This window comes from Nyctereutes procyonoides, unplaced genomic scaffold (assembly GCF_905146905.1).
Source record: "Nyctereutes procyonoides isolate TBG_1078 unplaced genomic scaffold, NYPRO_anot_genome, whole genome shotgun sequence".
NCBI lineage: Eukaryota > Metazoa > Chordata > Mammalia > Carnivora > Canidae > Nyctereutes > Nyctereutes procyonoides.
This window is the reverse complement of record NW_026575033.1, coordinates 19,892,660-20,036,838: the sequence shown is the minus strand read 5'-3', so window position 1 is coordinate 20,036,838 and position 144,179 is coordinate 19,892,660. Positions and strand designations below refer to the sequence as shown.

At 39.0% G+C, this 144,179-nt stretch overlaps 3 protein-coding genes across 6 annotated transcripts; 2 read left to right on the top strand and 1 right to left on the bottom strand.

Moving 5' to 3' along the window:
• Positions 1-46,071: 46,071 nt before the first annotated feature.
• On the bottom strand, positions 46,072-81,444 carry CKAP2 (cytoskeleton associated protein 2). Its single transcript, XM_055317341.1, has 11 exons — positions 81,200-81,444; positions 61,048-61,718; positions 60,003-60,081; positions 54,785-54,863; positions 53,817-54,676; positions 53,179-53,383; positions 51,593-51,763; positions 49,864-49,933; positions 49,150-49,176; positions 47,689-47,938; positions 46,072-47,024 (listed from the first exon to the last, which is right to left on the bottom strand). Exons 1-11 carry the CDS (start codon positions 81,442-81,444, stop codon positions 46,769-46,771), a joined length of 2,913 nt encoding a protein of 970 aa, XP_055173316.1. The 3' UTR covers positions 46,072-46,768.
• Positions 61,331-111,384, top strand: VPS36 (vacuolar protein sorting 36 homolog). Of its 4 annotated transcripts, none has more exons than XM_055317482.1 (14): positions 61,331-61,545; positions 88,631-88,699; positions 90,572-90,642; positions 93,479-93,593; positions 94,823-94,912; positions 95,653-95,739; positions 101,952-101,984; positions 102,093-102,170; positions 102,795-102,929; positions 104,397-104,462; positions 105,935-105,999; positions 106,576-106,660; positions 107,546-107,622; positions 107,708-111,384. In XM_055317482.1, the coding sequence occupies exons 3-14, from the start codon at positions 90,581-90,583 to the stop codon at positions 107,799-107,801; spliced, it is 987 nt and encodes a 328-aa protein (XP_055173457.1). In that variant the 5' UTR covers positions 61,331-61,545; positions 88,631-88,699; positions 90,572-90,580; the 3' UTR covers positions 107,802-111,384. The 4 variants fall into 4 exon arrangements, with proteins under 4 accessions (XP_055173457.1, XP_055173454.1, XP_055173456.1 ...); XM_055317479.1 differs by lacking the exon at positions 61,331-61,545 and adding an exon at positions 81,382-81,538; XM_055317480.1 differs by lacking the exon at positions 61,331-61,545 and adding an exon at positions 81,386-81,511.
• A 3,285-nt stretch (positions 111,385-114,669) lies between these two features.
• On the top strand, positions 114,670-140,643 carry THSD1 (thrombospondin type 1 domain containing 1). The gene is made up of 5 exons (XM_055317325.1): positions 114,670-114,755; positions 117,990-118,130; positions 121,993-122,958; positions 133,394-133,552; positions 138,990-140,643. Exons 2-5 carry the CDS (start codon positions 118,073-118,075, stop codon positions 140,396-140,398), a joined length of 2,592 nt encoding a protein of 863 aa, XP_055173300.1. The 5' UTR covers positions 114,670-114,755; positions 117,990-118,072; the 3' UTR covers positions 140,399-140,643.
• The last annotated feature ends 3,536 nt before the right edge of the window (positions 140,644-144,179 follow it).

Here is a 144,179-nt window from a genome sequence, read left to right as displayed (position 1 = left end):
TTTTCTTATTATGCATTTATCATGATCTAACATGCTATATGTTCTATATATTTCTACTTTTTATTTCCTGTTTCTCCCACTAGATTATAAATTCCATGAAGGGACCAAGTTGTTTTTTTTTTTTCTTCTACTTTATTTACTGTTGTATTCCCACCACCTAGAATAGAATCTCATGTTTTGTAAGCAAAGAAATATTTGTTGAATGAATGGGTTAATTCCAGTCACTGGTGAAGATACTTACTAATTGGAAAGTCCTTTTTAAACAAATAGCATATTAGAATTCAATTCTATAAGATATTAATAGTGCTCATCTTAACAGGGGCATCTAAATAACATTTAGAGGGAGGCCTCTTCATGATGGTAAATTCTTTTGGACATCCTTTACTTTTTATATTTCCCAAGTCATTTTGAAGGTGATTAATAACATGCTTAAAAATGTTAAATTACAAATATCTTGGGAGATATAAAATGTAAAGGATGTCTGAAAAAGTCTACATTAGTAAGAGGCCACGTTGGTGGCACCTGGGTGGCACAGTTGGTTACGTGCTGACTCTTGGTTTCCACCCAAGTCATGATCTCCTGTTGCAAGATCACCTGCCTTGGGCTCTATGCTCATTGGGGAGTGTGATTCTGAATTCTCTCTCCCTCTTCCTCTGCCCCTCATGCTTGTGTTCTTTCTCTCTCTCTCCCTCCCTCTTTCTCAAGTAAATCTTAAAAAAAAAAAGGCCACCTTCTAAAATGATATTATCTTTGACTATTTGAGATGGAAGATACCTTAGAGGGAAATGAGTACAATTTATTCGTTAGGAAACTGAGACCCATGAAGGTTAAATGGTGTATACAATATAACTCAGTTATTAGTAGACTGACCAGAGACCAGGTGCACAGAGGTGAAGCCAGATAGCATAGTTAGAACCAGAAGCCATGACTGTATTCTCATGCTTAAGAATTTTATGACCTTCAGCACATTATGTCATATTATTTAGCCTCAACGATATTAGTAATATACATTGTGGTGTAAATGTGAATAAACCATTAAAATTAACAATTTTTGTCGTTACTCATGTCTTGTACTGTTTTCATTACATATTTCTTGAGTTTACTTGCTAGATATTTTCTGAGGTGAAATTAGGTGACTTTGTTGGGTTGGAGAATTTGATAGACTTTTTGGCATATTCTGAATTGCTGTCTAAAAATGAATAAACACTTTAAAATATTTTTTAAATGTTCAAAGATTCAATTTGGCCTAGTGTTAAACAAAATAGAATACTATTAATGTAATGTTATTAGTATTGCATATTCTTAGAACCATTTACTATTAAACTGCGCTATTCATGTGTACGTTCTCTTTACTATTTTGAAATAAGAACATTCTGTCTCGGACATATTTGTATCCTGAAAAAGGACACAATCTACTTAAACTATAGGGCATAAGGACAAAGGATATCCTTAATTTCTTTTGTCTTAGAAATTTAGTTTCTGAGTTCTTAAATTTTATAAATCCACTAAGCATCTTGAGGTTAAGAACTGACTTTATTTTGATAAACTGTGCCTTAAAGCCAACAGGTGTCAACAAATATTTGACAGACTCTATGCTACGTGCCAAGAATATAGAGAAAGTAGTATTTGACCTTGCTAAACTCAGAGCTCATTCAGGTGACTGAATAACTATGTACCACATGTAAAGTCTTGTGACAGAGCATGTGATGGGAGTGAATAGGGAAGCCCCTCACAGAACACCTGTGTTCAAATCAGGCTTTCTGGAGGAAGTGGGTTACATATGAGCAGATAAATGGCCCACCTCTGGAGGAGGAGCAAGGTGCTCTTTCGGGCAGTGGAGCAGCATCAACAAGAACAGTAAATAATATACAAAAGCATGAGGAAGGAACAGGGTTAAAAATTGCTCAGAACAGCTCAAGTGCAGTGCAGTGTGGGGAGTGAAGATCAAACTAGAATGGTGACTAAACCTTGTCCTTTTTCCTATGCCTTTTGAGATATCTGAAAGCAAAGAATTTTTCACAAGAGCCTCTAAAGTAGCCATTGTGAAAATTTACAGAAAAAATTTTAAGTTTTTTGGCTAACACGGTGCTTGAATTTATGACCCTGAGAGCAAGACCTAGTTGAGATCAAGAGTTGGATGCTTAACCTACTGAGCCACTCAGGCACCCCTTTGTAAATTATTTTTAATATATGAATTATTGGGTAGTATTTTGTTGGATAGCATCCTAGAACTATAGGGGTAATAAAACAATTTGCCATCTTGGCAATTCTGCTGGTGGCATACTAAAAAGTTCATTTAGATTTGAAGGTATATTGTAAGGAAGGGTAGAAATTAAGTTTTTTAAGCAAGATTACTCAATGACAGATAGGAAATATAATATTAAGTTATTTTTTCTTATTCTCAGTTTACTACAACTAATGCAAATCAATAATTCCTTGCTATTTCAGTCACCTTTTTGTAAACAATATTAAGTGTATTCTGGCAGTTGATGTAGATATTATATAATCCTTAAAATTCATTTTCATTCATCATGAACTCTGAATATTTCCAAATTTCTGTCAATGTCTTACACAATATTCAAGCATAGTCATAATCTTCATGTATTGTGAAAGATCACTACGATGGACCTCATGTAACATCAAAGAACAATGAGTGATTTATCAAATTGTTGAAGACCACAGGGTTATTCTTGTTCCAGCTAATATTCTGTGTTACCAAGACACTTTTAATGAGATCTCTCATTCTCAGGTAAAGTCAACTAAGAAATCCCTAATTAAGAACAAAGTTTGTCTATTATGTAAAACCTTTTTACATAAAATAATAAACCCAGACGGTTTTACAAAATCTTTCTATACAGAAAACAAGAGTGAAAAAAATTATGATTTTGAATTCCTCATAATTGCATCACAATTATGATTCTGGCAAATATGTATTTTGATGCCAAGTTTATGACACAATGTGTATGCTTAGAATTATATCAATGCCATGTCACTTTATCCAACTGATTCTTGAAATTCGATATGGAATATCTATAATGACTGGGCTTGGAGTCATTTCCTGGATATTAATGACAGTAGGTTAATGGCTCTCAACATTTAAGATTATTTATTCAAGAAACATGGTCTGAGGTGAAATCATTGTTGCTTAATTAATATATTTTTTAGACTTGATGTTTTCAGAATAGAATAGTGTGTGTTTTGGAAGTATAGGAGCATTTACTTATTTATGTAACTGAGTACTGAAAATAGTAATTTTTAAAGAAATCTTGTCTTCTGTTTGTGATGGAAGAAGAAATCTATGTAGAAAGGGAGATTTGATTTAGTTGTTTGCTCTGGGATATTCTCTTTAATGTATCATTTCTATAGAAGAAATGACATAGCTGCTTTGTGTTATATATGCTGGAGCCACTTAGCTGTTATGTGCAGACTTTTGTATGTTACCACACTTAAAGGTATAACTTGAACAACTGCACTGCCTGTTAGAATTATATTGTTATTTCTTTAGTGTAGAAATGAAAATAATAGTCCTGTGAATTTGTCAGTAAGCTGTTTTTGGAAATACATAAATAATTATACAGAGTTTGGAACTTAAGTCAGGTTATCTTGAGTTTTTAGAAGTGTTTAAAATTTTGTAGCAAAAAATCTCACGCTAAAAATATAAAATAATATGTATTTTTGTTTTTGTAAATGATTACAAAATTTAATATTGTAAAATTACAATCTTTAATGATTAACTTTTATTCAATTCATAAGTAAACATAAAGAATATTAAATTTGAAAGCATTACCCAATTACAGAATTGGAACTATCTTAGAAGTTACCTACTTTGTATTTGATTCTCTTTGCTTTGTTCATAAGAACACTAATATTAATAGTTACCATCAATAATTATCTATGAGGTAGATGCTACATTTGTGACTCTGACACTACCAACCCAGAGTTAACTCAGACTCCACAGATTTAAGGGCCCAGTCCTTAACAAGACCATTTCCACTTCAGAGGCAGTCATGAGTTCTGGGGTACCTGTTCTTCTGACCAACTATGCAAATCCAGCAGTTTCCATAACTCCCTCAGGTTTGATGACTCAATAAGATGACATAGAACTCAGGAAAGCACTATACTTACAATTATAGTTTTATTATAAAAGATACAAATCAGGACAAATCAAATGAATAGACACATAGGGAAAGGTATGGGAGGATCCTAAATGCAGAGCTTCTCTGTCCTTTCCCTGTGGAATCAGGATGTGCCCACCTAGTAGCATTCTGCTGGTACATCAGTGTGTTAACTAACCAGGAAGTGCTACTGAGCTATAGCATCCAGAGTTTCTATTGAGATTTTATTATATAGGCAGGACAGATTGTACCATTGGCCATGTGATTGAACCAAATCTCCAGTTCTTCCCACCTCCCTAGTTTTGGCAAGGCTGATATCACCTGCTGAAAGCTCCAATCCTATAATCACATGGTTGGTCTTTTTGGGGTGACAAGCTCCTGTACTGAGTTCTCCTATAGCATAAATCCATTCCTGTTGAGGAGCCCATGAGTAACAAAGACATTACTGTCACTTGGAAGATTTCCAAGGATATAGAGTCATCTCTCAGAAATTAAGAAAAAGACCAGAGTGATTCTTCATTATACAACACATATATGTGTTCTTTGATTATTTACAGAAATCTTCAAGATGTGAATTTCATTAATATTTCTAATATTTCATAGATAGGAAAGAGGTTTGGAAAGTACAAGTGCCCAGCACAAGATCACATTATTGCTAGTACTGGAGTCAGGATTCAAACCCAGCTCTTCCTTATTTCAGAGTTCACTCATCTGGGACTCCATCTCCATCTCCATCTGGCATATTTTGCCATCTAGTTTGATTTTTCCTGTAGCGCAGGCTCAAAGAGATTAAACAACCTGCCTGATATAATGCAGTTAATATAGAATTGTGCTGGAATTCAAGCCAATGTCCATCTTAACACAATGATTACACACATAGCCCCTCTATAAGAGGAAAAAGAATGGGTCATATAAAATATAAAGTGCATACACATCTGGGAGTTCTTTCTCCAGTACCAAAGAACACCTTGAGAGACACCGGAGTGGCTCAGTTGGCAGAGCATCCAACTCTTGATCTCTGCTCAGGTCATGACTCAGGGTCCTGAGATTGAGTCCAAAGTAGGGCTCTGTGCTCAGTGGGGAGTCTGCTTGAGATTCTCTCTCTCCCTCTGCCCACTTCTTCTCTTAAATGAATGAATGAATGAATGAATGAATGAATGAACACCTTGACTTTGGTATTTTTAAAACTTCATTAAAGAGAAACATCAGATACACATATTTTTCCCTTTCCTGGAAACTGTTGTTAGAAAAAAAGGAGATTACTAAAAACTATAAAACAATTATTCTTGCAGTTCCTAGACAAAAATGAAAAAAAAGATGAGGAAGTTACAGGTTATGTGTTTTTCATGTCAATATTCTTCCCATTAACATTTTATTCTAGTATCCAAAGATGACAAAGGAGTCCTTATATCATTTTTATCATTTTTATTTCAGTATTTTCTTTGATTTAAAGTGGCACAGATATTGGTCTGTGAACAAAGTCAAGCAAGCAGCAAAATTAGGGGTGGAGTTCAAAACATTACATACCAGTAGATTATAAAAGCTGTATTTCTAAATACCCTTCTGAGTTTGATATATAACTGTATTTCACATTTGAAAAGTGTTTCATGTTTGATATCTTATTCTTTCCTGTCCCAAAGTAATCCTACTTCTCTTTTTTCCTTTTTTCCCTTCTTTCACCTTTTATAATAACTACAAATGCTGTTATTGCTAATTCACAATTGTCAGCTAAACACATGCACACACAGGAAAGAAAGGTTTACACAATTGGGACTCATGTGATCCAGCAGTGTACAAAGGCACATTCAGTACAACATAGTCCAACACACTATGGTAACTGACTTTCATTCAAAAGGTTATCGATGTCCTGATATATTTTTTAAGATCAAACATACATTCTTGGTGTATATTGAAGCACTTTTTAAATTGTTGTCTCTGTCTCAGTCATCATCAGTAACCCTCATGTGAATGACAGATGCTCTCTTAAACCACTTTCCTTCTCCCTCACCACTCTCTAAAATCCTTTCCATTTGGGCTCTGTCCTTTCTTCCCCTTCAGTTGCTTCTATTTGCTCCTCAATCTTTTGGAGGAAATCTGTGTCATTTTCAATTTGTTTCTTTCTACCTCTTATCTGTCTCGCAAATACCCAGGAAATGGGCTGGCAAAGAAAATACTGAATTTAGTAAGCGGGTAGATAGATCAAGTTTCTAAATTCTGTCCTCATCCCATAGTTTCCCATCCATTCATAGTCTAATTCACTCTAAAAAGTTAGGAAGAAATAAAAATGGTAATGACTACACATATAAACACAGCTGTCTTATTGGATACATTTTCCCTGTTTTAAAAATTGAGTTAGGGGACGTGTGAGTGGCTCAGTGGTTGAGTGTCTGCCTTCAGCTCAGATTGTGATCCTGAGGTCCTGGAATCGAGTCCTGGGTTGGAGTCCTCAGGGAACTTGCTTCTCCCTCTGCCTCTGTTTCTCCGTGTCTCTCATGAATGAATGAATGAATGAATGATCGATCATTTAAAAAATTGAGTCAGGATTAATTTTTCTCATTGATTCCACTAGGCATCTCCACTACTAAATAACTTTAGAAAAAGCTTTTGCTCTTGTTATTCTGTTATGTTCTGGGGCTTCTGGGAATTCTCGATTTATCACAGTGGAAAAAGAAAGATGGTCAAAGTAAGAACACTTTACTAAATTAGTAGAAGTTATCCTTTTATAAAAATTGGTGAGATCATTGAATATTAACAATGATCTTCTCTGTCTATATGATGTAATTGTACATTAACACAAGTCTCATTTTAATGAGATCAGCATTTCATAGGAGTGATATAAAAAGACGGTAAGCAAAAACAAGTGTTTTCCAGGTTCTAGAAGATGCTCCAATTAAAAAACATTTAAATGAGACATTGAAAAACATGAAGATTTCTTGCTAATAAACTGATTTTAAAAATAAAGATATATTTATTAACATTTTGTCAAATTGTTTTTCTCTTACAATCAAACTTTGGAACTTCTCAATACTCTTAAGGTATTAAAAAAAAGCACAGCAACAATTTTTATGCTTTTTTTGAAAAGATTTTATTTATTTATTCATGAGAGACATAGGCAGAGGGAGAAAGCAGGCTCCCTGTGGGGAATCTGATGTGGGACTTGACCCCAGGATCACAGGATCATGCCCTGAGCCAAAGGTGAGATGCTCAACCACTGAACCACCCAGGTGCCCCAATTCCTATGCTTTTTATGTGCTATACTCATTTGAAATTAATAACAGCAATTGTTTTATGCAGTTTTCCATACAAATTATCTTAATATACTGATATAAAATATTTTACAAATATAATTCCTCCATAAAATAACAAATTTAAAATACAAATTGATATTGAAAGCATATTCACAAAACTTGAAAAAGTCATTAAATCTGTTTCATTGGATGGAAATAAATAAAATGATGCAAAACAAAAACTGGCAATTTTTGTGATGTTAACCTCTTGATGTAAGATAGTAAAATGTCTTAAAATAAACAATGTGCTAAGTTTGTTTTTTATCTTCAACTTCTCCCCAAAATGAGGACAATCTGTTATTAATCTATGGAGAAAGGTGCATGTTTATTAGAAAATGAGTGTCGACTCTCATTCACTTTTTTTTCTTTTTTTTCTCTCATTTACTTTTAAATTGTTATGTAGTTCTTTGGCCAAATATTAATCAGCCCATATATACATAACTTATAAGGGCTTCACCACTTGCTTCCCCTTTTTTCCCCTAGGATGCCATTCCTATTAGAAATACACTCAGCCATTAAGATCCATGCTCATTTATTACTTATATAATTTAATCTTACTATCTCTAATTAGGATTATTCTTTCTTGGTTGACATGTTTTTATATAATAAAAATGTTAATGACAAATGTTATGTTTTTTATAAAATTATATCTAAATGTAATTGAATGCAAATAAAATCTATTTTTTTGTATTTATATTGTTGATCTGTTGGGGTGGGTGGAAAATGGAAAATAATATAGATGAATAAATATGTGAATCTTATAAGTAATCTTTAAAGGAAAGATTAATAAGGTTTATTTTGTCATACTGAACCAAACAACAACAACAACAAAACCACACACACAAAAAATCCCTGCTGTAAACACACTGTAATCAAGGCAGTGTGGAGTGGGTATGGAAATACCCAAATAGACTTGTTAAGAATACCACTAACAAGATGGTAATGCATATTACACCTAACATCTGTCTTAGTTCCAATATTCTACATCTCATGTGTGATTATGATGTTGCAGAGGAATTTTCGGAGAATTCAACAATAAATTGCCCTGATTTTGCTATCGAGTTACATACCAAATGGTAGTATTTTCCTCACTGACAGGTGGGAAAACTGAAGTTAAAGAAACCTCGATAACTGGGAGGAAGTAGAGGAGGATTTCCATCAAGTTAGATCTGCCTAACTCCAAAACCATTCTATCCTTAATATGTCATATTCACCAAATTCTCTTCCTTTTAGTTTTTTTTTAAACTAGATGAAAACCAAATCTCTTCCCCACTTTAAAAAATAACATCCTAGTAAATATTTAAATTTCTCACTTTTTAATTTTTTAAAAGATTTTATTTATTCATGAGAGAGAGAGAGAGAGTCAGAGACACAGACAGAGGGAGAAGCAGGCTCCATGCAGGGAGTCCAACATGGAACTCGATCTCCGGTCTCCAGGATCAGGCCCTGGGCTGAAGGCAGCGCTAAACCTCTGAGCCCCCCGGGCTGCCCTAGTTCTCACATTTATGTTGTTTGTTGATGAGGCTTAGCTGATCAGTTCTGGCTTGGGGTCTTTCATGTGGTGAGTCAGATGGTTGGGGGTTCTGGAGCCATCTGAAGCCTCACTTAGGCTAGATATCCAGGACCTCTCTTTAATATGGTGGACATTGATGTCCTATACACTGGGAGCTCAGCCAGAGCTGCTGAACAAAATGTTCACACACAACCTCCCCTTGTGGCCTGCATTTCTCACTTGGTGGTTTATATTTTGAGAAGTGGCATCCCAAGAATTAGTTAACAGGAGGCCTAGTCAATAACTGTAAGGTCTTTTATGCCTTGGCCTTGGAAGTCTGAGGATATTACTCTGTAAGTTGTCATTGGTCAAGCAAGTCACAAAGTCTAGCCCAGTTTTAAGGGGAGGGGATTTACACATATCTGTAAACACTGAGGCATGGTTTATTAGGAGGACATTTTTGGAAATTAGATACCATACTTACAAATACATTTTATGGAAGTCTCTGTCCTCATTATTTTCCTTTTTTTCCCCTTCCTTCCACAACTCATTGACAAAGCTCACATAAATCCCTCCATATTTCTACCCATACTTCATGGTTATAAAATTATGCACATATTACACACACTTTCAGTATTTTATTTTTAAAATAAAAAATTTTAGATCAACACCTACCTTTCCTATGCCTAAATTTTTTATTGAATATTTTATAGAGATCTTTCTGAATCTTATCTAGTTTTAATAGATGCAAATGTTCTATAATGTGGATATGCTAGCTATATGTGTGTTATATATATATATATATATATATATATATATGCCAAATGGTAGTATTTTATACACACACATATATATATATGTCAATTGCAAATAGAGACAGGTTTACTTCTTCCTTCCTGATTTGATGATTTTTTTTTTTTTGCATAATTCTTCTGGCTACAACTTCCAGTACTATGCTGAATAAAAGTGGTGAGAGTTGGCATCCTCATCTTCCTCCTGATTTAAAAGGAAAACCTTTCAATATTTCACTATTGTGATGTCAGCTATGGGCTTATCATATATGGCCTTTATTATATTGAGGTACTGAGGCATGTTGGCCCACTTTATTGAGGGATTTATCATGCATGAATGTTGAATTTTGTCAAATGCTTTTTCTGTATCTATTGAGATAATCACATGATTTTTATTATGTATTTTGTTAATGTGGGACACTACTTTGATTTGTGGATGTTGAATCATCCTTGCGTCTTTAAATAAAAATCTCACTTGATCATGGTATATAATCTCTCCAATGTATTGTAGCATTTGGATTGCTCATTTTTTATTAAGCGTTTTTGGATCTATGTCATCGGCGATATGGCCTATAATATTTTTTTCTTATAGGGACCTTGTTTGGTATTGGTACCAGGGTAATCTAGACCTATAAAAAATGAGTTTGGCATTTCTTTCTTTTTTTTTAAGACTATGTATTTATTCATGAGAGACAGAGACAGAGAGGGAGACAGAAATATAGGCAGAACAAGAAGCAGGCTCCATGCAGAGAGCCTGATGGAGGACTTGATCCCTGGTCTCCAGGATCATGCCCTGGGCCAATGGCAGGCACTAAACCACTGAGCCACCCAGGGATCCCTGAGTTTGACATTACTAATGGCTGACTAATATTCCATTGTATATATAGAAATGATGAACCCCCACCATTTGCTTCGATGTGGATGAAACTGGAGGGTATTCTGCTGAGTGAAGTAAGTCAATCGGAGAAGGACAATCAATATATGGTTTCACTCATATGGGGAATGTAAAAAATTAGTGAAAGGGATTATAGGGGAAAGGAGAGAAAATGAGTGGGAAAAATTAGGATGACAAAACATGAGAGACTCGTAACTCTGGAAACAAACAAGGGGTAGTGGAAGGGGAGATGGGCGGGTGGATGGGGTGACTGGGTGATGGGCACTGAGGGGGGCACTTGACAGGATGAGCACTGAGTGTTATATGTTGGCAAATTGAACTTCAATTTAAATATATATATATATACATTTTATATATATATATAATACATATATAAAATAAATATTTGCCTCATCAAAAAAAAAAAAGAAAAGGATTTGGAAGTATTCCCTCCTCTCCTAATTTTTGGAAAAATGTGAAAAGGATATGTATTAATTCTTATTTAGATGTTTGGTAGAATTACTAGTAAAGTCATCTAGTCCTGGACCTTTGTTGGGGGGTTTTTGATTACTGGTTCAATTTCTTTCCTTTTGGTTGTTCTCAGATTTTCTGTTTTCTTCAGGATTTAATTTGGTAAGTTGTATGATTAGATATGTTCATTTCTCAGTTGTCTAATTATTTGCCATATAATTGTTCATAGTAGTCTCCTATGATCTTTTCATATTTTTGTGCTATCAGTTAACATTCATCTCTTTTTTGATGAGTCTAGCTAAAAATTTGTCTACTCTGTTTATTACTTCAAAAAATAGCTTTTAGGGCTCCTAACTCTGGGAAACAAAGGGATGTAGAAGGAGAGGTGGGTGAGGAATAGGGTAACTGGGTGATGGGCATTAAGGAGGACATGTGATGAGAGGAGCACTGGGTGCTATATGTTGGCAAATTGAATTTAAATAAAATAAAAATTTAACTTAAGAAATAGCTCTTGGTTTCATTGATATTTTCTATTTTCTTTTTAGTGCTTATTTCATTTATTTTCACTTTGATTTTTGTTGTTTTTTTACTTCTAACTTTGGGATTTGTCTTTTTCTAGTTCTTTGAGGTATAAGGTTAGGTTGTTTGAGTCCTTTTATTTATTCCTTAATGTAGGCATTTATCACTATGAACTTCCCTTTTAACACTGCTTTTCTGCATCTCATGCATTTTATTATGTTTTCATTTTTATTTGTATCAATTTTTTAAAATTTCTTCTTTGTTCCATTGGTTTTTCAGTAGCATATTAATCTCCACATATTTGTGAATTTTCTAGTTTTCCTGTTGCAAGGATCTCCTCTAGATTTCCTAGATGCATATAATCTGTAGTGTGAATGTGTTCTACTTTATGGGCCACTTATTATAAGTAGAAATTCACTTTGTTGTCAGTTTTGCCACTATTGAGAAAGATTTAGTAAACATCCTAGTTAATATATTATTTTATAATAATTCCTCTTTAAGGAATGTTGAAAAGTATCATCTATCTATCTATCATCTATCATCCTCTATACTGTATTTATTTTAAATACATTGCCAGAGAGCTTTTCAAGAAGTCTTTGATACTTTTTATTTTGACCAACAGGTTAGAAGCATATCCTTTTCCCCATTTGTTTCCCAGTGGTGATAATTTTTTTTTTATTTTTAAGCTTTGCCATTCTGATGGGTATAAAATAATATTCCACTATTATGTTAATTTGCATTTACCTAAGTACCATGTCCTGGCTCCTACAAAAGGGTGGATTCAGAGATAATATTAGGAAGGAACAGTTCAGCAGATAGCAAATTTGTGATGGTGGATAGCTGACTTTTGAAAGTAAATACATGTATGAGACAACTAGACAAGTTATATTGACTTTAATTTATATCAACCTCAGCTATTTTCCTCTAGTCTTTTTTTTTAATTGAAGTATAATGGACACACAATGTTATAGTAGCATCAAATGTACAACATACTGATTTGACAATTCTATGCTTCATGCTCAGCACAGTAAGTGTAGTCATCATCTGTCCCCATACAATATTATTACAATATTATCCCCTATGCTGTACTTTTTATCTCCATGACATATTTATTTTGTAACTGGAACCTTGTACCTATTAATCCCTTTTATCTATTTCATGCATCCTCCTATCTTTCTCCTTTTTGGCAACCACCAGTTCTTTGTATTTAAGGAGCTATTTCTTTTTATTGTTGTTCTTTTGTTTTTCAGATTCCACATATAAATGAAATCATATGGTATTTGTCTTTCTGCCTGACTTATATCACTTAGCATGATATCCGCTAGGTTCATCTATGTTGCTGCAAGTGGAAAAGATTCCATTCTTTTTATGGCTGAGTAGTATTCCATATCTCTCTCTCTCTATCTCTCTCTCTATATATATATATATATATATAAGATCTTATTTATTCATCTAATCAATGGACATTGGATTGCTTCTATATCTTAGCTTTTGTAAGTAATGTCTTAATAAATATAGGGGTACCTACAACTTTTTAAATTAGTGCTTTTTTGGGGGGGTTGAGTAAATATTCAGTAGTGGAATTATTTGATTACATAGTATTTTTATTTTCAGATGTTTTTTAAGATTTATTTATTTATTTATTTATTCATTCAGAGAGAGTGAGAGAGAGGCAGAGACACAGGCAGAGGGAGAAGCAGGCTCCATGCAGGAAGCCCCATGTGGAACCCTATTCCGGGTCTCCAGGATCACACCCCGGGCTGCAGGTGGTACTAAACTGCTGTGCCACCAGGGCTACCCTATTTTTAGATTTTTGAAGAACCTCCATACTATTATCCACAGTGGTTTCACCAGTTTATGTTCCTACCTACAGTGCATGAGAGTTCCTATTTTTCTACATGCTTGCCGGCACTTGTTTCAATCTTCTTGATAATAGCTGTTCTGAGAGATGTGAGGTGATATCTTATTGGCATTTTGTTTCACATTTCCCTAATGATGAGTAATGTTGATTATTTTTTCATGTGCCTATTGCCCATGTGGATGTCTTATTTCGAAAAATGTCTATTCAGATTCTCATCTCATTTTTTTACCTGGAGTATTTGTGTTTTAGGGGGTTGTTTTGTTTTTGTTTTTTTATGTGTATGTTTGCTGTTGAGTTGTATATGTTCTTTATATATTTTGGATACCAACACTTATATTTGTAAATATCTTTACCTATTCAGCAGGTTGCCATTTTGTTTGATGATAGTTTCCTTTTCTGTGCAAAAGCTTTTTATTTTGGTGTAGTTGTAATAGTTCCTTTTTGTTTTTGTTTTCCTTGCCTGAGGAGACATGTCTATAAATATGTTGATATCCAAGCTAAGGTTGATATCCAAGATTTACTGCCTATATTTTAGGAACTTTTTATGGTTTTTTATCTAACATTTAGGTCTTCATACACTTCGAGTTTATTTTTGTGTATGGTGTAAGAAAGTGGACCAGTTTCATTCAATAGCAGAAGCTATTGGTGTTTTGATAGGGATTGTATTGAATCTGTAGATGGCTTTACATCATATCACTTTCCTCTAGTCATAATTTATCATCATTCCATTGTCTTCCCTCATCTCACTTCTGTCCTCTCTTCTCTTCCACTCTTGTTTGTTTCCATTTTCTCTTCCCTTCTATTTTATGCTTTTTCACTGCTACTACTTTCAAGTTTCTGTCTCATTATGAGAAATTTGTCATACAGCTATCTTTATGTAAGGACATAAAGTTATACTTACAGAAATTTTCATTGTGAAAATATTTAGAAATAATGGGAACAATCTATGGAAAACATTACTATTTGACTAACTCAATAAAAATTTCCAACCCTTTAATCATTTATTTCATACTTCCTCAGTCAACTTTCCTTGCCAGCAGGAGTGGCCATTTTATATTGTTCTGGCAATGAGATCTAAGCAGAAATGTATTAAGGAAGCTTGGGAGAAAATTCTCACTTAACTGATGAAAGGGATAGGCAATTCTGATGGATTTTTCTTCCTTTGAATGTAGACATGATGATGATCTGGAGAATTTTGTAACTTTGAGGTCATAGGCATCAGCACCAATATCAAGGGGCCTATTAAACCAAAGCTGCCAAATGTTCAGCTAGAGACTTTTTTATATGAAAAAAAACCTCACTTTTTGTTTAAAATACTATATTTGGGAGTTCCTGCATTGCTGTAAAAGACATTCCCAACTGATATACAGTCTACTGTCTACTAATTAGGGGCTGTTAGTTAGCTACGATGTACTCATACAATGAAATGCAGTCATGTGATAGAGGATAACATTACAAATATGACCATAACTAGATGCCCATAATAAAGTTAATATATCAAGTGAATTAAGAGTTTACATAATTTGGGGTTAAAAATGCATGTATATAATGGGAACAGTCTTAAAGAATTCATAAGGAATTGTTCTATGTGGTTACTTTTGAGGGAAGGAATATAGGGCACAGGAGGGAGAAGAGGACCATTTTATTATTTAAAATATTTTGTTATGTATTATTTTCTTTTACAATGTGCAATAAAAGAGTAAATAGTGAGAAAATGTAAAGTGGCCTATAGAAATATTCAATGTTTTTAGTATCTGTGACTCATTAATATAAAAAAAATGAATTTTAAATCCAGACATCTTTCCTAACCAACAAATTGTTTTATAGTCTATACTAGATGCCCATAATAAAGTTAATATGTCAAGTGAATTAAGAGTTTACATAAACTGAGGTTAAAAATGCATGTATATATGCATCATAAAGGTATAATAAAAAAACTGACTCTGGAATTAGAAAATCTATTTTCTATTTTCTATCTCTAACTTGTTTTCTAGATCTTTGGCTGTTTGTCTGCTTCTAGTTTTATTCAAATTTAAGACAAATTAGTTGCCTGTGTGTTTTTCCCTACTTATCGGTTTCTGATATTCATTAATAGACTGATAAGGGGGTCATATTTGACAATACTCATTTTGGGCTGCACTATACTACAAATCTAATAATTTATTACTCAGGTTGACAAAAAGAGTTGTGGGTTTAGCTCAGCAGACCATCTTCTCTGTGATAAATAGCCTTTAGGGGGTGCCGTTGCCCCAAATGTCAGCTGAGAGTGTTGGATGTCTTCTTGAAAATAAGCTTTGAAGTGGATTGGTAAAGTGAGGTCAAAGTACATTTTATCTTTAATTATCAGGAAAAAATCCTGGTAAATATTTTGCCATATACAATTTTGAATAATCTCTTAGAGAAATCTGTCTGGGTTGAATGGTTGCTTAAAATGGGGTATTATCTTTTCTCTAGGTTAAATTTTCAGAATTTAAATGTTCAAATTTTCTAATTTTATTAAACTATATTTTTTAAAGTGAACATTAGTTACTTTCTGGATTTTTTTTCTTAAGTATTCTTTAATTATTTAGGGAGATTTCTAATACATGCATTAGATTAGTTGTAAAAGAAGTTCTTGGCAATAAATTTTGTGAGCTTAATCAAATAGTGAATAGAGGAGAGTTTAGTGAGAATTTAGAGTTTAGTATAGAAAATTACTCCAAATGATTCTGCTGGTTCTCAAGACAGAATTGTCTAAATAAATTAACAATTGAAAACATCTTGTGATTATGCAAGCCACAGTGTTTGACTAATAATACACAGACCTGTCCTTGTCAAGATGTTCCTGTGGTTAGCCCTATATAATTTTATAATACCAATTATCATGAGAAAAGCACAAAAGCCTATGTTTCATTCCCTTGGGAACTTTTTCCCCCAAAGTAATTATTTGGAATAAATATTTCTTGAAGATAAGTACAATTACACTTTCACTGTGTCTTGAAGACTGTGTACATTCAAGGTCTGCTTTTTGTTTAGGAAAGTCCTTATTTCCATTTTTGAAGGACAGCTTTGCTAGATGAATAATTCTTGGTTGACATTTTTATTTCAATATTTAAAGTATATCATCCTGTTCTCTTTCGGCTTAAAAATTTTTTGTTGAGAAAATAGTCCTATGGGGGTTCCCTTGTGTGAATCTTGTCTATTCTCTCTTGCTAGCTTCAAAATTCTTTGTCTTTGACTTTTGTCAATTATAATGTGTTTTAGCATAGACTTATTTGGGTTCAATTTATTTGGGGAACATTTGAGCCTTATACATATGGATGTTCATTTTTCTCCCCAGGTTTGGGAACTTTATAGCCATTATTGCTTTAAATACACTTTATTCTTTTTTATTTTTCTCTCTGGAATTCCTATAATGTGGATTTTATTTCTTTTGATTGTGTCTTATAAGTCCTAATGGTTTTCTTTATTATTTTTCTTTTTGTTTCTCTAATTTTAAATGCCCTATCTTCTAAGTTAGTGATTATTCTGTATGGTTGAATCTCCTGTTGAAACTATTGAATTCTTGAGTTTAGTTATTTATTTTGCAGCTCTAGGACCTCCCATTGTTTTTGTTCACTAAACTTCTTTAAGAGGATTATTCTGAATTATTTTATAGTTCATAGATCTCCCTTTCTTTATGGTCAATTATCAAAACTGTATTATTTTTCTTTTCTGGTGTCATGTTTATGTGACTTTTCATGATCCTTCATTCTGCATATTGGTATCTGCACGTTTGAGTTTGGTATCTGCTCAGTTTGGGTTTCTAGACTTGTCAGCTGACAATATCTTTGGGCAGGTGGGGCTATCATGTCTATATTTGGGTGAGACACTGCCCAAACTCTTTAACCAGTTACAAGGGAGTGAGTTACTACTGGCTGAGAACAATTGCATAGAACTTTTGGCTTTCTTTCTCTGCTTCAACAAGACTGGAGGATGTGTTCCACGTTTGTCTGGGTTCTCTGCTCAGGCTCATTAGATAGTCAGGATTGGCCACTCTTCTCATCTGAAGTTAGACCTATAAATTAATTGACAGTGCAGCAAGATAGGGCTCAGGACCTGCACAGATCATTGGGGACCCAAATCAGGCAAGACTGAACTGCATTCCCCTGGCCAGATGGTGCCACTGGTTTTATTCTGCAGATGGGAAAAGCCACAGAATGTGCTTTCTGTTCAAATGTCACTGTAGATGGGGCTGTTGGATAGGCTACCTAGCTTCCTGGACCATTCTCCAGATCCAGAAAAGTTCTTTGCTTGAGGACCCCAATCAGACAGACCCGCAACCCACCAGGTTCACTGGTCAGTCTGTATCATGACTTGGTTCTGCAGATAAGCAAAGCTAATTGTTGGGACTGATTGCTGCTAGGGCACTGCAGATAGAAACTGAATCTGCCTCATCCAAGTCCCACATCCCCCTTTTTATAGAAATAGAAATTTTGAATTTTGATTGAGTTCAAAGTAACCATTGCTTATCCCAAGGTCATGATTTACACCTATGTTTTTCTTCTAAGAGTTATATAGTTTTAGATTTTACATTGAGGTCTTTAATCGATTTGGAGTTAATAACACAGACTATAACGTTTCTCCCAAGTATTAATTTTCATTTTTAAAATAAGTTTTCCATTTCCTTATTACATATTTTGTGTATTTTGAAAATAGGAACAAAACATTTAAAAAAACCTCAAAGACTCAAATTTGAAATTGTTTTAAAAATATATTACTCAAAAAATATATATTACTCAATGCCTCTTAGACCATTCTGTATAACCAATTATTTAAACTATTTCCCAACATTCATAGAACCATTAAACTAGTTTTAGCACAAATTCTGTTTTATTTTTCATTGACCAAGAATAGAAAAATTGTAAAAAAAAAATTGGTATAATTGTTCCTACAATAGCAAATATTAAAAAGATTTTTTCCTCTTATGCCAAAAATTGAATAAATTGTTCAACTGTGTATTTGTTGGATTATTAATATGTAAACTTTCATTCTGATTAAATGCTTTAAATGACTTTTAACATGGATGGCTAAAACAAATATAAATGTATTTTCTTTGTAGATATTTTTGCTTTTATTATATTCAGTCATAGGGTTAATTTTCTTTCCTTCATGTTTTTAATATAGTTGTAATTTATTGAAATATTTTTAAAGATCATAGTAATTTCTTTCCAACTGAAGATATTTTGTAACATATTTTCATCTCAGTACTTCAAGAATTATATACCTGGAGCTTCCTATTTACATATAAATTAGTTCTTAATAATTTGCAAAATACATTGTGATTTTTTAAATGGAGAAAAATTGTTTGACTCTTTAAAGTCTTCAAAATAAGCCTTGATTGTTTTTTTTTTGTTTTTTTTTTTTTTTAGAAAAAAAGAATTCCAAAGTCTTAAAGAGCACTTTTTTGGATAGTCAGCGAATTCAGGAATTTTCTGTTCCTGTCTCTTTCAGTTCACTAACAGTGAATTGATAAGAATAGCTGGTTAAATATTATGTATTCATCTAAGAAAGAAAGCTAAGATGCATACCATATATCTATTCTTCTTTTCTCACTTGCATTTTGGCTTTTACTACTATTTTTATGCATCTAATTTTGAAAATATTAACTCAGAACAATAGAATGGATAGGAAACTTTTCTCTGTATTCAATTTATAAGTCCCTTAGCTCAATCTCATCTAATTATCTTTAGTTTTTTTTATATTCATTAATCAACTTGAACTCTCAAAGATTTATTGAATGAGTATGAAATATGATCCTAAGTGTTACAAACCTGATTTCCCCTAAAGCCAAATGTGAATGGATCTCTGGCTAATTCAAAATTATAAAAGCATAGCTGGTTTGTAGAAGTGCTTGTATCTATTCATTTATTTTTATAGTCTTTTTAACATTAAGAATTCATTAAAATAATGGCATGTGCTAAGTTCTACTTAGTGGATTGCCTTAGGGGAATTCATTTTGAACAAATGTGGAATGTCAGAGAAATTATGCCTTCAGAAAGCATATGCATATTGATAAATAAATGCAATTAATACAAATACACATGATGAAAGTTTTAAAGAACTATGGCCATTACAGCTAGACACTTGAATTGAGACCACAGCTCTGCCATTTGAGACTCTGGATCAAGGGTGACTTTCTTAACCACTTTAAATTTTTCTCATCTGAAATAATAACCTTAGAGAATTACTATAAATAATAAATGAGATAAGTATTTAGGATATAAAGGAAACATTCTTTTATATGCTATTTTTTGAATACCAGTTTCTCTAAGGATACAGAAGGAAAATGGACACAATTTTTGCTCTCAGTAAAATGTCTTAAAATTTTACCATCAATATTAGGATAAGATAATTTCTTAACTGAGTGCAATTTAACCTTTAAGAAACACTTAATTCTTATTATATAACATAATATATTTCTAGGCCACAGAAGCTGAATTATTTAAGCTTATGAAGTTATAAGAGAAAATATAATTTATATGTGTATAATTTTAAAGAAATATTATACAATAGAAATAATTATTTTGTGAAGTGTTACTTGTACAATTAAAACTTGTTCCAGGAAGATAGACTAGACATAATTCTAATCAAGATTTCAAATCACACATTCTATCAACATGTTTCTTGAGTCAACAAGTTAAGAAAAATCATCACATTAATAAACTTAAAATGATATTTGATGAGCAGCACCTGGCTGGTTCAGACAGTTAAAGGTCTGCCTTTGGCTGAGGTCATGATCTCAGGGCACTGGTATCAAGCCCCTCATTGAGCTCCCTGCTCATGCTCTCTCTCTCTCAACTAGATGTTTGATGAAATCTAGCAGAACAGGAAAAAACAAAACAAAACAGCCAACTATTAAGGAAAAAAATCCTCAGAAGGAAATAATTTAAGTAAAAATCTAGCTGTAAGTATTGGAATATTATAACTACATGCTTACTTACTTGTAAATGATATTTTTATGAAAATTAAAAATAAGATATAAATGACCTAATTTCTTGTTAAATCTTACAAATTCAACATGTAAATTAGAATGTGGCTCTCTTGAGGTACTGGGAGGCAAAAGAGAATTAGATAAAAATCCCATAAAGCTACAGATATAATTCTTAATTCTGAGCAAGCTAATTATACAATAAGAAGGAAGAATGGAAAAAAGAGTTGATTACAAGGAGTAAGACTAAATGATCAATGCGTTATAATAAAATAATGGAATATATCAATTAATACATGGGCCATATATATTCCAGCATAATAAGAATTTATTAAAACGTGGTATTTCAATTCAACAAATATTTTTATTGTCATGTAATGTTGCAGCTAACTGTCTATATGAAACTAAAATAGTGTGAGACCCTACTTTACATATTAGAACCTATTTGCCTATATGTAACATAAAGAATCCTTAAAAAATTAAAACTTAGCAATTAAGACAAAAATACCTAAAGAAATATAAACAATGATAAGCCTGTAATTCCTAAAATAAAACTTGAAAAGTACTCAATCTCACTTTTAGCCAAAGAACTACCAATTAAATAGTAATCTGGTTTTATTTCTAATTCTCAGACTGATGCATATTTTAAAAGTTATAACATCCAGTCCTGATGAAAATGTGACAAAAATTAATTCTATTATGATTTGTTACAGCTTCTGACATATTCAGTTTTGCTCTTTATTAATTAAAATTAAGGTAAAATCAATCAATAAAGTAAGATCAATTATCTAACAAGAAATCCAAATATTCAGAATCTATTCCATAAAAAGAAGAGCTCCAGTAAATAACTACATATGCGGTTGTTTATAGTATGGTAGAAAATAGCTTTAAAAGAGATACATGACTCTAAATAAGTTTTGTTTTGTTTTGTTTTTAGCATTTATTCCCATGCCATGGGATGTCTTGAAGCCAAAACAAGCAATAAACAAAGATGAACATATATTAGGTGACATAGCGAAATTTATATTATTGTGAGAAATGGAAGGAAAGTGCCCACAATGATGATTGATTATAATCTGATCTTCATTTCAGTCAATATTGATACCAGTCATTAACACTGTCCACTTTGTATTTATAACAGAGAGGTTTCTATTTGTACATATGCATGTTTGTACATTTATTCATTTTTTATTCAATTAACAAATATATCTGAAGAACTTCTGTGACAAATACTATGTAGCTTCTGAGGTAAAGAAAAAAAAGTCCTTGACTTCATGATTTCAGTTAGATGGTGATAGGTACTCTGGAGGGAAACAGAGCAAAATATGGATATAGAGTAGACAATGGCATAATATCTAACAGGAAATGATAGCACCTTGATGTCATGATATGTTACCTTACATCTCTGATTCTTATATCCATTCTCAAATTCTCTTGGCAATGACATTTTTACAACTGAACACATTTACTCATCTCTTTAGTGTTCTCTAAAGGTCAAAAACAATTTGCCCATTTACTGATTTGTTTTCAGAAACAGTTTCACTGCTCTCAGCCAAGAAAACTGCCCATGTCCATCTTTTTTTTTTTTTTTGTAGGAAGATATTATGAGGTCAAAGTTGGGCCATATTTGTATAGTTCTAATAGGCCAAAATGTATTTAATTTTCTTCAAGGTGAGTTCTCTGATACACAAGATGTCATTCTAATTGAAAACTTTTTCACATTATAGCATCTCTCTGACTTTTGAGATCTTTAAAATAAATTGAGGTGAATACTTAGGCTAAAAGCATTCCACATTCATTATATCAATGGGCTTTCTCCTCACCGCATTTTCTCTGACTGGGGTGATAACTTACCTTTGCGTACAAAGAAGAATCTATTAAATGTGTCAATAATAAAACCAACATGTATGAAAAATTCAATTTGTGTTTAAAAAAGAAATGTTTTTATAATGAATTTAAATTATGAATATGTGTATCTCTATATGAACATTTATGAATATTTATAAGAAAGTCACCAAAATGGAAATGATGGTTAATTCATTAAGACTATTTTGAAAAAAAAAAAAAAGACGATTTTGAATTTCAAGGAGTTTTGAGTTTCCTTTCCTGTACATTTTTACATTAATTGCTGATAATTTTAAAGTAAGTTAATATTATTAAACATATCAAAATAATAGATGTTAATATGCTTATGGTTATTTGCCAAAAATAATTCATAAATGTGGTATGTTATACTGAATACCACAAAGTATAGAATTTGTATAAGCCAGTTTTGTTGACCACAGTGGTGTAAATATTAGCAAAAAGTAACAACGGGATAAATTATAAAAACAGAACACTTATTAAGTAATAATAGAAACAATTAGGAACTTCATTCATTAAACAGGCAAATATTTAGGAAAATACACTCCTGTTTGTGAAGTATAAACTGAAAAATTTACAATTTTGAAATATGTAATAAGTGGCCTAAGTATCTAAATATTTGGCTATTGGAGCATTCTTATCTGATAATGAGAATTAGTAAAGGACTACAATATTGGATTATTAGATACAAATTAGATACAAAATAGTCCATTTGTCTATACAATGCAATAACATGTATATTTAAATATTTTAATATATAAAAGATTACTAACATAAGTATGTGGTCTAATATTATAACGTTATAAGATATTGTACATAATCTTTTCTTGGGTGTTGAGTTTAATATGTTCTTTACAGATCTTGGATACCAGACCTTTATCTGATACGTCATTTGCAAATATCTTCTCCCATTCTGTAGGTTGTCTTTTAGTTTTGTTGACTGTTTCTTTTGCTGTGCAGAAGCTTTTTATCTTGATGAAGTCCCAAGAGGGAAATACATCGCAATACAAGCATTCCTCAAAAAATTGGAAAAAATTCAAATACAGAAGCTAACCTCGCACCTAAAGGAACTGGAAAAGAAGAGCAAATTAAACCTACACCAAGCAGAAGAAGAGAGATAGTAAAGATTCGAGCAGAACTCAATGAAATAGAGACCAGAAGAACTGTAGAACAGATCAACAAAACCAGGAGTTGGTTCTTTGAAAGAATTAATAAGATAGATAAACCATTAGCCAGCCGTATCAAAAAGAAAAGAGTAAAGACTCAAATTAATAAAATCATGAATGAAAGAGGAGAGATCACAACCAATACCAAGGAAATACAAACAATTTTAAAAATGTATTATGAGCAGAAATAAATTGCCAATAAATTAGGCAATCTAGAATAAAGGGATGCATTTCTGGAAAACCACAAAATACCAAACCTGGAACAGGAAGAAATAGAAAACGTGAACTAAACAGGCCAATAACCAGGGAGGAAATTGAGGCAGTCATCAAAAACCTCCCAAGACACAGAAGTCCAGTCAGATGGCCTCCCAGGGGAATTCTATCAAACCTTTAAAGAAGAAACAATACCTATTCTACTAAAGCTGTTGTGAAAAATAGAAAGGGATGGAATACTTCCAAATTCATTTTTATGAGGCTCTCATCACCTGGATTCCAGAACCAGACAAAGACCCCACCAAAAAGGAGAATTATAGACCAATATCTGTGATGAAGACAGATGCAAAAATTCTGAAGATACTAGCCACTAAGATTCAACAGTACATTAAGCATTAAGATGATTATTCACCATGACCAAGTGGGATTTATCCCCGGTATGCAAAGTTGGTTCAACTCTCATAAAACAATCAACATGATAGATCACATCAACGAGAGAAAAAACAAGAACCATATGATCCTCTCAAAAGATGCAGAGAAAGCATTTGACAAAATACAACGATTCCTGATCAAAACTTGTCAGAGTGTAGGGATAGAGGGAACATTCCTCAGTATCTTAAAAGCCATCTATGAAAAGCCCACAGCAAATATCATTCTCAATGGGGAAAACCTAAGAGCCTTTCCCCTAAGATCAGGAACACGACAGGGATGTCCACTCTCACCACTGCTATTCAACATAGTACTGGAAGTCCTAGCCTCAGCAATCAGACAACAAAAATAAATCAAAGGCATTCAAATTGGCCAAGAAGTCAAATTCTCCCTCTTCACAGATGACGTGATCCTGTATGTAGAAAACCCAAAAGACTGCACCCCAAGATTGCTAGAACTCATACAGCAATTCGGCAATGTGGCAGGATACAAAATCAAGGCACAGAAGTCAGTGGCATTTCTATACACTAACAATGAGACTGAAGAAGGAGAAATTAAGGAGCCAATCCCATTTACAATTGCACCCAAAAGCATAAGATCCCTAGGAATAAACCTAACTAAAGAGGTAAAGGATTTATACCCTAAAAACTACAGAACACTTCTGAAAGAAATTGAGAAAGACACAAAGAGATGGAAAAACATTCCATGCTCATGGATTGGAAGAATAAATATTGTGAAAATGCCTCTGCTACCCAGGGCAATTTACACAGTCAGTGCAATCCTTATCAAAATCCCACGGACTTTCTTTACAAATTGAATCAAATAACTCTAAGATTTGTGTGGAATCCGAAAAGACCCCAAATAGCCAGGGGAATACTGAAAAAGAAAACCAGAACTGGGGGCATCACAATGCTGGTTTTTAAGCTGTATCACAAACCTCTGATCATCAAGACGGTGTAGTACTTACACAGAAACAGACACATATATCAATGGAGCAGAATAGAGAACCCAGGAATGGGTCCTCAACTCTAGGGTCAACTAATATTCGACAAAGCAGGAAACAATATCCACTGGAAAAGGACAGTCCCTTCGATAAGTGGTGCTGGGAAAATTGGACAGCCACATGCAGAAGAATGAAGCTGGACCACTCTGTTACAGCAGACACAAAGATAAACTCAAAATGGTTCAAAGATCTATATGTGAAACAAGAATCCATCAAAATCCTAGAGGGTAACACAGGCAACACCCTTTTGAACTTGGCCACAGCAACTTCTTGCAAGATACATCTATGAAGGCAAGGGAAACAAAAGCAAAAATGAACTATTGGAACTTCATCAAGATAAAAAGCTTCTGCACAGCAAAAGAAACAGTCAACAAAACTAAAAGACAACCTACAGAATGGGAGAAGATATTTGCAAATGACGTATCAGATAAAGGTCTGGTATCCAAGATCTGTAAAGAACATATTAAACTCAACACCCAAGAAACAAACAATCCAATCATGAAATGGGCAAAAGACATGAACGGAAATTTCAGAAAGGAAGACATAGACATGGCCAACAAGCACATGAGAAAATGCTCCACATCACTTGCCATCAGGGAAATAGAAATCAAAACCACAATGAGATACCACCTCCCACCAGTGAGAATGGTGAAAATTAACAAGACAGGAAACAACAAATGTTGGAGAGGATGTGGAGAAAGGGGAGCCCTCTTGCACTGTTGGTGAGAATGTGAACTGGTATAGCCACTCTGGAAAACTGTGTGGAGGTTCCTCAAAGAGTTAAAAATTTCAATTGCACTACTGGGGATTTACCCCAAAGACACAGATGCAGTGAAACGCCAGGACACCTGCACCCCAGTTTTCACAGTAGCAATGTCCACAATAGCCCAACTATGGAAGGAGCCTCGGTGTCCATCAACAAATGAATGGATAAAGAAGATGTGGTCTATATATACAATGGAATATTACTCAGCCACCAGAAATGACAAATACCCACCATTTGCTTTGACGTGGATGGAACTGGAGGGTATTATGCTGAGTGAAGTAAGTCAATTGGAGAAGGACAATCATCATATGGTTTCACTCATACAGAGAATATAAGAAATAGTGAAGGGATTATAGGGGAAAGGAGGGAAAATGAGTGGGACAAATCAGAGAGGGTGACAAAACATGAGATGCTCCTAACTCTGGGAAACAAACAAGGGATGGTGGAAGGCGAGGTGGGTGGAGGAATGGGGTGACTGGGTGATGGGCACTGAGCAGGGGACCTGATGGGATGAGCACTGGGTGTTATACTATATGTTGGCAAATTGAAAATAAATTTAAAAAAAAGAAAGAAAAAAAAAAAAACAACAACAAAGACAATCTCTAGCCCATTAAACAGCCAGTAGAAAATGCTCTATGGTGGGGAACCGGTGACTCAGTTGGTGAAGTAGCTAACTCTTGATTTCGGCTCAGGTCATGCTCTCAGGGTTGTGGGATCAAGCCCCATGTTGGGCTCAGTAGCCTGGAACCTGCTTAAAATCTCTCTCCCTCTGCCCCTCCTCCACAATCATACTTGTTCCCTCTCTCTCTCTTAAGAAAAAAAAAATCACCTAAAGAAAATGTTCCATAGTAACAATATTCAATCTGACTACTAACCTCTATAATCCCCTGCTGTGGAGGATAAGCTGGAGGATAGTATGGTTGCATTTTCCAAAGCCATCAGAGCTGTGTTGGGTACATTTTTCTCCCACTGTCGCCTGAGAGGACTTGGAAGAACTGGATTTGCTTAGATGAACTGATTTATTATCTGATTTTAAAATGTAAAAAGTATTGCTAAGCATATTATTTATTCATCTAAATGCACACATAGACTCAACTACATAGAAAGATGTCTTTCTTTTGTCTTCCAAACTCATATCCACTCACAATATATTTTAAGTCTAAACAGTAAAGGGAATGAAAAAAAAAACTCCAAATGAAAAGATAAAGCTAATCATTAAAGTGAATTTTAAAAAATACATATATATTTATATATTATACAATGAACAAGAATGAAGCCCCCAAGGGGTTGTGTATTTCTATATATGGTTTCTATGGAGATAGTACAACAAATACTAAAGGCACTTTAATAAACACTATTCTTTTTGAGTAATAAAGTATTCTTGCATCATTAAATAAATGACTGGATAAGCAAACAAAAATCTGCCTGTCCACTTTTTATGACCTAGTAGAATGAAAATCAGTATTACTTTCATATTCCCCAATTCCTCACTAATACAATTAGAATTCAAATGACTTACCTTTCTCTTTGTTTACTGTCCTGAGTACACTTCCAACTGATAATGCATTAATGTTTTCTAAGTCAGTGTGGCTGTACTTTCTACCTTTTTCTTCCCCTGGCTTTAAAAGAGATTAAAAATACAGATTAAATAATGCTTGAATTGCTACAAACAAGGTAAAATTTGCAAAGTCAGCTGTCTTAATTTTAAATAAAAATTCATGAATTTAAAAAACAATATTAACAAATAACCAAAAAACCCCATACATAACTGTATGTTGGAGCCATACACATCATATACATTTATGGGTAAGTTAAAAACCATATACATAACATATATGTATATGTATATTAATGTATATTAAAGCCATATATATTTCTAATCATTATAGTTTTCTTAGAGAATGAGAGAGTGAGAGTGAGGGACAGAGGGAGAGGGAAAGAGAGAATCCCAAGCAGGTTCCATATTCAGCATGGAGCACAATGTGAAGCTCAGACTCACAACCCCGAGATCATGATCTGAGCTGAAATCAAGAGTCAGATGTTTAACAGGCTGAGCCACCCAGGTGCCCCTATATTTCTAGTCATTAATATTGATCATTGCAAATGTGAAGAGAATATATAAAATAACAGAGGTATTTGAGAGGTCTTTATAGAAGCAATGAGTAATGAAAAATTTCAATATGGTTTGCTATACTGATTTTTTCATGCTGGAATATCAAAATGAGATATTTTATAAAGTTGCTATACATGGGGGCAACCCGAGTGTAACCCGAGTGCTATACATGGGGGTTGAGCATCTGCCTTCGGCTCAGGGCATGATCCTGGGGTGATCCTGGGGTTCCAGGATTGAGTTCCACATTGGGCTCCCCACAGGGAGCCTGCTTCTCTCTCTGCCTGTGTCTCTGCCTCTCTGTGTCTCTCATGAATAATTAAATAAAATCTTAAAATTAAAAAGCTGCTATATATGGTCACAATGTTCCCATTTCACCTGAGTGGCTCAGTCAGTTGAGCATCTTCTCTCTTGATTTCGGCTCAGGCCATGATCTCGGAGTCATGAGTTCGAGCCCCACGTAGGGCTTCACAATTCTGCCTAAGATTCTCTCTCTCTCTCTCCCTCTCCCTCTGCCACTCCTCCCATCCTCTTCTTCTCTCTAAAAATAAAGAAATAAAATATTTAAAATGTTCCCACTGAATTTGGTATTTTTTTCAAATTTATCTAAGCTCCTAATTTCATGAAATATAGTAACATACTGTCTAGATACCACTAAATCTGCATGTCTTTTGAGAAGAAATACCTCTCCTATGCCTAGACAGTTTCCAGCATATAGGTTCTCAATGTTTTCTTGAATGAAGAAATAAGCAGTAGGCTGTAGCTGGAACTTTGTTTTTATTTCTATACAATGGTTCTCAAACTTCTCTCCCAGAGCTAAGGGCTCCCAATAGACAAAGAGGTGAGTATCTTGGCCAGTAGTGGTGATGAGTGGTTTTTAAAAGCCCTGGAGAGATTCGCATGTTCCATCCCTGCTGACAGTCACTGCCCTACAGACAGCAGCCTCAACACCCTCCTGGCTCCGTGCCACTCGGCTCTGCCCTTGTGCCATCACATCTTGTTGGCTTGCCTGGGACCTTCTTCCTACCTCAGCTCTTCCATTACTTGACCTACTTTCTGGCTCTTTGTTCTGCTTACATTTCACCCTCTTAATTTTTCAAGAACACATGGATGTGTCCACTGTAGGTGGTATTAAAATGACAGTGGTGGCCGCCTGGGACAGAAGTCAACATTGTCTACAAAGGGCCCTGAGGAAACTTTTTAGGGGCCTGGGATTTCTAAATCCTGATTGTGGTGGTGGTTATATAACTGTATAAAATGTCAAAAATTCATCAAACTCTACACCAGTGGGTAAATTTTATTGCATTTATATCATGCCTCAATAAAGCTGGGGAAAAAATAGATATTCCCCCACACACACACACAAAAACTACAGGGGCAGGGGTGGGCAGGATCTATTCGATTTGTAGCAACATAATGGTGGGATGCTATTATTTATTTACAGCCAAATCTCTATTCTAAAAAATCTGACAAGTTTAATTACTAGCACATTCCATAAATAGAATGATTTGTTGTTGGGACATTTTTTCTTTTGGGAATTAAAAAGGTTGATTAGAATGTTGAAGAAAGAAAAACAAATCATGAGCAGGGCACGATTTATGAGTTGGGTATGGCAACACTAGATAGTGGATCCACTATTCCTATTCAGGACTTCGCCACAGCAGTACTGTCAAATTGCTCACAGCCACCCAGGGCAAAGCAAGACACACAGGACCTTGAACACCAGGCTGGAAACTTTTCAGCTTGGTTTGTCAGATCATCAGGAGGCACTAAAAGTTCCCGAACGGGGCAGTCTGGGTGGCTCAGCGGTTTTGCGCTGCCTTCAACCCAGGGCCTGATCCTGGAGACCCGGGATTGAGTCCCACGTCAGGCACCTTTGATGGAGCCTGCTTCTCCCTCTACCTGTGTCTCTGCCTCTCTCTCTCTCTTTCTGTGTCTCTCATGAATAAATAAATAAAATCTTTTAAAAAATCAGAAAATTAAAAAAATTAAATAAATAAAAGTTCCTGAACAGAAAAAATGTCAAGATCAAAATACAGATCTAAATATTCTTTAGCCATAAAAAAGGAAAATATTCTGATATAGGCTATGCCATGGATGAATCTTAAAAATACTATGCTAAGCAAAAGCAAAACAAAAAACCTACGGTAAGCAAAAGAAGCCAGACACAAAAGTACAACTATAGCATGATTCCATTCCTATGAAATATCTGGAATAGGCACGTTTATCAGGACAAGGTGGAATGGAGGTCACCAGAAGTTTGGGTGGCCACACAGGTTGGGGAGGAATGGCCAGTTAGTATATAATAGCAGAGTTTCTGTAACAGGGTGATGAGAAAGTACTAGAAACACAGTGGTGATGGTTATCCAACACTGTGAATGTGATGAATACTGCTGAATCATATGCTTAAAAATGGCTAGAATGGGAAATTCTGTGGGTGCCTGGGTGTTTCAGTCAGTTAAACATCTGCCTTCGGCTCAGGTCATGATCTCAGGGTCCTGGGATGGAGTCCCATATTGGGCTTCTCGTGGGGAACCTGCCTCTCCCTCTGCCTATGGTTCTGCCTCTCTGTGTCTCTCATAACTAACTAAATAAATCAAAAGACTTTCATGACTGAAAGCAGAACAAAGTTTTCTCACATCTATATTGAAACCACTCGTCATCAATAATTAAAAAATGAAAAAACAAAGCAAGTGAACCAAGTGATCGATGATGGAAAGCAGCTCAGCTGGCAGTGCAAGACAACGGCCACCAATTACTTCACATGCCAAAAGACGAAAAACTGGGCCCGGTCCCCAGTGTTCCAAAAATCTCACAGCACTGGATGGTACCCAGTAGACAGGCATTTCATAAACGTAATTTTAAAGCTCTTACTGTTGTGGTTGCCTCATTTTCCAAAGCTATCTTGATTCTGCTGGAGTCTGCTTAAAAAGAGAAAGTAGGAAGAAGAAGGATGCAAAGGCTCACATTATTACCTTCCTCGTGTGATCTGCATAAAGCTTGAAAGACAAGTAAGGTTTTTAAAGTCAGAGAGCCAAAGCATTAGCCTGAATAGTGATAGCAAGCTTTAATCACCTGGTAATTTAAACAGAGGCTATTTCTGCTGTGTTATTCCTAATGTTAACATCTAAAAAGGTAAGACACTGCGATTCACTCTTCCTGACAGCTGTCACAGCCCGTGGGACAGGGGTCCCTCACAAGAAAGGAGCTGCTTATTCCCTGACTGGGCACCAGCAGCGGCAGTCAGGGAGAACTCAGGCACCAGGTCCCTCTTCTAAGGGTGGCTGATTTTCCCTGGCAGAGCCCAGCCATCCATGTTCATTCATTCAACACTTTAAAAACTTGTTACTGAACGTCTATGATGAGGATACAACAGTGAGTAAATTAGATGTAGCCCCTGCCCTCACACAGCATTCACTGTTCCGGTGGCACTGTCTCCTGACCAGGTGGAGATGCTACCTGACTCATGGTCTGACATGGTGGCACTTCTCCACTGGTTTATTCCTCTTTTTAGAAATGGTAAAACTATACTCAGCTACACCATTTTGAAACTTTTCTCCGGGATCCCTGGGTGGCACAGCGGTTCGGCGCCTGCCTTTGGCCCAGGGCGCGATCCTGAAGACCCGGGATCAAATCCCACGTTGGGCTCCCAGTGCATGGAGCCTGCTTCTCCCTCTGCCTGTGTCTCTGCCTCTCTCTCTCTCTATCTGTGTGTGTGACTATCATAAATAAAATTAAAAAAAAAGAAACTTTTCTCAGACTTTTTGTTGTTGTTGTTATTGCCAAGCATTTTAAAACTAATTTCGCAGTACCCTGGCATATAGACAAAAGCTACAAAATGGTATCTAAGGTAAAATTAACACGAGAGCAAATTGTTGAAACAAAGGTAATGGCTACCCTCTGAGGAATGGAGAAAAGGCTGAATTATAAGACCGAAGGGTTTGCGTTACTAAGAAGGATATACATTCCTATAAAAACAACATTTAAAATTTAACTTCCAGAAAACGGTACAGTTTTTGAGTATCTCTTGCGGAGTATGTGACGCTGAGATAATGGGCACCAAACAACAGAGGTTTGCAACATGTCCGTACAGTGAGTGGATGATCTATTTCTATTTGTCTTCTCTCTTATTCTGCTTCTATCTACCATCTTCAGTGGATCTCTTCAGATGGAAAGTCTGAGTCACTGATGACAAAGGAAAAGGAACAAACTTATGGGCGCCTGGCTGGCTCAGTCGGTAGAGTATACAACAAAAATCTTGCTCTGAGGGTTGTAAGTTCGTGCCCCATGTTGGGCATCGAGTTTACTTAAAAAAAAAAAAAAAAAGGAACAAAAATAGCTTTGAAAAAATTAAAAGATGACAACTTCCAAAGAGACAATAAATTACATTTGAAATTTGTTCAGGATTGACTAAATATATAAGGAAGTTTTGTGTAGCTATTACGTGGACAGTTTCAACTCTTGAAAAGGCTCTACTTTTTAAACTTTTGTTTACCAGATGGTTCTATGGGCACATGGGGATAATTCCTTAGAAGATTAACATCGCATTTTTGTGGTTAGATTCCTAGGCCAGGACACAGAAGCTTTCTACCTGACCAAAGGGAACATGGTACCAATAATGAAACAGAGGACAATCATTAAAATCTCCAAAGTAGGCTTTTTGATCTGTGGAAAACAAAATATATAAGAATCAGTGCAGAATTACGTCTGAAATATGCAATAACAAAATTTTAATCTCAGGAGATCTCTGAAATTCTAGTAACTTGGAAATTATAGTTTTCTTTTTGGCTAAACTACATTTTAAAAGAAAATTTAACAAAAAGTAAGCTTTCTAAAATTCTTACCTTTTTTTCTTTTCTTTTTTTTTTTTTCTTACCTTTTTTCTTGGTGTATCATGCTTAGAATTTTTGGTTTCTTCTAATACCTGCTCGCTATATTCTGTGATGATCTGAAAATTTAAAGTAGAGAATTTAAAGATGCTGAGTACAAGTTTCTTTAGACACTGCCATAATGTCTTTATAAAGTCAACATTCTTCCCCACAATCCTATTTATAGTTGAAAAATAGAAGTGCCATTTAGAAAATACCTACAATTTAGACACATAAATAGACATTACTACATGTCTAGAAAAGATCAGAAAGGTTATGCCAACTCTCCCTGTCAGTATTCTTGGAGAACAGCATTATGTAAGGGAGAGGAGGAGGAAAAATAAGGTTTTCTTTTTGCGTGTACTTTCCTGCAATATTTGAATTTTTACAAGCATGTACTTCATGTTGTGTTTAAAAGATAACAAACCATTTGACCATACTTGAAAACTGCTCACAGTTGATCTATCATACCTCTGGGGGTAAGCACTTGCAGATAAGCCAAGCCAAAGAGCCTCTAGAGAGAAGTGTCATAGCAGAAGGGTGATGTGAGGGATTTCTTTTAAACATCTGCTTGATTAGATGCTGGAGTTCACAGGAGTACTGAGACGGCAATGGGCTCATGGACCCGTGACATATTTTGAGAATAAGACTTTTCCAGCTATTTGCCTGAAACTAAAAAGTAAAGCTGAACTGTAAGAGCAGAGACAAGGCAAGAGTTGAAGAAATGACCAGCTCAACTGAATTCTTACGAATTAATTTAATTTTCTAAGAGTATCTGCTACCTGGTCACTTTTCTTCCCAGAGAAGTCCTTCAGGTACTATTTGAAATCTTAACAGTAGGTTCAGAAGGAAGGTAAATGTAAATAATGCAAAACTTCCCCATCTAGATAAAGTCTTAGCACCTGTAATCAATGTGTTTGCAGATACACATTTTTCACATATTTTAAAAATCAAAGTAAAACACACATGTAGCTTTCTAAGAAGTCAATTGAACTAACAGGCTCTTCAACCATTTGCTTCATTCCTCCCCAGAAGCCCCTAGGCCTGCTCCCCCTGTGATATGCACTCCAGAATGTTCCAGCTTTAAACTTCTACTGCCAAATCCTTTTTACCTTTCTCGTCATCAAAGGAGCTATTAAAATTTGACAAGCAATAGAATGGGATACAAAATGACATGCCAGGATAACATTTAAAAAAATCTTCACTGAAAAAAAAAAAAATCTTCACTGTATAGTAAACATTGAAATTAACATTAGATGTTAGTTAGCCTTGGTAATACTTATGTAAGAACATGTTGGCATTCTGCCTTGGAAGTACACTACCCTACTAACAAAATACGCAAGTGAAGATATGAAAAAGGAAAAAAATCAACATATAACAAAGGAAAAATTCAGGTGAAAAATAAGATTGAATCTTGTCTCAGGTGTTTCAAACATTATATTAGGTTTCTACATTTCCTAAAGGTTTGAGTACTGCTTTTGCCTCAAAGTAGATGAGAGAACAGATTGTTTGCCAAATATCAGTGCACTATATGCCTTAATTCTTATTCCTGTTAGAAAAAATAAGAACATGTATATAAAAGTTCACAAAAAAAGACAAAATCAGGGGAATGAAGAATATATTCATAAATAAGTTACTGAATTTTAAAAATAATCTTATCTGTATATGACAGTGGTTCTCCACTTGGACTGTACATTAGAATCAGCTGTTTTAAAGATTCAGTTATTTGAGAGACAGACCGAGAGCAGGCATGAGCAGGGAGAAAAGCAGACTCCAAGCTGAGCCCCGGGAGCCCCACACAAGGGGTTGATCTCATGATTCTTAGATCATGACCTAGTGCTAAAACCAAGAGTCAGGCGCTCAACCAACTGAGCCACCCAGGCACCCCTGGAATCGATTGTTTTAAAAAACACTAGTGTCCAGGACACCCTCAGGGATTTCTTTTTTTAAAAAAATATTTTATTTATTCGAAAGAGAGAGGCAGAGACACAGGCAGACAGAGAAGCAGGCTCCATGCCGGGAGCCCGATGCAGGACTCGATCCCAAGACTCCAGGATCACACCCTGGGCCAAAGGCAGGCACTAAACCGCTGAGCCACCCAGGGATCTCAATTCAATTACTGTGACATGGGCCCTGGCATTGCCATTTTGTAATCTCCCAAGTTGTTCTATTGATACAGCTGGCATTATAAACCATGCACATTCAAGGAAGATAGCACATGGCTTCCGTTAAGTGCCTTTCACCTGGTGGTGGTGAAGGTTTTTTTCTCCATCACCCATTCTCCTACCTCTCAAGCACATCTGTAAAGATGCATGCTGGGGGTGCGTGGGGATAGGTGAAACAGGTGGAGTGGATTAAGAGGCACAGACTTCCAAGTATAAAATAAATAAGTCTCGAGGATGAAAAGTACAGTCTGATAGTCAATATCGGAATAACATCGTATGTGATAGATGGTAACTATGGTTACAGTGAGCCTTCTGTAATGTACAAAGTTTTGAATCACTATATCATGCACCTGAAACTAACATAATACTCTAGGTCAACCATATTTCAATTAAAATTTAAAAATGAAAAAATGCTTGATTAGAGCCAAATTTTAATCTGTGCCCAAAGGACAGAAATTATTTCTATGCAAAGCTACAAATAAGGATGAGTAGTATGTTCTGTGTAATAAATAACTGCTAAATAAACAGGCAAGTTATTTAACCTCTTTTTTGCTAAATTATTTCCTAAAATATCTTGAAAAAATAAATATTAAGATAATTTTTTCCACAACAGCCCAAAGGTGAAAATAATCCAAATGTCCAACAACAGATGAATGGATAAACAAAACAAGGTATAGGGAAGCCCCGGTGGCTCAGCGGTTTAGCGCCGCCTCAGCCCAGGGCATGATCCTGGAGCGCGGGATCGAGTCCCAGGTCAGGCTCCCTGCATGGAGCCTGCTTCTCCCTCTGCCTGTGTCTCTGCCTCTCTCTCTCTCTCTCTGTGTGTCTCTCATGAATAAATAAATAATATCTTTTTTAAAAAGTAAAAAAAAACAAGGTATAAACACAGAATGGAATAATTATCCAATCAAAGAAAGGAATGAAATTCTGACACATGCTACAACATGGATAATCTTAAAAAAATTATGCCACATGAAATAAGCCAGACACAAAGGGAAAAGTACTGTGTAATTCCAATTATACGAAATATCTAGAATATGCATATTCACAGAGACAGAAAGTGGATTAGAAGTTACTAGGGGCTGGGGGGGATCCCTGGGTGGTGCAGCGGTTTGGCGCCTGCCTTTGGCCCAGGGAGCGATCCTGGAGACCCGGGATCGAATCCCACGTCGGGCTCCCGGTGCATGGAGCCTGCTTCTCCCTCTGCCTATGTCTCTGCCTCTCTCTCTCTCTCTGTGTGTGACTATCATAAATAAATAAAAATTTTTTTAAAAAAAAGAAGTTACTAGGGGCTGGAGGGGAAGGATGTGGATTGGAAGCTATTGTTTAAATTTTAGGACAGTGGAAAAGTTTTGCAAATAGAGACTAGTGATGATTATACAATATTGCAAAGTAATTAATGCCCCTCAAAATGGTTAAAATGGGGAATTTAATGTTATATATATATTACCAACATAAAAAAACTGAGAATAGTGAAAAAAAGAAGGGAGAGAGGAAAGGAAAGGTAGGCAAGCTAAGCTACAGAAACTAAATAATAGATATATTTCCCTTAGTATATGCTACAAAAGGGGCCGAAGGCAAAAGTGACACCCATGGAAACAGGCATGCATTCATCTCTTAGAAGGTGGAGGAGGCTCAGTAACAGATCCTGAGACTGAAAACGAAGCAAGCTACTCCATACCATTTACTCAGACTTTATGGAGGGTAATTACCGACAGGGTGGATGAGTAGGGGGGCAAAGCAGGCAGAGGAATCCAGGGTACTACGTGGCTATTTTCGGCCCTAATCTCCACCCCTTCTCTGAAACTATCTAGACCTTAACTCCCAGCTTTTCTGGAGCCAGGGGCACGGTGGGGAGGTCACAAGGTAGTTATCTGTGAGCCAGAGGGAAGAACAAGATGGAAGGCCAGAGACGGAGTCAATGCTCTGCACTCCTACATTGTCCCAGGGAAGCAAACTGCCAAGTGGAATCTGGCACACTACTAAGGACTTTGACAGATATGACAAGGAGCTGCCTTTTCCATTTTGCACACCATACTTACTGGATGCTTAAGGGTACAGAGTTCACACAGAACGCATCCCAAGGATCAGATGTCACTGGAAGCATAAAGAAGCAATGGAATGACAAATGGGTTATGAGTGATTATATGAAATATTAAAAAAATCAAAAATGAAAAATTACCTTTAATAAGAATAAATAGCACAAGTAATTCCTAGTTACTAACATAAAATAAATGGTAAGTGTGGTCTAATATGTAGATACTAAGAGTAATGGTCCCAGTAAAACTCTCTGCTCCCCAGCCTCTATCTCTCCATATCAGGGTCATTCGGGTATCATTTCAGTAGCATTTGGTACAGGACTGAATATTTGTGGGCTCAGACTGGCAGAGCTGGAAGGACTGTAGAAGTCATGCAGTGCAGTGTGCACCCAGGCCATCCATGCACAACCCCAGGCTGTTGATCACACTTCCTGATAAACAGGTCTACCTCAGGCACAGCCTGTGCCCCTGTTGAATGGCTCTACGGGATAGTGATCTTCCTTATCATAAGCCAAGATGTGTCTTCTGGAAACCCTTGCCATGCCCTGTGTTACCTGTACCTTCCCAAACACAGAGAACAAAACTACTCATACTTCCACAAAATAGTTCTTCAAAAATCGTAAGAAGATTCTATGGTTTGCCCCATACACCTACCTTCCTCCATACTAAGCATTCTCATTTCCTCACAACCAGCTGTCATGCCCCAGACTTTTAGTATGTGACAATCTCTGCATTTTAATTAATGGCTTTAATCAACTGTTACTCCCAACTTTTGATTTTTTAAAATTTCAAACCTAGAGAAAAGTCAGTGTCCATGTGCTCTTAGAGTCCCCTATTGTTAACATTTGCCACATCTGTGATCTGTTGCCCTCTTCCATATATATATCTGAACCTCTTTAAATAAAGACTGCAGACCCCCAAGACTTCACTCTTAAACGCGTCAGGATGATCTCCTAAGAGCAAGGATATGCTTCCTCATAAACATAATACCATTGTCACATCCAAGAAAGTTAAACTTAATCCAATATTATTGAATATCTGTCCAAACTCAAATTCCCCCAATCATCCCAGTAAGTTCCTTTATTGGGACAGCTACTCTGTCCCCAATTCACTCCAATTTTATTTTATTTTTTTATTCAAATTCAGTATTAGTTTCAGAAGTATAGGTCAGTGATTCATTAGTCTTATATAACACCCTGTGCTCATTACATCACCTGCCCTCCATCACCCAGTTACCCCATCCCCCCCACTACCCACCCTTCCAGCCCCAATTCACTCAATTTTACTCTTAAAAGAACCAATTTAGTAGGGATTATTATACCCTTTTCAGAAACCAACCACGCAGAAGGTAAGATGAGTGAGCCTTTAGGTGTTTCTACTTTTAAGAATTCATGCCAAGAATGTGTTATGAAATAATGACCTATTTATGCACAACAGGTATGTTAATCACAACACTGTTTATGATACTGAAAATTGGAAATATATCATTAGAGGAACAATATTTTTTGTTTGCAATGATGTCTTATTTTCTTTTTTTCTTTTTTTTTATTTTTTTAATAATAAATTTATTTTTATTGGGTTCAATTTGCCAACATACAGAATAACACCCAGTGCTCATCCCGTCAAGTGCCCACCTCAGTGCCCGCCACCCAGTCACCCCCACCCCCCGCCCTCCTCCCCTTCCACCACCCCTAGTTCATTTCCCAGAGTTAGGAGTCTTCCATGTTCTGTCTCCCTTTCTGATATTTCCCACTTATTTTTTCTAGAGGAACATATTTGTGAAGAGTTTAAATATGTGGTGGTATGAATATGATATAAAGTAAAAAAAAAAACAACAACAGAATACCAGTTGTACGTAGAATACATAAACTGGGTTTAGGTTTAGGGGGGAAAGCAAATGGATGGAGAAAACACCAAAATGTTATTAATATCAGTGAAAAAGTAAGTGGTTGCCATATCCCTTCATGTATACCTCTATATTTCCAATACATCCCCTGCTCACCCACTGTATTAATGGGCACATTATTACGTATATTCAGAAAAATATTGTTTTAACTCATAAGGTCTTCATACTATCTTCTTATAATTAATTAATCCATTAGTCAAGTACTAGTTAGCCAGTCCTGTAAATATTAACTCACTGACATAATCCAGTGGTTTCCAGATTTTGCTGCACATTGGAATCACTTGGTGATCCTGGAATATTACTGATGCGTCCTTCCCCGCACCTCAGACATTCCAATCATTCTGATACAACTGGTAGGGTTGCAACCTATGCTTTGGGATTTTTTTTTAAGATTTTATTTATTCATTCATGAGAGACACACACATAGAGGCAGAGACACAGGCAGAGGGAGAAGCAGGCTCCATGCAGAGAGCCTGACGTGGGACTGGATCCCCGGTCCCCAAGACCACTCCCCAGGCTGAAGGCGGCACCAAACCACGGAGCCACCTGGGCTGTGCATGCTTTAGGATTTTTAAAAGTGAGAGAAGCAGAATGTGTGAACCAGTCATGTCATTCATATCATACTGTCCCTAGAAATGACTAGCCTTTCCTTCAGCTTTTACATTTAGCTCCTTTCAGCTCTGATTAAAACAGTTGGAAAACTATGACTTTCATCTAGAAGCCTTGGCATTTAGATTCTCTTTCAAATATAGTTTTCAAAAACCAAACTTCACCTGTAGCCTCACTGCCTGTCACCAAGCAGTCATGCTTGGTACTCATTATAACAAGTAAGTCGTTACTTACCTTTTATTATTATAAGGCATGTTTTCCCAAATTTCTGGGGGCACGTAATAAGGTGTTCCCACATATGTACAAGCAAACACCATAGGACTAAAACCATAAAAAGGCAAAACATGATTACAGAGCATTCCTGAATAATGGACGTTTTGATGGCTGTCACTACTACAGAATAGATGTACATACTTGGACAGAAGACGGGCAGATCCAAAATCTCCCAGTTTTACTTTTCCATTTTGGGTGAGGAAGATATTCTGCATTTAAAAAGAGGAGCTCAGATTATGTCTAGCATCTTTCACACCGAAGGCAGAGATCTCCAGAGAAGCTGTCTCTCAATGCCTGCTGATGAGGGAGATTTAAGGATAGAGATGCTGACAGCTGAGTCCCAGAGTGGAACACAAAAGAACAAGATACCCTCTTGACAGCTACATATTCCCCTGCTTGGGAATTCAGGATTACAGCTTAGAAATCAAACAAGTGAGCTTAAGACTATCAGCAGACCCTAATGGACCGCCTGGGCCCCTGGGTCAGGGACTCCATGTGGCAGGTTCAGGTACAGTCTTAGCACTCACTCAGAGAAGCTGGGACATAGTAACATACATGAGTAAAGAGATTTAGTAGTCTTTCCCAGGTAGTACCTTACCTGACTTGTATAAATATTACGTTAACAAATGTTTCTAGGCTAAATAAAAATGTTCCAAAAGAAAACAAAATAACACAGAAAAAAGAGTGGAATAGTTTTTGTTTCTGTTTTTGCTTATTTAGGCCCCAAAAGGTATTCCACTTACCTTGGACTTGAAATCTCTGTGTAACACACGTTTCTTGTGAATGTGATTTACTCTGAGTCACATTTGTGTAAACCAATTAAGTATCTGTAAGGAAAAAGTGTCCAGTAACTGCAGGAATGTAGTAACTGGTTCGTGTCAACCCCTAAACCCCAAAGAATCATCTCCAGGCCTTAGCTGACCTGGATTTTCCATTCTGTAAATACGAACCCAAAAAATTACATAGTTCAGTGAAGAGTCAGTGTTGCCTGGAGAAATTCAGAAAAGATGTGAATCCCATCCCATGTTCCATCATCTTGTGTATGATCTAAACAGCAATTTAGTTCAATAAAACTCCCACTATGGTTTTCCTGAATTCAACCAAATTAAAGTACTTATTAAATATACATATAGAAGTATATATATACATATATATGCATATATATACATATATATACATATATATGTATATATACATATATATACATATATATGTATATATATGTATATATACATATATACATATATATACATATATACATATATACATATATATACATCTATATGTATATATACATATATACATATATATACATATATACATATATACATATATATACATATATATGCATATAGATATAAAGCTCACCACTAAGGAATGAATACGCTACAACTTTTTGTAATCATCATATCAGATTTTCTTTTTTTTTAATTTTTTATTTATTTATTTATGATAGTCACAGAGAGAGAGAGAGAGAGAGAGAGAGAGAGAGAGAGAGAGGCAAAGACACAGGCAGAGGGAGAAGCAGGCTCCATGCACCGGGAGCCTGACGTGGGATTTGATCCCCGGTCTCCAGGATCGCGCCCTGGGCCAAAGGCAGGCCCTAAACCGCTGCGCCACCCAGGGTTCCCAAGATTTTCATTTGCCTTTTCAGAATGTTCATAAATTAACATTAAAAGATTTCATTATATTGTCAATCAACCTGCAAGTCAGCATTTTCTTCTCATAAATCCCCAGTCAATAGTACTCAGAATTTCTAGATGTCTAGGGGGCCTATAATTAAATGCCAGATTGATTGTTTGTTTTCTTTTTTGTTATGGAGATTCGTTCACTAAGCCAACGTTGACCCTCCTTCTCTGGAACCCATGTTTTAATAACACAACTTCTAAATGAAAAATATTTATATCAATATGCTTTCATAACCTGTTATACCCTAAATCAAACTAAGTCCCATTCAGGGTGTTTATTTAAATATTTCCTTAGTCAAATTTATCCCAATCATATTTAATACACAGTTTTCAATTAAAAGGAAAATGTGTGAGAATAGGTATTCTCGACACACAGGAATTTGGGCTTTATTCTTCGGATGCTCTAGTAATGCAAAATAAATCCAGTAAGATCTTTAAAAAAAAGGGGGGGGGGACACCTGGGTGGCTTAGTGGTTGAGCATCAGCCTTTGGCTCAGGGCGTGATCCTGGGATCTGGGATCAAGTCCCGCATCTGGCTCTCACAGGGAGCCTGCTTCTCCCTCTGCCTATGTCTCTGCCTCTCTCTATGTGTCTATGAATATGTTTATTTATATGAATAAATAAATAAAATCTTTAAAAATAAGTAAATAAATCCATTTGTCTTCTAAAATTTCAATACAACAAAATTCAAAAGGACAAAATATGAGTAATACAGTTTTGTAATTCTTTTAAACACAGAAGTTTTATTCCTTGATATTTTATAAGCATATCTATTTAACTTCCTTAAAATATCTTAGGCAGCCACATCCCTGCACACAAAGCAGTAGCACTGATATAGTAATAAGTTGTTTCTAAAAAGTGTATCACATAGTCACAGGTACAACACTTTTATTTGAACTTATACAAATTCTATAAGGAAATTTGCTTCTAAACCTTGAGAGAAACCATGTAAGCCAGTCTCTTACCATATCTTCAGGAAACAACTTTCCTTTCTGATGCTTTATCTTTTGCATTAAGTCCCCTCCATCACAATATTCTATCACAATATACAGGTGTCCTTCAGCTAAAACAAACAGATGATTCTTTAGGAAAGTCTGGTGGCCATAAATCAAATTCCACAATGCATTTATTTGGGGGAATTCATATTTACCTTCAAATGATTCTTTAAAGGCAATAATATTGAGGTGTTTCATTTTGGCTAACAGGATAGCCTCCTTCCTAGAATTCTGTGTACCAGAGAAAGACTAGAAAAAGATTTTATATAGCATAAATATAATACTTCATCTTAAAATAGATAGTTTTACAATATAGTTGACCAATACCAATACAATACAATACAATACATACAATACAGTTGACCCTTGAACCACATGGGAGCTTGAGGCAATGACCCCCTGTTCAGTCAACAATCCACTTGTGACTTTGACTCCCCAAAAATGTAACTACTAATAGCCTTGCCAATAACATACATGGTCAATGAACATGTATGTTGTATGTTACATGTATTCTATACTGTGTTCTTACAATAAAGCTAGAGAAAAGAAAATGTTACTAAGAAAATCGCAAGAGAAAATACATTTACAGTACTCTACTGCATTTATCAAAAAAAAAAAAAAAAACATAAAAGTGGCTCTGTGCAGTTCAAACCTGTGTTGCTCAAGGGTCAAGTGGGCTTGCATACTTCAAAGCCAGAGGCAGTTTTATAGCACTGCACTTTGACCTTGTTTATGTTTATCATACCCTAAGAGAAAATGTGGTGATTTTCAATTATGGCTATATTTTGCATGCTAAAGCTGACCCCTTATATCCTTAGCAAGTATAGAATATAAACCAGTTTCAACACCAGCCTAAGCCTAACTGATTTGTAGAGCTAGGGTGCTGTTAACAGTAGTATGCCCTTAAAGGAAAGCTAGGGCTCTCATGTTTTACTGTGTGAATCATGTTTCCAGCCACTGGCCCAGATGAAAAAGAAACTGGTGTGTTTGCAGTAAAGATGGAAAAAGACGATTTACAAAATCAGGTTCCAAAAGTGTTTATACCCTAACTCACTCTCTGAGACAACATCCTGAATGACTTTATCTTTCAATTGAGAACCTGCAATTGGAAAAGAAAGAAGAGAATTTTAAAAAGATCTTTTAAGAAAGGGTGCCTGGGTGGCTCAGTTGGTTTAGCTTCCAACTCTTGATTTTGGCTCAGGTAGTGATCACAGAGGCCTGGGTGGCTCAATGGTTGAGTGTCTGCCTTTGGCTCAGGGTGTGATCCCAGTCTGGAGGTCGAGTCTCTCATCAGGCTCCTTGAGAGGAGCCTGCTTCTCCCTCTCCTATGTCTCTGCCTCTTTCTGTGTGTCTCTCATGAATAAATAAAATTTTTAAAAATCTTTAAAAAAATGTAGTGATCACAGGGGCCTGTTGGCCTCCATGCTCAATGGCGAGTCTGCTTGAGAGTCTCCCCCCTCTCTGCCCCTCCCACTTGCGTACTCTGTCTCTCAGATAAACAAATCTTTTTTTAAAAATGCAAATTCACAGGCCCACCTGGACCTACTCAACCAGAAACTTGGAGGTGGGGCCCAGCAATCTGTGTTTTAACCTCCAGATGACTTTGAAGCCCACTTGAGAATCAGTAAAAGAGGTCAAGAACACAGTGGAGAAATACTGCCTGACTTCATCTTCTTCATCTTAGTAAATTGCATCTGCAATGATCCTATTTCCAAGGTCACATTCTGGAATACTGGGACTTAAAGACTCCCAACTATCTTTTTTTTTTGGGGGGGGGGTGACACAATTCAACATAATGATCAGCAAGCACAGACTAGTGAGTATGGAGGAAGAGAATAAATATGACCCCTGTTCTCTCCAGCCATTGCCAAGGTGTGGATCCCAGCCAGGGGAGCTTCTGAACTGGGTGATTGGAAGTGAAATATTACTATACATAACATGTACAAGGTACTAGGCAGTTTTAAGTGTCAACACATGTGAAGTGCTTAGAGTAGAACTAGATAAGTGTTACCTATCAACTCATTTTAATCTCCAGAGCAACTCTAAAGGTGCAATTATCTCTGAGGCACAGAGAAGCTATTTGCCTCTGATCCATGGGTAGTAAGTGGTAGGACTGGAAATAGAACTCAGGAGGTAGGACTCAAGTCTGATTCCTAACCACTATCCAACAGTTAGATGTTGCCTGCAATGCTAAACAGTGTGAAAAGCTGATCAAGTTGAAAAGCCCCCATGTAGTCTTAATGTTACATTGATCTAGGTCAATGAAACGTTGATTAACTTAGTGAGAAAAAAATTTGTAGAACCATATATGAAGTATGGTGCCACTTATGACCAACGAAGCAAAACCTACAAAATCCACACATACCCATGTGTGTTTATAGGTGTATAAGTCTATGTATAGGTTAAATAAACAAAAATTGGGAAGGTTACTGTACTAAGTAACATTCAAGAAGGGTGGTGTGGTTGGAGAAATCGTGCTTTACCTGTATTTGGATTTAACAAAAATATATTTGGATACACAAGTGATGGGCTGTAGAAAACCCCAGGCAGGAGTCTCTGCTTTTGCCTTGGTAGTTACTTTATCATTCTGTTTATTAGTGACTTTTGCTCCCCAAACTTCATATGATCACCCAGTATATCTCATTTTCAAATATTTCAGGTCTAACTAGAAAAAACTCAGTCTCGATTCCCAAATACCTATGAAGAAGACCGTCCAGATGGGGCGAGGTGCCTATTCTGGCCAATCAACCAGGGGAACAGCCAGATAATATGACAAAATGACAGAGGGGATTATTTCCACTTTACCCCTCAGAATCAACTAAGTAACTTCACCATGGTCACTTTTAAGGAAAGGTAGGAACTGAGATTTTTTTTTTTTTTTTTAAGATTTATCTACTTAATTCATGATAGAGAGAGGCAGAGACACAGGCAGAGGGAGAAGCAGGCTCCATGCCGGGAGCCCGACCCAGGACTCGATCCCGGGACTCCAGATCCTGCCCTGGGCCAAAGGCAGGCTCTAAACTGCTGAGCCACCCAGGAATCCCTGGAGCTGAGATTTTGAATGTGGATCTGTTGGACTTCAAAGCTCACGCACCGTATTATATGCTTGGAGATACTGAGGTTGGAACAAACCTAGGTCAGACACTGGATAATCGTTCTTAAGCAGCTGAAAAGGAGTGAGACCTATGTCTGTTTAGAGACAGACTTTCCCACAGTTGAGGGAGGAGAGGGAAAAGCTATGAAACTTGTCCAAGCAGAATGGTTTATCTCAAGTTCCTCTCACTGAGACATTTCAAGCTACTCTGTATGGCCAAATGAAGCACATGGTATGCTTCTTATGAGACAAAGTATAGGCCAGCTTGAAGTTTATTTTAAAATGGCACATTTTGCACCATTTATACAAAGCATGAAAAAAAATTTAAGGTAAAAATTAAAAATTAAGATAAACCTTTAGATAGATTGATAAATATGTGCTTAATGGTATTTCCTTTTGAAAAATTTGGTTATTAAAAACCCCAAGTCAAATCCAACATAATGTATTTCAAAAGAAAGGTTCAAATTTATTCACTGTAAACTGCATTTCGTATTTGTTGAAATAAATGTCACTGAAACATCACTATACAGATATATATTTAATCAACATTAGGTACACAGTTTATAAAAGAATAAAAATCTTCTCGAGAGCATAAGACAATAGAACCAAAGACAGGTGCCATTATACAAATGGAATGAGTGAACAAAAGACTAGGATTTTCAAGCACATTTATATTACACAGTTTTGAAACTACTGACTCTTTGAAACTATAAAATTGATAGAGGATAGTTTGGAGACTTATAAGGCAATTTTACACGTGATATTTATGTGTGGAGAGAAGACTTAATTGTACATAACTATCCTGTTTTAACGGACAAGACTTAATAGTAGAGTCAGTATTCTGTTTAAAGGCTGGCATGTATATTCTAAATTTTAAGAACATGTCCAGATAAATATATAAATTTTACCTAGAATACCTTTTCTGATGATGTACATTTACTTACATTTAATAGCTAACAATTTAAGACTATTAAAAGTGAAGCCAACATTATGATCACTATGCTCCTTGAATATAAACAGGTTTGAACTACTTGACAAAATTTAACTTTCTTAGTAACTCCCTCTGCTGAGATTGACAAGGCAACTCCTGCTATAATGTGAACATCAGTAAAAGAGCTTACTGCCATGAATACTTAGGTACTTGGCCAACTTCTAAGAGACAAAGCCACAACAAGCAAACAAAAACCCCAGAACAATAAAAGTCCCATTACTGATCGTTGCTTTATTTCTCTTGTGCTGTTCCAGTCTCTGAGTACATCGGGCATAGGGCTGTGTTAGGACGGCATACAAAAGCATCAGTTTCACCTCCCAACTCTGTTAACTGCTCCAGTGAAGACACACATGGATAATGGTCTTTTAACATATCTGGCAATTTAGAAGTTTTCTCTTGAATACGTTGAGAACGTCTAACTGGTGTTAGAAACTTTAGCTCTTTAAATGTAGAATCTGTATTGTCAAACTGTATCTTCTTTTTTATACTAAAAAGACACAAAATCATTCCCATAGTTAAAAAACGTTAACATTTTCACTTTATTCTCCAATATCATTTATCATACTATAACTTGTAAGTTGCAATCATGTGATTGCCTGTCTTAAAAAAAAAAAAAAGAACCAGTTAGGAACTGGTTTCTCTATTTGTCATTACAGTAGACTCTTGGATATCTGTACAATTGGCTAATTGCTCAATTCCAAGACCTACTATTATCAATAGCATACAGACATTAAAGTAAAATGATGCCAGTTTTCTTTTACAAAATGGTAATACTTAGGGAAAAAGCAAAGCAAATACAGTATTTTAAAAGGTGAAGTGTCCAGGGGTGCCTGGATGGCTCACTCAATTAAGCATTTTACTCTTAATTTCGGCTCAGGTCATGATCTCAGGGTGTGAGATCGACTGTAAGAGGGCTCTGTGCTGGGTGTGGTGCCTGCTTAAGATTCTCTCTCTCTCTGCCTCTTGTCCCCAACTTGTACACTCTTTCTCTCTCTCAAAAGAAAAAAAGAAGAGGTGACGTGTCCCAGTGATACTGATTTATTTAAAACCTTTTTATTAACAGTAGTTCTAATTGGAAGCTAAAGTTTAGGTATCGCATTTATTCTTCCTAAACATAAAAACAAATCACAACGTACATTTTGAAAGTTTACCTTTGTAGGTATGGTGTAGTAGACACATTATATTTAATTAAGCAACTCCCTCCAGTTTCTGCACTGGGGGTTTTAACATCATTGGTTAGATATTTTGTTTTGTCATCTTGCTCTTTTTCATCATCTTGAAATACCACATTTCTAGGTTTCTTTTCCGTTTCTGGTTTTCCTGACTCTAGATTAACACCTATATCTTCACTGCTGACATCCTGGATGTATTCCTTGGTTGCACAAGCCTCAACACTTTCTCCTATAGAAATACATTAACAGATTAAGCTGTTGATCAAATTTAAAGAGCAAAATCAGAAGACATTACAGTTATTCATAGTTGGTCAGGTTTTCAAAACAGAAGAACCAAACTGCCATCTCCTAACCATTACTTTTCCTAAGCCAATACTGCTGACAAATTATTAAATATTCACTACCACCTATGGGTTGGGATTATAGATACAGATATAAGAATGAAATCATCCCTGTTAAGTTCACATTCCATGGAAGAGACATGCTTGAAAGTAATTAAAATGAGAAAAATTCTATTTAGTTGACATAAGAACAAAGGGCTATGGAACCCATAAAATGTAACAGCTACCTTTGCTTGGGGGACAGGGAGAGGGCTAGAGAAAGCTTCACAAATCACATTTAGGCTGGCTCTTAAGAAACAAGTACTTGACAAGACCAAGGAAGACAATCTTGGTTATAAAGCTTAAAAGGAAATGGGCCGGGATCCCTGGGTGGCGCAGCGGTTTGGCGCCTGCCTTTGGCCCAGGGCTCAATCCTGGAGACCCGGGATCGAATCCCACGTCAGGCTCCCGGTGCATGGAGCCTGCTTCTCCCTCTGCCTGTGTCTCTGCCTCTCTCTCTCTCTCTGTATGACTATTGTAAATAAATAAAAAAAAAAAATTAAAAAAAAAAAAAGGAAATGGGCCTATTAAGACAACATTAACAGGCCAGCATACTTTGAATATACAGTAAATAGCAAGGTGGGAATCTGGAGAGGAGATGATGAGTTCAGATAGGTAGAAAGTGCTGGATTGAATTATAATGAACTTTACATGCAAGAATTTTGATTTAAAAAAATCTTCACTGCAGAAATAGAGATACAATCAGATTTGACCTCTATAAAGGATGGTTTAGAATGGCAAAGAATGAAAAGGAATGATCTGTGATGAAAAGACAATAAAAGACAGTAAGGCTGTGGTTGTCTCTATGCAAGGTGGTAGAGAGGTAAGCAGTGAGAAGAAAGAGCCTGATTTGTAAGTTATTTCTAATTTAGGGCTTAACAAATGAATGCATGTGCATTCGGAACAAGGGCATCTCTTCTAACATTTCTTGCTTAGGTCTCTTCAATGGCAGAGGATTTTCTTTTTTTTCCTTTTCTTTTTTTGGGAGAAGAGATGATGGTATGGAGAAGCAATGAGGGAAGGACAGTGAGTTCAAAATAAAACATGCTAGGTGAAATACCTGAGACATCTTGAGAAATCCAGCAAGCTGAAAAGACATTTATATCTATTAGAGATTTTCACCAAGAGATGTTTCAGTTATAGGATATACGTGAATCTAGAAAAATTTTACATTCATATACCTGACAGCTAAGTGACCTTCTTCCCTCTATCTACTATCCCTAGCAAAGAGAATTCTTTAATGAGCTTCTCTAGAGCACAGAAGAGATGATAGAATTTAATAGGTAAAATTTTAGAGGTCATCTAATCAAACTGCTTCATTTTATTTTTATTTATTTATTTTTTTAAGATTTTATTTATTTATTCATAGAGACAGAGAGAGAGGCAGAGACACAGGCAGAGGGAGAAGCAGGCATCATACAGAGAGCCTGACCTGGGACTCGATCCAGGGTCTCCAGGATCACGCCCCGGGCTGCAGGCAGCGCTAAACCGCTGCGCCACTGGGGCTACCCAAACTGCCTCATTTTAACAAAGGGAATTAAGGCCTAGAGAGGTAAGGTAACTTTCATAGACACTCAAAGATAAATTTGAGTTTTGAACCAGACATCCTAACTAAAAGTTCTTACACTACATAAAGCCACTGAATCTCAGAGGTATGCCCACAGATGTAAGAGGAGAGAAACATCCTACAAACTTGTTTAAAAGTTTAAAAAAAGAAAAATATTCAGAGAAATTTAATAAAATCATAATTCACTGGAAAAAATTAAAAACTTACCATATTTGACTTTTTCTTGACTCTTCATTGTTAAAATATCTGCAATTACATGTCGCATTTCTTCGATAGGCTTAATTTTTTAATGAAAAAATACGTTTTATATTCTCAGACAGTAACTCAGTTGTGCAAGTCAAAAATACTAAAAACAGTGATTCTATTTCATACTTTATAACAAGGCAGTTCTTAGACCATGTTTCTTTTCTCAGAATACTTGTTTTGCCACTTGAATTTTTGAAAATGACTCTTTTAATTTATAGAAAAAAACCCCAGAAGGAATAGAATTATCAGATTAAAATTTTCCCCCACAATTTTTCTTAAGCCTCTGGTAACTATTAACTGCTTGTTTGATATTAGCAAAATTAATGGACAAGTAGCAAACTAACAATATTTAAAGAGCTGATAATACAAGTTTAAAATGAATTTAATATAAAGTTTACTTCTTTTCTCCTACATTCAAGCCTATGGTTATGTGTTTTTTTCACATACTATTATGCATCTCTGAAGAGCTCAAGGTTGACCAGCATAACATTCACTCATTCAAAAATCAACAGTTCACTGTGTCCCTTATATGCCAAAACATATAAGCACTTACTATGTTCCTCTGTACTACCATGATTACTAACGTAACATGTTCAAGATATTATATAAAAAGGAAGTCTGGCTCATATTCTTAGTTCTAGAACATAGTCCTGGACCACTCACTCCTGCTTTCCACTTTCTTGGCTAATTTTCATCCTTGTTTTCAATATTCTGTTCCAGTGTCACATATTTCTCTTTACACTCTGCTTTCTATGTGAATCCTTGGCTCCAATTATGCATCCTAGCTAACCTCACACCCTTTTCCAGGTGGGATTCTGTCAAATACAATTACCCTTCAGCAAGTGTTTTATACAAAATAGCCATTGAGAGAGTATCTGCTGAATATTTGATTTTTGATTCAAGTGCAAGGTCAAATAGCATTTTTTGGCTTTGCTGAGACCAAAATGAGTAGACCTTTCTTCAAGGCTAAAGAAAATAATTTTTTAAAACTCTCTGCACATAATCTCCAAAAATGCATTTTTGAGAAACTTGGTCAAAAGGAAATGCATTTTAGAAACATTTGCCCATAAAAACAAAAACCCCAACCAAACCAAAAAACCTAGATACAATTTATTCTGTACCCAGAGCCTTTGGTAGCAACAGTAGGAAGAGGTGAGAGGTATGGTATCAAATCACTATGGGTCTAGTAAGTCAGAGAAACTAGTTTATTGTCATTTTCTATGTGTGGACAGGACCAAACATATAGCATAAAAATGTGAGAATATTAAGAAATGCTCTTCAAGTGAAAGACTTCTCTCATAAAGCCACAGAACCTAATATTTTAAAAGTTAATTTAATTCCACTTGCATTATATCCATTAAATAAATTTTAATATTAAAAATTCAATTTCCCAGATTTCTTAATTATGAAATGTGTGAAATGACATGTTGTGCTAACATTTCTCACAGCAGGTTTCATTAAATGTACATTTCAGCATATATCCATCTTCTAAGGTCTGATTATCACTAGTTCACGGGCAAGTTTTAGAAGGTGGAGAAACAGCTTTTATAATATGTGATCATTGTGGTTTTTAAACATTCATTACTACTACATATGTAATCACAATTTTATTAAGTTACATTGTGATATGCTCCAAAATAACTCAATCCTTTACACTGTGTTAACAAAGATCAGTAAGTCTTAATCTTACCTGAGCCCCTGCCAAAATAGCTTTCTCATAGATTGTGATGATATTTTCAATAGGACTTGTGAGTGGTTCAATATGTGCAAGGCATATCCAATATTTAACAAGTTTTTTAGCATCTGGAATATCTTTAATCAGGTCATTGAGTATGACTAATATTTCTTCTTTTGGGCATCCCTAAAATAGCAAGTAGTGAAGTGAGTGATACCCTTTAGCCTCCAAACTATGAACAATTAAGCTTACTATAATCAAGATCAATGATAACAAGAGAAAAAGTGGATAGAAAAATCATTCATAAAAAATTCAGTGTTCTCTTCCCTACTGTAAACTTACTCTGGTTAGCAAGAAGCATATTAATCCTAAGTACAAAGCAGGAAAAAAATGAAATTCTAATTGAGAAAAATAATAGTCAAAAATGACTAACACTTTACTTAGTTTGACGATTATCCTTTTATAGATTGTGGGACTCCATTTAATACTTGATGTAGAATTTCTGCACCTACCAAATGTTTGAGGGGGAATAGCTTGCAGGTTTTTAAAAACTGTCTTTGTCAGATCTTGATATTAAGGTTAAAATCAATCTGTAATGGTTTATGTAAGTAAGAGCTATATACAATTCAATGGTAGGGCTGAAAACTTCCCAGTAATCAATGACAAACCCCAACTGAACAGAAATAAGGATATAATCAGGGAAACTCCAATTCTAATTTTCACTGGTCCTCAAAAATCACAAAAAGCTTAAGGATGCTCATGAAGCCAGAGTAAGGTTTGAAATCATATTCCGTATATTCAGTCTTACTATGGATCTCAAACACCATGGGTGACCAAAGCAAGATCAAAGAGTAGTCAGGAAATAAAGTCTGGAGTTAGTATACTCTGCAGGGTTTTGTTTTGTTTTGTTTTTAAATGATTATTTATTTATTCATGAGACACACAGAGAGAGAGAGGCGGAGACAGGCAGAGGGAGAGTCAGGCTCCATGCAGGGAGTCCGATATGGGACTCAATCCCAGGTCTCCAGGATCACACCCTGAGCCAAAGGCAGAAGCTCAACCGCTGAGCCACCCAGGCATCCCACTCTGTAGGATTTTGATCCAAATAGTGAATCTCTACAATAAGTTTAAGACCATGATGATGCTGGTTTAGATTAATGGAATTTTGTTTGCAAGAATTTTGTTAACTTGAATGTAATCTGTGATAATGAATCACTACTTTATGTTGCCTGTCTTCGGTAAAGTATGTAATGAGTGGAAAAAAATAATATGTAAATATGCTGAAGGAGTGTAAAAAAATAGAGGTGTCAGAGTAAATATCCATCCCAGCCCATTCTATATTAACATCTTAGAGGAATGCAGAATTTCTAAGTTAAAAAAAAAAAAAGGTAAAAAAAAATCTTATTATTCCTTTGATGTATTTATATGAACTCAATGAAAATGCAGTCCATTTTAGGCTAAAGGGAATCTCACAATAGGTCTACAGAACACCACTAACGCATTATATGGTCAAAAGAGTGACAATGTAATTAATTTAGTGAGATAACATTTATAAGATAACTTACAAACTACAATCTACTACACAAATATAAGGACTGTACCTCATTAATCAGATTTAGGCATTCAGAAAATGTCTTGTTCACTTTTTCAGTAAATAATCTTTGCTCATCTTCTTCTACCATGGTAGTCCAGAAGGACTCAGATGATATTTCATTTCGCTCTTCGGGCTCAGACTGGGTAACTCCTGAGCTAGGAGGTCTTTTTAGCATTTTTCTTTTGCTAGCTTTCCACTCACTCAGACGAGCTCTATAGTGAGAAGCAGGATATAAGCATCACTGTGATACTGATGATAGAATTCTGTCAGAGAAGTTAAAAAATAACTCTGGTCTTTGAGTAGCTCCACACTAGTGGCACACAGGTAAGTTCACAAGTTCAAAGAAAAATCCCGAACATATCAATGTTGGTAATATGATCAAAGACCCTAAGAATGCATTTTTAAATGGAGAGATTATAAAATATTTCCTAATGGTATTAAGCACTGCAGATTATATTACAACAACTTAATGAAACACAAACACAGTAACTTAGCTCATATTGTCCCGCACATAAATTTGCTTCTGTTGGTCTGCGTATGACAGAGGAGAATCCACATACAAATTCTAATACGTTCAAGGAGTGTATAAACCAAATTTATAAGTACTCTACTGAAAATTAAGCTAATAAAATTACATCCACTTACTTTCTCTCTTCTGCTGTTTCTTTGGGCTGAATTGATCTATCAATAGTTGCTTTTGCTACAGAGTGTCTGCAAGGATCAATGCTTTTTGACTTCTGGATCAGTCTGGTGTTAAAAGATGAAGCAGGTCTGGCTACAATTTTGGACATCAGGCTTCTTGACACTGTCGTCTTTCTCTCCACATCCTGAGAACTGGTTTTGGCACTAGATGAAACTGTGTTTGACTGCAGTAATTCCTTCTCCTGAGGCCCTTTCCGGATTGTAACACTGGCAGTTCTCCTGATGCCTTGCTTCACAGGGTCCTGAGCACTGTTGCAGTGACTTCTGATAGGAGGCCGCACCAGCCGTCTGTCCTGAGAGGCAGTGCTCACAGGTCGAGTGGTGGTCATCCCGTTTGGGGCTCTAGGACTTTTTACTGTCAAACTGCTGGTGTCTGCGGGCAGAGGCTCTGGGGCTTTAGGGATAGTAGCTGAAAGTTTCTTTGTTGCTACAGAACTCTCATCTCTGACTGGTAGGGGCTTTCTAAATGAATTAATCCTAGATTTAACAATTTGACCATTGTAAGACCCAAGCACAAGCTTCTTAGGCATGTTAGCATCTTGCTTTGGTTTTTCTGTAGATATTTGTTTCTTTTTACTGTTGTTTTTAAGATGAAACATTTGGCTCAATGTCATGTGTTGACTTTGAGGGCCATCTTCAATTGGTACCGACTGTCTTGTGTGATTATTATCCTCCAAATTATGTGTGTCAGTTATCATTGTTAAATTGGCTAATTCATTAGAAGGTCTTAAAGGAATACAATTTTTCCCCATAGTTATATTATTTTTGTTCACAGGAAGTCTACTGACATTTTCTTTACCAGCCTAAAACAATGATTTAAGACAAATCAGTATTTCAGAACTCATTCTTAAGAGTTTTGGAAGGGGAAGGGGGAAAGAGGACAGTTTATGAGGGCTATGTCCATTTCTTACCATTTTTGTTTTGAATTTCAGAACTTTTGTCTCTTCCTGGATCTGGCCTTCAGAGTTCATCACTTTCTGGCCTGTACTACTTTAAAAAGTAAAAAATGAAAAAAAGTTTAACCACATACTAAGGAAGATTTCTCTTTGGTGAGGAGGAATGAGAGAATATTAACAATCATCTGACTTTGTAATATTAAATTGAGGCAAGAATGGAGCTGACGTTTGTCCTTTTTCTTCATTACAGGATGAGTTAATAAACAAGAGAGGTGAGGAATTTAAAGATTTATTTTTAAAAGTCTTAACACCCTCCCCACACAGTGTACATAAACATATGATAACCTCATTCCAAATCATTCTTCCTAGTCACTCAAATCCTCAAAACCCTTATTAGGCAACATTTTCTGTAATTAGTTTTAAGTACTTAGTAACAGACCTCCATTGAAAAAAATTTAGCCCTCTACACATAAATTGTTTGGGAAAAACTGTACAGCCCAATGCAAAAGAATGAAACTGGACTAATTTCTCACACAATACACAAAAATAAACTCAAAATGCATTAAAGACCTAATGAAACCATAAAACTTGTAAAAAGAAAGAGAGGCAATAAACTCCCAGACATCAGCCTTAGCCATATTTTGCTGGATGGGTCTCCTCAGGCAAGGGAAACAAAAGTAAAAATAACTAGGACTACATCAAACTAAAAAAAGCCTTTGCACAGCAAAGGAAACCATCAACAAATGGAAAGGTGGGGTGCCTGGGTGGCTCAGTCGGTTAAGTGTCAGACTCTTGATTTTAGCTCAGGTCATGATTTGAGGGTATGAGTCAGAGTCTCACCTTAGTTTCATACTGGGTTCTGCACTGGGCTTGTAAAAGATTCTCGGTCTCCCTCTGCCCCCCATCCCCACTCAGACACATGTACGCTCTCTCAGTTTTTTTGTTTTGTTTTGAGAGAAAAAAATCTAAATGAGAGAAGTTATTTATGAAATACATATCTGAAAAGGAGTTCATTTCAAAATTTATAAAGAACTCCTACTCAGGCTTTTCCACAACAGGTTTGCCACCAGAATACAGGGGTCATGAAAACCACCACTAAACCTAAACCAAAACGGAAAGGAAAAAACTCACATCAGCGTCGTCATTGGACACATAGATTCAGGCAAGTCTACCACTACTGGTCATCTGATCTACCAAAGCAGTGGGATCAACAAAAGATTGAAAAATTTGAGAAGCAGGCTACTGAGGTGGGAAAGGGCTCTTTCAAGTATGCCTGGGTCTTGGATAAACTGAAAGCTGAATGTGAACGTGGTATCACTATTGATATCTCCCTGTGGAAATTTGAGACCAGCAAGTATTACGTGACCATAATTGATGCCCCAGGACACAGAGATTTTATCAAAAACATCATTACATCTCAGGCTGGCTGTGCTTTCCTGATTATTGCTGCTGGTGTTGATGAATTTAAAGCAGGTATCTCCAAGAATGGGCAGACCTGTGAGCATGCCCTTCTGGCTTACAAACCTGGTGTAAAACAACTGTTAGTGTTAACAAAATGGATTCCACTAAGCCACCCTACAGCCAAGAGAAATATGAGGAAATTATTAAGGAAGTACGCACCTACATTAAGAAAATTGGCTACAACCCCAACACAGTAGCATGTGTGCCAATTTCTGGTGGAATGGTGCAAAATGCTGGAGTCAAGTGCTAACATGCCTTGGTCCAAGGGATGGAAAGTCACCCATAAAGATGGGAATGGCAGTGGAACCACACTGCTTGAAGCTCTGGATTGCATTCTGCCACCAACTTGTCCAACAGATAAGCCCTTGTGCCTGCCTCTCTAGGACGTCTACAAAATTGGTGGTATTGGTACTGTTCCTGTGGGCAGAGTGGAGACTGGTGTTCTTAAACCTGGCATGGTGGTCATCTTTGCTCCAGTCACTGTTACAATTGAAGTAGTCTGTCCAAATGCACCATGAAGCTTTGAGTGAGGCTCTTTTGGTGATAACAAGGGCTTCAATGTCAAGAACGTATCTAAAATCTTTCACAGAATTTTGAGACCCATTAAAAAAAAACTTAATGAGGGGGAGAAAAAACCTCCTACTCAGGATCTTTGTTCCTGTGATGATTTGCTCATTCTTTGCATCATTAACTTGCCCCTCTACTACATCACTCCCATCAGCATATAAACACTATGATATCTCATCTTAAAGCCCTTAAGCCCCATATTCCCTTTCAGCCCCTGCCTTCTCTTTGCTTTATATTTATAGCAAAAGTCCTCAAAAGTATGTACCTGTACACTGTCCCCATGTTGTCATATTCCCCATGCCTATTAGGAACGTGTCCTCAGCCCTCTACTGGAGATTCCTAATGTCATCTGCTTCCATGTTTCTACATTCAAGGGTCAATTCTGTTTCCACCCTCCTGAACCTTTAAGCAGCACTTTCTTCACTTTGCTACCAAACACCAGCTCTTCTCCTTTTCCTCCTACCTCAGTGGTCCACTTCTGTTGAGTCTGTCTTTCTTCCTAACTTCGCTAGGGCTCAAAGCTGCATTCAAATTTTAAATTTTTCATCTGCTTTTTAAATTTTCAGTTTTATATTTCTCAGGGACTCCTCCTTTTCTGTGCTAACAGAAGCCTAATGCTTAGTCTTGAAACTGTTGGCTAACTTTTTTACTTTTTAACTGCTAGCTAAAAAAATTTCAGGGTAAGGAGAGTATCTACCTGATTCACCGCCCAGTATGGAGAGTTATCTAAAAGTGCATTGTCCCATTCTATCTTACGATAAAACGTGACCTCACAAGAGTTATCTAAATATATGAATCTCAAAATACCCACACTAGAGATTGTAAAATAGAATGATTTAATTTTGAAAAGCTGCAACTCTGATTGGTTGTCTAACAATTTACTGCTCAAATAACAATATTTAAGTTGACATGCGTTTTCTGAAATGAATACAGTACTTGTGAGATTTCTTGGTAAAACCAGAAGAATTTCAGAATTTTCTTTTCTTCCCATTGTGTATAAGAGTATTATAAACCCCACGATCCAGCTGAATTCCTTATTTAAGTAAGTAATTGAGAGTTATGCTCGGTCTTACTTGACTATTCTAAATCACTCTTCAGTAGTCTTATCACACTTCAAAGTTTTAAATAAATATCTACAATCTGATAATTCCCAAGTTTAACTCTCTAGTCCCAATCTCAACCCAACCCTTCAGACACATAACGACTCGGCATTTCCACTTTGATGTCCTTTTGGTATTTCAAACTTAGCATGGCCAAAAGAGAGCTCCTGATTCCCCCATTCCTCCCTTGGTCTTCCCCATCTTGATATATGGTATCACTATCCAGTCACTTATTCAAACAAAAAATCTAGGATTGTCTTTGTTTTAAATGAGGAATGTGAGATTTGTAAAAGAAAATGTAAAGCATGTAAAGTAACTCATTAGTGTAAAGTTAAAATTTGGAAATAATGCCAAACTTACATAGAGTTACAAAATTATAAATAGTTCGAAGAATATTCATATGCTATTTACCCAAATTTGCATAGTGTTAACCTTTATCCCATTTATGTTATCATTTGCATTGTTTCTAAACATGTGTATGTGTGGAGTATATGCAATTTTTTCTCCCTGAATCTTTCCAGATATATACATGATTACCCTTAAACCCTAAATGCTTCATTGTTCAAAAAATAATGATTTTCTCTTACATAACCATAGTAGTTATCAAATCTATAGATGTCCCATCCATACCTAATCCAGCATCACCAAGTCCTGGCATCTGTACCTCCTAAATATAAGCACCATCTGACCACCTTCAACCATGAGGAAGGGTATTAAGTATTTACAAAGACAACATATAGCAATAACGGTTTGGAGAAACGGAAGAAACCAGAATAGAGTAACTCAAGAACCAGTACTCTGTGTGTAAAGCCACTGAGAGATCAGGAAATAACAGCTACCATTTACTGGGGTTCTCTCCATATACCAGGCATAGCACAATGCATTCTGTATCTCATTTAATCCCCAAGAAACACAATTATCCATTTTTAATAGAAGTTAAATGGACTCTACGAGGCCATGTAACTCCCCTGAGGTTACACAGCTATAGTAGCAGACTTACAGAGTTCAGTCCTTATCATTCTAAAGCCAGTGCCCTTAGAATGCACAGAAAGGGCCTAAAGGTTGTTACTAACAGTTATCTCTAGAGGGGACCTTTTGATCTTCTGCTTTATATACCTTCACGGGGTTTTCTTTTGCCACAACTATGTACTACTTTTAAAATTTTACCACAGTAACACCTAGATATTCCTATCCAGGGCTGAGACTAAAACAAATAATCTCTAAATATTTTGGGGAAGCCACCTCCCAAAGAATAACCATCCATGTCCCAGCCCCCGAAACATACTGAGTATAAACCTTGCTAAATTAAGACTGACCTTTGTAGCGCTGCATAGACCATAAGTCAATGATTTAATATATACACTTTGCTTTAAAATTGTTTCATCTGAGAGTCTGAATTAATTTACACAGGAAATGCTGTGCTATCCAAGAAGGTATGGCTACTGAACACTTGAAATGTGGCTAGTCCAAATTGACGTATGAAAGTGTAAAATACAGACACTGATTTTGAAAACTCAGCACCACACACACACACAAAATAGTAAAATATCTCAATAACTTTCAAGAATTACATGTTAAACTATAACATGGGATGTACTGGATTAAATGTTATCACAATTCATCTTTTAAAAAGACGTTCCAGAGGGCACCTGGGTGGCTTAGATAAACTCAGGTCATTATCTCAAGGTCCTGGAATTGAGCCCCACCTCAGGCTCCATGCTCAGTGAGGAGTCCCTCTCCCTCTGCCCACCCCCACGCCCAGCTCTCTCTTAAATAACTAACATATTCTGTTAAATAAATAGACTTTTCAAATATGGCTACTAGAAAATTTTTTAGAGATTTACTTAAGAGAAAGAAAGAACAGGCAGGGTGAAGGGCAGAGGGAGAGGGAGACAAGCAAACTCCCCACAGAGGGGAGAGCCTGAAGTGGGGGATTGATCTCAGGACGCTGAGACTATGACCTGAGCCGAAATCAAGAGTGGGATGCTTACCTGAGCATCCCAGGCACCCTGAAAATTTTAAGTCACGTTACAACTGTGGTTCCCACGACATTTTTATTAGATGATCTAATTTTATAGATCTGAAATGAGAAAATTTGACCTCACCTGGATATATGATTTTCCTGTTTATATGCAAAAAACGTTTTTCTTTGTAATATCCGTTCCTTGAGTTTTTGTTTTTGTTCTAAGTGACAAAAAAGCAACAAGTCAACATTTGTGATAACGTTATCAATTCACTAAATGAACATCTCATTTTGGAAAGTGAGATCACATCTTACAAACAGAAAATATCTCAATGAGTACTGGCTTTGAGAAATAATCCCATTTTTTAAGAGATCGTTACCATAAAAGCTTCCCACAACCACTTCACGAGAATCACATTCTCTTTTGTCTGAAAGTGAAAAACACGGAGAACATATTTTCAACGTATGGTTACCGAAAGCCAAGCTTTAGGAAACTGAGGAGCAGAACTGAGACACTAGCTCCAAGTTCTAATCGACCAGAACTGGGTTGGGTGAGAGTGTCTTTCCTCTGTGTTCCCATGTGCAGGGCAAAGAACAATATGATTTCTGAAAACCCAGCCAAACCCAGAATCCACAAAGCCGATTCAGAAGAGGCAACCCCACCTCTCCCCACAAACTGGCTCTCCACTCAGGAGGCGGGAGCGCCCTGCGCAAGCGCAGTCGTCTCCAGCCCGGCGCGGCCCCGCCCGCCCGCCCGCCCACTCCCAGGGGTCCCGCGTGCCCGACGCCCGGGCCCCCTGAGAGGTGAGGGCCGCGCACCCTCCCTCGCTAAACGGGCTCTCCCTCAGCAGGCCCGTCCCCGCCACCCGAGGGTCACGCCCGGCCAGGGACGACCGCACCGGAGGCGCTCAGCCCGCACCCAACCACCACGGACCGGGCCGCTCTCGGTGGTCCAATTCGCAAAAACGGAGGATGCAGCTGAAAGACCGGGTGAGCTACCAGGGGCTCTCGCGCGTCTGGTCAGGGCTGACGCTGGTCGGCGGACTCGAGGCCCCGGCTGCCGAGTCCGCGCCCCTCTCTCGCCCACGGTGGCCCTCGTCCCCCGGCCCGGCCCCGGCCCCGGGCCCCGGCCCCTCCGGGAAACCAGGCGCCCGCGGGCTGCGCCGCCCCGGCCCCGCGGCCCTCACCTCTGAACGCGGGCTGAGTTCTCTGGCTCGAGGGCAGCCGCAGCTCCTGGGGCACGGCTGGGCCGCTCTTCGCCAACAGCGGAGCGGGGGACGCGTCTGCGCTCTCACTGCCAGCCGCCGCCGCCGCCGCCGCCGCCGCCGCAGCCAATGAAGCACGCGGGGCTGCGGGGCCGCGGGGCCGCGGCGTCAATCGAATCAGCCAATGGGCGCCAGGGGGCGGGGCCGGGGGCGGGGCCAGCTGGAGATCCTTGTTTCGGTGAAGGCTGCTCCGCGGAGTCTCGGCCGCGACAGAGGCCTCCTGCTCCCGAGTCAGACCGGCGCCCTTGAGGAGGGTGGGGAGCCGGCTGCTAGGTCCAGGCTGCGTGGCGGCTGGGACTAGTCTGTGGACGTTCACAGCGCACGGAGGAGGGCACACTAGGAAAGTGCGGTTGGCTGCGCTTAGTGAACCAGGGCGTGCAGGCTGAAGGCTGTAAGCACCCACTGCTGTCCCGAGAGCAGGTGAGTTCCCTTTCCGCACCGCGGCTTCGTGGCCACCTGGACTCCTCCTCCGGCGGTCCGGCTGTTTATGCCCACGGAATAAACAGTGGCTTCCCTCGGAACCCGTGTTCCAGGCACCCTGCAGGTGAGCGTGTGCCCTGTCCGGAATGCTGGAAGGTTTGCTCTGGTTGTCCCTAAAGCGGCGCACAGGAGCCACACTTTAGGGAACCTAGTGCAGTGGACGGTCCCACAAAAGGTGCCGCTTTAATCACTGTTTGAGCCCGGCTTTAAGCATGGAGACTGAGACAATTTTTATATCTCCTGCACAGGTCTGAGAGCTTCCAGAGCTGGCTCTCAACTGTCCGTTTCTTCCTATCTTTCTCTGCTTTTTTCCTAAAGGCATCGAATGTATGGTAGCATCTTGCTAATAAGGAAGTTAGTTTGGAATATTCTGTTTTTTGTTTTTTTTTTTTTTTCTTGATGAAATGTCAAGTGTAGTTGTGTAACTTTGCACTTAAGGCCAATTCTGGAAGAACCAACAGACAGCACCCAACACTGTCCCTAAGACAACACTGCTGTTGGCATATTACTGTTAATGTTGTCAATTATGTACTAAAGCTTCATCGGACAGGCTGGGTAACCAGGGATTCCCATTAAATAACAGAGAACAGTTTAACAAGATAGAACAGTTTTAAAAAGACTCAAGAACCTCCAAGCCATTTTGCTAAGTGAACACCAGCCACAAAAGGTCACACATATGGTATGATTCCCTATGAAATATCCATAATAGATAAATCCACAGAGAAATGGACACAGATTGGTGGTTACCAGGAGCTAGGAGTAGGGGGGAATGGGGAGAGACCACAAAGCTGTTCACTTTAAAATGATTTGTGTTATGTAAATTTCAGTGTGTGTGTTTTTTAATAAATGGGCGTTGTTAAAAAATAGTGACTCAAGAAAACTGTGGAGAGGTCTAGGCTGAGATGCTGGGTAGGAAATCCTGCAAAACTGCTAGGTTTTCCAACATAGCAATTACCCCCATCTCCAAACTCACCCACTCCTAGAATGACTTTTTTTTTTTAAAGATTTTATTTATTCATGAGAGACACACAGAGAGAGGCAGAGACTCAGGCAAAGGGAGAAGCAGGCTCCATGCAGGGAGCCCGATGTGGGACTCGATCCCGGGTCTCCAGGATCACACCTTGGGGAAGGGGATGCTAAACTGCTGAGCCACGCGGGCTGCCCAAGAATGACATCTCTTTAAAGACACTTTTTAAAATATCATCATCCCACAATTGTTGGAGGAAAGGCAGACCATTCTCTAAAAGATCCAAGAGAAAATTTCAGAACAGATCATCACCAACTTAGCTGACCATTTAACTGCAGCCACCTGGAGCATAGTTGATTGGGTTCCTGTGAAACAGTGAGAGCACCTGTGGGATAGCAGGATGGGGCTATCCAAAAGACAAAAGCAGGGTGAGGACACAAAGTCTGGGGAGGAAAGAGACTAAAAAAAGGGGTAATGGTCCAATGTTGGCACTGAAGAGGTCTAGTAGGATTGGGACTGAAATAAACCCTTGGATTCAGAAGCTAGGAGGTTCCGGCAAAAACATTCTGTGGACAAATACAAAATATTGCTGAGAGATATTAAAGAAATCCTAAATAAATGGAGAGAGATAAGATGCTTATGGATCAGATGACCCTAAATTGTTAAGATGTCTATTCTTTCCAAGTTAATCTATTCAATCTCATTCCAATCGAAATCCCTAAAGCCAAAAAGGTTTTTCTATAGAAATTGACAATCAGGGACACCTGGGTGGCTCAGCAGTTGAGCCTCTGCCTTTGGCCCAGGGCATGATCCCAGAGTCCTGGGATAGAGTCCCACATCAGGCTTCTTGCTTGAAGCCTCCTTCTCCCTCTGCCTGTGTCTCTGCCTCTCTCTCTCTCTCTCTCTCTCTCTCTCTCTCTCATGAATAAATCTTTTTAAAAAAGAAATGGACAATCAGATTCTAAAATTTAAATGGAAACACAAACAATCTAGAGAGGCAAAACAATTTTGAAACAGAACAAAGTTGGCAGACTCATACTACTTGATATCAAGATGTATTATAAAGCCATGGTAGTAATCAAGACAGTGTGGGTGGCATTGGTGGAAAGAAAGATAAAGAAATCAATGGAATGCAGTAGAAATGCCAGAAATACACTCAGGCCTCTACAGTCACTTGATTTTCCACAAAGTTTCCAAGACAACTCAATGGAGTAAAAGTATAATCTTTTCAACTAATACAAGTACAGGGACAACTGGATGTCCACATAGAAAATGTTAACCATGACCCTTAACTCACCCCTTGTACAAAAAAACAAAACTCAAAAGAGAATGTAGACCTAAACATAAGAACCCAAAGTATAAAACCTCTAGAAGAAAACATAGAAGAAAAATCTTAGTGATTTCATGTTAGGGAAAGTTTTGTTAAATAGGAGACAGCACAAACTATAAAAGATACAATACACTGGATTTCATCAAAATTAAAACCGTTTGCTTTCAAAAGACACTTTAGAAAACTCAGAAAGCAAACTACAGAGTAGGAGAAAATATTTGCAAAGCATATATAATAAAGAACTTTCACCAGAAGCACTCTTACAACTCAAATTTTTCCAGTGTGCAAAAAAAAAAAAAAAAAAAAAAAAAAAAAAGAACTTCAAAGAAGATACAGGAAACTAAAAATAAGCACATGGGAAGATACCTAACATCCTTAGTCATCAGGAAAATGCAATTAAAATCACAATGAAATACCACTCACTATGTACCCACTAAACCAACAAATACTTAAAAGATAGACAATACTAAGGTTTGGCAAGGAACTGGAACTCTCATATACCACTGGTAGCAATAGAAAATAATATAGCTATTTAAGAAAACAGTTTCTTATAAAGTTAAACTTGCACTTACCATATGACCCAGCAATTACTCTTCTATATATTTCCCCAAGAGAAATGAAAGCATGCACACAAATGTTTATAGCATCTTTATTCATAATAGCCCTATGCAGAAAATAACCTAAATTTCCACCAACTGATGTGTAGATAAACAAAAGTGACATAGTCATACAATGGACCACTACTCAGCAATAAGAAGGAACAAAATACTGAATAATGCAACATGGATAAAATGAAAAAACTCAGTTTTTTTTTTCTTTTCTGTGCAGGGAAACATCCAACTCCTCCCTATTGTGTTTCTTTGCAGTGTGTCATTTTTACTTTCACACTGAACACTTCTGACACCTCTGGTCACCAAAGGTATGGAGGGTTTTAGTCCACAACAAGCAATTCTCTGTGACACCAGCTGGGTGTCCTACAATTGAACTCAATTCTAACACAACCTGGAGAGTGTCAGCTACCACAGGCTAAGGACTCAATCCCACAGGACTCCTTCCCTTCAACTTCAGATGCCAGTGGAAACCCAGGTTATCACTTGTGCTTCTCACTAAACCCCTCCTTGGGTTTGAATAATTTGCAAGAGCAGCTCACAAAACTCAGGATACAGGTGAACTGCCAGGTGAAGAGATATAGAGCAAGGTCTTAGAAGGATCCGGAATGTAGGAGCATCTGTCACTGTGGAGTTGGGGTGTGCTAACTCCTGGTGTGGATGAGTTCAGCCTGGGAGCTCTCTAAACCCCTAACTATTGGGATTTTACAGAGGCCTTCTCATGTAAGCATGATCGATTTTTATTTTTATTTTTATTTATTTATGATAGTCACACAGAGAGAGAGAGAGAGGCAGAGACACAGGCAGAGGGAGAAGCAGGCTCCATGCACCGGGAGCCCAATGTGGGATTCGATCCCGAGTCTCCAGGATCGCGCCCTGGGCCAAAGGCAGGCGCTAAACTGCTGTGCCACCCAGGGATCCCAGCATGATCGATTATTAACAATGTTTTCAGTCTCTCTCCTTTCTCTGGAGAAGTGGGGGGGTCAAAGGGAACCTGAAAATTCCAAGCTTCTTATCAGGGCCTTCTGGTGACTAGCCCCCATCCAGAAACCTACCAAGAGTCACCTCGATAAAATGAAAAATTCTCCTAGTGTGCTTATCACTTAGAAAATTACAAGGGTTTCAGGAGCTCTATGCCAGGAACCAGGAATAGAAACCAATAAATATTTTCTATCATCTCACCCATAAGTGAATCCCCAAAACATGGCATTACATTTAAGAAGCCAGAGACAGGGGATCCCTGGGTGGCTCAGCGGTTTAGCGCTTGCCTTTGGCCCAGGGCATGATCCTAGAGTCCCGGGATCGAGTCCCACATCGGACTCCCTGCATGGAGCCTGCTTCTGCCTCTGCCTGTGTCTCTGCTTCTCTCTCTCTCTCTGTATCTCTCATCAATAAATAAATAAAATCTTTAAAAAAAAAATCCAGAGACAAAAGACTATATACCTTATGATTGATTTCACTTATATGAAATTCTAGAAAAGATATAGATTCTACATGAGTGAATCATATGATATTTGTCTTTCCCTGCCTGAGTTATCTCACTTAGCATAATGCCTTCTGTGTCCATCCATGTTGTCATAAATGACAAGATCTCATCTTTTTCTTACAACTGAGTAAACTGTGTGTGTGTGTGTGTGTGTGTGTAAAGAGAGAGAATAAAACCTCTTTTTATCCATTCTTTATCCATTCATCTATTGGTGGACACTTCAGTTGCCTCCATACGTTGGCTGTTGTAATTAATGCAATAAACAGAGGGGTGCATATAGCTTTTCGAATTCATGTTTTCATTTTCTTTGGGCAAATAGTAAAATTACTAGATCACATGGTATTTCTATCTTTAGTTTTTTTAGGAAACTCATAATGTTTTCCACAATGGCTATACCCATTTACATTCCCACCAACAGTGAACAAACATTCCTTTTTCTCCACAGCCTCTCTAACATTTGTTTCTTGTCTTTCTGGTTCTAGCCATTCTGACAGGTGTAAGGTAATACCTCATTGTGGTTTTGATTTGAATTCCCCTAGTAATTAGAGACGAGCATCTTTTCATGGGTCTGTTGGCCATCTGTATGTCTTATGTAGAAAAATGTCTATTCAGGTCCTCTGTCCATTTTTTAATGGGATTGTTTGGGGGGTGGTTGCTGTAGAGTTATATAAGTTCTTTATATATCATTTTATGTAGTATCTTTATCACATATATCATTCACAAATATCTTCTGTCATTAAGTAGGTTGCCTTTTTGTGTTGTTGATGATTTCCTTTGCTGTGCAAAAGCTTTTTATTTGGTGTAGTCCCGATTGTTTATTTTTGCTTCTGTTTTCCCTACCTGGAGACATACCTAGAAAAATGTTGCTATGCCCAATATCAAAGAAATTACTTCCTATGTTTTCTCCTAGGAGCTTTATTGTTTCAGGTCTCACATCTAGGCCTTTAATCCATATTTTTTTGTATAATAAATTTATTTTTTATTGGTGTTCAATTTGCCAACATACAGAATAACACCCTGTGCTCATCCCGTCAAGTGCCCCCCTCAGTGCCCACCACCCAGTCACCCCCACCCCCCGCCCTCCTCCCCTTCTACCACCCCTAGTTCGTTTCCCAGAGTTAGGAGTCTTCCATGTTCTGTCTCCCTTTCTGATATCCATTTTGATTTTATTTTTGTGTATGGTGTAAGTGGTCCAGTTTCATTCTTCTGCATGTAGCTGTCCAGTTTCTCCTAATACCATTTATTCAAGAGACTGTCTTCCCTATTGTATATTCTTTCCTCCTTTGTCACAGATTGACCATATAATCATGAGTTTATTTCTGGGCTCTCTATTCTGTTCCATTTGTCTATGTGTCTATTTTGTGCCAGTATCTTACTATTTTGATTACAGCTTTGTAGTATATCTTGAAATCTGGGATTGTGATAGTTCCAGGTTTCTCTTTCTCAAGATTGCTTTGACTATTTGAGGTCTTTTGTGGTTCTATATAAATTTTAGTATTCTAGTTCTATGAAAAATGTCATTGGTATTTTAATAGATTGTGTTGAATCCATATACTGTTTTGAGGAGTATGGATATTCTAACAAGATTAATTCTTCCAATCCATGAGCATGGGATATCTTTTATTTGTTAGTGTCATCCTCAATTTCTCTCATCAATGTTTTATAGTTCTCAGAGTTTAGGTCTTCTCCTTGGTTAAATTTATTCCTAGGTATTTTAGTCTTTTTGGTATAATTCTAAATGGAATTGTTTTTTTTTTTAATTTCTCTTTCTGCAACTTCATTATTAATGTATAGAAATGCAACTGATTTCTGTGCATTAATTTTGTATCCTGCAATTTTACGGAATTCATTTATTCCAACAGATTTTGGGTGGAGTCTTAATGGTTTTCTGTGTATAGTATCACATCTGTAAATTGTTTTTCTTTTTTTTTATAAGATTTTATTTATCTATTCATGAGAGACAGGCAGAGACACAGGCAGAGGGAGAAGCAGGCTCCATGCAGGGAGCCTGATGTGGGACTCGATCCCGGGACTCCAGGATCAGGCCCGGGACCCCAGGCAGGTGCTAAACTGCTGAGCCACCCAGGGATCCCCTGAAAATTGTTTTTAATCCCCCAAACTACTCAAACTTTCATCTGAGAGTACTTCTATCAATCTCATTTTATAGCTATCAAGATGAGCAATTTCTCATGTTCACTTTTCATTACCTCTTCTCTTAGAAAAGGAGAATTAGGGGATCCCTGGGTGACTCAGCGGTTTGGCGCCTGCCTTTGGCCCTGGGCGGGATCCTGGAGTCCCAGGATCCAGTCCTGCATCGGGCTCTTGGCATGGAGCCTGCCTGTGTCTCTGCCTCTCTCTCTCTCTCTCTCTATCATGAATAAATAAATAAATAAATCTTTAAAAAAAAAAAGAAAGAAAGAAAGAAAAGGAGAATTAGTGATGTTGAAACTCCTTTCTTTTATATGAGGATGGCAGTGTTCCCCAGAGGCAAAAACACATCATGCTTATTCAGCATCACTATTTATTAGGGAAATGCAAATCAAAACCACAATGAGCTGTCGCCTATCACTGGTTAGACTGGCTATTATTTAAAAAAAAAAAAAAGTGTTGGAGCAGATGTGGGAAAAGGGAACCTTCATGCACTGTTGGTGGGAACATAAATTGATGCAGTCACTGTGGAAAACAATATGAATATTTCTCAAAACATTAAGAATAATACTACCATATGACCCAGCTATTCCACTTCTGGGTATTTATCCAAAGAATATGAAAACACTAAATCAAAAAGATATATCACCCTTATGTTGATTGCAGCATTGTTTACAATAGCCAAGATATGGAAGCAACCTAAGTGCCCATTGATAGACAAATGAATAAAGCAGCACACACACACCAGTGGAATGCTAGTAAGCTATATAAAGGATTGCAATTAGCTATTTGCAAAAACATGAATGGATGAACTTGATAGTGTTTAGTGAAGTGAGTCAGGAGGAGAAAGACAAAAAAAAAACATGACTTCACTCATATGTGGAATCTAAAAAGAAAACAAAACAAATGAGAAAAGAAAAGAAAAATTATAGACACAAAGAATAGATTGGTGGTTACCAGAGGGCAGAGGGTTGGGAGGGATCAAATTGAGAAGGGTGTCAAATGTATGGTAGTGGATGATAACTAGACTTTCAGAGGTGATCACTTTGTAATGAATACAGATTTTATATAATGTTATACACCTAAAGCATATATTACATACCAATTTTACTTCAATTTAAAAATAAAACAGGGGGATCCCTGGGTGGCGCAGCGGTTTGGCGCCTGCCTTTGGCGCAGGGCGCGATTCTGGAGACCCGGGACCGAGTCCCACGTCGGGCTCCCGGTGCATGGAGCCTGCTTCTCCCTCTGCCTGTGTTTCTGCCCTCTCTCTCTCTCTCTCTCTGTGTGACTATCATAAATAAATTTAAAAACTTAAAAATAAAAAATAAAACAAAATACATCATGCTTTTAATAAAGAATTAGAGATCCAGGGACACCTGGATGAATCAGTCCATTGAGCAACCAATGCTTGGTTTCAGCTCACATCATGAGATTGAGCCCCTGTGTTCTGCACTAGTGGGGAGTCTCCTTGAGCTTCTCTCCCTCTACCCCTCCCATGTTTGTGTGTTCTCTCACTCTCTCTACAATAAATCTTTAAGAAAAAGAACCAGAGGAGGAGGGACAAGATGGCGGAAGAGTAGGGTCCCCAAGTCACCTGTCCCCACCAAATTACCTAGATAACCTTCAAACCATCCTGAAAATCTACGAATTCGGCCTGAGATTTAAAGAGAGACCAGCTGGAACGCTACAGTGAGAAGAGTTCGCGCTTCTATCAAGGTAGGAAGACGGGGAAAAAGAAATAAAGGAACAAAAGGCCTCCGAGGGGGAGGGGCCCCGCGAGGAGCCGGGCTGAAGCCGGGGCGAGTGTCCCCAGGACAGGAGAGCCCCGTCCCGGAGGAGCAGGAGCTGCACCAACCTTCCCGGGCGGGCGGAAAGGGGCTCGCAGGGAGGTGGAGCAGGACCCAGGAGGGCGGGGATGCCCTCGGGCTCCCGGGGACACTAACAGACACCTGCGCCCCGGGAGAGTGCGCCGAGCTCCCTAAGGGCCGCAGCGCGCACGGCGGGGCCCGGAGCAGCTCGGAGGGGCTCGGGCGGAGAGGCTCCGGCGGAGGGGGCTGGGCGACGGGAGCGCGAATCCACCAGCGCAGGCCCCGGAGCACAGGGCGCCGGGACACAGCCCAGGATCCGGCCTCCCCCGGGACAGGCAGAGGCCGGGAGGGCCCAGGACAGCGAGGACGCTCCTGCCCGGAGCTGAGCAGATCAGCGGCCCCGCCCCGGAGCCTCCAGGCCCTGCGGACGGAGAGCCGAGAGCCCCGAGCCCCGTAGTTCCTGCGGAGGCTGAATCCAGGCTTCCAGAGTTGCCATAGCAACTGCGGCTGTTCCTCCTGGGGCCCCACGGGGTAAACAACACCCGCTGAGCCCTGCAGCAGGCAGGGGCAGAGCAGCTCCCCCAAGTGCTAACACCTGAAAATCAGCACAGCAGGCCCCTCCCCCAGAAGACCAGCTGGACCGACCAGTTCCAGGGGAAGTCAAGAGGCTTAAAGTCTACAGAATCAGAAGATACTCCCCCGTGGGTTTTTTTTCTTTTTTCTTTTCTTTTTGATTTGTGATTGCTTCCCCCACCCACCCCCTTTTTTCACCTTTCTTTCTTTTTCTTTCTCTTTTTCTTCTCTTTTTTCCTTTTTTTTTCTTCTATTTCTCTTTTCTTTCTTTCTCTCTTTCTCTCCTTTTCCCAATACAACTTGTTTTTGGCCACTCTGCACTGAGCAAAATGACTAGAAGGAAAACCTCACCTCAAAAGAAAGAATCAGAAACAGCCCTCTCTCCCACAGAGTTACAAAATCTGGATTACAATTCAATGTCAGAAAGCCAATTCAGAAGCACTATTATACAGCTACTGGTGGCTCTAGAAAAAAGCATTAAGGACTCACGAGACTTCATGACTGCAGAATTTAGATCCAATCAGGCAGAAATTAAAAATCAATTGAATGAGATGCAATCCAAACTAGAAGTCCTAACGACGAGGGTTAACGAGGTGGAAGAACGAGTGAGTGACATAGAAGACAAGTTGATGGCAAAGAGGGAAACTGAGGAAAAAAGAGACAGACAAAAGACCATGAAGACAGATTAAGGGAAATAAATGACAGCCTAAGGAAAAAAACCTACGTTTAATTGGGGTTCCCGAGGGCGCCGAAAGGGACAGAGGGCCAGAATATGTATTTGAACAAATCCTAGCTGAAAACTTTCCCAATCTGGGAAGGGAAACAGGCATTCACATCCAGGAAATAGAGAGATCCCCCCCCTAAAATCAGTAAAAACCGTTCAACACCTCGACATCTAATAGTGAAGCTTGCAAATTCCAAAGATAAAGAGAAGATCCTTAAAGCAGCAAGAGACAAGAAGTCCCTGACTTTCATGGGGAGGAATATTAGGGTAACAGCAGACCTCTCCACAGAGACCTGGCAGGCCAGAAAGGGCTGGCAGGATATATTCAGGGTCCTAAATGAGAAGAACATGCAACCAAGAATACTTTATCCAGCAAGGCTCTCATTCAAAATGGAAGGGGAGATAAAGAGCTTCCAGGACAGGCAGGAACTGAAAGAATATGTGACCTCCAAACCAGCTCTGCAAGAAATTTTAAGGGGGACTCTTAAAATTCCCCTTTAAGAAGAAGTTCAGTGGAACAATCCACAAAAACAAGGACTAAATAGATATCATGATGACACTAAACTCATATCTGTCAATAGTAACTCTGAACGTGAACGGGCTTAATGACCCCATCAAAAGGCGCAGGGTTTCAGACTGGATAAAAAAGCAGGACCCATCTATTTGCTGTCTACAAGAGACTCATTTTAGACAGAAGGACACCTACAACCTGAAAATAAAAGGTTGGAGAACCATTTACCATTCAAATGGTTCTCAAAAGAAAGCAGGGGTAGCCATCCTTATATCAGATAAACTAAAATTTACCCCGAAGACTGTAGTGAGAGACGAAGAGGGACACTATATCATACTTAAAGGATCTATCCAACAAGAGGACTTAACAATCCTCAATATATATGCCCCGAATGTGGGAGCTGCCAAATACTTAAACGAATTATTAACCAAAGTGAAGAAATACTTAGATAATAATACACTTATACTTTGTGACTTCAATCTAGCTCTAGACTTCTAACTAGACTTCTAATCTAGACTTCTAACTCTGGGAAATGAACTAGGGGTGGTGGAGGGGGAGGAGGGCAGGGGGTGGCGGTGAATGGGTGACGGGCATTGAGGGGGACACTTGACGGGATGAGCACTGGGTGTTATTCTGTATGTTGGTAAATTGAACACCAATAAAAATTAATTTATTAAAAAAAGATACAGCCACGAAAGCAAAAGAAACAAAAGCAAAAATGAACTATTGGGACTTCATCAAGATAAGAAGCTTTTGCACAGCAAAGGATACAGTCAACAAAACTCAAAGACAACCTACAGAATGGGAGAAGATATTTGCAAATAACATATCAGATAAAGGGCTAGTTTCCAAAATCTATAATGAACTTATTAAACTCAACACCAAAGAAACAAACAATCCAATCATGAAATGGGCAAAAGACATGAAGAGAAATCTCACAGAGGAAGACATAGACATGGCCTACACGCACATGAGAAAATGCTCTGCATCACTTGCCATCAGGGAAATACAAATCAAAACCACAATGAGATACCACCTCACACCAGTGAGAATGGGGAAAATTAACAAGGCAGGAAACAACAAATGTTGGAGAGGATGCGGAGAAAAGGGAAGCCTCTTACACTGTTGGTGGGAATGTGAACTGGTGCAGCCACTCTGGAAAACTGTGTGGAGGTTCCTCAAAGAGTTAAAAATAGACCTGCCCTACGACCCAGCAATTGCACTGTTAGGGATTTACCCCAAAGATTCAGATGCAATTAAACACCGGGACACTTGCACCCCGATGTTTCTAGCAGCAATGTCCACAATAGCCAAACTATGGAAGGAGCTTCGGTGCCCATCGAAAGATGAATAGATAAAGATGTGGTTTATGTATACAATGGAATATTACTCAGCCATTAGAAACGACAAATACCCAGCATTTGCTTCAACGTGGATGGAACTGGAGGGTATTATGCTGAGTGAAGTGAGTCAATCGGAGAAGGACAAACAGTGTATGTTCTCATTCATTTGGGGAATATGAATAATAGTGAAAGGGAATATAAGGGAAGAGAGAAGAAATGTGTGGGAAATATCAGAAAGGGAGACAGAACATAAAGACTCCTAACTCTGGGAAACGAACTAGGGGTGGTGGAAGGGGAGGAGGGTGGAGGGTGGGGGTGAATGGGTGACGGGCATTGAGGGGGACACTTGACGGGATGAGCACTGGGTGTTATTCTGTATGTTGGTAAGTTGAACACCAATAAAAATTAATTTATTAAGAAAAAAAAGAACCAGAGTTACAAATAATATACCAACTATGATGATCTATCTAGTCCTATAAGAACAAAAATCTTCCCATTACATACTCAAAAAATCATAATGTAGAATAATTTTAAGTAGTGATAATAAAAATACCTGTACCAGTTGTTTTAAATATTTTACCACTATTATAGAAGAACATCATCATTTAAAAAGTTGTATTTTAGGGGCACCTAGGTGGCTCAGTGCTTGAGCGTCTGCCTTTGGCTCAGGGAGTCCCGGGATCAAGTGCCACATTGGGCTTCCTGCATGGAGCCTGCTTCTCTCTCTGCCTGTGTTTCTGCCTGTGTCCCTCTCTCTCTCTCTCTCTCTCTCTCTCTCTCTCGGTTTCTCTCATGAATAAATAAATAAAATCCTTAAAAAAAAAAGTCGTATTTTAGAAGGGGAACATAATGCTGGCAGAAAAACAAAACTCACAAATCAAGCTTTTCTTCTGTCTCTAGCTTTCTTCTCATATCTTTACTCTGGTTTTGGTCTCAAGGTTTATGAGCTATGCTGTATAAGATACTTAACTCAAAAGGTTTATAACCTGGTGTGTGTGTGTGTGTGTGTGTGTGTACGTGTGTACGTGTGTGGCTTTGGTCATGAAATTGCATTCTAGGATGTTCTTCCACAGTTCACAGGAAACAGGGGATCCTGTACGATTTTCCCTACATGTAGTGGAATACCAGGTCATGGAACCCAACCATGTATACTTTTATTATCTCTGTTCTTCTTAGGGAGCTGACTGTGGTGGATAGTTTTAATCTTGATTGTTGCATTCTGAGTGAAAGAGGAACCTTTTCTTGGCCCTTCTGGCTTCTGAGTTTTCTTTCTCCCTGACTCTCATCTTTGGAGACTTCTCCTAAGTCAGGGATCTAGGAACTGACAGCCCTGTTCATTGGATTTCAACATCTTTTAGTTAGATGGTTAATTTTATATATCAACCTGAGTGGATCACAGAGTGCCCAGATATTTTGTCAGATATTATTCAGGATGTTTCTGTGATGGTGTTTTGGATGAAGTTGACATTATTTTTTTTAAGATTTTATTTATTTATACGTGAGAGACAGAGAGGCAGAGACATAGGCAGAAGCAGGCTCCCTGTGGGGAGCCCAATGTTGGACTCGATCCCAAGACCCTGGGATCTTGACCTGAGCCAAAGGCAGATGCTCAACTGCTGAGCCACCCAGGCATCCCTGAAGTTGACATTTAAATTGGCAGATTCTGAGTACAGCAGATTGTCCCTTATAATGTGGGTGGGCCTCATCCAATCAGTTGAAGACCTGGACCGAACAAAAGGCTGACTCTCCCCACTCCTAGCAAGAAAAATTCTGCAACAGATGGCTTTCAGACTCAAAGTGGAACATCTGCTCTTCTTGGTTCTCCAGATAAATGGCCTGATGGCCTTTGGACTTGAACTATAGCCTTAGCTCTCCTGGGTCTCCAGCCTGCCTGCCAGTCTTGCAGATTTTGGACTTGCCAGCATCCATCCAGAACAGCACAAGCTAATTCTTTCTTCTGTTTCTTTCTCTGGAGAACTCTAACTAATACAGATGCCCTGTTCTCATTCTTTGATGATTTATCAGGCAGGTACTCTGGCCTACTCCATTCTCATATCTTGATATGTCTGAGACACATGGCCTTTCTCCTTGCCCAGCCTGGAAAGAGAAAACCCTTGTACAAGTGTCTATCCTAGCAGCTGTCATATGTCTTCAAATTGTGGGCACCTCAAGGACAAAAAGCATTCCTTCTTTTCATATCCATACTGCCCACCATATCAGTCATCGCAAGGTCCAAGAATTTGGACCATTGCAAGGTCTGCACAATTCTCCATCAGACTAGGACACTTAGCTTACATGATATTAGTTAGTTTCAATAGGAGAAAAGACAAAAAAAAAATCATAAATAATCTAATACTAAAAAATCAGGAAATGACAGTAAATGATCACATCTAATGATATATTACCATGATTAAAATGTCAAATAATGTTTAGTACTTTGAGATATTTTCAGGATGTTAAATGAAAAATACAAAAATACCAAGAGAAGGGTCAGAAATAGACCAAAATACACAAGGATTTTAGAACATGATAAAGGTGGCAATTTAATTCACTGGAGAAAAGATGGTTCCTGTTCATTGGAAAGAGTCTTCTCTTTCTTTTTTTTTTTTTTTTTTAATATTTATTTATGATAGTCACAGAGAGAAAGAGAGAGAGAGAGGCAGAGACACAGGCAGAGGGAGAAGCAGGCCCCATGCACCGGGAGCCTGATGTGGGATTCGATCCCGGGTCTCCAGGATCGCGCCCTGGGCCAAAGGCAGGCGCCAAACCGCTGCGCCACCCAGGGATCCCGAGTCTTCTCTTTCTTATAGAACCTGTGCTACAGATCAGTGACTCCATGATTAGGGGAAATGCAGAGCCCTGAGAGTAGAGAGGGAAGGAAGGGAGACTTCCCTCCACTCTTCTGCCACATGGGCAGGCATGCAGCTTTGGTACTTGAAAGACTGGGACAAGAGTGAGGTAAGTGGCCTCACACACATGGCCTGGTCTCATTCACCTTGGCCTAATTCTGGCCTGTTGATCTTGTCTTTATTTAAAATGATATTTTATTTATCATGGATTTTTTTGGAATTAATTTTGGATTTTTAAAAACACACTGCTTTATTTTACCAAAATAAAAAGTTTTTGGACAGCCAAGTAAACCAACAACAGCACTAAAAGGCAACCTACTGAATGGGAGAACATATTTGCAAAGGATACAGCCATTAAGGGGTTAATATTCAACATATGTGAAGAACTTATAGAACTCAACCCCCCAAAACCAAACAATCCAATTAAAATGGGCAGAGGACCTAAATTGACATTTTTCCAAAGAAGACATGCAGATGGCCAACAGATACATGAGAAGATGCTCAACATCACTAAACATTAGGGAACTGCAAATTAAAACCACAATGAGATATCACTTTATACCTTTCAGAATGGCTAAGTTAAAAAAGATGAGAAAAAATAAGTGTTTGTGAGGATGTGGAGAAAAAGGAACCCTTGTGCAATTTGGTGGAAAGGTAAACCAGCAGCTTCTCTTGCCAGCAGCATCACGGAGGAGTTGAACAGTGGCAGCTCAATAAATATCCAATAAATATTTTTTGATAAACATTGAATGAGTGAGTAGAGTGAGAACCACGAGCCCTGTCTTGAAGTGACTCAAAAGAAATGTTCTCAAATTTGGTGGAAAATAGTATGGAGGTTCTTCAGAAAACTAAAAATAGAATTACCATATGATCCAGTAATTCCACTACTGGTTATTTACCCAAAGAAAGTGAAAGCACTCACTCAAAAAGAAATATGCACCTCTGTGTTTATTTCAGTATTAATTACAATAGCCAAGGCATGGAGGCAACCCAAGTGTCCATTGATAGATGAATAGATAAAGAAGAGGTGGTATATATACATACAAGGAGTATTAGTCGTAAAAAGAATGACATCTTGCCATTTGTGACAACAGGAATGGACATAGAAGGCATTCTGCTAAGTGAGATAAGTCAGAGAAAGACAAGTACCATATGATTTCACTCATATGTGGAATCTAAAAAACAAATGAATAAACAAAAAGCAGAAAAGGACCCATAAACACAGAAAACAAGCTAATGGTTGCCAGAGGGGAAGAGGATGGAGGGGAGGGCAAAATGAGTGAAGGGAAGTGGGAGATACAGGCTTCCAGTTATGAAATGAATAAGTCATGGGAATACAAGGTACAGAATGGGGAATATAGTCAATTAAGAGAAAAGAACAAAAACCCACACATATTGCTTTAACCTATCATTCATATGGATTACTGAATTTTTTGGCACCCTCCCCCCCACTAAGTTTTGCACCCAAGAGGAATGCTTCCCTCCCTCCCCTTGCCTGAATGCCAATCCTGCCCAGCTTGGGAGAAACCAGGGGCTTCTCTTGCCAGCAGTACCGGAGAGGAGTTGAATGGTGCCTGACCATAGCAGGTATTCAATAAATATTTTTGGAATACTTGTTGAATAAATGAGTAGGCTGAGAACTAAGAGACAGACCTGTCTTGAAGTGACTCAGAAGAGATGTTCTCAACTTACTGACCTCCTTGCCTACGGGTCCTTGTGAGATTTTAATAGGCAGCCTTACATAGGCGCTGTGAGATTTCACGTACACGGATACTGAAAGGCAAAGGTGACTATAAGACACCTAAGGAGACAGTGGCTTAAAGCAGAAGGAACAAGAGAAATTAGAATAGGGCACCTCTGTGGAGGGTGTACTCAGGGATGTCATAGAAGAAAACTTTATTAAAAATAAAACGAGGGCAGCCCCGGTGGCGCAGCGGTTTAGCGCCGCCTGCAGCCCAGGGTGTGATCCTGGAGACCCAGGATCGAGTCCCACATCAGGCTCCTTGCATGGAGCCCGCTTCTCCCTCTGCCTGTGTCTCTGCCTCTCTCTCTCTGTGTGTGTGTGTCTCTCATGAATAAATAAATAAAAATCTTTAAAAAATAAAATAGAACTCTACGTAGATGTCATTGGAACAGTCACTCAGGTATTTCTGGAACTAAAACATTATTCTAGGGATGCCTAGGTGGCTCAGTGCTTGAACATCTTCCTTTGGCTCAGGGCGTGATCCCAGGGTCCTGGGATCAAGTCCCACATCAGGCTCCCCACAAGGAGGCTGCTTCTCCCTCTGCCTGTGTCTCTGTTTCTCTCTGTCTCTCATGAATAAATAAAATCTTTTAAAAAAATAAATTATTCTAGAACTTAAAAGAATTCCCAATTTAAAAATTCAGAAGACTTGGAAAAGTGAATGGTCACTGTGAAAAACACAAATTCAGCCCCCCAATATATAGAAATGAATATGGTAGGAGAAAAAGTAGGGGTCATGGGAGACAGTTATGACGGGCTTAAAATAAATAAAGGTCCCAGGGGGGCAAAAAAAAAAAAAACCCAAACAAACAATAACACATAGACCAGAAATAATAATCAAATTAATAATAGAAGAATAGGGATCCCTGGGTGGCGCAGCGGTTTGGCGCCTGCCTCTCTCTCTCTGTGACTATCATAAATAAATAAAAATTAAAAAAAATAATAGAAGAATATCTTTCTGAAGAAGACAGCAACTCGAGTCTTCAAATTGAAAAGCGTCATTATCTCACAGGCAGGAAAATGAGGAGGGATATACACCCGGAATCTCTGACCTGATAGAATTTCTGAACCTCAAGGATAATGAGAAAATCTTATAGATTCCAGGCAGACAGAACAGATCACTTACAAAGGCAGAGGTAGTCTAGTGTTGGACTTGCTTAGACCCTTCCCTTCCCAATCCATGACCAGGCAAAACTACGTGCCTAATTAAATCCATAGCTTTCCTACTCTCCCATTTGGTTTTGCCTCTGAATGGGGCTGGAGTATTGCTCCTCTGACTTCACTTTAATTGCATGGGGGGCGTGGGGTGGCGCCTGGGTGGCCCAGTGGTTGAGTGTCTGCCTTTGGCCCAGGGTGTAACCCCGGGGTCCAGGGATTGAGTCCTGCATGGGGCTCCCCATAGGGAGCCTGCTTCTCTCTCTGACTCTGCCGCTGTGTGTCTTCCATGAATAAATAAAATTAAAAAAAAATTACACATCGGGAAACTTCAAGCAGGCCAGGCAATCAGTATCCTAGTGTGTTCATAACTCCTCACACCTCTCTCTTCTTCTAGTCTTGCTTCCTCCTCTGAGAAAACCAAAGCAGTTCCAGAGAATGTTTGCAGATTCCCATCACAAAAATTCATCTGCCTCACATACTCTGCTCTCCTCTGATAATAGCCACATCTCTGACCCTCTCTTGTGCATTCTCTCAGCTTCTCAAGGACATCACTCAAGCAGGTCTCCCCTCTCTCTCACTGCTATCAGTACTCAAACATACTATTTTTTTTCCACCTGGAAAACAAATCAACAAGCCACCCAAACTCCCTGTTGACCTCACTTCCCCTTCCTGTTACCAGCCTATTTCTTTGCTCTCCTTTGCAGCAAAGTCCTCAAAGGAGTTGTCTATGTTCCCTACCTACAATTCCTCTCTTTCTCTTTTAAAACTGCTCCATTCAGACTTGTCCCGCCCCCCAGTCCCCCCCCCCCATTGCAGGCACTCTTGTCAAGGCTGCCAAATAACTCCACGTGGTAAAAGCAGTGAGCCATATTCAGTCCCATGGACTTGACCCGTGGGCAGAATTTTACACCGGCTTTTTCCTTCTCCCTGATATACCGTGTTTTCTTAGCTTCCAGGACACCATTCTCTCCTGGTTGTCCTATCTCACTAGTGCTCCTTCTCTGTCTTCTTTGCTGTGCCTTTTCTTCTCCTTACTTGTGTTAATCTGGTCTAAATTAATAATCTTATCCTCTTAATGGAGGCTGTCCAACCTCACAGGGTGTTAGGCATTATTTGGGACAAGATTTTCCTTTGACTGGGGCACCTGGATGGCTCTGTTGCTAGAGCATCTGACTTTTAATCACAGGGTCGTGAGTTAAAGCCCCATGTTGGGGCTACTTTAAAAATTTTTTTTCTTTTGATTAAATAGTATTGAGAAATAGCCTCATCAGTAAATGAATCAAAAAATAAAATCTCTGTCAAGTAGCAAAAATAACGAAAATGATAATGTCTAATATAGACACAACTATTTGGCCTTGGAAAAAAGACCAATCTGCAGGTGGCACTGCATCCTTGTTAAGTTCCCAATATGTAGCAAGCTGCCTAAAATGTGTGCAAACTCTTTAAAGCAGTAATTCTATTTTGGGAAGACACTCTAAGAAAATAATCCCTGAAGGCCCAAAAATATATCAGTTGTACAAGTACTACTATAGGTGTTCCATTTATAATGTAAACTATGTAAATGAGAGAGGCAGTGACAGAAGCCCAGCAGGTGCTAGCAGCATCCATGGACCAGTTTGTGGCACAGAAAAATGATGGAAGATCTGTATACTAAATTCATGAGGTCCGTGTTCATATTGAAAATGTTTAAATGACAATGATCTTAATGGGGAAGAAAGAGGGGCACAAGATAATACCTTTTTAAAAAGATTTTGTTTATTCATGAGAGACACAGAAAGAGGCAGAGACAGAGGCAGAGGCGGAGCGAGAAGTAGGGTCTCTGAGGGGAGTCTGATGTGGGACTTGGTCCCAGTACCCGGGATCACGCCCTGAGAGGAAGGCGGACGGTAGACTACTGAGCCACCCACGTACTTTCCTATTGATTGCAGCTGTATAAAAAAAAAAAAAAAAAACAAAAACAGTTCAGGCGATAAAACTTTAATTGAAAAGAAAAGTCACAGTATCAATAGCTACAACCTTTTTTTTTTTAAATTTTATTTATTTATGATAGTCACACACAGAGAGAGAGAGAGAGGCAGAGACACAGGCAGAGGGAGAAGCAGGCTCCATGCACCAGGAGCCCGACGTGGGATTCGATCCGGGTCTCCAGGATCGGGCCCTGGGCCAAAGGCAGACGCCAAACCGCTGCGCCACCCAGGGATCCCCCAATAGCTACAACCTTTAATGAACGTGGCAACACGCTGGGCATCGCCAAGGAAACGGCACACATGTGCAGGAATAATGCTCAGTAAGGAAGTCCAGGCTGTGGCCCGGCGCCCCCCAAAGTCCCCACCGCCCTCAACCCGTAAGCTTCAGGCTGCAGATCCGAGCCCAAGCCGGACAAAGGACCGGGTGGACGCTCCCGCCGAGCCCCAGGCCGCCCGCCCGCCAGGTGGCGCTCCCCGCAGGGCCCCGGGTCCTGGGCCGCCTCCCCGCCCGGCCTCCGCCCCGCCCGCCGCCAGGGGGTGCCGCAGGCTGCGCGGCGCTCGGCTCGCCGCCCCGGAGCGCCCGCGCGGGCGAGCGGCGAGGCCGGCGGGGCGGCCGCCATGGACCGTTTCGTGTGGACCAGCGGCCTCCTGGAGATTAACGAGACCCTGGTGGTCCAGCAGCGCGGGGTGCGCATCTACGACGGCGAGGAGAAGGTAGGGGGCGGGCTCCCGGACGGCGCGCGGTCTGGCCGCCCGTTGGGCCTCCTTCCGGGCGCACGGCCCCCACCCCGCGGGGCTCGGGCCGCGGAGCCCGGGCGCGGCGGCGGCGGCGGCGGCGGCGGCGGACCTGCGGCCGGGTGCCTGCGCCTCGGGCCCGGGATCGGGCGTGGGGACGGCGGGCCGCGGCGGGCCCCCCGCGAGTGACACCGCTGTGACCGGGGTGCGGCGGGGGCGCCCTGCAGGGGGTTCCGAGAAGCGTGTCCGGGTCCCGCTGGGACGCCTCGAGGCTCTTCCCCGCCCCGCACCCTCGCCGGTTTTTTTTGTTTGTTTGTTTTTTTGTTTTTTTTTTGTTGTTGTTGTTTTTCTGGAATGACTTTGGAAAGGAGTCTTGAGCGTTCGTTTTGTGAAGCGATGTGGTAGGTCGCGCTCGTCACCCGGGCACCGTAGGGAGGGGACGCGCTGGCCGGCGAAGCGCCCCGGACTGCGCGTGGCGGACTCGCGTCCCACCGCGGCCGCGCGGAGCCGCCTGCGCTCAGCTGAGGCTGCGCCCCGCGGGCAGATGCGCGCCCCCGAGGCTCGGGCCGGGCCGGGGGGCGGGGCGGGGAGGCCGCTCTGTTCCGGAAGCGGGCGACCCCCGAAGACCGGGGGCTGAGGTCCCAAGGACCCTCCTCAGCGTCCCGGCGAAGCCGAAGGGCTTCTAGGGCAAGGGGGAGGGGGAAGGGGAAGGGGAAGGAGGGAGGCGCTCCGTGCAGGAGCAGCAGGTGCCCTGGCGGTTGGTGCGAGGTGGACCTGGCCCTGAGCAGACCCGGGGCATTGGCCGCAGCTGTTCTCCAAAGCAGTCAGGCCTTATCTTCTGGAAAAGTCTGGTCCTTCACTCCTCAGGGCCAGTGGTCTGCAGGCCTCCAGGGAAGGAGTTGGGTTCTGTGCACACCGAGGGGGGCTTGGGTCAGCCAGTAAGGAGGGCACAAGCTTGAGGCAAGTCAGCCGTTAGGACTGCTTGGAGGGCTCTGGGAAAACTGCTAACCCCTTCTGGTTGAAACGTGTAAGTTGGAATCAGAAGAATGCTGAAAACCCGCTTGTTCACCAGCATTTTTAGTTTCCAGAAGTTTTCACTTGCTGTCTCCTCTTCGTGGTTTTGTTAATGAAACTTGCCTCTGTACTTTTGCGTTTGTTCCTTGACTCATAGCTTTTCCTGGTCGGTGCCTGCAGAAGCTTGAGACTTCCTTCCTCCTAGGTCATGGAGGACAGGGTCACCCAGCTATCTAGGGGCACAGTTGATGTGACATGGGACCCAGGTGTTCTGCCTCCCTGAAGGTATTTTCCGTGTACTCTGTTGCCTCCATGACCAAGACAGGGTCTTTTTCTTAAAATAACTTGCTTAGATTTACTCCTTTTCCTGCCTCAGCACTTTAGTGAACTTGACCTCAAATTAGGTTTGCATCTTCTGGTCGGAGTGACTAGCTAAACGTTTTTCTGACAAGCTAAATGTTTGAACATTTCAAACACCTTCGAACTTTTGTAAATGGGAAGCATAATCAAATTCCCCTCTTTCAGCTGGTTTGATTATGCCTCCCTCTCAGAATTGAATGCTGAGAATCATAGATTGGCCTTCAAAGACTCCCTAAAGACAATCCCCTGATGGAAGTCACACTTTTGCAGGATCCCACACTACTTCTTTTAGCGGACAAGTAGATGTAGTTATCAGAGGATTAATCAAAAGGTATTGGGAAAAATTTAGTTAAGTCACTTTGATCTACTGAAGAATTCTTTCTTTTTTTATTTATTCATAGAGAGACACACACACAGAGACAGACACAGGCAGAGGGAGAAGCAGGCACCATTAGAGAGCCCGACGTGGGACTCGATCCAGGGTCTCCAGGATCACGCCCCTGGGCTGCAGGCGGCGCTAAACCGCTGCGCCACCGCCACCGGGGCTGCCCTACTGAAGAATTCTTAACTGTAGTAAAAGCTGAGGGTAGTGAGGGAGGGATGTAGGTGTCCTGAAATTGAAGCAGAATTCAGACAAGCCTGCTGAGCTGCATCTAAGGGTCACTGGCTGGGCTGTCCCCTGTGTGGCTGAGGGCTCGGCTGATTCCTCGGGGAAAGCCCCATATCCTGGCTTCTTCCATCTGCTGGAAGGCTTCCAGACTTTACCTGAAGATTCTGGGAATCTCTTATCAGCCTCCAGATGTGATCAAGTCCTCTTTCAGTATCTTTCACTGGCTCCCTTGGTCTAGGGCATTCCAGTCCAGTCTACTTAGCCTTCATGGCTTTGCATCCCAACACGTTCCTCAGGCAAGTGTGCATATGACTGTCTACTAGACAGGTGGACACCCCTGGAGGACAGAAAGTGTGCCTTACTTGTTCTTGTATCTTTTGGCTCATTGTGGGTGTAAAATACATTTAAAAAAAAAAAAAAGGGGGATCCCTGGGTGGCAGAGCGGTTTGGCGCCTGCCTTTGGCCCAGGGCGCGATCCTGGAGACCCGGGATCGAATCCCACATCGGGCTCCCGGTGCATGGAGCCTGCTTCTCCCTCCGCCTGTGTCTCTACCTCTCTCTCTCTCTCTGTGACTATCATAAATAAATAAAAAAATTAAAAAAAAAAAAAAAAAAAAGACTTGAATAACTTGAGCACCTACTATGTGCCAGGAGCTTTACATATAACCTCACTTAATCCTCTCAGTGGACATATGAGATACTTTATGGATGAGAAAATAAGTGACTTATCTTAGTGACTTGCTGGGGACCTGGGTGGCTCAGCCATTGAGCGCCTGCCTTTGGCTCAGGGCATGATCCCGGGGTCTCAGGATCGAGTCCCACATCGGGCTTCCCGCAGGGAGCCTGCTTCTCCCTCTGCCTGTGTCTCTGCCTCTCTCTCTGTGTTTCTCATGAACAAATAAATAAAATCTTTAAAAAAAAAAAAAAAAAAGAGAAAACTATGACCTGAGGTCACACACGTAGTATTGGGTGGAACCACAGTACTGCTTTTCCCACTGCCCAAACACCCAAGTGTCTCATGAGAATAAATGTGTGCTTGCTTGTTTCTGCAGGCATAGTTTTCATGGGCCCCTTATGGTTGGATAGTATGTTGTTTTCTTAAGCAGCATATACAGGTCATTTGTTTAAATCCACAGAAGCTTCTATAGCCTCAGCTAATTTAAAAATAAAATGAAAGCAGGTTAGTAATGTATAATAAAGTGGCAGGTTGGCAGCATATTCCAGGAGACTTAGAAAATGTCTATTTTCTTTCATCTAGCTCTTTCACTTTTAGGAATTTACCCTTGAGAAATAATCAGAGATACATAAAAATATAATGAATGAGGATGCTCATCTCAGCATTTTTATATATATTCTACATTATTACATAGAGAGAAAATTGGGAGCAATCTGAATGTCCACCAAAGGATTTAGTTAATTAAATATGACAGGCCTTAATCAACATGAGGGCTTGCTAATGAAGGGCCACCAATTGAAAAACAGCAAGTTATAAAACTATAAATATGATGACTTCATTCTATTTAAACATTATTTACACATGCACACATATGTATGCATATGTATATATATGTGTGGGTATATACACATACACTCTGGCTGGTATGATAATGAGTGATTTCATTTTCTTTTTTAGACTTAAATTTTTTCCCAAATTTTCTGTGTATTATTATAAAATAATAATAATTTCTGTTACAAAACAGAAAAATGCTAAATAATAAAACAAAACAGGGTAAGAGCTTATCCAGCACATGTCTACATTAGATCAACCTTTAAGTAGTTAAAATTATTCTAGCTCTGAGTGGCAGGAGTAAACCAGCCTAAACTTGTCTATCAGGTTTAGCTCATAATCCCTTGGAATCCCTGAAGGGAAGTATTACACAATTTCTTGACTTAAAGCAGCAGCATTTTATGTTTGCACATTGTTAATTAACATAGCAATGGAATATACTCTGCCTTCAGCTTTAAGTTCACACCCCTATGCTGGAATTTCGGTAAAAGAAAGTGCATTTTCTTAATCAGAACTGTTATGCTGTAATGTAACATCATGTACTCTCAAGTTGATAAAATATTTGTTTTTTATAAAGGGGAAATCTTACTCATTGACAAAAAAGAGGTTTTTAAAGTCTCAAAAGCTCAATTAATTTGGTTTTGCTATAAACATTTGAAGCCAGACTGAATCAAGTGCCAGGAGTATGTATGTTTTACTTCTGATTTTTTATTATTTTTATTTTTTTAAAGATTTTATTTATTCATGAGAGACACACAGAGAGAGGCAGAGACACAGGCAGAGGGAAAAGCAGACTCAATGCAGGGAACCTGATGTGGGACTCGATCCCGGGACTCCAGGATCATGCCCTGGGCCGAACGAAGGCAGGTGCTAAACCGCTGAGCCACCCACGGATCCCCTTTACTTCCGATTTAGTAGAAAACATGGAATTCATCAAGTGTTTTCTCTGAGGTGTTGAAATAGTTTTGTGGAATGATCTCTTAACAGAGTTTTTTAGACTAGATAGTTCATTAGGTCTCTTATCACTAAAGCTTATAACCATATTGATGATTACTAACATATTGCTAGTACAGTCATACCTTGCTCTTAGAAAACAATTTTTAAAAATTCATATTAAAACTGTACTGCTTATCGATTATACAAAGAGTTTTTCTGACAGAAACAGTATTTCTGTGTATGTTTGACTTAACAAAAAATTTATACACACTCCAGATTACAGGAAATTGTTATATATGTTTCTAACAATTTTTAAATTTTTTTACTAAACAAATAATAAAGTTGTTAAATATGGACAAGCCAAAAGAAGAAACTTGAAATAATAGCAATCCTGCTACCCGTAAACAGTTACTTTTGGCACATTTTCTATGTGTTTGTGGCTGTGTGTATAATCATGCTATGTATACTACTTTGAAACCTACTTTTTTATTTGTTAATATCATGAGTATCTTGTAATATGTTAAATCTCAATTTGCATACTTAATTAAATTTATGATTATTTTTACTTAAGAATGAAATATAACAATGTTCTAATTGGTTATTCATGTGATAGACATTTGTAACCACATTCTTTTATTTATTTATTTATTTATTTATTTTTAACCACAATATTTTAAATTCCAAAGGATTATTTCTGATAAACTGGACCCTAGTGAAAATGCTTTCCTTTGAAGTTATTCTTTTTTAATTAAAGGATTTTTAAATTTTGAGTGTAGTTGACACACAATGTTCTGTTTGGGGCATACAACATAGATAGTGATTTGACTGGTTTATGTACTATGCTGTGTTCACAACTGTAGCCACCACCTGTCCTAATGTGAATCTGGTATCATTGATCATATTCCTTTTGTTCCCATGACATTCCTTCTGTAACTGGAAGCCCTTAAATCTCACTCCCCTTCACCCATCTTGCACGCACCTTCTCTTCCCTCTCTGAATTTGTCTTGCAAGGTAGCCTTAAAATGGGACCAACTTTTAACTTTTGAAATAACTAATTACTCCTTAGAAAAGGATACAAGTAAGTCCTACCTTAGGACAAATTCTACTTCCTAGTAATTAGAGTTAATAGAAGCTTCCAATATATTTCTTGATCTTAACACAAATGAAGGGATTTGATATCTTATCTCTTGGGTTTCAGCTCTAAAATTTGCTTATTTTATATAATTTTCAATGCATAATAATAAATGATGAGGATTAAGGGTATGGTCCTAAAGACATAGATGGCATTTTTTGTGTGTGTGATTGTGTTATAGTTTTTTAAAAATATTTTTAATTTTTTTTATTTTTTATTTTTTTTAAATTTTTATTTATTTATGATAGTCACACACACACAGAGAGAGAGAGAGAGAGGCAGAGACACAGGCAGAGGGAGAAGCAGGCTCCACGCACCGGGAGCCGGACGTGGGATTCGATCCCGGGCCTCCAGGATCGCGCCCTGAGCCAAAGGCAGGCACCAAACCACTGCACCACCCAGGGATCCCTATTTTTTATTTTTTAAAGATATCTTTCTTTTCTTTAAAGATTTTATTCATTCATTCATTCATTCATGAGAGACACAGAGAGAAGGCAGAGACATAGGCAGAGGGAGAAGCAGGCTCCTCGCAGAGAGCCTAATGTGGGACTCGATCCCAGGGATCATGCCCTGAGCCGAAGGCAGACGCTCAACTACTGAGCCACCCAGGCGTCCCTAAAAATAGTTTTTACACTTTATTACATTTTTATTTTGAGTAGGTGACATGATCCCATGACAAAAGTCCCCAAAGCCCAAAAAGCCTGCAGTTAAAAAATCTCCGTTTCACCTTTGTCTCTTTGTCACTCAGTAGCCCCTCAGAGGCTACCAGGGCATCATTCTAGAGAACTGTGCATATGTATCATGCATAGATATTTGTATAAAGTAGATTGTATTTCCTTTTTTAAAATGCAAATTTGTAATAATACTATGCATACAAAGTTCTGAATCTTGCTTTTTTTTTTTTTCACTTTATGTGGAGAATTTACCATATTTCGTCAATTCTAAATGCCCATTCTCACCCCTTCCCCCCACATTTTAACAACTGAATCAGAATGCATATATCTCACAATGTATTTTGGGGTGTATGGAGATTATCTATCCAATTACATTCTATGTGATATGCTGTAAAGTTGCTTGCTTTTGTCCGCTAACTCTTGTAGAATTCTATGATAGTCCATATAGTTCTTCCTCATTTCTTTTTTAACGTCTGTATGGATTCCACAGTATGAATGTATCATACTTGACTTAACCACTAGCCTGTTTTTACACATCTAGGTTGTTTGCGATTTTTTTTTCATAATTTTATTAAGGCTGTACATGTATGTGTGTGTGGGACTTGATCAGGACTTCGCCCTGAGCCAAAGGCAGACAGACGCTCAACTACTGAACCATACACACACACAAGACATATATGGCTTATGAAGTGTGTAGCATTGTTTCTCCTTAATTTGTGGTAAGCCTAATTCTCAAATGTTTTTATGATTAACTTACTATTGTGTAATTCATGAGGAAGAAAATCTGAACCACATTGATATACATCATTAATGTTTTGTGATGATCTTCTCTTTCTAGATAAAATTTGATGCCGGCACCCTCCTTCTCAGTACACACCGACTAATTTGGAGAGATCAGAAAAATCATGTAAGATAAAGGTTTTTTTTTTAATCTGTTCTAGGTTTAAAATCACTGAGGTCCCTTATCTCTTTCTTAACTAAAAAATGTAATAAATTTCCATTTTCAGAATGTTAAAAGAACGTGTCTCATGTGATCTCTCTGAATGGAGTACAGACAGAGGACTTCGGGGTTGTCCCTCATTTGCTGAATAGAGAGAGAATCATGGTCACTCCTGTTTGTTTTTTTTTTTTTTTTAAAGAATTTATTATTCATGAGAGACAGAGAAAGGCAGAGACACAGGCAGAGGGAGAAACAGGCTCCATGCAGGGAGCCCGACGTGGGACTCCATCCTGGGTCCCCAGGATCAGGCCCTGGGCTGAAGGCAGTGCTAAACCGCTGAGCCACCCGGGCTGCTCTCACTCCTGTTTTTAAACCCCAGTGAGAATATACCCCATAGCTGAATGTTTTATGTGTAATGGGAGCAACAACAAACCATTTGTTGCCAGGGATCCTCAGAGTAACCTGTTTCTGATAATCTGAAGGATAGGTCTGCAGGGGAGTACATGCTTTTACCTAGATATTGAGAAGAATAGCCTCTAAGTCACTCAGCAAGAGGAGAAAACTCCTTTCTTTTTCATTTCTAGGAAGAGAGAACAAGTTATATATATATAAAGCTATTTTTATTCCAAAGAGCTTAACTTCAAAGTGTATGTGTATGTAAATTTCAGTGTTGCCAAGTAAAATAATCTATTTTATTTTCATAATTGCTGCACCCTTCACCATGAAATTTTAACTTTATAGGCAAACTATATACTGTACTGAGGCTCTTTGGTTTTTTGTTGTTGTGTGTTTTTTTAAAATATTTTATTTAATAAAGAGAGAGCACAAGCAGGGGGAAGGGCAGGGAGAAAAGGAGAAGCAGACTCCCTGATGAGCAGGGAGCCCACAGAACTTGATCCCAGGTCCCTGGAGATCATGTGACCTGTGCTGAGGGCAAATGCTTAATCGACTGAGCCACCTAAGTGCCCCTGTACTGAGGCTTTTTGAAAGGTCACTAATTATTGCAAAATCTGACTCTCTTTGGCCCCCAAGAATCAGTCTTTGTTCCCTTAGTGGTGGTATTATCCTCGTTGGTAATACATACCTACACCTATTAATGGTGTCTAATTCTTTTTAAAGAAGTATACATTTAGGAAAGAAGTCTTTGTTGGAAGGATAGGTATCCTTAAAACATTTATAAATTAATCTTAGTATAATTTTTTTGATTATCATATAAAGAGACTAATTTAGAAACCCTTAGACCTATTAAATGCCAGTCATTTATAATAACTTAAAAATAAATGTGCTAATAAAGGGAACCTATATCAGTATTTTCTGTTAAAAATGGTGAATGAAATACAGAAAATTTAAAAAGAAAAAAAAATCACCTGTATAGCACACTCCTTAAAGTTGTTTTGATTTACCTGTTCTGTTCTTTTCTTGGTTTGGTAGTTACAGTGGCTTTTAAACCTCTTCTGTTGGGACACCTGGGTGGCTCAACGTTTGAGCATTTGCCTTCAGCTCAGGTCATGATCCCGTTGCCCCGGGATCGAGTCCCACATCGGGCTCCCTGCCTGCTTCTCCTTCTGTCTCTGCCTCTCTCTGTGTCTCTCGTGAATAAATAAATAAAATCTTTAAAAAAATAAACCTCTTATGTTTTTCTATGCAGCAAAATGCCACCGCAGTACTGTTTTCATTCCATTTTTCCTTCAGCTTATTTAAGGAATAAAATCATTTTATGATTTTTAAAATTGTTTTATTATTAAGTACCTCAAAAGTATATGACACTCTTAAATACTATAAAACCAAGGTTTCTGACAAAGAGTCTTATGAATCCTGTTTTGTGTGGTTTCCTTCTAGGAGTGCTGCATGGCCATTCTTCTTTCCCAAATTGTGTTCATTGAAGAACAGGCAGCTGGAATTGGGAAAAGGTGAGGTGTCTACAGTGCAGTCTTGATTCACAAAAATGTTCTAGTCAAGCTGTCATTATTAACAGTAGATTTACTGCTGTGCCATGACTGCCTGTTTGGGAATGAATCTAATGATTGTACAATTAGATTGTAATAATCTAAACTATTATTTATAATCATTGGTCAGGAGCTCCCCTAAGAAGACGTTTCCTACATTAAACTCAGGGATAAATGGAAGTCATTCTTACAGCACAAATCAAGCATTAAGGTTTGCTATAGTATCCTTGGGTCAAAATAAATAAATGTTGGGCAGCTGTCATTGCATGTATTTCCAGAGACCTTCGCTTTGATGTGTCTGTGTATCTAGTACTTAAAATCAGAAGTGATTCATCTGAGAAAAATGACTGACTTTACTCCTATTTCTAGTTGATCATTAATTTTCTACACTTTGACTTTTTCAGGTATCAGTGTTAAATAGAGTATCATGATAGTTATTGTCGAAATTGGGATGTTTATAGTAGTAACAGGAGGCGCTGTTTTTTATTTTATTTTTAAGATTTATTTATTTGAGAGAGAGAATGGGTGCACTCACATGTGTAGGGGGACGGGCAGAGGCAGAGAGTCTATCAAGCTGACTTCCCACTGAACTTGGAGCCCAGTGCAGAGCTAGGACTCAGCGTTTGATCCCATGACCCATGAGATCGTGACCTGAGCTGAAACCAAGAGTCTGGTGTTTAACCAGCTGAGCCACCCAGGTGCCATGGGGTGCTGTTTATAATTGGACCAAGGAAGCATAAAATGAGACAGTTTTAAGCAAACCAGGATATGTGATCACCCTCGTTTAAAGCCACATGTTAAAATATTTCTTTTAATCAAGTATGTTAAAAATTCTGGCTTTATATTTTAAGTACATGTAATTGAGGGCAACTTATGAACAAATATTGCTGATCAGATTTTTTTTTTTTTTTCCATGTGGGCCCATTTTGAACTTTAATATAGTTATTTCAGTAGAGGTGAAACAAATGTTGAACTTCCCTGGAAATGCAGTGCATGCCTTAATCAGAATGTTGTAGCTAGCATGAAAGATTGCTTATTTAACATAAAAGAAACTGATGTTTTAAAAAGATTAATAAAGGCTTAGGTGTTTAGAGTAGACTATTTCTCCAGTTTCTGTTTTTCCTCTTGTCACTTTTTTCCATCTTACTAAGTTCTTTTTTTTCTAAATGGAGGTTCAGTTAGAAATAACATTGTATGAGTTTCAGGTGTATAACATAATGATTTGATATTTGTGTATATTACCTTAAGTTCTACAAAGTAAAACTGGAAGGTGCTCCAGATCATTTGAATTTTCACCTGCTGTGTCCCAAGGAAATCTAAATTGTATGGCAAAAATTATATAAAATATTTACCTTCCCACTAGTGTCTTATTTTTAAACATCTCCAGTGAGGAAGAATTTAATAATGTATCAGGTTAATTTTTCTCAAATATTCTCTTTAGTTCTCAGCAATTACCATATTTCATTGATTCAGAGTTGCACATATAGTATCACCTTTTAACTTGTCTCAACCCAAGATGCTTCTTTGATTGGGGAGTTTTTAAACTTGAAATATGGTAATCCAATCACCTGCAAAAGAATATATTTAAAAACTGGCCTGGATCATTTATGCTGACTTTGGGATTTTTAAGCTTCATTTTGTATTGTAATCTTTAGTTCTTCATTGAGTTTCCTTTGACAAAATCTGATAGTAGGGCCCAGGCTTTTCAGTTTTAAAAACCAGTTGTTCACTGCTTTGCTTGTTCACCTTAGCCTAATTGTTGTATTTTGTTGCCCTCCTTGACAGTACATTTCAAACAGTCCTGTTACTGTGCTTGCATAGTTTATTTGCTCACCTCATTTAAAGAAGTTCACCACAAAGGAATAGGTGAAGAAGCCTTACAAGTCTGGCCCCAGTTTAATAACCAAAGCATTTATTACACTGAGGAGGCCCCACACATGGTATTTCAATTTGACAGTGACATTTGGGCAATCATAGGGGCCTAAACAAAATAGAGCAATAAATGGATGAATCTATAATGTGATCATAAAGAAAAAGCTCTAAGCTGCGTATCCAAAGCATTTTGATTGAGGTTTTTGGTTTTGCTAATTTTGGAAGAAGATTATTTATTGAACAGGTGTTGTGGGGTGTTGAGGAACAGGAAAAGGGCTTATGAAACTGAACAAATATAGTTGTATTTTTAATAGCACAGAAGATAATGGTAGTCATAGAGATTTTGGTAGTTTGTGTTTCCAGAGCAGCAGTATTTTGAGAATTATTTTTGCTGTTGGATTATCTTCTAGATCATGCTATTGATTGAGCAGCATTTTCCAAAAATGATACTGTAGAATGTTAGTTTTAGATGCTGTTTTAATGTCAGTTGGCCAGTTTTGCACAGATAAGTTTTCATAGTTTGTTTTTAAATGAATAGAGTAATATGCTTTGGCAGAAATTATAGGTCCCCTGGTAACCTCAGGAATGACTGACTCTGTACATGGAAAGAGCCCTAATCATAAACCAAAATAATGAACTATCCCAAATTTTGAAAACTCATTTTGAACTTATTTTTTGAAACCACAGTATTAAATAATCTATAGAGCTAGTAACTTGAACTTCTTGGATCATGGTTTAGAAGTTGTAAGTAGAGGTATTTTTGAAAGATTCATTAATACTGAATTAATACAGAGTTTAAAAGGATTCCTTTCAGGATGTCCTTTATTTATACATGAATTTTAAAAGTGAATTGAGATATATTAAAGGTTATGAAAATAGAATTAGTGATTCTTAAAAGGTAATTAAATTCACTACATTTATACTTCAGTGCCAAAATAGTGGTTCATCTTCACCCACCTCCATCCACCAAAGAACCTGGTCCGTTCCAGAGTAGTAAGAACTCCTACATCAAACTATCCTTCAAAGAACATGGCCAGATTGAGGTAGGAAGCATGTCCTCGTTTTTGTTTTTGTTGTTCTTTGTTAATACGCTGTAATTTGATATTGTACAACATACCAGGTTTCACCATATTTTTCAATAAAATTTTTATGATATCGGGATCCCTGGGTGGCGCAGCGGTTTGGCGCCTATCTTTGGCCCGGGGCGCTCCTGGAGACCCGGGATTGAATCCCACATCGGGTTCCCGGTGCATGGAGCCTGCTTCTCCCTCTGCCTGTGTCTCTGCCTCTCTCTCTCTCTCTCTCTCTCTCTCTCTCTCTCTCTCTGTGACTATCATAAGTAAATTAAAAAAAAAATTTATGATATCTTAAGCCTTATCAGTAGAAAATACGAAGTTTAAGTTTTGGGAATAGGAAACAGGAGGGTGTGGTCCCAAGGAAAAAGTAGAAACTAGAAATACAGTAAGTCATGCCATTAGGCTACTAGTAAATTTTTCAGTGGCTTAGTTAAAGAGGCAGAGTATAATGCAGTGAAATGTGACACTATCTCAGTATCTAATAGCTCACCAGCCTTAAATCAGGAAGTCTTTCTTCCTTGACGCCACACAAATCTAATCACTTATGTACTTAGTCCATCATATGATAGTTTACACGTTCTGATTAGTAAGTCGCTGTATAAGTATTCTTCAGATATTTACAAATGTGTTTATTTCCCCATTGATACCCTAAATTATTTATGTGGGTTTTTTATATGGCACTTCACCCAGTAGGCGCTAAGCAAATATAAGTGACTAACTGAAGTCATTTTCACTGTAGTTAAACAATGTAGTTGATTTTTTGTGAGTGTAGGGATGTTTTGGCCTTAATTTCTGGCTTCACGTTTTCACCAGACAAATTATTCTCTGCTTCCTTCATGAATAATGGTTGTATATTTTTCTTGGCACTGTATCTGTTTCGCTATAGATTGAAAACAATCCACGTATGTGGGATTGTTTAAGTCTATTTATTCAATGTCATTCATCTCTTTGTTGAGAATAGCTCAGTTTATATAGAAGGTCAGTTTCTTTCTTTCTTTTTTTTTTTTTTCCCCTTTGTGCTTTCTGAAGCTGATCCAAGAAAAGAACTTCCTTTGGTTTCTTTTGATGTCCCTGAGAGTTCTAGGTTTGTTGCAAGATGACTGAACAGACCTTTTCAACTAAAGAAATGTTAAGGAATGATTTGTATGAGGATACTGTAACCTGACTGACTCATTTAAAGTGTGTGTGGACCACAGTTTTACAGGCGTTTATCTGAGGAAATGACACAGAGAAGATGGGAGAATATGCCAGTTTCCCAGTCATTGCAAACAAAGAGAGGACCCCAGGTATTGTTGCAACTGTTTCTTAATAGTTATTTTCCGTTCTGTACTTGTATCTTCATTAAGGGAAAAGATTTCTGTGATTATAGAACTTGCCAGAAACAATGATGATATTCTGATTAAAGATTTATTTTCATAGAACCTAATTTAGTGCTCTGCAGATAGTAGACACTTAGCAAAAATAATGACTACTCACCAGAGTCATTCTTGGGGTGGTAGATGTTAGATTCCATTCACTGCATTCTGTCCTTTATAATCATTGTGGCATCTGAGAGAACAGACAGTACCTCTGAGTGATGTTTTCAGGCCAGTCTAAATTAACCACCAACTCTAGATAGGCACTCAAATGTGTGAAAGTAGTTTGTATAATAACTATCAAATACCAAGATTTTAACTACAATTTCTTACATGTTTGAAACCCTATTAAATATCTGATACAAAAATTTTTTTTAAAAATCTGATATAAGTATAATAGCTTGCCAAAGAACAGATACGAATTTAATTTATAACGAAAATACAGAGTAAAATATGCCAGTTAATGTATATTCAATTTTTTTTAAAATAATGATTTGAAGATCATTATGTATGATGAGAAGCTGACATATTTTGAAAGGAAACTAGATGTCATCATATGCTGGTTTTCTTTGGTTCTTTGTCAGTCCCTTTCTGCCATTGAAAAAACATTGGTGGGCTGCAAAAGAGTGTGTCCTTCCTATTTTGTATGTTGTGTTTTCTACTTTTTTCAGCCAGGAAGAATAAGAGCTGTAGGAATTGTAGGCATCGAAAGGAAATTGGAAGAAAAAAGGAAAGAAACTGACAAAAACATTTCTGAGGTAACTCATACATAAGTTCCAGTCAGCTGTCTTTTTTAGCCGTTTGTGTTTATTCTTTTGGAGGTAGCTGTGACTCATTCCATTCTGTGTATTGGAATATATTTAGTTTGCCTGAAGCCATGGTCTCTTATTCTAGGTTATCTTCAGGTTGGCATAATTTAGCCAAAACATGTTTTAAAAACCTTTTCCAAAATGAAATGAAAATGAAATGTTTTCTGTGATGTTAGAAAACATCATGGGTTGTTTTGTGTAAATTTTAAAGTCTAGATGGAGTTGATTGGAGAATACTAATGAATTCAGGGTCCTCTGTATAATTATCTTGGATGTTTGGTTAACTTAGTTGAGGGGAAAATGCTGTTCTGTGGCTGTTAACCTGGCCAGACATCACTGACCGCTCAGGAACCAGACATAGACACAGTAAGAGAGGCGCAGATCAGCCCATTCCTTCCACTAGGAGAACAGCCTTGAACATGTGCATCACAGTGTTTCTGCAACTTCATCATAGCTGAGGAAATGCAAGTGGAAGGAAAAGAAGTCTAGTTAAGAAAAGCAGTTATGGATGTTAGATTCTGCAGTCAGCTACTACATCGAACATGTCATTGGTTTTCCTATGTTTGTATAGAAGTGGTCCTGGACTTTTTTTGAAATGACTCTGAAGTAATTCTTCAGTTTTTAATAATACCTTGGAAGTCAAATTCCATTGACTAGTGCTGTTCATAGAATTTCAAAGATGTATATCAATCAAATAAAATCTAAGCTGCAAATGGTTATGAGATATCTGTATTAATGAAGGTTCTCCAGAGAAACAACCAATGGGAGATAAAAAGATACCGGTATACAGATGTAGGTATCAATCTCTTTCTCTATATTGATATCTAATATAAGAAATTGACTCGTGATTGTAGGGACTAGAAAGTACCACAATCTGCTACCTACAAGCTAGTGACCCAGGAAAGCTGGTGATAGAATTCCTAATTTGGGTCTGAAGGCCTGAGAACCAGGAGCGCTGATGGTTTAGGTCCAGTCCAAGGGCTGGGTAAGACTGCTGTCTTGGCTGCAGCAGTCAAAGCGTGAGTTCTCCCTTCCTCCAACCTTTTGTTCCATGAGGCCCTCGGCTTATTGAATGTTGCCCACCCGCAGTGAGGAGGGCAGTTCTATGTCTGTCTACCAATTCAAAGGCTAACCTCACATGGGAATACCCTCACGGACACATCAATAAAGTTTGATCAAAAACCTGGGTACCTCATGATCTAGTCTAGTCAATACATAGAATTAACCATTATAGTACCAATTCTGGGCCCACTAGATTGAAAATATAGATTATCATTGAGAGACCAAGGTCATTTGACCTATTCAATACCCACAGCCTAGATTTTACTGATCTCAAATTTATGGTTAAGTTGTATATGTTCCTCAGCTCTATGTATTTCCTGCGAATTGGCAGCTGGATCCAGAGGCTTGATCAAATTATGTTTGACCCCTTTGGTGAGACTAGCAGTGATGCTATGTTTTTTCCTAAGAAGGCACATCATGTCTTTGTTGATGAGGGCAGCAGTTATTCATGTTCATTGCGTAGATCTCCTGGTTCATTGGTGGTTACAAATGGTGATAGTCTAGGATTTATTTTTTATTAGTTGGAATACTTTTTGAAGTGATGCTTCCTTTCATCTATTATTTGGCTACTCAGTGATAATAGTTCATACAGGGAAGGCAAGATGAGTACCATTTTTCTTTATCATCAAGATGATAAATTGGTTCCTTATCATCCTCCAATGGCAACTCGTTAGAGGTTTTTTACATATTATTATGAATTTATAGATTTTAATATATTTGATGGATTTCAGTCAGTTGCAATTATTATCCTGTTTAAAGCTCACATTGTCCCATCTGCGGTCAGTGGGAGCCTCTTCAAGTTGGCTCCTGCGTGCTTTTAATGTGACCTGGCAGACTTTGATAGCTTCCTTACTATTTGGTGTGACAGTAGTTCCAGGACCATCTTGTACATTTCCTGCCCCAGATCTGGAATCAGCCATTACCTAAGAAGTCGCTGTTTTTCCTAGATGCCCAAAGGCTCCCCACTAACCTTTTAAAATAAAGCTCAGTAATTTTACTAGAATATGTTGATGAGTTAGTCACTCTGGATTGTTATTCTCAGGTACACAATATGCTCTCAGTACTTGGTTCTAGAAATTGTTTCTTTTAACTTAGGGAGTTTTTTCAATTGTATAATTTTTAGTAATTGCTTTGATTTTTTTTTTCTTCTGAGACTCCTATTAGCTGTATATTGCAGCTCTGTTGCCTAGTCCCTTTGCAACTTTCAAACCCTTTTTATCTTTATTTCTTTTTTATTAGGAAATTTTCCTCTTTTTAATCTGTTGTTTCTCTTAAGATAGTATCTCTTGTGTTTATTCATTCTTGTGTTCTAATACAGTCTTTATTTCTGAAATGATTTTTTTAAAAGTTCTTTTCTGAATCATGTCACTTCATTTCTAATTTATTTTGTCAGTTTATGGCTTGTGTCATTTTATTAACATCTTTTAGCTCATATTGAAATAAAAGGTTAAATTTTGATCTGATCTGTGAACATGTCTTTCCGATTTGCCTTTATTCTCTAAAATGTTATTCTCCTTATTTTCTTTTTTTGCATGATAACTTTGTGTGGCATTTGACCTTGATACTTTGCTGTTGCTATTTCATGTGAAATGAGTTTTCCTGAACTTTCAGAGGAAGGCCTGGTCTAGGGTAGTTTGTCTTACTCCCCACAGCTCACTCTTCTGCTGTGTTCATACAATGTTAAAGAAGGTGGTGGCTTGCTCTCTGATTTCCTGGCCCTATTCTCTTACCCTGTTTTTATCTGGGCCTTTTTTCCCCCCCTTCCTCTCTTCTTATTCCTATCTTGCTCAGTTTTTGACTCCTGTGTTAGAGGTTTCTCCGTGGTGTAGGATCCCCTCCTGGAAGGGAAGCCTGGAAGGCCAGCGCTTCCCAAGGAGCCCTCCTCACACCCACCAATTACTGAAGTGGGCAGAACCCTCCCCATTTTAGTTATGTCCTCACATTGGTCAGATTTCCTGTGGGCTCCTTTGGGGTTCCCTTGCCCTGTTGCTTCCCTTTTCTTTCTCTTGCCTAGATGCCGATAGCATGCAGGTAGTAGATACCGATAGATCTTGTGTCCCTATGTGCTCCTATCTTGAGGTTCTTTATTGCTGTCTTGTCACTTAGTTTTATAGTATATCCTGCCCATGGATTTTTGGTTTTGAGATCTAGTTGCCCTGTTTTTATGTTGGGATTTGGAGAGATTCAAAGGTTTTGCTGCCACAACTTCCATCTTTCCAGCATCTTTAAATTCATAAAATTCCAGCATTTTGGTAGTAAAGGGGTTCTTATTATCCAGAGAAGTAATCATCTCAGAGCTAGTGACTAGATTCAGAAGCCAGATTATGAGAGCTCTGGTCTCCTTGATTTCAGATCACGTGTAGTTCCTACTACAGTATGGCCACTCTCCTTGCCATTTGGAAGGTACTGTCACTATCCTTTTCTAGTGACATTTGCATCATTTTACGTGACAGTTTTGGAGATGGCATGGTGCAGTGAACTAATTTTGAATTATTAGTATTTTTCTGAGTGGTGCCATATTAATTTGGTGTTCAAAATTACATTTTTCTTAATTTATGAAATGCCATTCTGTTTTAATATAATTTTCATGGAGTTGCATAGTCCAGAGGATTCAACTCAATCATCATGCTCTCTCACACAGGTTAGTGATTTATTTAGCAGGTGGTTCCTGCTCCCTGCTTTGTACAAACCCTGCATCAGATAGAGGTTTTAGATATGACAGCGCACCAGATAGGCAGGCAAACAGGCATTCCCTGCAGTGGGAGAGATACCGTGTTAGAGAAAACAGTGCCTGCAACAGGAACACATTACATGGCCTCTGACTTCCTTGGGGGTCAGGGAAGGCTTGTTAGTGCATGTAATGGAATTGAGGCCTGAAAGTTTAGCAGGTGCTAACAAATGACTTGTAAGGGGGATCCCTGGGTGGCGCAGTGGTTTGGTGCCTGCCTTTGGCCCAGGGCGCGATCCTGGAGACCCGGGATCAAATCCCACGTCGGGCTCCCGGTGCATGGAGCCTGCTTCTCCCTCTGCCTGTGTCTCTGCCTCTCTCTCTCTCTCTGTGTGTGTGTGCCTATCATAAATAAATAAAAATTAAATAAATAAATAAACAAACAAACAAATGACTTGTAGGGATAAGAGGATCCAGGTAGAAGGAACAGAATATGTAATGGTAGAGAATCAAGAAAACTGAAATGGAGTAGGGTGCCTGGGTGCTCAGTCAGTTAAGCATCCAACTCTTGGTTTTGGCTCATGTCATGATCTCAGGGTGGTGGCATTGAGTCCCACGTTGGGCTCAGGGCTGAGCATGGAGTCTCTACCTCTCTCTCTGCCCCTCCCCTGCACATACATGCACACTCTCACTGTCTCTCTGAAAAAAAAAAAAAAGAAAGAAAGAAAAGAAAAAGCTGAAACAAAATTAAAAAATATATTAATAGTTACTGAAGCTAATAACCAAAGAATGGAGTGGAAATTTGACTGTAGACATGATAGAAGAATAGATAGTTATATAAACTGGCAGATAAAATAATAGATTGAGCAAATGCATCTATTTTGCATTTGTACATATGTTGCTTTAATTTTATTGTAGGTACCTATTTTTTAGGTAATTGGCTAGTTTCAAATTTTAGAATAGTAATACAGATAGAAGTAAGAAAGTTTTTGTGTTTTATGATTACTTAAAATACAGGTAATTCTTCTAAGACACTAAAATATCTACTTTTTATGGGCTGTAAGCAGTGAGGCTAATTTACATATTCTGTATTCTTTGTGGACCCATTATTACTTTTAGCATATTTTTTCTATGAAAATGTAACAGTAAATAATGTGATTTACCGTATCCAATTTTTTAAAGTGTTGTCTTACTAGTTTTCTTTACACCGGTAAGAGAAATATATTAATATTTTGTATAAGAATAGAAGTGTGTAAAGCATGTTGTTTTATTTTTGAAAACTAGGTTGGTGTGTGATTTGCCTTCCATTTCAGTGTTAGAGTGACTTAGTTTCAGAGCTGGTGCCCAGAGTTTCCCACAAAAGGTTTCCTGCATCTGCTGGCTGTTGCTGATAAGAATCCAATGTTTAAGCCTTTTGTTTATCTGAGGAAATTCCTGTTAGGTGTGTGCACATTCCTCTTTGTTTTCAGTATTAGCCTTAGTAAGTTTGGCTATAAGAATTTTACACAACACTCTATTCTTTTAGCAAAATTCTTTTGCAGATGGGGGCTACTTTTCTGCATGTAATTAAGATGGGCATGAGCTAATCTGAATCCGTTGACCACTGTTCTATATGGACTAAAAAAATTTTCATTTAATGGCAAGTTGCTTCATTGGTTTAAAAAGTAACATCTATGCACATCATTTGGAAGATGTTCTTCCCTGGAAGTATATTTTTGGTAATATGAAGTAAATTTTTTATAAGTATGTCTGAGTTTGAAGAAGACTGAAGTGGATATTCATTGTAGTAAATCAAACTATAGATGAGTTTTATTTAAGTATGTTTTGGTGGCATTCAATGTTTTTCTTTTGTGATACCCACTATATCCAAAGCTGCAGGTATAATCTATTCAAGATTTAGAGGCTGATGTCTACAGTTCCAGTTGAATCACACCTGCTATCACACAAGATCGTAGGGCCCAAGGAAGTATTGTGGCAGCTGCACATTGTGGCAGCTGCACATTGCACATTGTGGCAGCTGCACACTGCCAGGAAAGCTTACAGATCTTTGATTCTCAACCTCCTATCAGGAAATGGTTTTGGGAAAAACCAGTGACAAATTTTCTTACTTGTGTGAAAGAACATTAAATAATATTTTCTACACAATTTATTATTTATGTCACCTTTTGTTTGTTTAATCAATAATAACTTTTTTAATATGTGAAAGGTTTTTCACAGTTTTGGAAATTTTATGGTTTCTTAGCTAACCTGAATTCTTAGAATAAGGTACATTTATTATTACTTCTGTAAAAATTTATATAAATTGATATTTGTAAGAAATTTTCAAAAATCTTTAGTCTAAGGAAGAAACTAGAGCGCTTCAGTAATGAAGTAATTTAAAACATTTTAATGCTTTAGATAGATTCCAACAAAAACTCATTTCTCATTTCAGGCTTTTGAAGACCTCAGCAAGCTAATGGTCAAGGTATGTGTGATTTGTACCTATTGAATCCTTACCAGTTATGATATGAGTTTTGTTAACAGACACTTTGGGGACAGGATTTTTTTCAGTCTTTTACTGTTCTCTTGACAGGCTAAGGAAATGGTGGAGTTATCAAAATCAATTGCTAATAAAATTAAAGACAAGCAAGGTGACATCACTGAAGATGAGGTAATAGGCTGCTTTTTTAAGGCATTAAACCAGATTAGACAAATAACACAGTGATGTTTTGGTAGTTAGCAGTTTCTTTTTAATGTAGTGATTTCTGTTACGGCTTGCAGATCTATGAAAATATTAAAGAAAAAGTCAACCATAAAAACTTGGTTGGTTCCAGTAGGATTAAAAGATACTTTAGTACCTTCTCTTGGAGTGTGGATAAGAGAGATATTGAAATAAGTAAGGAGTGGTTGTTTTATACACATCCATACGTTTGATATTTATTTCATTAAAATTGTCTACAATCTGGTCACAGCCATTATCTTTCCTAAGTTTTTGGCTATATCATTTGGTTGGCATTAAATTTATCACAGTTGTTACGTAAACTTCTTCTTACACCAAACTTGTGAAGTCAGTAGAGTATGAGACATCAAGACAGGAGAAGGAAGAATAATTAGTTTTATGCAGGGAACTACTAGAAATGTACTTTTTAGAATTTACACTATAGAAACAAGGTAGAAGAAATGGATGGATATGGAAATAATTGAGTAGAATTGAATTTATGATAGAAAGATTGTTAGGGTAGAGAGACTAATGCTGCTTATTTGTCTTTTTGTGCACTTTCTTCTCTCATTATAGACCATCAGGTTTAAATCCTATTTGCTGAGCATGGGAATAGCTAACCCAGTTACCAGGGAAACCTATGGCTCCGGCACACAGTACCACATGCAGCTGGCCAAACAGCTGGCTGGAATACTGCAGGGGCCACTAGAGGTAAAAACAAAACCTAAGTGATCTTTTTCAGCTGTGTTAAATTATTTCCAAGTCATCAGAGATCTTAACACGAGTTTAACTCGTTTTCTAGTGTGACTCCTCTTCAACCATATGTTATTTTTTTCTTTCAGGAATATTAAGTTAGTTTGGTATACTTATTAGTGGATTTTGTTGTCAACATCTAGATTGTTTTCAATTTCCATTTCAGATATCTGTAACTTTGATAGGAAGTTTTTCTTCTCTCTTGTTTTCGAAAGGAAATATATGATTTCTAGATGCTTACATATATGCCTATATATCTAATCTTCATATAAGTGTACTATTTCTCATTTCACAATACAGATTAATCTTCCAACATTACTCAGGCAATCAAAACTTCATTTATTAAAACACTTACATTAAGAAGTATTTCTGTCAGGACAAAATAGAGTATAAAGAATCCCTGCATGTCTCTCATCCAAATTCATGTGTAAGCAGCCTCCACTCAAAATTACTTTAAGGCAGTCCCAGACATCACATCACTTTGTAAATTCTTCAGTATGTAATACTGAATTATCATTCAAGACATCATAAAGATGCCTTTAAATGTAATTATAATCCCATTTCACACATGAAAAGTTAGAATAGTTTTTTAATGTTCTCATATGTCTGGTTTGTATTCATATCTCTCACAATTAGTTTGTTCAAATCAGGATGCATTGCTTTTGGTTGATTTGTCTCTCAAGGCTTTTTAAAAAAATTCCATGGGTTTCTCCTTCTCCTCCTATCTCTTTTTTCTCTTCCATACAATTTATTTATTGAAGAAACTAGTGATTTATCTTATAGTGTCTCAGAGGGCAACCCTCTCAGGTCCCCTCCCTCTTTGGGGAGCTTTGAACTGTTACTCAATAAACTTTATTTTGCTGCCCACCACACACAAAAAAGAGTGTCTCAGAGTTTGGATTTTATTGAATTGTATGTTAACATACTTCCCTGCCCCATGTATTCCTTAGGTAGACTGATATTTCTACCTAGAAGTTCCTTTTTTTTTTTTTTTCCTGACAGATATTTCATAGAGGGTTCTGTGCATTTCCATCAGGAGGTACATAATGTCTTTGTGATGTAACAGCAGGCAATAACAGTCAGCATCTAGACCTGTTACTTCATTTGGGGTTACAATGGTGATATTCCTATTTAATTCCATAATTTCTTCATTTATTAGTTGTAATAACTTAAAACATTTAAATACACTTGTTGTAGAGGCTCTCTTTTCATTTAAGTGAATGTTAAAACAATAATGATGTTAAAGTCCAGGTATTGAATTTGAAACACCTCATGTATCTGACTAGGTTTTCCAGTGTGTAAATTTAGTTTTTGAAGATTTCTTAGAACGTTTTATGATTCCTGATTCCATTCTGATTATGATTTCTGTTAAGAAATGCTACCTGGTGCCAATTATAATACTTTTAAATTTTCATATTTTAACAGGAACGAGGGGGAATAATGTCACTCACGGAGGTGTACTGTTTAGTAAACCGAGCTCGAGGAATGGAAGTAAGAATAGAGCATTTATATATTCTTTAACTAAATATAGACTTTCTTAATATAACATAAATTCCCCAAAGCAAATACAGTTTGAGGACGGGATGAGAATATACAAACTATTTGGAAAGCAGTATGGTGTAGTGAAAAGAATCCTCTGCTGCCTTGGGATCTAGGAGGAAGACTCTGTCCTTTGTTTTGCCGGTGATGTGCTAAGTGACCTGGAGTAGCTCACTTAACCTCCCTGAGACTCAATTCTCTTACATTTTAAGCCAGGATTTGGACTGTTACCTTCTGGCTTTAATATTCTCTGTGTATTTTGTAGTTAATTAGATTGTATCTGATGCCATCCAGAGTACTGGATGTTACCTATGCTGGACTAACTGGGTTGGATGCAGGTTGCCTGTAGAGAAACGGGGAGAGCTGCCCCTCTCCTCTGGCTCTGAAATAGCAGTGGCTGTTCCCCAACATTCCTTGTCCCTTCACACATACATGTCCTTGGCCCCCAAGTTCTGATTTGTGCACTCTTCGTGTCCGTTAGTCAAACATGGTTTTGTGGTGTCAGCTGTCATCTCTCTGCGAATAGTTCATAGATATGTCTTTCCAGTGCTCCCCACAGTCCCAAGTTGAGCCTCTGCTCTGTTTTTATTTGAGCAGCCGTCCTGACTGCCATTGGCAAGTACTGACTATTTCCCAGGCACTCTGCACATGTTACCCCATTTGTCCTCCCAGTAACTCAGTGAGGTAGCTGCTCTCATTCTCACCATCTAGGGCATAATACGAGGATAAGGAATTTGAGGCTCAGAAAGATTAAATTATTTGACCAAGGCTGTGCCTGGAAACAGTGGTTTGACAGGCATTTGGACAGGCGGTCCTAGCTTTGGAGCCATTCCGTGTGATTATACTTGTCAGCCACCACACTGGGCTGACTCTTTAAGATTGCCTGGTCTGGAAGGGTGGCTACGAACTAGCTACATGTGACATCTGGGACCTTGAAATACAGTTAATCCAAACTAAGATGTGCTGTAAGTGTAAATTACCAGCTTTAGAGGACTTGGTACAGAATAAAGGAATGTTAAATATTCATAATTTTTATATTGATTATATGTTGGCATTTTACATTGGTGGGTTAAAGTACATGTATTGTAATCAATTTCACCTTTTTCTTTTTATTAGATTAATACAACACCTAGAAAATTTTAAATTATGTATATGGTTTCATTGTTTTCTGTAAGCACTGCTTTGCTTCTTTGTTAATCCTTTTTGCCTTACAGTGATTAAGCCACCTAAAATCCTTAATAAATTATAATTTTTATATTTTTATTTAAAAAAAAATTTTAAAATACACTCCATGCCCAAAGATCAAGTCACAGATAAATGATATTTGTTAAATTTTCTCTTCTGTTTTAGTGATCATTATAATTATATAGCATCGCTCTATTAATTTGCAGTGTAAACTGGATTTTTTTTTTTCCCCCTATTAGTTGCTCTCACCAGAAGATTTGGTGAATGCATGCAAGATGCTGGAAGCGCTAAAATTACCTCTCAGGTAAAAGAACCTCTGCAGGAAGCCTGCCAACTAGAGCCACTATTCCATACAGAGTAGACAGGAAGGTCCTGCCAGGCCTGCCGTCTATGTGGTGAGCCAACATATTGCCCGTCTTGGAATTAAATGAGCAGAATTCACTTGTCATCCTAGCTTCCCTCCTTATCGGGGCTATGCATGAGCTGAGGGGCCAGTAGCCCAACTCTTATTGATTTGGGGGCAGTGAGATAAGAATGTAGGCTTTTCCTAGAACATCAGAATAACCAGCCCTTCTGCTAGACATTGTGTGTTAGTTTCTGGAGATTTAAAAGTACAGATGTTCAGCTGTGAATTATTTTTTCTTCTCTTCAGGTTAAAAAGAGTGCCAGACATATTTTTTTTTTAGCATATGGATTATAGTTCATACTTTTATTAAATGTTTATTCATAAGCATTTTAGTTATGCTGTAGTTGCTTGTGGTTATGTTTTAAACATTGCCCCCATACTTGGGCATAAAAGAAAGCACAGGATATTTGCACCTCTTTAGTAGTTGAAGATCCTAGATATTCACAGCTTTGTTTTCCCATCTGTGATTTTTAGGCTCCGAGTTTTTGACAGTGGTGTCATGGTAATTGAGCTTCAGAGCCACAAAGAAGAGGAAATGGTGGCCTCAGCCTTGGAGACAGTATGTGAACCCTGTTTCCTCCTCATCAGTCTGCCCACCAAGATTTGAATGCTTAGCAACTCCAGAAACAGGATTTCCTTTTGAATTTAACTTTACTAAAAAGTCATGTTTGTAGACCCAATTAAAAACACCTATTATTAACAATACTAAATACTAATTAAAATTACGCTTCTAAAGCTTTTAAAACTTACCAAGGAGAATTGAAATTAATGACATACTATCTTTTTGTTTGAAGCTCAGTCTTGCAGACAGGTTTTTAACTTTGTTAATCAGAATATTACCCTTGACTGAACTTTTTCTTTCAGTGACACCTACATAAGCAGTATTATATAACATCACAAGTAGTTTTATGAAATCATTGCTTCAAAAAATATGACAAGCAACTGTAGTTTACTGGATTTTACTGCTATTACTCATTAGGATACTTGAAATATCCTTCATAGACTCTGGTGACCGTATTTAATTTAACTCATACATTTTAAACTAGATGAAAACCTCAAGACTATAGATATTTCTACCATTTATTTTATGTTAAATCTATATATAAGGTTCTTTTACTGGAACATGCAGTATGCACTCAGTGAGAATTTGTTATCTGTTCTTTTTCAGGATGTCAAAGTTCTAGGGTTCAGTACAGTGCCTTTGTTACACTATAGAAGGCTTCATGATATCTTAGGCTCTACTGTATTTTTCTCAGTCCTGGAACGTTTGTAGAATTAAACATTAGTGAAAAGATTTAGTTCTATAGTGAATATTCTTTGTATTTTACTAGGAAATCCAGTAAATTGTATCCTGAGTAAACTGGTAAACACTCTCCCTAGGTTAGTACCTAATTTAGTGTCTAAGTTACCACTTTTTTTTTTTTTCTTGTTGTGTTTCTGTTAGGTTTCAGAAAAGGGATCCCTGACATCAGAAGAGTTTGCTAAGCTGGTGGGAATGTCTGTCCTCCTAGCTAAGGAAAGGTAAGTGAGATCCTTGCTCTTCATTAGAATTATATTTGTATTTCTGAATGGATAAATGATTGTGGATTTCCCCCTTGATTCCTAGGTTGCTTCTTGCAGAGAAGATGGGCCACCTTTGCCGAGATGATTCTGTGGAAGGCTTGCGGTTTTACCCAAATTTATTTATGACCCAGAGCTAAGGGTTTTATATTTCAAATACTTCTTGTTCATATACTTGTATCACGTAGAATTTGTAGGACATTGAGCTCAGAGTAAACCCTGATAATCTGAGAATTTCTGGAATGTTATACTATAATATAAAACCCTTTTTTAAAAAATTTATTTATTGATGAGACAGACAGAGAGAGAGAGAGAGAGAGAGAGAGGCAGGCAGAGACACAGGCAGAGGGAGAAGCAGGCTCCCTGCAGGGAGCCTGACGTGGGACTCGATCCCGGGTCTCCAGGATCACGCCCTGGGCAGAAAGTCGCGCTAAACCACTGAGCCACCCGGGCTTCCCAATATAAAACCCTTTTAATTTCTCCCTAAATATTATGATCCAGGAAGTTTCCTTAGGATAAATATAGAGAAAATACAGAAAACTGAATGCCACTATGATTTTGAAATCATGCTACAGTTGATAGAACCTTCAGAGTTTAACTTGAAATATGGTGGCTTTTAACTTCATATGACCTTTTTTTTTTTTTTAAAAGGGGGGGTTAGTTTAGTTAATGGGGGAAGAAAGAAGTTGCATGTTTGGACAGACCAGATCATTTTTCTGGTGTGACTAAAATTCATTGAATTATAAACAAAGTTTTTCTCTGCATCAAATGTGCCCATTTTGGAGGGGCAGGGCTCATGAAGCAAGTCGTACCTACAATGTAGTTTGAGAACTGATGACATTGGAACAGAATATGAAACTGCAGAATGGCATATGAGGCTCCTTTCCTACGGGCTTTTCTTTAGAAGCAGTCATAAGCATGTCTTCAACAGATACTTTAAAAAAGGAGAGAATTGTATTTGACTTAATGTATGTGTGTGTGTGTGTGTATATATATATGGTGTGTGTGTGTGTGTGTGTATATATATATATAGTCTGACTCATTTTTTTTTTCAAGTGATGATTTCATGGCTGGCATTTAAAGAATGCAACTATCTCATTTTGTTTAAAAAATGCTGTGGATTTTGAAACTGAATTAACAAGCTATATAGACACGCCCAGAGATCTGATTACAAATTTGGAAAGTAGAGGACTGAGAAATTCCCTAGGATTGTGTGGGTGGAGAGGCGGGGAGAACCTTTGAGTAGCTTAACAGGAACCTTGGTGCTCTTTGACCTCAAAAATCAAGGACAAGAATTGAACACCAATAAAAAATGAATTTATTATTTAAAAAAAGAAATCAAGGACGGGAACAAAGAAGGTAGACAAGTAACCGGTCTCCTTTTCCTACCCTTAAGGAGTTTCAGTAAGGAGCTTTAAAAAATCTTTTTTTGTTCCAGCAATAATTTTTTTTCTTTACCCCATACATTAGAAGTTGTGTAGAGAAACTATCTCACTGAAAAGTATTACCAAGATAACAAAAACTGGCTAATGTTGGATGTAGACATTGAATACTATTTCTGACTTCCTGTGTTATTGCTAGCCAGCATATGGTGTGTTGGCATTGCCTCAAACTCAGGGATCCCACAGGGACAGAAGGGGATTCCCCCCACCTTTCCAAGACTGCTGAAAATAGAAAGTAGTGATATTGTTTGGCCCAGCCTCCAGAAAGGATAGTGTCTGTATTGAGATAACTGTGGTGACTAGCAGAACGGGATACCCCAACCCACACTCTGGGATCCTGGAGGTGTTGTCACCAAATGAGGTGAGGGTCACTGCCAGTGGCTACTACAAATGCCCTTTGGGGAAGTGGCAGGGATCCTCAGCTGCAGACCTAAGGGGATCCTAGCACTGTAGCCACCCACAGTCCGTCCCTGACCCCTGCCTGCAAAAGTGGCTGTTGCTGCTTCACATCCTCCAGTGTCATGGGAACATCTTGGCTGAGGCATCCTGCCTTCCTGCTTGTCTTCATTTACCAGACTTGTGGATTCTATAGTGTGATGACAGATCCCCCAATTTCCTCACTGCTCAGCCTCGGGTTTGTTTGGGGGGGAATCCAATATCTGGCTGCTCATGTCTTTCAGGCCATTGTGTAAACTTGTTTGTGTGGCACTCCTATTTCTAGGTTGTACTCACACTGCTGTACACGCACATTCATGTACACAAGCACGCACACACGATATCTCAGTCTGGCTAGGGTTTTTTAAACATTACAAAAATAAAAAATCTCTTTCAGCTGTTGGAATGGGTTGCAGCTAAGATTGTTTGAGCTAACTGGACTTAGGTCTTACAATCTGGATTCATTATCGCACACTCCCCTGGTTCAACAACATACTTATTAACATTAGTATGATGACACATTAATAAAAATGGAGCAATCTAAATTGTATAAGGTGAACTAAAGAGGAAGGAAAGTGACATGAATATATTTTGCAAATGGCACATTAATTAAAAAAGTATTATTTTACTGTTTTATTTTTAAAGTGGGCATTCTCTACGGTTTCCAGTCCTCTATGTTTTTTATCCCTCCCCTGTTTGTTTGTTTTTTTGGCCAAATAAGGTATAAAGTTATGTTTAAATACAACCAATCAGGCCCTAAATGCAAAAAACTCATCTTGGTGCTTATCACTGGTATAATTATTATTTTTGCTCTTAGGAGCATAAATTTGTAGCTTTATAGTAATGGAATTTTTCTAGTCACTGTCAAAAATTTTTGTAGATTGTACGAGTAAATATTGTTTTCAGGGTTAAATGATTGGAATTGATGTATATAGAGTAAAATTACTGTAAAACTTTTACATGATTTTCCTTAACTTGGTGTTCTTTTCAAAATACTCTTTGAAAAATACATGAAAGTGATAAACCTTAAATCCGAATAAGCTAATATGTTAAGATTTTTTTCTTTATGACCTCAAAATCTTACTGTTTTAGTCTTTTTAAAAGAATGGGAAATGGCTCTTGAACTGTTTTTTTGTTTTTTGTTTTGATTCTTGATGTGAACTCCACTGTTGACTGACCTTGTGTATTCACATGAATGTACTATCTCTCATTCCCTATAACCAGACTGGCTTGAGCAGACATAGACTCGTCATGTCCTCATTCTCATTCTCTGCCCAGCAATCTCAGCATTTTCATTTTGATACAGTAGAGTCACACTCATAAGCTGGTTATATTTTTAGACCGTGCCTCGGAATTAAATCAAGCATGCTCAGAATTATCCCTGAAAATCTCAAATTGCCAGTGAAGTTCTCTGTATAGTCTTACAGTTAGAATCCCTATAGAGTGATACACAGGTATGAATATATTATGAATATAGTAAGTATACTATATACAATACACAATAAAAACTACATAGCAACAGTAGACTCTTTTAACACCAATAATTAAACTTTAAATGTGTGTTTTGTTTTCTGGGCACTAGGTATGCTTGAATTTATGTAAATTTATTGCTAATTCCATGCCTTGTGATAGATCTAGAGTGTGAGCTCCACAAGGGTAAAGACTTTTATCTGGTTTGTTCGTGAATATATCCTCAGAGCCTAGAACAGGGCCCAGCACACAGTAAGCATTCAATAAATATTAACTGAATGAGTGAACTCTGATGTATATACCTATTTATAACCTGGCTCCATTTATCCTACTTTATCTGCCATTCAATTCAATTAAAAAAAATTTTTTTAATACATATTGACTGTATGAGGAATTATGTGGGTCACTGGTTGGTTGGGGCGGGAGGGGGGGAGGGAGGAACAAAATGAATATGTTACATCCTCTGCCTTTACCCTGGGGGCCTAGTTGAGGAAATAGACATGTGGACGATATCTGAAGAAAGAACGAAGTGCTTTTCATAGAAGCGGCACAAGTACTATGCTGTGCAAGGCAGAAGGAAGATCCTCCAGTCCGGATGGAGGGATCTAGAAAGGCCTTGTAGGAGAGGAAGAGCCTCTTATACTAGGCTCACAAGGACCAACAGATTGTCAGCAGGTAGAAGGTGTTGGGTTAGGGCCACACAAGGTGTGCCCCTTCCTTTTCCTGGGGCCAACTTCCTTTGTGCAGACTTCCCTTTCTTTACTTTTTCCCATTCACTTACCTCCAACCCAATAATCAGAACCATACTTTGCTCATTCCCACCTGCTTTAGAAAAATCTCTTTCCAATTCACAACTCTACTATTTCTAAACTCCATAATAATTATTATCTGTTACATTTGCCTGACTGTATTTTGTCTTCATGCCATAAGAAAACAGAGGAAATGGGTTTCTTTAAAGTTCAAGGACTGTCCTATATATAACAATTTTTGAACTCTCTTCTGGCCTCAGTCAATAATTGAACATGGTAGATTCCTAGTTATGTATTAACTGAATACTTGAGCGATTTTTGGATTATAATGTGTCATGAATTGACTCACAAACGTAAATCTATGTCCTTTACCATCTGCCCAAGAGGCTTCTCAACCAGACTTGTTAGGGCTCAGCCTGTCTGAGATACTCTGTCTTATTCAGATTCCATGACATGGGGCATATCCATGTTGTGGGAAGCACTCCAGAAAAGTCAGGTAGACACACATGTAAGATCTTGTTACACTGAAAACATTTGTGTTCTTCATTGAGTCCTGATAATCATGAGTCACTTAAAGCTTTTCTCTCAGAGTATTATCTAAGGAAATAAAAGATCTCTCCATGTGTATAAAGGATACTGTCAAGATAGTGAACATGTTTTACACAATTTGCACAAGATTACTAGACCAATCACTGACCCAGAAAGAATTAAAGCTACCTTGACAGCAGCTTGTTTTAGCTAATTCCAACAAGAACATACCACTGTTCTTTGGGAAGCTCTTTTCCCCTTCATTTCTACGCTGCCTTCTTTTAGAAAAGATCATACTTTAAATGTGCAGAAGTACAGTTTGGCAAGAATTCTAATCAAGGCAAAAATGACCAAGTATCTCAATTATAGCTGTTGTTTAAAAAATGTCCCAGCACACTGATCTAGCCACTTGTACCTGTACTTAGGTCCTCCCAAGTCCCAAGGGTGGGTTTCCAGGGAGAGTGTGTCTGAAAAATGAATGCAGAGCAGGTTGCTTTCTATATGTTTCACTTAATCACCACAAAACTTCGGTACAACTATTACATGCTTTTTACAGTGGAGGAAAGAAGGGATTAAAAGTGTTTGCCAAGGTTACTGAAGTAGGACTAGAATTAATTTTAGCTTTATCAAACTCCAAAGCACTCTACATTGAGCTTTTGCTTTCAAAAATGCCAAGAACTGTGTGTGGCATATATTTGAAAAGAAATCCCAACCTGGGCTGATGAATGGACGTTGGACTAAATAATTCTGTCCCGGAAAAAAAAAAAAAAAATCTGTCCCTGAAACCTTGGGTGGATTTCATTAGTACTTTCTAGTATTAATTATTGGACAATGTAAGTACGTGGCAAATTTGATACCTCTGATAACTGATAATTGAGTGTGCCATCTTTTAGAAGATTAAGTGATAGATTCAAAGACCTGCAAATACTGTATTTTTAAGTCTTAAAAATTGAGGTAAAGAGGTGCCTGGGTGGCTCAGGCAGTTAAGTGTATGTCTTAGGCTCAGGTCCTCCAGGTGCTGGTATCAAACCCCCTATGGGGCTTCCTGCTTTGCAGGGAGGAGTCTGCTTCTCTCTCCTTCTCCCTCTGCCCCTCCCCACTGCTTGTTCTCTGTCTCCCAAATCTTAAAAGAATAAATAAATAAAAATTGAGGTGAAGGGATCCCTGGGTGGCGCAGCGGTTTGGCGCCTGCCTTTGGCCCAGGGCGCAATCCTGGAGACCCATGATCGAATCCCACATCGGGCTCCCGGTGCATGGAGCCTGCTTCTCCCTCTGCCTATGTCTCTGCCTCTCTCTCTCTCTCTCTGTGTGTGTGTGTGTGTGTGTGTGTGTAACTATCATAAATACATAAAAATTTTTAAAAAAATAAATAGGGAATCCCTGGTGGCTCAGCAGCTTAGCGCCTGCCTTGGGCTCAGGGAGTGATCCTGGAGTCCTGGGATCAAGTCCTGCATCAGGCTCCCTGCATGAAGCCTGCTTCTCCCTCTGCCTGTGTCTCTGCCTCTCTGTCTGTGCCTCTCATGAATAAATAAATAAATAAAATCTTAAATAAATAAATAAATAATAAATAAATAAATAAATAAATAAATAAATAAATAAATTGAGGTGAAATTTACAGTGAAATGCATAGATCTTAAGCTGGATGCCTTTTAACAAATGAATAATACATCCTTGTAACTCACACCACAGCTAATAGACCATAACTGTCATCCCCCAAAGTTCCCTGGGGCCTCTTAACAGTCACCTGCTCCCTAGGGGCCACCACTATTCTGATTTGTATTAGCACACACTAGTTTTGTCTGTTCAGTGGTAGATTTGTGTAAAAGAAAAGCAAACGGTAAACTATTCACATTACAGTGTACCTAAAAACAAGCAGAGCTTTTAAGGTGGAACTCTATCCTCTAGTGGTGCTCTTAGACAACTTTAACAGTTGCAAATTAGGAGGGTTTTGTTTTTTTTTTAAGTATCATTTTTTAATTTAACCAACTCTGGCTCCTGAGAAAGAGAAGCTGAAAAGAAGATGCACTTGACCTGAACTGTTCTCTTTTGAGACTCTACGAGGACATTTGGGAAACCAAGTTTAAAGCCCACCCAGTGAGGCCAGAGGATGACTTCGTTTTGTGGTCCCCCAGAAGAAACGAGCCCGGGGGCAAAGTGAGAGCGTCGGGACGTGGCGGGAACGTGGCGGGAACGTGGGGGTCCGGGGCTCCCCGGGGCCGCGGGGTGGCCGCGCCGGCCGCGCGCGCAGGGCGAGGCGAGGCGCACAGCGGGCGGGGCTGGCTGCGGGGGCGGGGGCGGGGGCGGGGGCGGGCCCGGGTGGGGCCGCGGAGCCGAGCGCCGGCGGCCTGGGCGAGCAGTCCCGGGTCGCGGGATGCTGGGCGCGCGGCCTCGCCGCTCCTGAGGCCTCCCGCCGCCCGCCCCGCCGCCGCCCGCCCCGGCTCTCCGGCCCCCGCGCCCGCCTGTCCGAGAGGTAGGAAGAGCCCGCCGCCTCCCTCCCCGCCGCGGGCACCGCTGCCGGCGGGGTCCTCGGTGGCTCCGCGGGTTCGGGGAGCGCCCCCGGCCCCCGCCCCCGCCCCCGCCCCCGCCGGCCCCGCGCGGTCCCCCTGCGCTCCCGGCTCGGCGGCTGTGGCCGGAGACCGGCTGACCGCGGGCTGCGGGTTGAGCCCGAGGGGTCGGGGCCCCGAGGGAGCGCGTCTGGGGGTTCGGCGCCTTTCAGAACCACTTCGCCTCTTTGCAAACAGAAATCCTTTCTGGCGTAGAGTCTATGAGATTTAAGATTTCAAGACGGTCCTCATTTTGAGAGGACTTTGTGCTGACGACTGGGCCAGGGCTGGATTCCCCAGCGTGAACGGGACCTGTGGGCCTCTGCGGAGCCGCGGGGGCGGGAGCGGGGTCGGGAGCGGGGGCGGGAGCGGGGGCGGGAGCCGGAGCGGGAGCGGGAGCCGGGAGCCGGAGCGAGCGGCCTCCCTCGGGAAGCGGCGTCCGACGCCCTGGACGAGGGCAAAGCCCGCTGCACTGAATATATAAATAAAGCCTGTTTACACCAGCTGCTTTGGAACTAAGGATTTCCTGCTAATAAATATTAGTGGTAGATGGATGCACGGGAACCTGTATGTGTTTGAAGGGCCAAAATCACTTTGCCTCCTTTTGTTTTCACTTTTATTTGAGAAATAACTGGTCCCAGTGGACTTTAGCTTAATTCTTTTTCTTTTTCTGCAGCAGTGAAGACACTGTAGGGATTTATTTTTTAGAAGATTTTATTTATTTATTTATTTATTCATGAGAGATACACACACAGAGACAGACAGAGACACAGGCAGAGGGAGCCCGACGTGGGACTCGATCCTGCGTCTCCAGGATCACGCCCTGGGCTGTAGGCGGCGCCAAACCGCTGCGCCACCGGGGCTGCCCTGTACGGATTTATTTTAGCCGGTTTCCGCAAAAGCGTGGGACCTGAGCCTGGCATGATGCCATTAGCCACTGAGAATATTCACTACTTCTTACTCTCTAGCTGATGCATTTGAAATTTTTCTGCAAATGTTCATGTGTGAATGCTAAATAGAAGCATTTTTAAATGTGCATAAAAAAGACCTACGTTTTTGTTTTCTCAAAACGATTCTCAAGCCAAACATTTTAAGTAGCCAGTCCTGGTATTGGGAACAACATGTTGGAAGAAAACAAGCAAACAAGGTGAAAAGAGAGAGGAAAAGACAGGAAGGAAGGAATCTTCTTTTTTAAAAAAGCAACAACAACAATGCTTTTTTATGCAGCATTCCACTACATTGTGGGTTGCTCTGTTCAGATCTTCAAATTAATGGTTGAGCTAGTAAAATTAAGCATTTATTTTTGAAAGCTTAAGAACATTTTAAAAAATCCATAGCCTGATTTTTTAGGTAGGCTAGTTTATTTTATAGTGTGATCTGTATGATATATATGTGTATATATATGATCACACTCTTCTGCGCTTTACCGATCATTTTCATAAGAAGAAAAATGTGTTATACTCACAAAATCAGTGTTATTAGGAGCTGCTTTAAAAAATCGTTATCATGGAAAAGCAAACAGTTTGAGAGGAGCCAGTTCAACTTTTGGGAGCTGGGAAATGCTTGCTTCTCTTACTCTGGTTACTGAGATCAGTAACTCAAAAGGAAGCATTTTATTCCCCCAAGTGCCCACGCTTGCTTGGAAGATACAGTGATGCTCACCTGCTATGTTTGGCCACACTTCCCAGTCTGAAGTTCAAGGAGAGGATTGGATCAAATCTATGCTTAATAACAGCAAAATGCAGTTTTCTTTTTTTATTGGGGAGAGGAGGGAGGGGATCCCCTAATCATCTGCCTAATTACACTTCAAATCTCTGCTTCCCTTTGAGGAAATAAAGTATTTCCTTTGTTCAACCAACTCCTATTGAAAGAAAGCTAATAGAGACACAGTTTTCTTTCCATTGAATTTTTTATTATTTTAACAGTCCTTTTAATTTCATGAACTTCTGTCTTCTCTAAAGAGATGTAACGTATATATTTAGAATATAGTATCTTATTAAAATATATTAACTGTGGATAATGGAGGAATGTAAACCTTAAGAAAATAGGTAGTTGATTATGTTTAGTAGCCCATCGTTTATTAGACTCTAGTATGAAAAAAATTGGCAAGCGCCTTTGACTCTTATTCTACAATCTTAATAGTCCTTTCATATCAAAGTAAGTGCCTCCTCCCACAAATCATTCTGAAGCGCAGGCCAACAAGTTCTATCCTGCCCTGTTAGGTGGTCTGGGAAGATTGGTGCATGAAAGCCACATCTCTCAGGATAGATGATGCATAGTGACAGTGACAAGTATTGGAAAACTGATAGACGTTGATAATTGTTATTTATCTTTTCTCTTTAGAGTGCCCTGAGCAAGGGAACTCAGTGTCGCATGGAGGTCACATTTAATTGCAATACTCTGGGTGTCTTTTTGAAAGATTTGATGGTTTTGATATAGCTCCTGGGCATTAAGAAATGAAGCGATCCAGATAACATACCACTTGTGCAAGAAGGACAGTGGTTTTAAAACCATTGGTAAAAGTGAGCCTGGTCTGTACAGCACAAAGAAAAATGAAAATCTGGCAGAATTTTAGCACATTGATCAGTGTGAACTGCCAAGCAGATAAAGAGGTGAAAATGTATTATCCAGATTGGCTCTCACCTTTGATAAAATTCAGCGAATAACTAAGTCTCCACTTAAGTATGTGTTACAAAGGGATCCCTGGGCAGTGCAGCGGTTTAGCGCCTGCCTTTGGCCCAGGGCGCGATCCTGGAGATCCGGGATCGAATCCCACGTTGGGCTCCCGGTGGATGGAGCCTGCTTCTCCCTCTGCCTGTGTATCTGCCTCTCTCTCTCTCTGTGTGACTATTATAAATAAGAATTAAAAAGAAAAAAATTTTTTAAAAAAAGTATGTGTTACAAAGATAAGAGGCTTGGTGTTTTGTAAAGATAATCCTGGTGTTGAGAACATCTGAATGTTCTTAACAGGTGAGCTGTAATGGAACAAAAGACACGTGCAATTATAAATCATTTTCCTAGGGAACATTAGTGTCCTCCCTCTTCTCTTTTCAGTGGCACCTATGATGTTTGACTTCTTAGAATGTTTTTGCCATTTCATGAGTACTATTTTATGAATCACCTTGAATAGAGGCATCATTTGTTTGAGTTTCTAATTTCAGGTGTTTTTGAAACAAAAAAATTCACAGTTTGGATGTGACAAAGGACATGAGGAGACCAAAGATCTGGGATTTTGCTGATCAGAATGAAACAAATGTTGAAAGACTTTTCAAATCTGTTGTTGGTGTTGCTCTGTGACTATGGTGAGTATAGTAGGTATACTTCATGCTATCATATCAGTATCAATTAAGAAACATACATGTGAGGTTTATAAGTGCATAGATGTTGATGACCTTGCATGAAGGAAGCAGGGGAGAGTCTGTAGTACCATACCTTTTCACCTGGAGTCCTTGCAATCCTGGGTTCTCTTAAGGTTTTGTATATATTGATATAAATTTCCCTTTCAATGTATTTTTAAATCTTTTTAAAAAAGAATGAAAAACAAGTCACTTTCATTTAAACAAATTGGAGACAAATGTTTTACATTTGACAAATGTGTTACATTGTGTTCTCTTTGATTTCCTAGGAATTCAGTATTATGCATTTGAACTCCACTCCATGCACACAGTGTTTTTTTAATTGGGATTCTCTGTAAGATTTCACTCTACAGGAGAGTTTTGCAGTTAGAATTCTATCTTTGGAGCCAGTCCAAATTTCAATCCTTGCCAGTTGTATGCCTTAGACAAGGTTCTTGTGACATCATAGGGCTGTTGTGATGATAAAATATGAAAGGCAAGACACCTTGACTGAGCAAATAACAGGTGCTTACTGTCATTCACTGTTTCCTTCATTTAGTTTTGTTTCAATGAAAAATCAAGTTCATTTTTTAGAGAGCTTTAAGCAACTACTGAACCAACAGATTCAATAGTATAAAACTTACTACTTTTCTTTTGATGATTGCCAAATATTTCGTAGACGTCTCAGCAGTTGACTGTATAAAAGTGGAAATTATTTTCAAATTGATGAAGAAATGTGATCTAAAGGATAGAGAATCCTGCCTTGTGTGGTATCAGTGGCACATCCACTTAAATGGACCAGAGTGTGCACTGTTCATTTTGTCCAGGGACTCTCTTTCCTCACTCAGCCTTTTCTTTCTAGGAAGTTTATTTAAACAAGAAGATGCTTGATTTGCTGAAAATCAATCTGGGATTCAATTATCTTAATGTCATTTATCCCTACTTGAAAACAAGTCACTCTGCATATAACAGCCTCATCTAAAAAAAATTATAAAAGTCCTCTTGGTTTCATAATGATAAAGACATCAGAATTTTCCATTTACACAAAATCTGCAAGGATGTTTGTCATTGTTGAGAACAAATATCTTACTGAAGTATAAGAATAAAAGTTCAGTGAGCATAAAATAGAGCATAGAAGTTGAGTGTACCTGCTGATAATGGAAAAGGAAGTATTTTCCTACACGTGGGTTTTTCCCCCGTTCTCCACTTGATATTGATCAAAGTATACCAGTATACCATTAACAGTTGTTGTTTTTTTAAAGCAACATGCTTATATTGAGACACCAGTTACTTTAATAAAGGAAAGGGAAGGACGACTGGGTGACTCAGTTGGTCAAGCGTCTGCCTTCGGCTCAGGTCAGGATCCCAGGGTCCTGGGATTGAGTCCTGCATCAGGCTCCCTGATCAGCAGGGAGTCTGCTTCTCCCTCCTTCTCTACCCTTCCCCTCTGCTTGTGCTTTCTCTCTTAATTGCACTCTTTCAAATAAAATCTTTAAGAAAAATAAAGGAAAGGGGAGAAGGGAATTGAAAGGATAGAGAAAACTATACTGTAGGAGCCAGAAGGTGGTACAACCAAATTGCAGTTTTCTAAATGAGGATGTATTCTCGTCTGTAAAAACAAGAGTTCTGTAATAAAATAGCAAGTTCTCTCTTCAGTACACACTTGCTGTCTGCACTGCTGGAACCCATCAATTGGATCTTTTTTCTCTGCTACTTACTGGGCATGTGTGTCTTTTTAATTGATTGGCTGCCCATCAAATCAGAGTCTGATCTGCCTCTTGGCAATCCCTATCATCCACGAAAGGGTTTCACTAGTTAACTAAGTGGTATGTGGTCTCGATCTTAAAGTGCATCAAAAACCGTCCTGCTCCATGAGATTCAAATTAATCTGACCTCTGTTCTCAGTCTTAATTCCTTCCTTGGGCTGTGGTGAGTGTTAGTCTCTTTAGCCACCTGTTTACAAAAGAGTGCTAAGGAGGTTCTGAACCAGGCCCGAGCTCCACCAGAATCAGCTACCATCCTCACCCCTTGACTCGTTTCCCTCCAGAAGGGAATATCTCTCAGCCTCTGTTTTGACTAAAGCTAAAGCTAAAACAAAACAAAGCAAAGCAAAAAGCCTTTATTGTATGATGGTTTTCAAGCAAGTGGTGATCAAGCATTCAGGTCTATCCAAGTTATATATTTTATTTCATCTCATCTTAAATAAGAAATGGGTGAAGTGCTGATCAATTAAAAAAAAAAAAACAACACCTCTATAGGCCAATATATTCATGTGCTGATTCTAATGATCATTAACTGAGTACATGTAAGGGTAGATTTAAAGACGACCAGACCAAAAATATATTGAGGCCCTTTGGACATATATATGATACAGTATAATATGTGTGTATTATATAAGACAATCCTAATAAGAATAATAATACTTACACATGTTATTTTTCCAGCCAAAAGAGCCCTGCAGTGTCTTAAATCTAGAATTTTTTTATCCTAGCCATGGGCCAGCTGATTGATGCACTGCCAAATTCTGTCTCCTTTGATATGTATTTGGATAGGGTTCAAAGTAGAAACAAGGATTCCTGTGTATTTGTGGTTTTTTTTTTTCCACTCTTTACTTCAGCTGCTCTGATGTGTCTCTTTTTTAAAAAGCTATGATTAATCATAACTAAGTGATAATTGTGGACTAGTAGTTATCTATCACTTCTAGGCTAGCTGTGATGTCATTAAAAATTGCTAAGGACAAGCCTGGCTGTGTCATAAACTTTATTCACTCTGTCCCTTGGGTGACCCATGGAGAATAAAGTGTCAACATTTCTTATTCATCTAAAAACTTCTGCTTCATACAAACCAACAGAACAGGTTCCTTTACTGGTGAAGATGCCTAAGTACTTGTCTTGAATATCAAGAAAATGATAACTTTGAGGTATATTTAGGGGCTTCCATTTTAAGTAATCTAGAGCAGTTTGTACTACATCATTTAAATCAAATTTTCTCACTTTACTGTGTATCCATTTCCCCAAAAGACCTAAACACCAGAATATGATTTATTAAAAACAAACAAACAAACAACAAACCTCACTTGTGTGAATTTGAAGCTCTAATTGGCTTTATTAAGCAATTCATGTATTGGGCACCATTCCGTCTAGCAAGTAGAGATGGCCCGAGGAGTTGCACAAAATGGAAGGTTTTTATGGGAAGGAGGGTGGGGCAAGAAGTTATTAGCAAAAGAACAGAAAGGATTGTTTCAGTCCAGGAGTCTTCTTTGTGTGTGTGTGTGAGGGGGGTGTGGTCAACAATTTTTTTTTATGGTGGTGGTAACCTCACTAGTGCGGATCAAGAATTTTCGGATTGACAGAGGCAAGGCCACATTCAGGGGTTAGGTTGAAACTGCAGTTAAGTCTTGGTTTCCTGTCCTGGGTGGGGGCAAATGTCCTCATCTGGGCTTTTCTTTTCTTTTTAACAGATTGAGATGAGGAAAGTGTGGTATCGGATTTACATTTTGAGAATTGTCAGTTGTTATTCTTGCTTTATGGATTTTCACTGTAGATGGGTTACATTGTTGAATGTGGTACATTCAGGGTATTTACCTTGAATCATTGTTTTAAACATAACCATGAAAGCCAAAGATGAAGGCCCAGAGCTATGTTAGAATGGGGAATGATGCAGGCAGGGCTCAGCATGACTGGCCCAGGACCAGCACTCAGCATCATTGTACCTCCTCTTTGACTGAGTTCATACTTCTCTTACGTATAAAATGCTGTTTTCTTCAATGTCACCAGTACCGCTGCTCCATGATCTCTTTGTAAAACCAATTCTGACACTTTTGTTTCAGTTCTGGGAGAAGCTGACTATCTCCTCTTGGGAAAGCCAGGCCATGTAGCTCTAAGCAACAGCACGGTGTCTGTGGATTTCCAGTATTTCAGTGGTGCTAATGGGACCCTGAGGAATGTATCTATCCTATTGTTGGAGGCCAACACCAATCAGACTGTTATCACCAAATACCTCCTGACCAACCAGTCACAGGGAACACTCGAGTTTGAATGCTTCTACTTCAAGGAGGCTGGAGACTACTGGTTCACGATGACTCCAGACACAGCTGACAACAGGACTCCAGTCCACCAGTGGGAGCAAAGTGCCTTTCTGAAGGTCAAGTGGCCTGTCTTCCACATTGACTTGAATAGGACATCCAAGGCAACAGAAGGCACCTTCCAGGTGGGTCTTTTTACCAGTCAACCACTGTGCTCATTCCCCGTAGACCAACCTGACATCTTGGTGGACGTCATCTTTACCAATAGTCTTCCTGAGGCAAGAACGAGTCCAAGTCAGCCGCTAGAGATAAGAAGCAGCAAGAGGACAGAACTCTCTCAAGGTCAGTGGGTTGAGTTTGGCTGTGCACCCGTGGGGCCAGAAGCCTATGTCACTGTGGTGCTGAAGCTGCTTGGCCGAGACTCGATCATTACCTCTACAGGACCCATTGACCTGGCCCAGAAGTTTGGGTACAAACTGGTGATGGTGTCAGAACTGACGTGTGAGTCCAGGGTTGAGGTGATGGTACTGCCTCCACCATGCATCTTTGTCCAAGGAGTGATCACAGTCTTCAAGGAGGCCCCAAGACACCCTGGGGAAAGGACCATTCAACTGGCTGAAAACAGCCTGATGTTGGGAGAGAGGAAAACAGTGTTCAACTGCACTTTGTTTGACATGGGGAGGAATAAATACTGCTTTGACTTTGATGTCTCAAGCAGAAGCCATTTTTCTGCAAAGGAGAGGGAGTGCATGCTAATTCAGAGAAACATAGGTTGGTATTGAGATTTAAAACATTTTTTAATCCAACTGATGCCCTCCTGCAATCAAAATTATTATTTTGAATCTAGGTGAACTTAATTTTCTGTGAACTACACCATCATTTTTTTTTGTTCACTCCTCATAATGTCCCAAATGGCATTATCATTCTTATCTGAAAAATTAGGAATACTGGCAAGCAGACCCAGCTCACCGCTTACTTCCCTAGGTCTCAGTTTCCCCATTAGTAAAACAGGGATAATAAGAGTATCTACTTCAAAGAGTTGTGACAATTGAATGAAATAAGTGTGCACAGTTCTCAGCATAGTGCCTGGTGTAGAGGAAGCACCAATAAATCTTTTATCTTAAAAAACTATGTTATTACGTCATATGGCAAGTCCTTGGCAGGTATGAGTAGAATTCAAAGCTGAATCTTGAACTGTATTTGGTTAACTTCTGGCTTCCTCTAGCTGAGCATGTCACTTTCCTGTTATAGCCTTCATTACAGGAATGAGTTTCTTTAGAAGTGAGATTTCCAAACAAGATTTCTAAAACCTTCAAATTCTAAATTTTTTGTGTAATGCCCTACCTAATCACAAAGAAGTGGGGTTATTACAATTCCATCCATGCCCTGTGCTCCTCATTGCATTTCTTTTCCTTTTCCTGGGTGTAAGCCTGGTCTTGGCAAGAGATTCATCTGGCAGAGCTTGTCTGGTTTGCATATATCTTCATCCCTATTAAGCCCCAGGCCCCCTGAGAGCCCAAGCCTCTGACTGTCTTTGGAACCCCAAATGTTTCTTACTCCAAATACACCCATCTCCTCACTTAGAAGTCCATTTCCTTTGACTCTCTTCGCACCCCCTAATCACTTCCCTGCTTGTACTTACCTCTCCATCCAGCCTAGATTACATGGCCCATCCCTATCATCCCTCTCCTACCAATACCCTAAACTCCTCTGCCATCTTTTTCTTCTGATGCATGAATCCAGCCATCTGCTGGCCACTCAACTGCATGCAAGCTGCAGAGGGCCACATCCAGGTGGACAGGAGCACCGTGAATGGGTTATGCCTCCCCCCTCAGTTGGACCCATTATGCTACCCTGACCAGCTCTGCTCCTATTCTCTAGAAAAGCATCCCTCAGACCTCAACCCCTGCCCCATGGCTGACTCTCAGAGCTGAGTCTGTCTCCTGCCACACAGGGAAGCTGGTATCCGTTAGGTATGTGCTCCCTTGACCTCCCACAAAATATCTGTAGACCTGTAGTCATTGTTCCTCCTTTGCTGTCACTATGGAAGAAGTGTCACTCTTCCCCTGGACTATGGATCCCAGTCCCTTTGCTCCTATCAGGAATCCTCTGTTAATCATTATCCCCTCTCTCTTCTGTCTCTATTCCCTTACTGGCTCATCCCCATCAACTTTGAAATACATACTTAATTCTCTTACCTAAAAACAAAACAAACACTGCCCCCTCAACCCCTGGTTCTCCTCTAGATGATCCTAACTTTCTCTGTTTTTCCTTTTATAGCCCTAGTTCTTGAAAAAGTCACCTGTACATTGTAGTTTATTTCCTCACCTCACATTCACCTTTCAACCCACATGCCTCTCCTGAAAATGCTTTCACTGAAGCAACTAGTGCATGACTTCCAAGGTCGCCAAGTCCAGGGATGCTTTTCCACCTGTATTTTCTGTGACATCACCCTGGACCCTCTTCTTGCTTACCTCCCACTCCCCTGGCCATTCCTTCCTGGTCTCCCTTGCCTGCCAATTCTCCCACCTGGTCACATCCATTAATTCTCAGATTTCCACATCCTATATTACATCCTCTTTTTTCACTCTTCACACACCTGCTAGGTGATTAGCATCCTAATACTGATGGCTCCACATTGGCATCTCCCCCCAGCGCCCAAGTGCTACCGCATAGCTGTCACCCTCACATGTCTCTCGGGCATCTCAGAGGACTCAGACTCATCACCTTACTCCCTCAACCTGCCCCTTAGTATAGGCTTTCACCATCCATTTCATTGTTCAAACCAGAAGCCTGGGGGTCTTCCTTTTCTTCACCTCCTATAAATAATAAATCACTAAGTCCTATGTGTTTTGGCTTCTTGGTGTCCGAATCCTGGTTTAAACTTCCATCATCCGTTAGCTAAGCTATGGATTCCTGATTGATTCCAATCCCTGCCATGTCCACTTCATTCTCTCACTGCAGGCAGAGTGATTATTTAAAATTCAGGTTAACTGAGACTGTTCCCTGCTTAACATCTGCCACCTCACTTGACATGATGATGAAAATCCACAGGACCCCCTAGAGCCAGACTGCCCAACCCACAGTCATTGTATCTGGGTTGGAGTCTCCACCCACCTTCACTTGGTTGACATTAGCGTATCCAACCCCAAGTCTCCACTTGGGTTACTCTTCCTTGACCCCAAACTAGTTAAATTCCCTTGGTATAAGCTGGCACAGCATCCTTCATTCCTCTTTCATGGCATTGATCATTTCTGTCACGACTCATTCAGTGTCTTTCTCCCCATGCCCCTCACCCTTATCCTACCATCCTGCTGATGGCAGGGAGCTCATTGGGTGTGAAAAGCCAACTAGTGCTACCATGAAGTTATTTATGGTATATATTTGGCCCACTTAGTATGCTTGGCACATTAATAGGTGCTCAATACATGTTTTATTAAAGTGAAAATTGAACACAAATGTGGCCAATCCAGGTATTAGTAAGAAAAATTGTATTAAACTATATTAATCATCCAAGATAGATTCACCATCTCAAAAGAAGTTACTTGTTAGGAGAAAAAAAAAATCTAATTGAATTTAATGGAAACAAACCTAAGGAAATAAAGATATTTGGGCCATTTGATTAAACACATTGGAAGCAGGAGGTCTACTCTGTGGCTCTCCCAGCTATTGGGGTTTCCATAGATTCTTCTACTTGTCTAAAGACTGGGTTTCCCCCCACAGCAGCAGGGAGGAGACCCTAGAGAGAGGCAGAACAAAGGAGTGGTTCTTTGTGTTTCCAGGCTGAGGGTGGCAAGGGGTTCCCCATGGAGCTGCAGCAACTAGACACAACAGAGCATCAAGACCAAAAGCCATGCCTGGAAGAGCTAATGCTCCTGGAGACTCCAGGAGTGTGACCACCCAACAGTGGCTTTGACTCCAGCTAATCAGTGACATTGATGCTAGCTATGGGACCTCAAGCTTTCCAATGTTTTAGCATAAAAATTTATGACTGGATCTAGTTCTCTTCATTTTCCACTTATATTGACAGTTGGCTTTTTTGGGCAAATGGTATCATTCTGGGACCCCACTGAATCCACCATGATTTGTGCGAGCCAATGCTTCCACCGATTTCTTATTAGTTTCTTTTGAAAATGGAGTAATGTGTTTGATATGTTTGTCTCTTTTTCCACATATGTCTTCAGACCTTAAGATAGTATGTAAATAACATTTTATAGAAGGATATGTTGCCACAAGTGATTATTTATGATCTTCATTTATCTTACTTAGCATGAATGTTTCTATTTTTCTCTGCAGAAATGTTAATGTATTAGGTTATGGGATGCTACCTGAGATCCTGCCAGGGGAATATTAGTAACATATGGCATGGCACTGTAATAACTTACAAAAATAAATTGAGAAATACTAAATCCTAAACATCTTCCCAAGGTTTTCAGACAAGGGAGTATATAAATTTAGGGCAAAAGTTGATAATTAATGATAGAGGGTATGAAGTCATAGTTGCATAATTTTTTTAACTTAGGGTTTTATTTGATAAATGAAAGTATATATTTAATATATAGCTTCCTTAATAATTTAATTTTTTAAACTTTTTGCTTCTGTGATTAGATGGTCTTGTTTTTTCTTCATAATGACTGAACAAAAGTTTTTTTTTTCCAAAAACTGTCAACACTGTCAGTTCCTTCCTATTTGCAGATTGTGTATTATCTTTTTAATTCTCTGCCATAATCTTTTTAAGCCACTTGTCCACTTTCTGAACTAGTTTACCTAAAACTAGAAAATATAATTTTAAAAGTTCATATAAGCAGATCCTTAGATGCTTTAATACTCCACAGTTCTCTGAAAGTGAATGAAACAGTAAACCCTTCCAAGAGTAAACTTTTCTTTTGGGATTCCTTAGGAATATCCTCTCAGGATATGCGACATACTGTGGTGATCATCTGACATAATAAAGCTAATATTTATATAGTGATTTCTTTGTACCAGGCACTGTTCTGCGTGACTTACAAATATTAATTTGTTTAATCTTAACAATGTTTTGAGTTAGGTTTGTTATTTTGTCAATTTTATAGGTGAAGAAATAGAGGCACAAAATTAACTTGCCCAAGGTTAAGTGGCTTAAACCATTACTGGTGGTTGATTGGCTTTTTCCATTATTCTATACTGCATCCCATAGAATCAATTTATGTCAATTTATGTATTAGACTATATAAAACTTTTAGATTGAAAAAAAGTTGTATTTCCTCCTCACTGGTTCATCTGATGCTGAACACCCCTCTTGAAAGACGTGAAACCCACTTTGGAATCCACTGACTCAGGCACAAGCATGATTTGGCCAATATAAGGGAGTCTTGTTCTGTGCACAAAAAACCAGAACTGCTTATCCACATGTCTTTGCTCCATTTGCTGCTTTTAGTTACTCACTCTCGTCTATAGGACTTTCTTATAAGCATGTTTTGTTGAGTTGCTTTAGTTTCTTGAGCAAAGTGTCTTCTAGGTGTGAATATTTTAGGGGCTATATATTCTTTCAGATAGTCTTGAGGGCTGGAAACAAATCCCCCTTTTCCTATTCCAGACAAATTTTGCTCATTCAGAATTAATATTCTCTATAGTAGCCTGGAAGGTATTTATCCTGGCCAAACAGGTTTGTTATGTAGTGTGAGTGTGGGTATGGACATCTAACCAGGCCAAAACAAAACAGCTTTCATTCATAAAGTAAGAATATTTGAAATATTGGTTATCTTGCTCTTCATTTCTAAAACATGAACTACAATTGTCTAGTGACTTTCCATTTGCCTAGTATTTCCCTCAAAAAGTTATTGGTAGAAATCTTCAGGGAACAGGTAGAATTGCTCAAGATATTTTTAAAAATATGCCTGATTAAATTTGTTTATTGCTTTGAGTGATTTCCTTTGTTTCCTGTTTGATTAATTTGGTTTACAAATAAAAAGACATACGATGTAGCTTCAATGTTTATTTTTTTATTCTTGATTGTCCTACAAACCAGGGTGTTTCTTCCAAGGGAAAAGGACACATTTGAAAATGTAATTTTTGACATTAAGATTCATGCTCTTATTAAAACTTTGATTTTTTTTCTGGCCATTGCTAATGGAAGTTTTGTTTTTAGTTTGACAAATAACTTTATATATTATATTTATGTGAAGTAAGAGTTAAGAAAGAATAACAAGAAGATTCTTAGCATTTGTGATTTTACTGTTTGTGGCCTTAAATATGAGCATAAGAAAAGGATAAACTATGCATTGACTTAATTTTCAATTTAGATTTCTCAGCAGTGGAATCCCCAGTAGATTTTTCAAAAATAAATCACTAAAGTTTAACTTAGAAAGACTTTTGTATGAGAGTCCCAAAGCTTTGCAGGCATGGGGGGCTTAGTATCTGAATAGCTCTGAAGCTTAAGTACAAAGCTGGCTCATTGTTCTTCCATCTGAAGAGCTGCAGTGTGATCTGAAGACACAGAACCAATATTGTGTTCAGTTGGACCTCTGGATGGAACATAATTACCACACCTCAGTTGATGTTGGTCCAGGATAGTGGTTTGTAATGCTCCCACTCTTGTGAAAATCCCAGAGACTTTTAATTGCCATAAAGAACTCCTATTCTGTGACTCACTCCAAAGATTGCACCAGTTGGATTACTTGAGAATATATTTGCCCTTTGTGTTCTCCTTATATTTTTGTAATGCTTTATATACCTTTGCTGTATTGAGTTATTGTCCATAAAGGATAAAAAAAGACTTTTTACAGAGGGTGCCTTGAGTTGGCATGACCTGGGTCTTGAGGTTGGTTGCATACTGATAGAGAAGGGTCTTAGGCTAATTTTTATAGGGAACTATTTAATTATTCTATCTGGCAGTGTTTGCATATATGCTTGAAAGAGATATTTGCAGGTGTCAGTCAGTAATAACTGTTCTGGGAGTATTTTATATGTATTTTTAAGCTCTGATGTTAGGTGCATCCCCATCTAGCGTTGTTGAGCCCCTTGCTGAATTGACCCTTTTATGATTATGTAATGTCCCTCTTTATCCCTGGTAGTATTTCTTGTTCTGCAGTCTACTTTGTCTGATATTAATATAACTACTCCAGTTTTCTTTTAATTAATGTTCACAGGTATAACTTCACCCATCTATTTACTTTTAACCTATTTGTGTATTAAGTTTTTTTATTAAACATTTTTTTTAAATCTTTTTTTTTTAAATTTTTATTTATTTATGATAGTCACACAGAGAGAGAGAGAGGCAGAGACACAGGCAGAGGGAGAAGCAGGCTCCATACACCGGGAGCCCGACGTGGGATTCGATCCCGGGTCTCCAGGATCGCGCCCTAGGCCAAAGGCAGGCGCCAAACCGCTGCGCCACCCAGGGATCCCTATTAAACATTTTTTAATTGAGTATAGCTGACACACAATGTCACATTAGTTTCAGGTATACAACATAGTGATTTAACTTCTCTATGTATTATGCTATGCCCACAAGTGTACATACCATCTGTCACCATACAATGCTATTAAAACCTCATTGACTATATTCTCTATGCTGTGCCTTTTATTCCTGTGACCTACTCTCACTTCCCTTCATCCATTTTTTCCCTATCCCAACACCCCCTTCCTTCTGGCAACTATCAGCTTGTTCTCTGTATTTATATGTCTGATTCTGCTTTTTGTTTATTGATTTTTTTTTTTTTAGATTTCACATATGAATAAAATCATATGGTATTTGGGGATCCCTGGGTGGTGCAGCAGTTTAGCGCCTGCCTTTGGCCCAGGGCGTGATCCTGGAGACCCGGGATCGAATCCCACGTTGGGCTCCTGGTGCATCGAGCCTGCTTCTCCCTCTGCCTATGTCTCTGCCTCTCTCTCTCTCTCTCTCTCTGTGTGTGTGTGTGTGTGTGTGACTATCATAAATAAATAAAAATTTAAAAAAAGCTTTTACAAAAAATCATATGGTATTTGTCTTTCTCAGTCTGACTTATTTCACCTAGCATATTGCCCTATAGGTCTATACATGTTTTGCAAATGGCAAGATCTCATTCTTTTTTGTAGCTGAGTAATATTTCATTGTATGCATATGTATGCATGTGTGTTTATGTGTGTACATCTTCTTTATCCATTCATCTATCAATGGACATTTGGGTTACTTCCATATTTGGGGTATTGTAAATAATGCTGCAGTGAACATTGGAATGCATACTTCTTTTTGAATTAATGTTTAAAATAAGTTTCTTTTAAATAACATATGGTTGGGTCATGTTCTTTTACCCAATTTCACAATCTCTGTCTTTTAATTGGTGTGTTTAGATTATTTACATCTAGTGTAATCATTATATGGTTGGATTAAGATCTGTCATCTTGGTAGTTTTATATCTGTTCCATCTGTTCTTTGTTTCTTTTTCCTCTTGATTCTGCCTTCTTTTGTATTAATTGAATATTTCTTATGAGTTACTTTAACTGTACTGTTGGTTTATTTTTTATACCTTTAAATATTTTTAATGGTTGTTCTAGAGTTTATAGTATGTACCTTTAATTATTCTTTTTTTAAAAGATTTTTAATTGATTTATTCATGAGAGACACACGGAGAGAGAGAGAGAGAGAGAGAGAGAGAGGCAGAGACACAGGCAGAGGGAGAAGCAGGCTCCATGCAGGGAGCCTGATGTGGGACTTGATCCCCGGTCCCCAGGATCAGGCCCTGGGCTGAAGGCAACTCTAAACCACTGAGCCACCTGGGCTGCCCCTAGTTATTCTTGATCTATCTTTGAAGTATAATATTTTGATTCACATATAGTATAAGGACCTTATTAACAGTATACGTTCAATTCATTATTCCCATTCTTTGTGTGATTACTGTCATAAATTTTGCTTTATGTATGCTATGAACACATAATACTATTTTTCTCTAGCCATTATATTTCAGAACATTTAAAAATAAGGGAAAATGAATTTTATCTTTTCCTTTATAAATGCCATTTCCAGCACTTTTCAATTCTTTGTACAAATGGAGGGTTTTTACAGGTATCACATTCCTTCTGCCTGAAGGATTTTCTTTTAGCATTTCTGTAGTAAAAGTCTGCTGGTAATTAATTTCATTCATTTTCCTTTGTCAAAAAAGTCTATTTCTCAACTTTTGGAAGATACTTTCACTGGATATAGAATTGGGTTGGTCAATTCATGGGTTGGTCATTTTTTTCTTTCATTACTTTAAAGATATTACTCCATTATACTTGGCATGCATGACAAGAAGCCTGCTGTATTTCTCTTTATTCTTCCATATGCAGTGTGTTTCCACCTTCTACCTTCCCTCCTGCACAGCCTTCAAAATTTTGTTTTTAGTTTTTATCAGTTTAAATATGGTGTGTCTGATTTTTTATTCACTTTTTTGTATCTGTCCTGCCTGTTTTTTTCTGAACACCTTAATGTAACTTAGTATCTTTCAATCTTTCATTAATTTTGGAATTATTTCATTAATCTTGGTCATTATTTGATTTTCTTTTTCTCTTCTGGGATTCTAATAACATGAATGATAGACTATTTGATATTGCCCCCCAAACTCTTGCATATTCTATTGGTTTATTCACTCTTTCTTATTGATCTTTGTGTCTCAGTCTAAATGATTTCTACTCACCAATATTCAGATTTATTTTTATTTTCCTTAGCTCTGTTGAGTCTACTGGTGAGCATTCTTCTAAAAGGCATCCTTCATCTTTGTTACCATGTTTTTCACTTCTAGTATTCCGTTTGCTTCTTCTCAGTTTATAAATCTCTAATGAAATTTTTCATCTGTTCATCTTGTTTGCCTTTTCCACTAAAGTCTTTAATATTAATCATAGTTATTGTAACTTCTCGCTCTGGTAGTTCCAATATCTGGGTCACAATTGAATCTGGCTCTCTTGATTACTTTATCTCTTGATAGTTTTTTTTTTTCCTGCTTCTTTGTATGTCTTGTAATTTTTTATTGCAAGCTGGACATCTTTTTTAGAACTGAAGACACCACTAAATAGTACTTATGTGGGGAAATGGGCATACCCTGTTTTTGCTAGGCCTTTAGTGTGGGGATCAGGTCAGTGTACTAAGGAATTAATCTGTGTTTGGGTCTGTGCTGTTGCTGTGGCCATTCTCAGGACATGACAGAGTTCATAATTTTGCTAATGTTACCTTGCAGTTAGTGTAGGAGTTGGCTTGCCAAAGAGTTTTCCTCCATGCTTCTGTTGCCCTCAGCTTTAGGCTTGAACCTGCACCTAAGAGAGGTTTTCACCTGTCACCATTGTCCTTGCTCTAGCAGTAGGTTGTTGTTATTTGATACTTGTAAATTGCATGGTGCAGGGTAGGGGTTGGACAATGAGAGCTAGAGAGCTTTTTCTTGTTCTAGTTCATCCTTAGTCGTAGACAGAGATGGAGCCTTTTTGATGATCTTGACCCTCTCCAGGGCTAGAAGCTCTCTAATAGTCTGGGCCCAGTATATTTTCTGCTCCTCTCCAGGGGTGAAGAATTACCTTCTTTTTCTATTCTCTAGTGGCACTAGATCTTCAGTGGTGCCCTTAGAGTGACAGGGCTTCTGCTTTGTTGCTAGTGGTTGAGGCTTTTTATTGGTAGAGCTAATAGGAAAAAGGATCCAGGTGAGGTTTGTGTCTTTCCCACAGTGCCACCCCTCCCATCCTTAGGCTTCCATCACAAGGGAGGCTTTCTCTGGTCTTGCACCTACCCTCAGTCCTTCTTACAAGCATTTGGTAAGATCCATGAAAAAGAGCCTGCAAGTGGATACAAATTCCTATTGGGTTTGTAGCTCCCAGGGGGTCTATATTCTTATGCTAGCCCACACTAGGCTTCTAGTAGTTCATTACATTTTTAGATGATTTTTCACTAGCTTTTAGGAGGCCTGGTGCCTACCCCGGGAAGCAATGTTTGTATTCTGTCTTTCCTTATAGGAGCTCATCTTTCCTTATATTTCAGGCCATTTGGTTGCCCTGTGACTTTTGTTCTCTGATGGATTCCAAAAAAATGTTAACATTTTGCAAAGTAAACAACTTTCCTTTGCTTTAAGGGTTATTAAACACTCTTTCCAGCTTTCCGCATATTTGGGAATGTTTTTATGTACTGACTTTACAAGGCCTGAGATTTGAGTTTGCTGCTTCATTTGGGTGCAGTTAAATTCTGATTCTCGAATGAGCATTAAAAGTATGGCTGATGTCCTTGCAGAAACATGGGGACTGTGGCAGCCGTGGAGCCAGTGCAGTGCCACGTGTGGGGATGGTGTCCGAGAGCGACGCCGTGTGTGCTTGACTCCCTTCCCCTCCAGACCTGGCTGCCCTGGAATGTCCTTGGAGACCTCTCTGTGTTCCCTGGAGGAGTGTGCTGGTAGGTATTCTTCTTTCTTTGGGAATCTCTCCCCAAAGGGACTGTTGAACCTCAGCCTGCCTGAAAATCACCAACCTGAATTCCGAGGTGGACTCTATTATTGCTGCTGGCTTTACCACGGCTGTGTCCATTAGTGTGTCTATAATAGGGAGTAGCTTGTCAGATGATGGGGTCAGTGAGATGACTGAACACAGTGAAAGACAGGGAAATGACGACATGATCTAAATTAAAAACTCGGACATATGAAATCATTTTTAAAAAGACAAAAACAAGAAGGATGATCATTTCTTCCTAAGATATTTTTAATTTTGTTTTTGTTTTATTATTTATCCTTCCTTTACTTCTCCCCCCCCCCAAATTATGGAAGAACATCTCATCATCTCAGAGAAGCCTGAGGGGACCACATAGACTATTATTTGTCAAAATGGGGCAAGTCACCCTGTCTTATCCCCTGCATGGCCCTAGCTTTATTCTTTACTACCCCTACCAAGGAGGAGGTAGTGGGGAGATCTCCTCTTATGACCTAGAGACTGGCCTTTCCTTCATTCTGTCAACATCTTGAAAGCACTTAGTAAGCGCTCAATGAGTATATGATGTGAATGGTTTATAGATGTGATGCTGACATGACTTAGGTTTGCTTCAGCTTACGGAGTTGAATCCCATTCTTTTGCTACAGGTTACAGTAATAAGAATCCTTGCTCTTCCTATATACCATCTCACTTACTGATCTACAGCCAGTCCACCATTTAATTTGCCAGCCTTTGCTCTGGTCCTGACTTCTTCCACACTCTAATTCCAGGTTAGAAAACCATTGCTAATTCCCTGTCCCTTGGGATCTGGGGGAGTTATATAGGGTTCTTTTGTGTGTGTTTGAATTTCAGAGTACCTTTTAGCCAAAACTACAGGCACCTGGCAACAACACCTTGGCCAGTGTCCCCACCTGTGACCTTAAAAATTCATTCTTGTTATCTCATTTTTCCAGCCAGTGCTATGCTCTTGTTTCCTTTATTACAGCATCCTGAGGGGTGTTCTTTCTTCTGTTTTTCCTCAGACTTAGGCTCTTCTACTAGCCCTCTGTCTGCCATTCTTCTTTCATAATCCTTTGGCTCCACTCTGAATCTATTCTTTCTCTAGTTATATCTCATACTACTTTCTAAGGTTCTCCTCTTTCTCTACTCTTTCTTTATAAGTCTCCTTCATTTTCACAGTTCCTTTCTTGGGTATAACTATCTTCAAGTATACCCATTCCTCTCAATTCTGGGATGTCATGCTGTGTTAAGATATTCTATTTAGAGTTCCAGAATGATTGAATGAATGAATTCAAATGAATTTAAAGTCAATTGTTACGGCTTCTACTGCACCTTTAGAAGTGACAACAATATCAGCCATTGATTGATCATCTGCTATGTGTCAGCACTTTAAATACATTATCTCTCTTATTTGGGACTCTGAGGCATAGAGAGGGTAACTGACCTGACCAAGATCAAAAAGCTAGAAGGCAGAGGACAAGATCTGACCTATCTTGAACACCTTGCCTGTCTATACAGGTCCAGTCTAGCTTTCTGGAAGCATCAACAATCTGGAATTAACAATCGTTTTTGAGGATAGGTGAAATTATTTCATGTTTTGATGTCTTAATTCTTTAATATTGGAATGGAACTCGAAACATATATTATAAATTAGCAAAAAGGGTTAAGTGCTATAGACACCCCTACTTCTATAAGTGGTCCTTAGATAAATGCTTAGGTGGATAAAAATGATCATTTCTTCCAAGTGTTGTTCTTTCTATTCAACCTATTTCATACTCCTTGGAAATGTAAAGATATGTTCACAGGCTGCTTAGCATCAAGAAATTTCCTTCACTTCAGGTGAAAGAGAGTAGATGGGGCAGAGAGGGCTGAGGTCAGCAGCTCTTCGGCTTTTCTCTAGCCATCATTTTGAAGGGAGCCAGCCATAGCCAAAGAGAACAGCTAAGTAAAGAGGTCCATGATGTGCAACTGCATTGCTGCTCCCCACAGATATAAGTAGCCACTGTACATGAAAGAAATGTCAGGAAACAATTCTTTCATCATTCAACTGTGTTCAGCTGATTGAGAGCTTAGAGTTTTGTTTGGCTTTGAAAGGATGTTTCTATGTCAAGTTCTATGTTAATTTGACCATCTTGTTCAAACAGGAGAGTGAGAGGATCTGTTGTCATTGTGCCCACATACCATCTAGTGGAATTATTGATCATTTTGCTATTACCTTTTTTAATGAATTAACCTAACATTTATTGGAGACCAAGTATGTGTAAGTTACTGTGACTGGGGTTAGGAATGTATAGATAAGACATGTTCCTGTCTGGAAGGTATTCATAATATAGTAGCTCAGCAGACACATAAATAGGCATAATATACAGTACAATGTAGAGCCCGCAGTGAGAAAGGTATCCATAGCAGGCCATGGAAGCTTGCGGGGGTGAAAATTCATGCTGGGAATACCTCCTTTCTTGGAGATGGTGATTTTCTAGCTGAAGTTTGAAAGCTAAGTAGGTGTCGTCCTAGGTGAGCTAAGTGAGAAAGGGAATTTTAGCAAAGGGAGCAATGAATGAAAGCATGGAAGAAGATGGCACATTAAGAGACCCAGAGAACTGAAATTAATTTAATGTATCTAGAGCATAATGTGCCAGGAAAGAGTGGAAAAATGAACCTGAACAGGTAGGCAGAAGTCAGATCCTGAGGAGCCTTGAAGGTTTGGCCTGTATTTCAGAAGTCGTCTCTCTCAGCTGTAGTATGGAGAATACATCAGAAGGGGTAGGCATGGCACCAAAGCCTCTTAAGAGTTTTTCAGTAACCCAGATGAAAAGTGAAATGATGGCTAGTGGGGATGCAGAGGAGAGAGGGACTCAAAGATTCTAGATATGATGAGTGATGAAGAGGGAAGCATCAAGGATGAAAACCTGGACTCTAGTACTGGCAACTGTGTGGACACTGGTGCCATTTCCTTGAGATTGGATATACAGGAATGAGGCACAGATTCTAGGGGAAAGATGATGAGTCTTGGGCATGTGGAAATGAAGGTGTTGGTAAGACATCAGTGGAGAGACCAGAGCTAATGGACCCAGGTTGAGATCCAGATCTCCTTGCTCCAGAGTTCATGTTCTTCTTTTTCAAATTAGATAAGACAGCAGAGGAAACCATCAACAACACAAAAGGGCAACTTACTGAATGGGAAAAGATACTTGTAAATGATATATCTCATAAGGGTTAATCTCCACAAAATATAAAGAACTTGTACAACTCAACACCAAACAAACAATCCGACTAAAAAATGGGCAGAGGATATGAATGGACATTTTTCCAGAGAAGACATACAGATGGCCAACAGACCCATGCAAAGATGCTCAGTGTCACTAATCATCACGGAAATGCAAATCAAGACCACGGTGAGATAATACCTCATAGTAGTCAAAATGGCTAGTATGAAAAATACAAAAAATAATAAGTGTTGGTGAGGATGTAGAGAAAAGAGAACCCTCATGCACTGTTGGTGGGGATGTAAATTGGTGCAATCACAAGAGAGAACAATATAGAAGTCCTTCAAAAAATTAAAAATGGAAATACCATATGATCTAGTAATTCCATTACTGGGTATTTACCCCCTAAAAATGAAAACACTAATCCTAAAAGATATATGCACCCCTATGCTGACTGCAGCATCATTTACAATAGCCAAGATATGGAAGCAACCCAAGTGCCCATGAATAGATAAGTGTATCCATTTATCAAGAAAAAGATGGCGTAAATATATAATGGAATATTACTCAGCCATTAAAAGAATGAGGTCTTGCCATTTGCAACAACATAGATGGACCTGGAGGGTATTATGCTAAATGAAGTAAGTCAGACAGAGAAAGACAAAATACCATATGATTCAATTTATTTGTAGAATCTAAAAAAAAAATAAAAACAGGAAACAGACTCTTAAACACAGAGAACAAATTGGTAATTGCCTGAAGGAGATTGGAGGGGGATGGGCAAAATAAAGGAGATTAAGAGGTACAAACCTATAGTTATAAAATAAGTCATGGAGATGCAAAGTACAGCATAGGGAATATATTTTTTAAAAAGAGTAGAATTTTTATATGGAGGTGAAAGAATCAGTTGAAAATGGCAATTAGGAATGAGGAAAGTGAGGAATACTCCCTGCTGCTGGTCCCGTTTGCTTATAAAAAGAAGTACGTACCACAGCTTACACCCAAGAGAGTGGTCGGGGGAGCCATGTCCTGTAGTCTAATCCTCAGGTAAGGCTAGGAGGCAAAGGGAAAGGTTCTGGATGTAAGGAATTTGGTTATCCCACTGGGGTGTCAGAAAGGAGAGAGAGAAGCAGTGGGAGGATGGGTCATGGACATGACACATGGAACGTGTGCTGATAAGAGCATGTGGAAAAAAGGGGGACAGGAAGGTGACTGGAAGGCCTTGAAGGGTGGACAGTGACAAGAAGGAAAGAGAGGTGATGGTCGTGGCATTAGCGGGCTTTAGGTTCCCAGGTATTTAAGTGTCAGTACAAGCTGAGGCCCCAGGTGGCATCTGAGTCTTGATGAAACATTTTGATGACCATGGGACAAACCAGTTGGAGAGAAGAGGGAAAAAAGGCAAATCAACATCCCATGGAAAGAAGCAGGGGAATAGATAGCTGGAAACTGAAGAGTGAGAAGCAGAGGTTTCAACCCTCAGGAAACATAGTTCCTAGATATTAGAAGGGAAATGTAAGTTGCATTACGTTCCCTAAAGATTTATTTTCATCTACTAATTTCTCAAGATGTACAATTTTAGGTACAACCTACCTGAATTATTTTGCATGTCAGTTTTTTTTTTTAAGATCTTATTTATTTATTCATGGGAGACACACAGAGAGAGGCAGAGATACAGGAAGAGGTAGAAGCAGGCTCCCTGGGGTGGGGGTGGGGGTGGGGGGGTGGGGGGAGGGGGCGGATCCGCGACTCATCCCAGGACCGGGGATCACGCCCTGAGCCAAAGGTAGATGTTCAACCACTGAGCTCCCCAGACGTCCTGCAAGTCAGGCTTCATGCTTGGTAAGCGTTTTCCCACGTGCATCTCAAAGTACATTGAACTCTAGATGTTTACCGTGTTTACCTTATCTTAAGCAAAAACCTTGATTTTTGCCTTGAAATTGCCCTTATGCTGCTGCTTTGTGGAACATTCGAGACCCACGTCGGCAGGAGTTACCCTGATTGTGGTCCATCTGCTCACCTCCGTTCTGGGGGCCCTGGCTTCTGGGGTCTGGGCTGCTGGCAGAGACGCATGTGTAGGGCCAGAAACCCTCGTCCTGGTCTCTTCCTTCTTTAACTGCTGGATGAGCCGAGCCAGCGGCCCAGACCCTGGAAACCACGCAGGGAATCAGTCCTGGAGAATCCGTTGCTCTTGCTTTCTCGTAGCTCTGCAGCCGTCCAGCGTGTCTCCCCCTCAGCCCCAGGGCCCCGGGAGGTCCAACAACGTCGTCACGATCACCGGGATTTCGCTGTGTCTGTTCATCATCGTGGCCACCGTCCTCGTCACGCTGTGGAGGAGGTTCGGCCGCGCCCCCGAGTGCGGGACGCGGGCTCGGCGCAGCCCCACGCGCTCCCCGGGCTTCCGGAAGCACTCGGACGAGGAGACCATCTGCGAGCTGGGCGGGCCGCGTGGGAGCTTCTCGGACGCGGGCGACGGGCCCGCGGGGGGTGCGGGGGGCACGGGCATCGCCCTGGGCTGCAGGCGCGCCAGGCCCGCCGCCCCCGAGGATGACGCCTCGGGCAGCGAGAGCCTGCAGGCCGGTGCCCAGAAGATCATCCCCCCGCTGTTCAGCTACCGCCTCGCCCAGCAGCAGCTGAAGGAGATGAAGAAGAAGGGCCTGACGGAAACCACCAAGGTGTACCACGTGTCCCAGAACCCCCTGACCGACACGGCCGTGGACGCGGCCGTGGACGCCGCCGTGGGCCCCGCCGTGGGCCTGGGCCTGGGCCTGGGCCTGGAGAGCCCCGACGGCGCGGCCGCGGACAAGTTCCGCATCAAATCCCCATTTCCCGAGCAGCCCGAGGGGGGCGCCGCGGCCGGGCCCCCCTGCGGGCTGGACCTCCCCAGCTTTCATGCCAGTCGCGCCATCAGCCCCAGCCAGACGGTGATCCGCAAGTCAGCCCCGAGGCATGTGGCGGGCAGAGGGGCGCTGCTGGAGAGGAGCCACCCCAAGGGCTCCCACTTCAGGAGGACATCGAGTTTTCACGAGGCCAAGCAGGCCCGGCCCTTCAGGGAGAGGAGCCTCTCCACCCTGACCCCACGGCAGGCCCCCGCCTGCAGCGCCAGGACGCGGCCCTGGGACCAGGCGGACGACAGGTTCCCGCCTCAGAGTCGAGGCGCTGCCCTGCTGCCGGAGAAACCTGACCATTTCCAAGGGGCAGGTGCCACCAGAGGTCCATTAAGCCCTCTCCCTAAATCCTACACCCTGGGACAGCCGGCGAGGAAGCCAGACCTGGGAGACTGCCACGCAGGCTTCATGGCGGGGGGTGAGAGAATGGACCCTCACAGAGCTCAGAGGGGCCCGTCCCCCAGTCACAGGAGTGTCTCAAGGAAGCAGCTGTCCCCTGCTGTCCCCAAAGATAGCTACCAGAGGGTCAGCCCTCTGAGCCCTTCTCAGTGTAGAAGAGACAAGTGTCAGAGCTTCCCAGCCCACCCTGAGTTTGCCTTCTATGATAACACCTCATTTGGCCTCACTGAGGCAGAGCAGAGGATGCTGGACCTCCCGGGCTATATTGGGTCAAATGAAGAGGATGAAACCACAAGTACCCTCAGTGTGGAGAAGCTGGTCATCTAACCTAGATCAGCCTGTGACTTCACACAACTGAGGTCCTTTGCCCAGCTCTTGGTATCAGCTGCTCACAGTGGTCTGTGGGCTGATTTTGTACATTAGGATTGGGTGGCAAGGAAGTAACTGAAGTGTATGCATGTGTTTTAATTCATAAGGAAGAAGTTACTTATTTTGAACTCTTCCCTTTGTTATCCTAATTCTCTTGGTTTATTACTAATAAGTTCAATAATAAAATTTAAATGGGCAAAACAGGGCTTGGTCTCATGTGGATGTGAAAGAGGGCAAATGTGACTTTAAGTATGGAGTGCTTTGAACACTTTCCTGGCAGTGTCCAACATGAAGTAAATTTGAGAGTCTCCACAATAACGAGGGCTGGAAAAAGTTAACTTGTGAATGTAGCTCTGAATTAGAATTTATTAAGTTCTAAATGCTTAAGAATTTGATTCCTGAGGGGGTAGTATTGAATGAGTTTCATGTCTGGTTGATCAAGTCAGGTATGATTGGTATGTACTAGACTACCTAGAAAGGATGATACCACAAGATATTCCACAAGAACTTTCATGCCAGAATTGGGTGAAATCTTAAAATTTTTTTGTGCAACAAAGAGACTGGTGACTCAACTCCAAATTAAGTGAATTAATTCTGCTTTGGAGAAATAATATAAATAGCTGACTGTTCAAGTAGTGAGTCAAATGAAGATCTATCCATATATCCATCATTGTTTGAAGGAAAAAGTATACATTTTAGAAAGGAAAATATGGGGGAGCCCCAGTGGCGCCGCGGTTTAGCGCCGCCTGCAGCCCGGGGTGTGATCCTGGAGATCCAGGATCGAGTCCCGCATCGGGCTCCCTGCATGGAGCCTGCTTCTCCCTCTGCCTGTGTCTCTGCCTCTCTCTTCGCTCTCTCTGAATGAATAAATAAATAAATCTTTAAAAAAAAAAAAGAAAGGAAAATATGTCTCCTGAGAGAGTATCAACTCGAACATGGGCAGTGGGTGCTGGCAAGTACACTGACTGGCATTAGGAGGCTGACTGTGTGTTACTGGACCAAATTGGCAGCCAAGACCTTAGGGGGTGTCATTCTGAAACCAATGTGTATATGTCTCTAAAGATGACTTTATCATGTTACTCAGACAGTATATGAATCTCAGGTATATGAAAAGCACGTAGATTATGATATTATAGCTTAAGTTTTTAAATTGGAAGAATGAAGTAAAGAAGAAAATAGAGAAAATAAGTCCTTTAGAAACCAATCTTTTGTTTTCTGGTTCAATCTGCCTACCACCTTTTTAAGGTGAAGTATTTGAGGCTCAGGGAGGGGAATTAACTCCTGTAGGGTTGGATGAACATGGACTCATATTTTTAGTTAATGACCATACTCTTTGCACAATGTCATCATGGCCTTTACAAGTCTTTTCTAACAACGAGGACCTCAAGAGAAATCTGGCCCTTTTAGCAAGAAGAAGGCACAGAAAGATGCCTTTGCTCACTTTTCCAAAAGGAAGGAAGCTTTCTGTTGCTTGACGTTAGGACTAGTCTTGCAACTTGCTTTGTTTGGAAGTGAGGGCTAAACCGAAGACCCTAAAGGTTGGCCTCTTTCCTTGAAGTTTGTCATCAGGTACCATGTGGGCACTCTCCAACCTGATATACTTCCTTTCATCCCTTGAACTTAATGCCTTTATCTGCATACACTTGAGTAGCTGCACTTTCCTTCTTGTTCACCATGACCTCTCTAGCTGCCACACCCACCTTGCCTTCTACATTGTTTTTCTTTCTTTTAGAATTTATCAGGATGTCAGCCTGCTGGTGAGGTTTCAGGGACCTGTCGAAAGAGTAGAATTAGGTGGGACCAAAAAATCACAAACGCAAATAATACACGTTTTGAAGTTTCTCTTATATTGTTGCATTACCTACTTCATTCATGCCATTGTCCAAAATTAAATCATACTTCCTTTTGGAAATGCTTTAATAATAACTATCTACCTTTCAGGAAGAGGAGGAGTAGATTATTCAGTGGTATCTGACAGCTGTTATATACTGATGCAAAGAAAAGGAAACCAGACTTCTTAATCTGCATTTTCTTGGTTTACCATATTAGAAAGCTTTGTTCTCTTTCCAAGTTCACAGGCTTGCATGTGAACTTTTGAGGACAGAGGAAACATGCTCACTTATTCCACACTTCACAGTGAATTTCCTTACAGTGTCAGACTAAGACCAAAACAGCCACAAGGAAGGTGAAAATTAGAGGAAAACACTATAACTAGAAAGATTTTGTTAAATGATGTTCTTTCCCAGTATATCATGCATCTAAATTAATATAATATTGAATTAATATCAGTTTATAACCTGCTCACCATCTACCTAGCAGTTTTCTGTAACTCTAATCAAGAGTCCATCTCTGCTACATTAAGATAATTAAGATAATTTGGCTCTTTGAGAAAAGAGAAAAGTAGATGCTTCAGCTTTTTTTTTTTTTTTTGGCAGATAAGTGATAAACTTAATTAGAAATAATCTACAGAGGAATATGTTCCAAATGAAAGAACAAGATAAAATATCAGAAAAAGACCTTAATGAAATGGATATAAGTAATTACCTGATAAAGAGTTCAAAGTAATATTCATAAAGATGCCATCTGAAAATGGAACAAAAATGGATGAACACAGTGTTCATAAAAATACCAAACATACTTCTAGGAAGATGGTGGAATAGGAGGATCCTGAGTTCACCTCATCCCACAGCACACTTAGATAACAGCCACATCAGTGCAACTAACCCAGAAAATAACCCCAAAGACTGGCAGAATAGACTTTCTATAGCTAATCAGAAAGAGGAGACCACATTGAACAGTAGGAGAGGTGGAGTTGTAGGGAACCAAACTCCCGATGAGACCACAAATGGGAGGGTCACAAGAAGCAGAAAGAAGGGAGGGGAGCAGACCCACAAAAGGCAACCCAGGGTTGGTGGACCTGCACTGGGAAGACAAAGCCTCATAACATTTGGTTTTCAAAACCAGCAGGGCTTAATGCCAAGTCCTTTAAAAATCAGTAGGCTTAGCTCTTTGAGAGCCAGAGGGCAATAGGAAACTGAGTACCTGCTTTTAAAGAGCCGGAATAACAATCCCACCAAGATAAGCATAGGATCAGCAGTTTCAAAGAATCTGGGGGTAGCTGAGGAAGATTTATTTACTAATCTCAGAATGTGTGTTGGAAAGCAGGGATCTTTAGGCAACTTCTCCAAGAACAAATGTCTAATGAACAACCATTTCTCTCCCCTGCCCCCACTGTAGATATCTGTATACCTGCTGACACCAGCATGAGCACTCCACTTACCTTTCTAATACCACATGCCCCATACCCACATTCTCCTGAGGATCCCCCCTCCCACAACCAACTTGCCCCACTCAGAAAAAGTCCCTCTAAAACTCCTCCTGCCTCATCTCATTCTGAAAACAGCTCTGGCAGGAATTGTGCACTCAAAGTACTACTCCTGCCCTGGGAAGATGGAAAATAACCACACACACCAGTACACTCACAGTCCTAGGGGTCAAACCTTATAACTGGCAGTGCAGAGAGAGTACCCTGCTAATCAGTGTGTCTGCAGCCCCAGAAGATGGAATGGGGGCAGGAATCTATCTGATCTTACTGCTGACCCTACCTACCAACAAAAACCTCTCACGGGGCAGTACACAGAGAAAGCCCTGCAGTTTGGGACACTGCAGCTCTAGCAGACAGATTGGGGATAGGCATCTGGTCTGATTACCGGCTCCACCCACCAACAAAATCCTCTCA

Bases quoted from the DNA above. Each gene is read 5' to 3' on its own strand.
- VPS36 (XM_055317479.1), top strand. From the start codon at position 81,443: ATGGACCGTTTCGTGTGGACCAGCGGCCTCCTGGAGATTAACGAGACC. The intron at 94,913-95,652 runs GTATTGTTGCAA...TACTTTTTTCAG, and splicing joins AAACAAAGAGAGGACCCCAG to CCAGGAAGAATAAGAGCTGT. The intron at 106,661-107,545 runs GTATGTGAACCC...TGTTTCTGTTAG, and splicing joins TGGCCTCAGCCTTGGAGACA to GTTTCAGAAAAGGGATCCCT.
- THSD1 (XM_055317325.1), top strand. From the start codon at position 118,073: ATGAAACAAATGTTGAAAGACTTTTCAAATCTGTTGTTGGTGTTGCTC. The intron at 122,959-133,393 runs GTTGGTATTGAG...ATGTCCTTGCAG, and splicing joins GCTAATTCAGAGAAACATAG to AAACATGGGGACTGTGGCAG. The intron at 133,553-138,989 runs GTAGGTATTCTT...GCTTTCTCGTAG, and splicing joins TTCCCTGGAGGAGTGTGCTG to CTCTGCAGCCGTCCAGCGTG.
- CKAP2 (XM_055317341.1), bottom strand. From the start codon at position 81,444: ATGGCGGCCGCCCCGCCGGCCTCGCCGCTCGCCCGCGCGGGCGCTCCG. The intron at 54,864-60,002 runs GTGAGGTCAAAT...TACTTTTTAAAG, and splicing joins CAGGAAAATCATATATCCAG to TAGTACAGGCCAGAAAGTGA. The intron at 47,025-47,688 runs GTAAACTTTCAA...GTGTCTTTTTAG, and splicing joins ACTACACCATACCTACAAAG to TATAAAAAAGAAGATACAGT.